General features: G+C 39.3%; 1 protein-coding gene across 1 annotated transcript; it reads left to right on the top strand.

Moving 5' to 3' along the window:
- The first annotated feature begins 38,485 nt into the window (after positions 1-38,485).
- PIK3R1 (phosphoinositide-3-kinase regulatory subunit 1) lies at positions 38,486-96,642 on the top strand. Its single transcript, XM_085043210.1, has 16 exons — positions 38,486-38,672; positions 43,303-44,047; positions 69,629-69,721; positions 71,096-71,170; positions 73,996-74,127; positions 75,000-75,201; positions 75,394-75,473; positions 85,554-85,656; positions 86,344-86,442; positions 86,569-86,749; positions 87,220-87,345; positions 88,336-88,478; positions 88,740-88,916; positions 89,015-89,083; positions 91,397-91,567; positions 92,027-96,642. The coding sequence occupies exons 2-16, from the start codon at positions 43,714-43,716 to the stop codon at positions 92,214-92,216; spliced, it is 2,175 nt and encodes a 724-aa protein (XP_084899336.1). The 5' UTR covers positions 38,486-38,672; positions 43,303-43,713; the 3' UTR covers positions 92,217-96,642.
- The last annotated feature ends 47,537 nt before the right edge of the window (positions 96,643-144,179 follow it).

Raw genomic sequence — 144,179 nt, 5'->3', positions numbered from 1 at the left:
AAAAATCTCGAATTTAAACTAATAATGAATGAAAGGAATTTCAGAAGGCTCTCTTAAAGTTTAACTCCCTAAATGTGAAAACCTTACAGTAAATTCACAAAAATTTGGTTTGCCCTTACCATTGATTCTTCATTCTTATCCTATTCTTTCTGATAATTGACATGAGACTTGCTAAAAACTGCATAGAATTGCCTTGGGCATAAGTTTTGCAAAATTCTTAAGTGTAATATAGAGAAAATTTGGGTGTATTACTCCTTCCACACCAAGGAACATCCTCTACAATTGCATTTTTAAAACCACAGCACTAAGAGGTCACTTTGCCAAAGAAAAATGACTGCAGTATTTGTCTAGGTTTCAGAATTGACCACAGTTAAACAATCTTACTTTAAACTAAAAGTCGCATGCCAAGAAGAATGGTAGTACCTGATGTTAGGCACATAAGAACACTGCAAACACAGATGTATTTTGTAAACAGAAAATGAAATTTACACATTGAAACTTTTTGCATTTCTCTTTGAAATTAGAACTGGTCCTATTTTAAGTATGTCTGATAACTTCTGTTTCAGAAATAGTATATATCCCCATACATTTACTTACGAAAATCCATCTGTACTCATCAGCTTCTGTCTGTCCAACAAATATAAAACAAAAATAATGAATTTTAGGCAGTAAAATGGAAACAGTTCCAGAAACATGCTTATGTGCAAGTGATGTGGGCATTTAGATCTTACTAATGGATGACCAATGATGATTTTTCACTGATAAAACTAGAGAGCTGGAATGCCTTTAGAATTTCTTCTCATGGAGTTTGCATTGCTGAGGGCACACCTGGAATACTGTGTCCAGCTCTGGGCCCCTCACTACAAGGACATTGAGGTGTTGGAGCTGCTGAAGAGTCTGGAGTAATAAAATTTTAAGAGAAGAGGCTGATGGAACCTGGAGAAAAGGAGGCTCAGGAGCGACCTTATCACTCTCTACAACTGCCTGGATGGAAATTGTAGCCAGCGGGGTCAGCTCTTCACCCAGGCAACAAATGACAGGACAAGAGGATATCACCTCAGGCTGCACCAGAGGAGGTTCAGGTTGGAGTTCAGTAAGAATTCCTTCATGGAAAGGGTTGTTAAACATTGGAACGGGCTGTTATCCAAATGGTAGCGTCACTATCCCTGGAGGAGAACAAGAAAGAACTGACTTGATGTGGCGCTTAGTGCCATGGTTTAGTTAAGAGGGTGGTAGCTTTAAAGGTGGGACTTGATGATCTCAGAGGTCTTTTACAACCTAAATGATTCCAGGTTCTGTGATTCTGTTACCAACCTCGAGTGATCAAAAAAAGAAGAAAAAGGAAAAAAAAAAAGGGAAAAAAATCCCAATCACAATAAGCTGAAGGTGTTGGTAAAAACAATGACATTTAAATAAAAATGTATGTTGAAGACTGTTTATTTACCTAAAGATGTTTGAATTTGCAGTGTTCCTCTTTCATGTTTTGTTCAGTAGTAGGCCAGTTTGTGCAGTGTTATTTATTTATGTATTTTTTTTAGTGAAAGATGAGATTATGATGTAGTCATTAGCTCCTTGAGAGATATGTTAAACGGTGAGAACTGTCAAAATGCTGTGTAATTATCATTGACTTGAGAATATTTTATCCAATTTTGAGAAAGTTCTGACATTTAGAGTAGATTTTCCAAAGTACAGTAACAATTGCCTCTGAAACTTGTAGTGCCAGGATTAGAAAGACATGTACGCAAATATACCCATGAAGTAGAGCACTGACATTGCTGCAGAATGTAATGTGGAACTAGAAATTATGTACTTAGTGGCTCAGTGTGATGCCAGGCTTTTTCCCCTAATAGCTGTAAGGTCTTCATGGGTATGGGCAACTGACTGGGTGTTGTTAGAAAAATTACCTCAGATACTGACACAGAAAAATTATTTTTGGAAATTAAAAAGCATGGCATGGAATAAAGCAGAGTTTATAAAACAAGCAGAATGGTCCAACAAAATCCAAAGAGTAATACTATGACAAAACCATAGTTTAGTTTTTTTTAGTTTTAGTTCACCTACATCTCAATGGTTTGATAATTCCAAGATATATTTCCAGTCATTCAGAAGCACACAAACAAATGAGAACTACCGCATTCCTGAATAATTACTATTCATTCTTGAATACAATTCATAAAATCATAGAAAATGGAAGTGTTAAATACGTTTTATTCACACCCAACTTCATAGAACAGGGCCACTTTAGATTTAAAAATCAGTTTTCTGGCAAGAACCAACTGGAAATATCAGCACAGTCTTCTCAGAGACAAGCTACTGATTAGCACTAAGTCCCAGATATTTAAATTATACTGGGTACTGGCACTTTGCCAATACAATAACTATGTCAGTTGCAACACATATGTTTCCTGTGTTGTATATAGGCAATTGGACAGGTGGTTGTATTAGTCTCACATGAAAAATACTTAGATGTGAAGACAATTCACTGCGTGTGTTTCCCTGAATTCTGCCTGAGGGACAGAACAAGGAGTGCCACACAGGCAAGCCTTTTTCAGCCCTCACCCTCGAGCTCATTGACACTAATCAAGGAAGGGCAGCAAGGAGACAGATGATGAAAGATGTTCCCAGGCTCCTTCAAACTGATTTGGTTTAGAAACCACTTCAAAGGATGTGGTCAGAAGCACAGCTCTTGGTTTTACATCTGTGGAGTTGCATCCATTAAGGCTCTCCTCCTCCACTTCACTCCTCCATTCTGTCCTGGGCTGTCTGGTGAATGTTGAACTTGGCTGTATGGTTTTCACATGCGTGTCTTTTACAGAAAAGGCACAATTACACCCTTTTTCTTTTTTTCTAGGTACCATTGGAAGAATATTCTACCTGCCATTAAAAACAGCACTCAAAACACAGAGCCAGCCACTTACAGCAAATAATTTAGAACTTGTAGTACTAGAATCTCAAAGGGAATTCCCATCCATTACAACTAATGAATGGGAACCACACTCTTTTGATAGCTCAGTGGGCTATATCTGGTTTTACTTCATAACCTTCCAATTATATGTAAGCTTTTCCTTGTTCACATCTATCTTCTTCATTTGGAATAAAGACCCAAGTATGAATCTTTGCAACATGCAAGACAGACTAAGTCTCCTGTAGCAACTTCGCTCTGCAGATTCTGTCACATACACTCTTTGGATTTTCACAGCCTCTGAAAGACCTGGATGCTTAGGGGTTGCAACTATTTCAAGTTCAGATGGAGCCTGATATAGCTCTTCAGTTAAATGCTAAGCATTTTTGTCGGTCTATGGGAAGGACTGGTCTGAGAAAATCGACAGAGAGGGAAAAGAATAAACTGAGATTCATTTATAGAATTCTATTTTGATAAAAGGCTACAGGGATTCTGTATTTCACCTTGCTTACCCTAGTTAATTTCTAGGATATGGAGATCAAACGTAAGGCCCTTGAGCACAGGATCATGCTCCACCTTCAGCTGCTGACAGTTTTGCCTGAGCAAGAGCAGCATGGCATGGTGCGCAGTAACAGCAGACATGTCTGTGAGAGCTGGTCAGATTTCTGCATGCACAAACACTAACCAGAACTGTAGACACAGGGTGTTTAATTGTCACTTTGCTGCATGGTAACAGCTGATACCTCTCAGCCATTCCCCTCTACTCTTTGGAAATTTCCCTCAAGTGCACAGAGTCTAATGCAATGGCCAAATACAGATCAACTGTGTCGAACTGTGGTGTGGGCTAGTGACAATAATATTCAGGATATAAATATCCTAATTCTGGCTTAACCTTGGGCCACCAGACTGCATGACAAGTATGCAGAGGACCAAATATGTGCTTGGAGGACTATAACTTATAGCTGCCACAGTTGACAGGCATTCCCATTCAGAAGGTCCCTAGAGATTCACACATAACTATCTCACCACCCTCTGATATATTGCTGGCAAGGACTTATTTAATTTTAAGACCCCTGATCTTTTTCAGGACAGTTGCACATCTGTTGGGTTTTTCCCCACCAGTACTTGCCCTTTCTATTGCATGGTGCTTTAAACTGTCAGTATTGACAGTTCTTTAAAAGTCACCTATAATTTGCAGCAGAACACAGGAGTTTTGCACAGGATTAATGACTTGAAAACTGTTAATGAATCTCATTAATAATTAGCTGGAAAGTAACCCTGATATCATTGCTTGATTCCAGAAGAAAAGAGGAATCATACTTTGCTTTTTAGTGAGGAAGCCAGAAAGAACTGGTGAGAAAATTACTTGACTCCACAAATATCTACAGTCTCATCTGAGAAGAAGTATCAGAAGTACATAGATATTTATGAAAAAGCCTATGGACTGTCAGAACAGGACCTGGACTTAGAAAATTGATCAGTTCTTTTACATTACCCGTTATAGGCACACTAATAGCTCTCTCGCTCTCACTACAACTGCAGCTGAAAAGCTGTGGCAAGGAGGAATATGCTGCAAGTGCTGGGAAGCAGGAACTGTTTTAGCTCTAGAAAAAGCAGCAGATGAGATGCACTGCATGAATATGGCCAACATATGCAAACCAAACATTACAAATCAGACTAAATATAAATAGTGCTTAAAAAGTGGCACACACGGGGACTCTTCACAAGCATTTCTCTAATTCTGGAAACCCCACAAGGACTTGCACAAAAACCATACACAACGATTATGAGGAAAAATTCATCTGTCAATAGATTTATTTGCAAATACCATGTTTCATTGTCTTTCTTACAAATCTACACATTGCTTCATCCCAATAACATCATTATAAAGTTGTACGGTATTGGCCAAGGTTAAATAGCCTTGACTTTATTTCAATCTACAACTGAAGACAATGAACATGCCTTGATATCACTCCTCCAAATTCTTCATAGAACTGAATAATAAAAAAGAGGTAAATCAAACCTAACTACTTTAGCTCCAGCCAGTCTGTCTCCACTCAAAGCATCCATTCAGCTGGGAAGTACATCAAAATTTATAGCACAGACATTTACCGTGAAAGGCTTTAACACTACAAGGAATCCTACACTCGTGTCTTGAAAGCCAATGATATGACACAGAGCCTATATTTGCACAGTCCTGCAGGAGTGCTCAGTAGCTGACTACAACAGCAAGCAAAAGCATTTATTAGGCTGTGAATGTTATTTCATCTATGTACACTGATGCTGGATTTGTTTTCCTTGAAGCTGAAAATGACAAAAGATTAGAAATGGTAACACCTCCAGCCTTTTTTTTCTACCTCCAAGTGAGAGGTACCTCCTTCTGTACTGAGAGTACAGAATCCCAGAATATTGATGTAGTTCTCCATCAGAAAGTTGGGCACCACATTCCTGTTTCCAATATCATAACTGAGTGACACAGAGCAGAAAAATTCTTGCAGAGGGAATATAGAGCAAGTATATATTCCTAGACAGTGAGAGTTCATGAAAATAATCAAGATTGCAAACATTTTTATTCCTGGCAACTTCATGCTTTAATTCCCAACATTACCAGTGATAATATTAGAGAGATGAGAATCTAAATTACTCTCTTAACATGGAACAATAATCACCTTGTTTGGACAAACTCTCACAGCTTCTTAGAAAGGCCCTCCAGTGGATCAGAGACAGCAGAAGTATACCTCTGTTTCCTCTTTCAACCAAAAGTCTAATTACATTGCATATTCCTCATCAGAAATATACGTGGCTAAAGCAACGCATAGGACATCTATGTTCCAATGTGTTTTCTTTTATGTTTGGACAAGTGGAAATCAGGTGAATTGTTCACACTATTTTTCCAGATTGGGATCCAGATGTAGAAGGCAATTGCACAATTGTTGGAGTGAGTCCCCTTTGCAATATCAGTATTGCTAACAATCTGTATGACAAAGCCTGAAAGTTAGTAAGAGGGGTATCTATCCAAGCCTCTCCATCATCAATGAATATGGAAACAGGTAAACAACTTTACATTAATGTAGCAGGAATCCTCATGCATTCATGAGTAATCACCTGTCCTCATTGTTAAACCACAGCATCAACACATAGCATGTTACAATATGGATTGTATGATTTCACCACACACCACACATACAATAGTTTTCAAAGGTTTCTGCTATCCTAGTCAAAATAGGATATTATGACTGATTGTATGACATTTTAAGGGGAAGAAGTTCTATTTGTAATTGAGTTTACGTAACATTTCACTTGCTTTTCTTCTTTATTTAAAGGTGAGAAACTTCTTTTTTGAGAAACTTTTCTTGTTTTGTCAAGGCCCTTTTTATAACTAATCTGGTAATAATATTCATCCCTTTCCTCTTCCCATCAGAACAGTCAGCAGTTCAATGTCTGCTTGCCTTTTTCTCTCTAAGTTTACTTCAGCGAATCTACAAAAGAAAGTTGTGCTTTGAACTTACGAAATGTACCAGCTGGTAATGGACAGAAAGTTTCAGCTTGAGAAACCATATTTTCACAAGCAACTTCTCTTTCTGGCCTATATTTACTCTGAATAATTCACATTTTCCCCACTCTGGTGCTTTTGTCTTCTCTTGTGTTTGCTAATTGCTGGCCAATGCCTATGCATTCACTTTTCAGGAGGGCTTTTAATCTGACATGACTAATGCATGTTAAGAAAAAAACAAGTGAAAAGCGGAAACACAACACCATAAGGCAAGCTATGTGAACCCAAGCATGGCCTGAGTTGTTAACCCTGACAAGTTTATCTTTTGATACAACTCCATTTCTTTGCTGCACCAAGTGACTGTTTGTCATTCTGTTATAAACTTGCTAGAGCTCAGAAAAGTATGAATTTCTTCTCCATCAGGTGTAACAAAATTGGAAGAGAATGATATTGCATGTTGTCCCAAAATGTCTTCAGAAGTTTCAATGCTTCTTTGGAAAGGGAAAATTCCTACCACATTTCATTTTGAAATGAGATTTCATTTCAGATATTTCAAATCAAACTCCCAACAACACAAGTAACCACAGCTCTCAAGTGCTACTCTACTGGAATTAGCAAAGCTGAAAAACACCTGGAACTGCTGATTTCTGGGGCAACACACAAGATAGGAGCTTCCAGGAGTGGCAATCCATTAAATCTTAAATCAGAAACCTAAGGCTGCATTATAGGTGTATGTCAATCATGTCAAGCAAACTGCAAATCTCTGATAGAAATTTGTCTGGTAATCACTCTTTGCAGCTCTCCTTGCAGGGAGTGTTTCCAGTCTGGCCCCAGATTTCCAGGTTAGTAATTTCCTGTGAGCTGATTTCATGCTAATTAGTTCACTTTTTTAATAGAAAAAGATCAATTTAGACATTTCTGAGCAGTTCTAGTAAAATTTATTACATGATATCAGGCATTGTTCCCATTTCTTGTTATCTCAGATTCTCCTGATTTTGTTTTGGGTGAATTAATTTTTATTGTAGACAATCTATTAGATCCTGTTATCTGTCATGTCCTTTCGTTCACAGCTCTAACTGAGCTTGAGTTGAGTCACATCCTTCATGTCGCAGCCGCTTGCTCGATCTTTCCTGGCCAATGCTCTTTCTCCTAACTAATCTCACAGACTAATTCTGCCACTTCTTGAACGCACTAACCTCCCTTCCCATTATGAAGAAGTTTTTATATTTTCTAAGAAAGGGTGATTCACATGCAGTGGCTTGTTAGAGCAGCTAGTTTTACACACACATCATTCAAACAATGCTAAAAAATATTAAGAGATGCCTAATTAATTAAGATGTAGCACAAGCTGACTGCTGTGCACTGTGCTGTGTTGGACCATGCTCTGAACTGATTAGCACTAATAAAAGGCTGAGGCCTCCTCGGGATTCTGATAAATTTTTGGTTATCCACAGGTTGGTAGTAACTAACAATGGTGTGTCCTGTTTTTCTACATTAATACAGGTTTTCTAGAAACCCTCACATTATATCAGCAATCTCACCGCACTGAGTCAAATTTTCTAACATGCCTCATACTGAACACATGTGAAATAGCAAATATGGATTGCTGTCAGGTTTGCAGTTTTTTCATATGATGCATATTTGGGCTGAAAATTTGACCTTATTCTTGTTCAAACTCCTTCCTACCCTGAAATATATAGAAGGCCTGATGTGCATCCCTCCTATCATTTGTCACAGATGACCTGTGAAAGGCAGTAAGATTTGCTCAAACATATGCTTCATCAGAGGGTGCACCACATGTATCACTTCTGTTTTCTGAAAATATTACCTTGAGATATTTTCAAGACTATGTGTTATTCCAGATTTTGTATTTTGAAGAAATGTGTCAGCCTTCACTCACTCTGAAAGAAGCTGGCTGGCCATATGTATTCATAACACGTATACAGAGCTCAAACACCTGCAACTCAGATACTTAAGGTTTTTTGATAATCCCTTAGTGAATCTGATTCCATAGGGCAAAGCTGAGCTACATTTAGTCCAACTTCCACATGCTGTCTGACAACACTGCTTAAAGAGAAACTCTTCTCACATGTCTTAGATCAACACTGAGAAGCAGCTCCACAGGAATCTGTAAGATCAGAAGAATAATTTGGTGTCACCTTGAGAGCTGTCAAGCACAAAGGATGACCAAAATAGATACAGCTCTCTTCCAGTACACTATGGTTACCACATGTGATTTATATGGAAGTATATCATAATATCCAATGGCAATATCTTCCAAAGCACAAGCAACAGGAACCTTTCCCACCAATATTTTATTGCAATTCATTAACTAATTTCTCAGCTGTAATTGCAACTTTTGCATGTTCTTACTCCGTAGATAATCATACTCTTGCCTATAAAAATACAGATATTAATTAAAGGTGGTTCTATAGTTCATTTGCTATTGGTGCTGGTTTTAATGCTGTTATCTAGTAATGGGATTTCAAATACAGTACAGGGATGATGAATTAACTGTGTGTGGCAAGATCTACTGCCAGGTCACAACCAGGGTGAAAGGTTTTGGGGCTACAGGCTGGAGAGACATAGGACAGCCAGCAAAGATCATGGTCACCCGCAGCTCATTAGCCTCCAAGAAAGCAGCCTGCAGCAGCAGAAGAAGAGAAAAAGGGGAAGGGAGTTCCCAGTGAAATTCAAAGGGTGAGATTTGATCTTACACTGTAATAAAGGGTTTCTACAAATCCTTTATTTCTTTGTTTCCTACTATCCCTAAAAAAAAAAAAAAAAAAAAAAAAAAAAAGTTTAAACTGTATTCCTGTCTTGCTGTGGCTTTCTAAGAACTTAGTGGTAAAAACCATAGAGAACTATGTTTCCGTACAGATAGGAAAATATGTGGGATGTTACAGGTTTCAGATGATTACTCTGCAATTTCAGTCTTCCCAAATTGGATATTTACAGTTAGGATTACAAAGACAGAGGAGGTATTTTACGGCACCCATACCTTCAAGACAAGTTCGTTACAGAGGAGATCCTGCTTTTCAAAGAAGCAGACTTCATTTGTACCAAGACCAATGGCATTAGTGGATTGCAACTAGATTTTTCTTGTAGGCTGAGTTTCAGAGGGTGATTTGTTCAGATGAGAATGGTTTGAGACATTTCCTCAGAAGAGCAGATGAAGGACCTTGCAGAGATTGTAATTCCCTGGGAGAATCTGATTAATTAGCAGCAGCATTCTTTCAGTTAGTATGGAGCACAGATGTGTAGTAAGTCACATCATGCTATCATTGCAAGAAGGAGTCTGATAAACTCTGTAGCATGATGATTATAATACATACAGCATCTTGGGAGCCTGCTTCAGCTAACTTTGCACCAGGCTGGAGGATACATATATCACGCTTGTCATTCAACCATGCTGCGCCACCAAGTAAATTACAAGGGAACACTTAACTTTGATAAATTCTAGAGTCTGGCATCTACCAGAAGCACAGCATGAAGTACGTTATAAGAACTGGAAGAGGAAAGAAAAGGAGCTGTCCTCATAAAAGTCTGTGTCTTGTATTGACATGGAATTAAAACAGGTAGAGAGAGGCATGAATTGAAAACTGTTCCCGACCATGTTGTTACACACACAGTTGTAGAAAATATCTGCAACTATAATTTTGTTGGGAATATGATTTTACTGCAATTATGCCTGGAATTAGTGTGCAAGCTTATGAAAGACAAAGCATGTCACATATATTGTCTGCACCCACTTAACAAATACAGATCTTTCTTACTCACTCCCTTTGAAACTCAGGCTGGTTTTCTGGCTTTAAATTACCTGTTGCTAAGCAAAGACTTGAGCAAAAACTTCAGTGACCATCTCAAGTCATTTGGACATGCTTCTGTAGACACATGAAACAAGATCAGAGCCTATTTACACACCAGACTGGGGGACATATATGAAAGATAAAAAGTAGAAACTAAAAAGTTTTGTTATCTTGCTGGGAGACAAGGAAAGACTGTGAATTATCTGGGGCCTGGCTTCCAGCCCTCAGCCTATAGCAGAGAAAATATAATTTTCTGTCTGCAAACTGTGATCCTGGACAGAAGTGTAGTACAGAAAGATTCACACAGTTTATGTGAAACCAAAAATTAAAGACAAATTTTAGTCAGGCGAGAAAACCTGAACTCCATGCTTGAATTCAAAGGCATTAAGGGCTTCTTATTTAAAAATCAGACTGTTTGGGAAACTAATTACTCATCCTTACAGGACAAATTGAGAGATGTATTCAATCCTACAGAAAGCTTTCAAGGAACAAAAACAGCTGAAGAAAAGATAAAGGAATAATTCTGGAAAGGAATTCCTGGTTTGTATGGAACAAGAGCAAAGGTAAGCAGCAGAAGAAGGAGGCAGCAGGAAATAAAGAAAGCAGGACGGAGACATGATGATCCACAGTGTCTGAAGGAAAAAAATTACCTTGCCCTGTGGCACAGGAAAAAAGGAGCAGCATCTGCAGTGTCTGTCAGCCCTTAACTGCCATATTTATGATTATAACACTTGATCAACAAACCATTTGATTGCAGCTGGATTGGGAAACCAGCTGCCGTTGCTGCTGAGATAAGCAGCAGTATTCGTGTGGTGACATGTGGCTGACTACTGGCGAGGTGTGTTCTGAGGCCAGTGGGCGACTGCTAGCTCTTGATAGGAAACCCACAAAATAAGAAGTGTTGCTGCTCAGATATCATCATAGCTGGCACATAGGGAGTTTCCTTCTGTGCTGAGCAGCAGCACAGTGTGAACCATGACCACAGCAGAACACCAAAACGTCATGGGGAGTATTGCTTTAGGTTCTGAGTAGTACGCTGTCAAATAGAAAACAAAATTTTAGAGGAAATTATTCAATCCACAATTGGCTTAGCTTTGGGGGATACACCTGACGCTAGTTCCATGGACAGAGGCAATGCTGCCAGTGCTTATCACAAGTGTCTGCTGGTGGTGGAGAAATAGTGATATGCCTTTCCCATTAGGGTTGGGGGGGTTTTGATGTCTTTTTTGTTTGGTGGTTTTTGGGGTTTTTTTGTTTGTTTGGTTGGTTGTTTTTTTTTGAGGAGGTGGGCAGAAGGAGAATTGAACAGGATGGAGTTGCTTATGATTTAGATGAAAGTTCATTATTAGGGCATGGTTTTTACTTCCTGAATTGCATCCTGAGTTGGTTACTGGAATCAACAGTATAGAAGAGATTGGAGAACTCAGGTAATTCTTTGAATCAAGGAACTTTATTGTACTTGCAATCTTGTACAAACAATCCCTCCATTTTGCCAGCTAAGTCCCTTACTGTGGATTGCATAAAAAAGGAAAGCATTAGAAAAAAAATGACTCTTTATGCATTAACAGGAGATGACTGAGGGGGAGAGAAATTTATAGGAATGTTAATAATTTATACACAACATGAAGTGAGGAAGAACACTTTGTATTCCACCCATTTCTGCCTGAACAAGTCTTAGATTGTCATCCTGCTCCCTGCTAAAAGGAATGCTAAGCATTACCAATGACAAATGAACTTCATCCCATTGCTCAGAGCATTTTTGAAATCCAGTTTTTGGATACATCAAGAAGTGAACCTGTATCTCTTTCCTAGGGAAAAAAAAACCTCCAATGGTTTTCACCAAAAGACAACTCAAAATCCTGTTTAACTACTGTTGCCACAATGAAAACAAAGCTAAGGAATTTAAGTAGCTAATGAATTATATTAATAAGTAACCAAGAGATCATAATGTTATGACTGGCTGATGTGATGCATCATTCATGCTGTTTCTGCAATTCTGCATTAAAAATGACATGGCAGCCAAGGAATGGTAAAAACCTGACAGTACTGACCTACTAAAGTTTTATTAACTTTCTCAACAGAAATAAAAGTGAATTAAATATTTCCGAGAATGAATAGAAAGATCAGTGATGGTATAGAGGTATGATAAGCAAGTGGTATTTTGATGATGGTCTTATTTCATGATTGAAGATCAATTTAAAATGTCATAGCATTAAAAAAAACCCAAAGAATTTATAAGTTTCACGTCTAATTTCTTATAGCTACCTTTCAAAGCTTTTTTATGGTTGGGTAAATTATGTCAAAATACCTCTTTAATAAGAGATAGTATGAAAAGCAGGTGCAACCACATGAATAAAAAATTTTAAACTAGGTCCTCTCTTGGTAAAGGTATCTGTGGACATTGAACACTTAAGACCTTTTTTAGGCAATGAATATGTTTGGCTGATGGTTCTATAGAATGATCTGAAAGTGTTGCAAAGAACTTTGAATCTGACTATTACAGAATTTAAAAATACTTCAGCTCAAGCCACTTACAGCTGCAGCTCAAAATACCCAAGACTGCACAAATGTCTGCACTAGGGTAAATGTGGTAATTACAAAGAAACTAGATAAGGGCTCTATACCTGAGCTCCAATGCTTAATTAGCATTGCCTCTGTCCATGGACAGACTAGTTGATGTGGATTTGTCTTGTGTCAACAAAGTAATTCATACGTTATGCTGGAAGATGGATTCAATTATGTCCATGCAGTTTATAAAGAGTGTCTCTTTTGACTTCAATCAGGAGAAAGAAGATGTGCAAATACTGAAGTCAGTTGTACTAAGGGTGGAGGTGTAATAACCTACCTAGCATAGGCTCTGTGCCTTAGCTACATATGCAAGGTTTGCTGCAACTCCCAGTTTAGAGAACTTAGGCCCAGATATCCAGAACTGGAAGTACTTCACACTCTTAGAGGTGACAAGACTTTATATAAGCATCTGCAATCTGTGTTGTTTGTCAAGGTGCATAGCCAGATTCATCCACTTAGCCACGTAGGTCCTGTAGATTCAACCCCCAAGTTGTTCACGGTGACTAAATTTGATGTAGCAGTTCTTTAATTATCTATGGATAAGGGAGGAAGATCAAGCTAATTTTGGACATTACCTCAAAACTTACTAAGCCAGGTCCCAAGCCATTCATTGTTACTCTTTCATTTGGGAAAGTTAAATCCGATACAAAGTGTACTAGATGGTGTCTTTTAGTACTCTCTCCAACAGCAATGGGATATATGCCAATGACTTCAGTGGGTGGGGAGTGCACCCTGAATCCCCATTCTCCAATTCTGATTTCTGCAGTTGCATTTATGAGCTTTACCTAGAAATGAGAAGCCAGGTTTTCATTGACAGCTCTTTTTTTCCAAACAATGGAGACAATATATTTTCTATCCACCATTCAGCTTAATTTGCAAAGCAAGAATAAACATATCACACTTTGCAGATAATGGGAGTTGTCTTCCCTTTTACAAACAGGATTCCAGCCACTGGAAGCATCCACAACTACAAAGAGATATTTGCTGTAGAACAGCTTAACTGTTCTTGGAGCAATTGTTTCTGACAGCTGATGACATATAGGACAACTACGCTGCTACAAAAATCATTGCATTTGGGAGGCCAAGGTACCAACAATACCAACAGGCTTAGTATTGCCGAGGGAACATCATGCCTTCTGCATCAATTTGCTGTTCCGTTCATGATATCAGTAAGGGCTCAATGATGGAAGACCTTTCAAAAGCCTAGAGAGATTGACTTTCAAAAGTGATTTCAGCTAAAGCAGAAGTCAATTTATTAAATGAAGTGAAAGAACTTGTTTTGGAGCTTGCTATTCACTGATTCAAAGGTTTCCAAGTAGTCTGATCCAGAAAAAAAAAGAGATATGTTAAATAGGAGGTCACATTTGTACTTTCTGGCTTTTAGAGTACATAAGACAAAAATGATTCCTAGTACAGCAACATCAGAAGTGAAACTTCCTCACTGACTTATGTTGTGTCAAAACATGCTAATTTAAATAAAGCAAAATACTTTACTGGGACTTCATTATGTTTCTGGAGTTTTCTACTGTAACAACTGGATTTTGTGCTAAGCATCCTATTTTCTATTTATGAAATAAAAATCCAAATTATAATGAAGCATTGTGACAACACTAAAATTAACACAGTGATAGAAGCAACCCTCTGGGATTTAAGACTTCATTCCACAAGAAATTTAATGTGTTTTATCTTATTTCATTCTACAGTCTGATTCCCAGTTCTCATGATGAGCTGTGCTTCTGGCCTCTGGCCATCATTTTTTCACTGGGGATATTTCCAAACTCACTTAGAGTCAGCACTTAAAAAACCATCTTCTAGTTGATTGCTTAGTATATCTTGTTTTGTCATATGTTTCTGTAGTGAATAAAACTCCATAAACTTACAGTTACCCTGTTTCAGAAAGGAACAGGCAAAAGTCCATTTTGATTTGAAACTATAATTCTACAATTATAATTTATTTTTAGTGCCAATAAATCATAGACATTTCTGAAGCAAACTTTTTAAATAGGAGCTGCTTATTTTATAAGTAGTATTTATAGCATCTCTTGAAACCTATTGAAGTCTCATTCTTCCATCTGACAAGCTCAACATTCAATGTATTCTGAAAACTGAACATATTTTGTAGCAGCCTTCTCGTACCGACTGAAACTGGAAATTCTTGATGATGGGATCAAAGCCAAACAAAAAAAGTCTAAATGGAAAGATGTCGCTGTTGAGCAGCTAGCAGAGTAATGAATGCATCGGTTCTCAGTGGCAAGAAGGAATGACCTTTATTGTTTTGATTTCATCACATTTATAGAGTTCTCAAAAGTCACCCAGATTGGTCAGTCAGAAGCCTTCCCCCAGGCCTGATTGGCCAGGCCTGCACTGCCCAAGTTCTGGGACACTGTTCCAAAAACATCCAAACTTTATCTTTATTTACAAAACACAAGAAAACTTCTCATGGGAAAAACTGTGCTAGCCACAGGATAGCAATTAGGAAATGAGGTATATAGCACTCCCTAAATGACTGTTCCTGTTCCATTTTTGAAAGACCTGAACAGATTTAATTGTAGATGCTTGACTGGAATTGGATAAGTGAATTTTTTTCCATTCTCTTTTACTGAAATACTCTTACAACTGGACAGAGGGCAGGGAAAGTTACATATGACTCCCTACCTGAAAGTTTGTAAAATTCTTTGAAGAAGTTAAAGTATATTGCAGGAATTTTCTTGTTTACGTGGCTCTAAGAGCATCCGACAAAGGGATTCCAAATGGTACTTGCTAAAATGCAGAGTAATGCATGCTGTGAACAGAGAAAGTGCTTTACATATGTACACCAGTGGGTGGATGAACTGTTTAAAGTCAACAAGAGATTATAAGAAAGGGTATATATCTGGGCATGCCTACAGTTAATGTTCACAAATACCCTTCTAAGTGTTTCTGATGAGAGTACCTTAATTTATTTATAAACCTCATGTACTCTGGAATTTTATTAGTCTGCATTCCACTCCCAGGAACAAGTTCCAAAGAGCTCCGGGAGTACAGAAAAACATGAAGTAGACTGCTGTTTTGGACTGACTATAGAGGCTCTGAAGTCATGCCACTGAATACGTGGTGTTACCCTCTGAAAGAGGATATGGTGTCAAGTACAGGAGAGAACTGTTCGCTTTGCAGTTGGAGGCACAATGCAGAAAAATGTTTATGAGAGAAAGGTGAAGGACAAAACAGTTGTTAAAATTAGGGTCTGAATAAGAGAGACACAAAAGTCAGGTAGTGAAAGTGAGTGCTAAAAAAATTACGAACTGGCATTTGTGGCCTTCTAGTATGGAGTGAGCCCCATCCCAGTAAGAACCTAAACATTCTGGTGGTTACATGCAGAAATCCACAGTGCAAGGACAAAGCATATAATTTTTCTTGTACCTTCTAGACCTATTTGAAATATAAAAATTTTAAAAAACCAAATAAACAAACAAACAAACAAACAAAAAAAAAATCTCCCTTCTGCCACATCTCCATGCCTGACTTTTTCCCTGAGACAACTGTAAAATTTCTATACCTGCACTTATTTCTCTGTATACAGTCAAAGGAGTACAGTGGTAGAATTCCTTAGCCAACAAAGAAAAAAATAACTGTTATTCTTTTTGTTTACTCAAATTCTCAAGCCACAGCATTATTTTCTGTATTATATTTGAAGAGCAGTAATGTTTAAAAGAATAGTCTATAGACCCATACCTACCATTCTTTGGGAGCCATTTTTTCTCAAAATATCGTTCTTCTTTATCTAACTACAAATGTTTCATTTGGAAACTGTCCTTAAGCCATTAATAGCCACCTGGGAGTCAAAGAACTTGAGTTCAAGTCTGGATGGTAACTATTGATCTAGGATACCTGCCATTTCAAGAACTCTCCGTAAGAAATCTGGCACTCAGTATGTGGAAAGGCTATGGACATTGAAATGCAGCTGAGACTTCAGTGTCCCTATAACTACTATATGGAGCAACAGCACTGCAAAATAGACTCTGCTTTTTAAGATCATGTCTGCTTTTTGGTTATCACATCTATAAGGCATCCAGAAAATTTAGCATGACTTATGACAACTTCTCTCGTCATTTGGTGACTTCAAATTGAATTCATATTAGTTTGTTGCCCATTCTGGATAGCTGTCAGTTCTTAGATAGAATTCCATTTTTTGCAGATGCTTCACAGGGGAATATCTACAAATCATGAGCAAAAGGTACAATAATGAAACTAAATGAGTCTTCTATCTTAAAAATTATATGTCCAGCACAGAATGCAGATCTGCTGCACAGTCCAATGTTATTAGTAAAAACTGGTCTTGAATTTACTTAGCTGCAGACATATCAAATTTCAATTCATCAGTCATCTATTACTGGCAAGGAGTACAAATCCTGAACCAGGATTTGCACTGAGTAAAGAAGAAAGTGCATCTCCACATCAAGGAATTAACCTGTTGGCAACAGAGTGACATTGATCCAAGAAGAGACAGGGGCCATTTTCTTTCCAACTGCATTTTACTTTCTAAGTAATGAATTTTGGACTGAAAAATAGATAGTACTTTAATTTTAATTAATCATGTTTTTGTTTTTTCATCAAAGAAAACTGTACGATCACAGGGAAGTTGCCTCCAACAATATCATCGATGAAAAGGAGATAGGAAATGGATGTCAAGAGATTATGTAGTCTAATACTTTGCTTCAAAGTAGGAGAAACATGCTTGCATTGTTCATGACAGATGTTTGTCTTTCATATTGAGTAAAATGCATGGTGGGACTTAAGTGAGTATAGCAGAAAGAAATGTTTTTCTCAGATGTTGTCTAAGAACTGAATTATCTGATGGACTCCACTACAAATTCTTGTCTTTGGAGATAACCATATAGTAAAACATGAATGTCATGTCTTAACACTAATTGTCCTGCCATGCTTCTTCGGTTGATTTCTTTCCCATTCAAAGTTTTTCATTACTGAAGATGTGACCCAGTTTCTCCACTTCTTTGCACTTTTCTTAGCAAAGTTTATGTCATATTCGCCATACAGATGGCTGCAGTAATTGACAGACAGAAAAAACAATTTAAGTTCAAAGGGGAAGAAGAAAGTCACAAGATCCTTTTTTCTGAATATATTTGTGGAGAGAACAGGAAGGAAATATTAATTTTATGTAGCTATTGCTACATCCAGCTTGACATCTTGCTTTATTGGTGGTGTGTTACTACCTCTAGGAAAACTTCACTCACTGTCCATTATTTTGGGTCTTCTGGTCCTTCTCCCTGGACTCAGACGACATAGATTTCCTCCAGTGTTTTCCGCACCCTACATTGTTCTAGCACTGTGAGTTCATCAATATGCAAAAAAACCCCAAACAATCACCATGGCTTCTGAAAGCCTTTTGAAACCTTCTTAAGTTAGCTACACACATGCAAGATCTAAAACCAGTTTAAAATTGTGTTGCCTCTGCTCAGAAAGCTAATACTCATCCGAGCTGTGCTCCCAACAGAATCCAAGCAAAAGATGAACTAGATTATTCTTCTTCGTGCGTGACTATATAAGTCCTTAATTGTTTATAGGTCTGAAAGCCCACAAATATAGTTCTGGCTTACTATCCAAAATGCAGTACTGTAGCAGTCAAATGACTCACCTCATATAAAAAGTTTACCTCTAACAATAAAACCAAGCATGTCATGATAAGCCCCCTTTGTCATATGATCAGATCAGCAGGGAACTTGCTAAGCTGTCTGTTTTTCGGAAAAACAATACTTCCCATGAACATTATTTCACCTGTGTTAACATTATTGACGTCAAATAGCTAACAAATGAGCTAATAAGGCACAGTTTACTGAGTTCCTTAAAAATACCAAGCAAAGCTAACAATAAAGATCTACAAAAACGTAAAATTATATGTTCCACTGCCCTTTTCTTCAGAAAGAAGGCATGGAAAGAATTCTGTTTAAACAAGGAATGCATTTGTGATGTTTTCCTTTGAAATATAAATACTAATTAAATCGTTCAGACAAAAGGTAATTTATTGCATGTTGCACATTTAAAGTGACACCATCTGAAAAACTGCTCCTACTCCCAGTAAGAGTGAAACTGCACTACTTCTCTAGCATTCAGTGAAGCAGTGATAAAACTTTCAATGTGATATATGATGCATGTCCATCTATCACATTTGTGTTAGCACATCTTTACATACCACTTTAACGCTATTTCAAATTACTGTGAGTCTCAATGAAGCTGTTTATTTTCAGTCTGTGACTAAATAATTGGTACAGAAGTCAACAGAATCAGCTTAGATTTGATGAGAGCCTGGCCCAAAACTAAGAAGTCTTAGCTATTCTGGTAAAAAAAAAATCTATTCTCACAAATAAATAGACTGAAAAAACCCGCTTTATGCAAGGCTAAATTTAATCAGAAGCATAAATAATGTGCCTTGGCTTCTCAGCCAAACATGCGTCATTAATGACATAATTAATGACAGATTAAAGACAAGGATACCACAAAATGCTTTTAAATAATCCAATCTCCTAATATTGACCCAGCATATTTTCTTTCTGCCAATTTTTGTGCAGAGATAAGTGTGTAATTATTGACAGCTCAAGCCAATATTAATTTAGAAAATTCTCTTCCTTTCTGCAGTACATAGCCTCACAAAATGGTATCAGACCTTTGGAAAACAGAGTAATAAGTGCATACTAAGAGGATGAAAAACTTATCTTCACAAAATTGTTCACAAAATTGTTTAGGAGTGCTTACCTCAGTAACTGTATGTTGCTGGGAGCAGACAAACCAAGGGACCACCTTTCTAAGGAAATTTTTAGCTTGCCTTTCTTTGAATAAATGTGATTCACACTGTATCTGTCCATCTGTAGGAGAATGCCCAAAGATGATCAGTGTTTGATGTGCAAATGCTGGGTCTATCATTTGCAAGCACAAGTGATATGCAGGGACCCATTTGCACTTACATATGTAGAAGATGACATTTGAAAAACTGGCTTCTAGAATCATTCCTTCTGTGAATGTTATGCAGCCATCTGTACAGAAGTAACAACCAAATACCTCGCCATCAGCAGAGTATTAGCCTTTCAGAGATGACTGGCTGAGAGGGTTTTTTTTTTGTGCAAACTTCATTTCAACAGAAAATTGTTTTTTCAACTAATACAATTTTTAAACACAATGTTTAGTATGCTGTTGATTTTCAACTGAATCCTTTTTACTCTCACCATTGCCAAATTTGATCAATCTGATATATGCTAATGTTCATATTCTGCGATTTCAGTTTTCTCCGTAGTACTACGATCAGGGATTCTTGTAATACATCCTAGCAGCTCAGTGAGGGAAGTAAGAACACCTGAGGGACTGTAGCTTACATCAGGACCTACTACCTCCGTAACATCTTGGGGAAAAAATCCCACCAAGTTACTTTTTCTTACTCCACTTCAAAAAGCATCAAAAAATTCAACAAGAAGAAAAATTTCTCTCTAGTCCATCCAGTGAATCTGAAAATCCAAACTTGGTGCAAAATGGTGCATCATTCTTCCAGGCAGGAAGTGTCCCAACACAAAGGTCTTCTTCAGAGAAAGTTGCTATGACAAATTGTCAAAAAGATTCCTTTTTGTTAAGATCAATGTTAATTTAGTTGCTCAAACCAGGTGCAAACTAGTCAGCACTGTTTTCAGTGAAGAACATTGCCACTTGATCAATGGAGCGGATGGACAAAGTACACAATGAGTGAGGCATGAAGGGCAAGACCTCAGATGATGAGAAGCACATGTGGAATCCATGGGTCATGCACTATACAAAATGCTCAGTATGTTAAATCTATCAGGGGCTACACTGTTGACATGCTACAGTATACCCAGCTACAGACGTGAAAATGCACATGCTGCATGTTAGATTACATCTGATTTAAATAACCTAAACACAGGTGATAGCCAATGGGAGAACCCATAAAAGAGTAATGAAAACAAGCATGGGGCAATTTTCCAAAATCTGCTGAAATAGCACACATGCCAGGACATGTGTTCGGCCTTCACACTTTGTGCCAGAGAAGTTAATTAAAAAAGTGGAAATTACTTGTATTTGTCATATTACTCTGTGTAAGTACTCATTCCATGTTATGCTTCCTCAACATTTTATATGAGACCAAGATCATGTGTGCACATATATACACAGATCAGAGACATGGATAGGATTTTTTCAATGAACTCTTTTAATCTTTTTCTGGGAATAAGAAAAGACTTTTGTGTTTTCACTATATATTTAGAAACAATTCTGCTCTCAGCTGTAAGTACTGCTATCTATTGAACCAACCAGAATTTTTAGCCATGAATCAGGAAAAAACAAACAAACAAAAAAAAAACCTAACACAAATTTATTCATAAGGAGATGTTCCTGCAAACCAACACCTTTCAGAGAGAAATGTTGCATTAGACTTTATTTGCAAAACCTCTACAGAGAGCCAAGGTGCCTGAAAATGCCTATGCTCACTTTAAGAGGAGATATTTGAAATTTGCCAGTTTTGTCCGTTCTTTCCTTCACATCTTGCCCAGCTCTTTACAAAGAACAATGAAGCAATCTTATCCCATTTTGGTAATGCTTTATTTACCTGTGCTACTTTCACAGCATTTGTCACACTCTGATCCAGTGAATTATTGCATTCTATGCAATACAATAACAAATCAGGATCAAGAAGCCAGTGGACCTGGGATTTGCCTCTGTATATACTTGAAAAATTTATTTTGTTGTATTTGGTCCTCAACTAGCAGTGCTAGAAACTAGTCAGCAGTGCTTTGGTTTTGCTACCATAAAATTTTCTAAGTCAGATTTTAGTGATAAAAGACACCAGGTAAGGGTCAGCTTCTATGAAGTATATGTTTAAAATCATTCTCCCCTCTCCAGGCTGGCATCCATTTCCATAGAAACAGAGGTGGAAATGTACCATTAGCATCAAGGAGTCAAATTAAACTACTAGTGGTCAGATTCCATCACTGGAAAAAAAACAAAAAAACAAAAGGAGGTTGAATTAGGGAAAATGAGCATTTTAAAATTACCTTTAAAAACAGTCTTTTAATGTATTCTTCGGCTCTTGTCACACTGGGTCTCTGTGGAATGCGGTCACAAATCATTCAGAGCCAGCAGGGAAGCAGAGGAGGAGGAGAACTCCAGATCACATGCAACAGCTGGAAGCAAAAAGCAAAACAAAACACAGATGAAACTTTGGCGTTCTAAAGACCCCAAAATTAGAATGCTTATTTAAAATTGCATTTTTTTTAAACAGAGACTTTTTCACACCTTTTTTTGAAAACCAAATTCTCAAGTCCTTTTAAAAACTGCAAAGATACTCTTCAGGAATTCACTTTTCTTGGAGAGAAGCAGCTATCTAGGTCACAAGGATATTTAGTTACTAATCATACGTTCTGTAATATCTTGTTTTACCAGTGCAGACTACCCCCAAAGACATGAAATAAGAAACTCCAAAGTATCTTTTGCTATGTAATTGCAGAATGCCGAGCTGTAAAAATGCAAGACTTGAGGTCTCTTGGGATTACTCTTTAACAGCATAGTACAGATATTGAACCTCACATTTCTTTTATTGTGGTGAAGCTTCTTTTCCATTAATGACATTGGTCCAGCTTTCTAAGCATGAGAAGCTTCCTTTGTGGGAAATCAGGGCAATCAAAACCAGTTTTTCAGTGGCTGCTTTCAAGCCTAAGTGTGTATGTGCTATGCTTTATTCGCACATTGCATGAACCACAATATTCCAGAATTACTTTTTGTTCTTCTGTCTTTATGTGTACTGGAAAATCTATCTGCCTGTTCTTTCTAGAGTTCATACCCACTACACAAGGCTTTAAAGGTAACGTCTAGGAAGGAGTCTGTGCTGCAAAATCATCCTTCTATTTGAAGATAAAGCAGCAGCATTTCTTCACAGAAGTTTGAAAGCCTACGGCTCAGTAGCTTCTCCTCTCATTGGATGAGCTTCACTCCCCTCACAGATGGTTAAAGGACGAAAATTACATGCTTAGTAATTTTTTTCAGGAATTCTGCCCAATTTCTACAGTGCATTGATATAAAGGTCAAATTCCATTCGCTTCTGCCAGTGAATTCTCTGAATTTTGTTCTTTTCTTTCCAGAACACCCAATTAAGCAGTACACTTGCCTTAAATATGTTTCATCTTTTGGGGGTTTTGTTAGTTTATTTCCTTCCAAAAGAAATGTTACCTCTGTAAGCCTTTTGTTGATTTCTTTATTTAGCTCCATTATTTCAGCATTTAGTCTTCAGCAATGGGTTGAGTCCTTTCTTTCATTCTCCAAAGCTCTCAGGAGTGAAAAAGAACATCATGTTCCTGTGGACTGCCCAGGACACATGCTGCACAGCTGTGCCAAATTTGCAGCTGACCAATTGGCCTATGCTGCAAGAAGAGTCATTTTCAAAATTTACAATCGTTTATTTTAATGTGTGCCAGATAGGCCGATTCACTGTGAGAATTCTTTGATTTTATTGACGTTTAGAGACTCATCCAGTTCCCAGTGAAGTCAATGGGTGTCCTTCCAGTCCTTATAGCAGGACTTGGATGAATATCTAAGCAGGCAGAACTGTTTCCTGTTACCTAGTTTGTTCACTGATCACTAACCCCCATTCTGTACCGTCCTATAATGGCATTTATCCTGGAATTTGAAGGAATTGCATGATATTTAAAGATAGCTTGCAAATTAAACGGGATAGCTGATTTAAACTAACAAATTCCCCAATGATAAGCCTTTCTTGGAAAGACTAAAAATGGTATTATTTGAGTTGGGTTTTTTTCCAGAAATAATGTACTTTTGGAGTCCTAAGCCCTGCTCAACTGAACATGATGGCTTGTCTGGACAAACAAAGAAATGTTAGGCATTTAATCTAAAATACAATTATATGATTTCACTACCAGAGTTTTTAAAAGAGTGGAAGCAGGCACAACTCAACCATAGAATGTTTTGATTAGCATTTTATGTCTGAAACTATTTCAGACTGAATATTTCAGTTTACAGTGCATATAAACAGACTTATGAAAACTAGCATTTACAGAGATGAAATCATAATCTGGAAGACTCCAAACCCAGATGACATCTGACTATGAAGCCAACAATAGCATGTACTCTGCAGTGTAAAATCAACAGGGCAGCAGCAATGCTCATATACATATTTGTATGTTAGTTTACAAGCATAAAAACTATATACTGTATATGTATATGCACATGCTCTGATGCCGTTTTGTGGTGCATGTAAAAAGAAAGAACAACTGGACTGTTCAGGGCTTTTTGCACGAAATCAGAAAGTTATTGGAATAAGACTCCTGAAAACAAAAAGAGAGAAAGTTGCCTATTGTAAGCACAAAGGTATGTGGTTTGACAGAAGTGTATCTAAATTAATGTGACATATCGAGAAAAGTGTTTAGCAGGGATGTCTATGGGAAAGTAAATGCTACCCTTAATAGAAGAGTGGGAGAACTACTTACAATGATATTACTCAAGGCACTTGAGAATAGCTATATGACACGATTTTGCTATGAAGAGCATCAACTAGAAATATAATGGGGCACTTCCATCCCCACATTCACTACAATCCAACATAATTAAAAGTGCACTGTTTGAAAAAGGTGCAGAACTTTTTTATACATTTCTGTAAAAGAAATGAAATTCTATTAAATCAGTAAAGGGAAACACTAAATTTAAAGCCAAACAATTACTGAAGTAGTCATGTTAGACTTCAAGAAAGAACAGACTTTCCTCCAAAAAACCAAGAAAAGGAAGAATAAAAATCTATGTCACTGCAAATGCAAAATCTGACAGTTTTCTTACTAAAATGTTTTAAATTTTCAGTTGTATTATTTTCCAAAGAAAAAACAAAGTCAGTCATAGAGAGCTGACAAGATGATGTATGACAGATTGACCCTGGCTGCCAAGTGCCACTCTATTATTCCTCTCCACAACTGGACAGTAGAGAAATATAACAAAAGGCTCCTGAGATAACAACTGGGAGAGATCATAAACAGATTACTGTCACAGGCAAAACAGGCTTGACGGGGAAATCAGCTGAATTTATTACCAATAAAAATCAGAGCAGGATGATGAGAAATAAAATAAATCTTAAAATGACTTTTCTCCCACCTGTTCTCCTTCCTGGGATCTACCTCCTCTCTGGAATCTACCTCCTCCCCTCCAGCAGTGCAGGGAGAGGGAGAATGGGGGTTATGATCAGCTCATCACAGGTTGTTTCTGATGCTTCTCTGGGAGAGGAGTCCTTCCCCCGCTCCAGTGTGGGGTCCTACCACAGGAGACAGTTCTCCACAAATTTCTCCAGTATGAGTCATTCCCATGGGCTGCAGGTTCTCATGAGGGTGCAGTCCTTCAAGAACAGCCTGCTCTAATGTTTGTGCCCCAAAGGGCCACAGTTCCTACCAGCAAACCTGCTCCAGCATGGGTTCCGCTATTCACAGGTCCTGCCTGGAGCCTGTTACAGCACAGGCCTCCCACAGGGTCACAGCCTTCTTTTGGGCATCCATGTGCTCCAGTGTGGAGACCTCCATGGGCTGCAGGTGGATCTCTGCATCCCCAGGGACCTCCATGGGCTCAGGGCACAGCTGCCTCACCATGGGCTGCAGGGGAACCTCAGCTCCAGTGCCTGGAGCACCTCCTGTCCATCCTTCTGCACTTACCTTGGTGTCTGCAGGGCTGTTCCTCTCACATATTTTCACTCTGCTCTTCTCTGTGCCAAATTACATCTGCATGATAACTTCTTTTCTGCTTCTTAAGTATTTTATCACAAAGGCATTACAGCCTTCTCTGATTGGCTTGGCCTTGGCCAGTGGTGGGTCCACCACTCCTCTATTCCTGCTCTTACCACACTTCTAACAAAAGAAGACAACTGTTATGAGAAGGACCAAGAAATTACTTTTCATGAGTCACTGTATCTGGGGATCTACAAAGTCTGGATTTTATCACTATATGAGAGATGCAAAGATATGCAAATAATGGAAATCTGCCTCACCTAGTGCAGTTAGCACAGCGGCTAGCTAAGATAGCACTCATCACTTATTCATATTATAACATCATTAAGAAGGTTTGAGTGGACAGAAGTTTTGTAATCCTAGGTGCTATGTAAGCACAAAGAAAGGCATCCTCTTCTTGGGAGAGGAAGTGTAAGGTAAATAGAGTGTCTTGAGGATGTGGTAATCAGTGAGGGGAAAGACAAGAAATGGGACACAACAGCTAGAGCACATACACCAAAGAAAGATGCTAGTAAACAGGTCTTAAGTCACTGTTTCTGCCTAAGACAATAATGGCCATTTTTTTTAGACTGTCCATGGGCTTGGCAGCACATTTAGTCATTTCAGTTCCTGTCTGAACAAAAGAGCAGGGAAGAATCTGTACAGAAGAATCTTGTACAGGGGAAGAATCTGATAGAGAAAATGGCAACGTGTGAAAGTGATGTAGATACCATGGCTGAGCATGCATGTGTATAAGGGGCAAATCATGTCTCTTTATTATCTTTTGCTAGGATGATTTCTTCACTATTCCCTGCATTTCTTTACTGACCACTGTATCATCAACAGTAATGCCAAAAGACCTTGAGGGGCAGTGCTTCAAATTAATTATCCTCTGTATGCTGTGATTCACTGAGTGAGATAGGTAGCAAATCCAGTATAAATAACTTAATTATTTCTTGGAAGTACACATGTAAAAGAGTGGTTCTGGAATACACATCTGGCAAACACAGAGCTGAGACTGCTGGAGCTGCCCAGGGCTTCATTCTTTATTCTGCCTACCAACTACACTGATTAAAAGGGAGGCTGCATCCTTAGGGCATTGCACCAAGTAGTGCTAGTGGTGAGGGCCAGAACACCGATTTTCTCCTACAATCACCAGATCTGATTTTCAATCACGTTGATGAACTCTAAACGGAAGCATGAAACTAACAGTAGGACACAGGAAAATGGCCCCAGAATACAAGAAGACAACTATGTCCTCTGAAATCCTAACTAAAGTAGCGATGATGCTTATATTGGTCATTATACCACCTTTTTGGGAATATGTATTAGAAATAAGCCAAACTGTTCTCTTTGTTTGTAACAGTGGACTTTTGAGCTGAGTCATAAAGGAGAAGTAACTAATGTTCAATTAAAAAATTAATAGTTTGGGTCTGAAATAATACTCTGGTTCATATAACAATTTGCTTACAAAGTGCTTGATAAAGATCTTAGAAGAGGAAATTGTTGCTAGATCCTTGTTCAATTATTTTTACTTTCAACACTGCCTCAGTAGTATTCATAGACTGCCCACCGAAGAATTCCAACTCTCCTTCTCAGAGATAAGCATACCAACAGCCAAGATGTTCTCATAAAAGATTAAAATTCCTTCCCATATCAACAACAAATTAGTAATTCATTTTTATATACTTGTACACTGGAATCAGAAAAATATAAATTATTAACTATTCTTATACTCCATTTACAAGAGCAACTATTTTAGTTAATTGCTTATTTGAGCATGGCTCATAAACAAATGAGAAAATGCACTGCAAATTTTAGCACTCAAAAATATAAAGAGGATTCTATCAGGAACAATGTTAGCACTTAGCGGGGAGATTTGGGCATAATTCTTCATAGGAATAACTCTTAATAAAAAAAAGATTTGCTGAAGACTTCATTTTCCTACACACTAGTATAAAAATGGATCAAAGTGTTTAGTATACTATTTCTGTGTTATGTATTGCTTATAACTCTGTATTTTCTTACCTCCTATAGTGGAGAGTACTTTTATATGTAGATACAGGAATACGCTAACATGCATTTGTGATTATTTAATGACCTGTGTGATAATTTAATAATAAAATCTAGTGAAATCTTGCCTATGGATTAGATAAATAATTATGTCAAGAATATTTAACACTTTAATTCATAACTACGGGGTTTGGTCCCTTTGTGGGACAAGATTTGACAGTGGCTTTCTAAGGAGTAAAATAACTTTTCACACAGGTAAAGTAGATTCTGAAAATATAAGGAATTTTCAGTGGAATGTATTCCATACAGAATTATCATACAAGGTAGTGGACACATGTAAATAAAGAATCAGTCAGCAATTTTCTGGCATGACAGAATACTGCACCTGCCACTTAAGGCTTTAGATCTATGAATTAAAAATTGTATTGAAACATTAAAGTCGGAGAATGTTGTTTTTTGTTTCTTTTACACTAAACAAGGTACTACCAGACTGAGTTAGTGATCCATCACAGCACACCTCCCGGCTCTTGTTCACTTCTTCTGCACATGAGAAGGCTCTAGCACATAAGATGTAGCCAGGTGAGGTGGAAATGACGGACTGCAAGCACAGAACTCTAAGATTTCTGCTCAGATTATAGAAAAAATAAAGGCTGTTGAGACATCAGGACTGTTGAATTGGTAAAGCTGTCAACTTGCCAACTGAGGCCTAAGTTCCATGAGCACATATGGGAAGAAGGAATTTGCACACTTACTCTATTGCTAAAGACCAGGGACAAGATAAAGTTTATATACAAAGTGTGAACTCACTGGCCAAACACCAGGCTCTGCAGAATCCTAGCAGGTTTCTCAGCATTGCTTTGCTCTTCTCCATTGGATCTGTATATTTCTTGATACATTACAGAACATAAGTAACTGCCCCTAGCTGGAATCTGACTGCACAGAAAGCTCTGAGACTCAGGCTTTTCGTTCTGGAAGTCCTCAGCTTGAACTTAAGCTTGACTCTCCAGTCCTAGCAACAACCCTGAGGGATACCATGCCCTGTCACAGAGCAACACTGAATCAATGTCAAGATGCACAAGTGAACAGCAGTTTTCATGGAGAATGAAGCCACCAAGAGAAGCAGCACTGCAACAGTACTGAGCACAGAAGGAGGCACGGGTTGATCTAAGTCCTTTACCTACCTCTTACCATACAGCTCTCTAGAGTGGACCTCTTTTTGCAATGCCTGTTCAAAGACAAGCATAGCTGAGGCTTGGATCCCACTCATAGATCTAACCTCAGGATATGAGACAAAAAAAATTGAGAGCTATGGATCACATATATTTCTGTGAAGACACCCCTGCAGCAAAGCTACTAAAGAGCTATATTTCTTCTTACTTGGATATTGTGCAAGAAAAGTTGTTTTTTTTTCTATAAGCACACTGGCCTCATCAGAGCATAAGCTGCCTTAACAAGGTGTCTGTTGACACATAGAATATCCTGTTGTCTTCATGGAAGAAGGGTGAACTCTTTGAGATATGCAGTAGCTTTAGAATTAATACTCCCATTGGAAGGGAAGTCTATCCCAAAATACCTCCAAAAATTGCTTCCCCTTCTTGCCAAGGCTCACTAAGATTCCATGGTGTTGCAATAGAACATGAAATTAGCACTGCGCAGAAAACAAAGTCATCAGGCTTAGTGGAATTACTTCATTCCCATTTTAGGGTTTACATTAATGTATAGGACTCTGATACATAGATGCGGCACCTATTTAGCCTATCCCTGCTCCCACTGAAAGCAGTGGAAGCAAATTAAGGTTGTATTATATGATCACAGAGAGATGAAATGCTCTTTTAAAAATTCAGAATACATTATACTGTCCAGCTTGAAATAGAGGAGGACTCCCAGCAGGCAGAAAATACTATCTACAGACTATAAGCCCCTTGACTTTTCTTTTGAATAATGTTTTTTCAGCTCCCTACTCCATCCCTGAAATGCTATTCTAGCATTCTCTGCAAGATTTTGTAAACCATTAGCAACAACACATGCCCGCAACACCCACAGAAGAAAATACATAAGGTAAACTTTCAGTGATATAAAATGGAGACGTTTGAAAGTGAATTCAACAATGCCCCATATTCGCCTAGCTCTCCTGAGTGTAACACTGTAGAGCAGCACATGAAACAGTACACACACTGTTCACTCAGACCTCCCTCTGTCTCTGTCTACTCAGAGAAAAATGTTCTCCAAGGACAACTGGTTACAACATTTTTTCACAGGTGAATGTACCACACTTGCTCCTGTAATTCAATTTTCCCGTGACCCATATGACCCATAGTTTTGCTCTCTGGCTTCTCCCATTTTCTTTCAATTTTGAGAGAGAGCTGTGGTTACACTTAGGCACATAATTCAAGCAAGGCACACCACAGGCTCACCCAGCTTGGAGTTTTTCAGTGTGGCATTTTAGCTGTGAATATATTAAAACATCTGTGCTGAGTGAACACTGTCAGAAGACAACTTTGCAGAGATACTGGCCGTCCTTAGACCACCATTTTCTACTTCCTGGCCTTCCAGAAAAAATCCAGACTGTAGTCCTCAGGTGCTGCAGCTCAACCTAAACAGGAGATTTGCTTCCCACAGTCCAGGCCCTTGTCAGTAATTCAGTTCAGATTCATACAAGAATAGCCACAGTTTCAGAACATGTCACACTGTTTTAATAGCACTTCCTCTCATCAGCTTCCAAGAAAATGTTTTGCTGTAGCAGCAATTCTTCTGTCCTGCGTTTAACCATGATGCTTCCTTACAGTGCACCTCACCATATTGTGCTGTTCCCACAGCCCAAACATTTTGCATTGGTTTTCCTAAACTCAAGCCATCAGCATTTCCTTCTTCTTTTAGGACCTTCTGTCGAGAAGGATTCACAAATGTCAGGGGCTTTTTTCTGTGTCACATTTTATGTTGGATACTGTCTCACTCCACTTCTGTACTGAGTTCAGCTAGTTCTTACATCTTCAAGGCTATCACAAGATCCCTTTGAGATCTGACTTATGATATGACACAGCTGATGAACTACAAGTTCCCAAAATTGCTTTACTTTAGAAAGCTGTTTAAGAAAACAGGCTAGACAGCAGTCCTGTCTCTTAAGAGGCTGATGATCCTACCACAAGCCACAGTTGCACCACATCTAGGGAGTTCTTTTCAGCAGAAAGTTGCATGAATAAATTGCTCTTTCTAACATAGTTTCTGCTTCAGGCTGCCAGCACACTCAAACAAAGCATGGTGAGAGAGAAAACGCAACTCACTTTCTTCATGATTTGAGGGGGATTATGGTACCTTTGCAAATGTTTTACATGGCAAACAAAAAATAGACACTGATTTTTGTTTGCCATCTAAACCTGTGCTCATTCAAAACCAACCAAACAATCACACAAACACACCCCCTACACTAGTAACAAATGCTGCTGGAGACTACATTGCTCTATTCAAGGTTCATTTTCCTGTCTTGTAAAGGTTACAGAGAGGCCCTCCTTTTCCAAAATGCATTCTGTTTCCAAAGTCATAGAGAAGTGAAACACTTGTCCTCATATGAAACATACAACAATGTACAAATTGGTGGGTAATGGAGAGACACTACCATTCTTATCTTTGAATTTCCATTCTTTTTCTTAGACCCCAAAACCTTACTTTAAAATTGTGGTTTGCTCTCCCTCTGCTCAGGTTCCTCCCCCCCTTTCTTTGTGGCTTAACAGATAAAGTCAGAACAGGAGGGGGTTTCACCACTTTTGCTGCATGTAAAAACATTAAATAATTCTGTTATTCTGAGGCTTGCTGATAGTATGAAAATGACAACTGAACACCAAGGATAGCATTTTCTTTTTCTGCTAGTAACTGAGGACTTCTCTGGCTGGGTTTTTCAGTTTAATAAATTCCCAATGCAATTGTCCTGATATGAGCCTTTAAAAAAAATATCACCTTTTCCCTATTTTTTCAAAGAAAAAATATTTAAACACCTATTCAGTTTATATTGAAATATATTAGCTCACATGAATTTGTCAAATCCTATTTTAATCTCATTAAGAAGGTTTCCTAGTAGTACATACCAAATAAATATTCTTCTAGAAATGTTACATATAATATATTCTTTGTACTACATTCCAAGTCAAAATGAAAGAAATTAAAATTTCATAGAATCACTGACTCACAGAATAAATTAGGTTGGAAAGGATCTCTGGGGGCTATTCAGTCCAGTCTTTGTAATTTTCTCCAAGCATGGCTAGCTTCAAATTTATATCATGTAAACAGAAAAGGTTCCAAATGATAATTGTTCTTATAATTGCTTATTTTATAGTGACATTCATTTAATGGCTTTGTAACATTTTTACAATAAGACATATCTTTTTGTATTACAGCAACTATGTTGTTGCCATAAAATGACACAAACGTCCTACTCAGATGACAAGCACAAATAATGATCAGTTATATGTGCATATATGTTGGTATGCATGTGCAATGAGAAGATCCATGATGAATCATCCTGTTCTATAGCTGAAAGGTGGAACTGAAAGTCTTCTGCTTGCTGTTCCTTAGAGAGAGGTGTAGGTAGGAACAATAAAGACAATTTGCTGCCATGCATTTTCCTATGAAAAAGTGAAAGGCAAATGTTCATAGCCTCAGCTAACTGAGATTTAAGGAAGCCTGTCTTCTGTGAGCCTGTGCAGCTCACAGCACCTCTATTACCATTTTGAGTTTGCTCGAATGACACCTGTCATGTTGTGTAATAATACTTGCAATAAAAAAGTTGAAGTTTTGGGGCTGCACCCTTAGTTAGCAGTAGAATGCCTTGACACACCTAATTAATTACATTGCAAATTTCTCTCAAAATTAAAAAAAAGATAGCTCTGGCCCATCAGTCTAAACACCAAGGATTAATTTATTTATGGCTGCAATAGCAAAAAAACAAAACAAAACAAAACCAACCAGATAAACAAAAACAAAAAACCAACAAAAACCAACCAAACAAACAAACAAATCCCCTACTTTCCCAGTCCAGGCAGCAAGAGGATACTAAATACACTTTTCTTCTGGCCCTGAACTCCTACTAGCTTCACAGGATGAGCCCTAACTTTCTATTTGCTTCCTAGTGCTGTAATTGCTGGAGATGTCACTTTAGATGCATTTTATGTAGGAGCAACAGCACATGTTCCTGCCTGGCAGAATCTGGATTATTCATGCCCATATTGCAGTGAGTTTCACAGGCTCTACAAAAACAGATCTAAATTGGCAAGCTTTCTGACACTTGGTCTTGCATCTTGTCCACTTTGCAAGAACAGGGAGTGTACTACCTATCAAATATCCATACTGAGACGTACTGTGATGAGTGACTCTTATGAATTATTGATTCAAGGGTCCAGGATATCTCAGACAATTGGTAACAATATGTGACATCTTCCACGTTGATGTTATTGGAAGAAACTACACAACTCTTACCCTATAAAAATCGATACAAAATTACTAAATGGTCTCAACCTAAATTAAATCTCGTCTAATTCTCAGAATGACTTAATTTCTGCAGAATAAAAATTTCCCTGTGGTCAGTGTCAATACTGAAAACTACAAATGGCAGCTTTAGGAAAAGAGTCTTAATAGAAAATGCAGCTTCAAATGGCCCTGGATATTATTATTGCACATGGAGGTCTTATTACTCCTAGCAGTCTTATTCAAACAGAGCTGAGATGTCAGTACAGATGTCAGTCCATAAATGATACAGTGCCTGAGAAAACTTCCAGAATTTCTGTTCACTCTGCATCACTTGTCTACACAAAAGACATGAGTTTTACATTGCTGTCAAACCTGACTTTTCTGTCATTTAGCATACAAGCACTGAAAGAGCAGAGGAGGAATTACTCATAGATTTCATGAAAAGCAGAATCCTTGTTTATGTAATTTTATATGGCTGAAAGATAAACACAGATGTTGCACTTGCAGATATTATATTTATAACATTGTTTTATCAATTATGCTGTGCTTCAGACATGGAAAAACATTGTGTATTTATAAATCTTAATTCTTATGGATTTTAAAAAGTTTATTGACAAAATGTGTATTTTCATACATTTAGTTCTAATTATGATACTAAAGAAAAAAAAAAGGTCAACTTTTAGATAATTAAAAGTAGTTTGGGGGTGTTCTTTAAGCAAAATATTTTGAAGACTTTTCATGAACACAAAGTATTTTCCAGATGTGATTAGCACACAAAAATCTCATTTTCCACTACTTTTGTGTTGTAAAAATATGATCCAAAGCAGACTGGAGAAACTCCTTGCTAAGATATGCAGTAGCAAGGCCCTATGTTTTGACAACTGTAGTGACCAGGGGAGTGATTTTGGGCCACTTTGATTCTCATAGGAAAATTTATTTAAGAGAAAGTATAACTTCTCAGAGTTTGTCCCTCCTTCTGATAATTTGCATATATGTCCACTTATAGAACTACAGAAGGCCTTAAGTGGTCACTTATTCCATCTCTCTGGCTGAATCAGGAGAACTGGTGTCTCTGTCAGGCAGGTATTTGACTACCTTCCTAAAATTATTTAATGACGGAGATTCCACCACCTCCTCAGGTGCCTTGTATCGTGAAGAATGGAAAACAGCCTTAGATGTCAACCGTGACATGAACATAAACTGGAAATGTCTGTGAAGGCAGACATTTGTCTGATTAGCTGAGATATCCACATTTATTGCTGATGTCAGAGTTTTGGCCAGATAGAAACCATTCTATCCTTCACACAGAACTGAAATAAATTCAAATCAAATCACGTTGTGATGCCCAGCATGACTGGCATGCTGCTAATTGGCTTCCTTCCAGTTTTAAAATGAAAGTTGTCAGGCTTACTTCTCTGATTCTTAATGAGATAGCAAGTTTTGCTTCTTTCTTTCCCGAATTTCTGTCTTATTTTTAGCTCATTCTTTTCCTTTACATGCTAGAATGCTTTTAAGCAGTGAAGGAACTTGCTTTTCATGCTACTGATTTGCCTTCTGAAACACACTTAAGGCTACATTTCTGAATAGAAATGTTTCTTTGTCCTGGCTATGACAGGAAAACATCACCATTCACAGTCTTTGATGCTTGTCCTTCTTGTGATCCATTGTATTTATTCAGCATTTAATTCAAGTCTACAATAACTATGGATAGCTTTTCCTGTTGTTTTCCTGACTCCCTATTCCTTTGGGAATTTTACATGAGTCATTTAGCAATGTGGGCTAGTAAAACAGTATAACTACACTGTATGAAGTAACTTCCACCTTTGGAAATAAAAAAGGATGTATGTATTGATACTCTTCCAATTTCTTGCTTCAAATCAGCTGGCTGAAAACCCCACTGCTACAGAATGGTATGATACTATAGCACAAATCACAGGACTCTCATCTGAACTTAGTAAATGACATATGCCATTAGCATTCACCACGTGTAAGGTATATGACAATAAAACTCCCCTGCACAGTCTCTTCCACCTTTTCTATGCTATCCACAGAGATCAGATCCTGCACTGATAAAATCATGGAATTATTTAGACCGGAAAAGACCTTTAAGGTCATTAAGTTCAACCGCGAACTTAACACTGTCCATTAATCTAGAGGTATCTTACTTTACAAATGGGTTTGCCTTGACATCTTTTAAGAAACAAATAGAAATCTTCCTGCCTAAAATGTGCCAGTAAAGAAAAACTACAGAGTTTGTCAGCTAAAGTGGAAGAGATCCTATACTCTGGAAACTCTGCTTTCCCCACAAATCCTCTGATGAGTGCATTTTTTCCTCTCAGTTTCCATACTTTAAAATTTCATTTCTAAGATCAAGCTGAACATTTTTCCTAGAGGAAAGGGAACTTCCAGAGTAGATCCTCTCAAGCACTGCATGACCTTTACCACAGAAACCTTACCCAGACATAAGATGCAAAGGCTCAAATCATCCAACTGCTACTAGTATTGAAAAAAAGACCTGCTCGCTTTTTTATTGCATTCCCCTAAGTAGCTTCTGGCAGAAATGCTCAAAAGGTCTCTTGACAGATGGAGACTAAACTTGTCTTAGCAAAAACATGTGTGCATGGCTTGTACCTTGATAATCCTGCACTCTTACCCATATTTTTCCCTTCTGTCTTCTGCTTTCCACTGACTGTTGCCTTGAAAACCTCTCCTGTTTACATGCTGCCTCAATAACGTAATGTTTCAATTGGTCAAGAATATCCTTCTCAACAGACTTAGAACTAATCAAGCACATCCACATGCATTAAAGCCCACTCTAAATTTAATATGCAAAAGCTTTATGCAGTCTTTAAGAACCCCTGGAAAGTACCTGATAGAAGAAGGAGCTGTTTTCAACTTGTGCATTCTCCTTTTTGTCTCCCAGAGTACTGTTCTGCAACATTCTGAGAGTGAACCTAGAGACATTGGGACACTGAGGGGGTCTGTGGGGAAAAGGGTGCGAAAGAGCTGGAGTGACCTTGAGACTGAAGTCACAACAGGCGTGCCAGCAAAGCCAGCAAGGGGAACATCAAAATTATCTGCTACTATTGCCTACTTTCCCTCTCTTGAGTCCCTTTCTTTCCTTGATTGACAGAGAAAGAGGCAGGTGAGATGCTCAAGGTGAAATCAGAAGTCAAGTTCCGGGAAGAAAACTTGTAAAGAAAGCAGAGACCCAGATGCCCTGCTGCTCCAAAAGGGAAGCAAGAAGGAGATCCTGGAACTTCCCTCGGAGACTTTTTCCTCCAGTGACAGATTCCATGCCAAAAGGGAGGGAGCACAGATATCAACTCTAGCCCTGCATTTCACCTGTGGGACAAGTCTAATGTCACCAGCTGGGAAACACTACTTGAGAGGTTTTTAGTTCCCCTAAATACCCATGTTAGACCAGTGCCCAGGACTGGCATTCCAACCAGCCAGTCTGTCTAATCCCCTCCAAAATCCATGCTGTTTTTGCCTTCAGCAATAGCAAATGCCAGAGACAGCAGTCTGGACAGAAGAAATGGAACATTCTTTCTTAATTCTGCTTCTGCCTGCATTTTCAATCCCACGAAAAATATATGAGACAAGAGCTGCCATTTCCCTCAAAAATGTACTGTTCACTATTAAATTATAGCAACGCTTTTGCTTGTGTACAAACAGCAGTCTCTATTCCAAAAGAAGTGTTAATTTAAACAGAATTAAACAGTCATTCTGTGTCTTTAGATCGCCAGATAGACTCCTGAAGGCATTTTGATCATCTTCCAGGGTCTGGGTCCTGGAACTTCAAGGATGCAGCCTTGCAGGGCTCTTTCACACCCCTGTGGGGTCAGATCTATGCTGTCACCCCAAAGGCCTTAGGAGCTGTCATCTTCTCCCATCTGCAGTTCTGAAGCAAACTGATCTTAATGAATCAATGCAAAAATGATTAATGGGTGCCCGAAAACATCCTTCTATAGTGACTCTTGGAGGCTTGAAAAATTAGGAACACAATGGGGAAACAAGTAAAATCCTCTGCAAAGCATATGAGCACAGTGAAGAGCAACTTTTAAAGGAATAAAGCAACTTTTAAAGGACTCCTACATTTTGCCCACACTCAGTACAATCAAAATTCTTGTTTTAGAACCTTTTTCCAAAGAAATACCTCCAAAATCAAAGGATTTCAAAACCTGATCTATTGCACATGATAGAAGCTTGTTTTGGTAAAACTGGTCCACTTTTCCTTTCTGTTGTTCATGATCAGGCCATAAGCTAATCCACTGTTTCAGAATGTGAAATTAAAACAAGACGGGTTCTCCCCTCCTACCCAGATTTAATACATACTCTTCTTCAGATTATAAAAATTCAGACTGTCTAACTTTACCAGACATACAGTTTCTCACAAGGTCGTTCAAGGCCTGATCCTCACACTCTGTCTGCAGCGAACACTTTGGATGTTTTGTGTTATCTCTCTTTTGGCTGCTTTTAAGCAGGTCAACCCCAGTACTTGTGCTCCCACCACAGGCCTCCGTGAACCTTTACCTTCCTTCTTGCAAAGCTGCCCTTGCATTCCTTCCCTGCCACCCTGGATTTGTCATATCTTTGCTTAGACGACTCTGTCTTCTTTCACAGCGACATCGCGGTTAACACTTGTACACATATTTAGTATGTAAACAGAGATCTGTCCAAACTCAGTAGGTACATCTGCAGCATCACTGTCTTGCTGCAACCTCGAGGTCTTGTGCCACACCCTCGTGTTGTCAGATCCACTGGAGATGGTGTGCTTCTTGCAGCAGAGAATATGCAATTTTACTCAGAACTGCACGGACCCTTTTAGACTTGGGCACTGGTAATCTATGGTATCAACTGGTGGTTCCTGATGCCGCAGACAGCTGCCCCTTCCACGCAAGCAGGGGTCGCGGCTCTTGGTGGACGGCACTGGGCTGGCAGGGCCATGGGGAGGAGTGTGGCACTGCCCGCCACTGCCAGGAGGCCCTGGGCGAGCAGTCCCGCAGCGGGTGCCCCAGGCAGCCCATCGAGGGAGGACAGCCGGCTATCCTGCAAGGCCGTGCTCCGCACACAGCCGCGCACCCACGGCCCTCGGTAGCTCCTTTTGTTCTGGACACACTCCACCAATGTGACACACTGTATAAAGGGGGAGGGGATGGGGGGGAGGAAAAAAGAGGAGAAAAATCCCCAACGAGGAACTAGGCAGAAGCACGGGTTCCTCTCGCTGCCGCTCCCCGGCCTGGCCTGGCCTCCCCGGGGCGAGGCAGCGCCCAAGGGTAGTAGGCACCGCTGGGCGCCATTCCCGAGGACAGCGACCCCAAGGCCCCGGCCGCGGGGGGGAGCTGCGAGGATCGCGGCGGCGCCCGGCCCCGGAGCGGGCAGTGCCGAGCCTGCGGCGGGGCGGGCCCGGGCGGTGCCGCCGTCAGTCAGCGGGCGCGGCGGGGCGGTGCCAGAGCGGGTTGGCGGAGCCGCCGGGGGCGGGGCGGGGGCAGAGCCGGCGGCGGGCACGGCACCGCCGAGGCACTGGAGCGGCGAGCTCGGCGGGACGGGCGCACGGTGGAGAGCGGGGCGTTGCGGCGACAGCTGCTGCCCGGCGGCGGGTGTGAGGCGGTGGCGGCCCCGCCGCTCCTGCTCCTGCTGCTCCTGCTCCTCCTGCAGCTGCTGCTACCACCGCTGCTACCGCTGAGGTAAAGTGAGTCCCGCTGCATCCGTTGCAGCTGGTGCTGCCCCTAGGGCGGCTGCCGGGGCAGGGGAGCGTTGCGGGAAGGGGCGGTGCGGGGCTGTGCGGCCGCCTGGGACCCGGGCACCGGCCGGCCCTGCGGGGTGACAGTCCGAGCGTCAGCGCCGCCCCGTGCAACTTTTTCACCGTGCGGAGCGGGCTGTGGCGCCGCCGAGCCCTCCGGCGCGGCAGGCCCGGGCGGGCCGCCCGCTGCGGCCGAGGCCGAGCCCCGGGGACGGTGCAGCCTCTCCTGCCGCGGCCGGGGGCGGCACGGCGCTTCCTGGACGAACAGGGCAAGCGGCGCGCCGCGGGGCTGCCCGGGAGCCCTGGCCCCGGGCGGCGTGGGGAGCCGGGCTGGTGCCCGCGCCGGCATAACGCCCCCGAGGCGGCGGAAGGGGTGTCCGTAGGGATCGCTGGGGCAGGAGCGGGCGGTGCGGCGTCCTGCCCGCCTGTGCCCGGGGCTCCGCCATCGTCCCCGCGCCGCCGGCGAGCGCCGGCTCGGCGCAGCTCTGCCCCGGCCGTGGAGAGGCTGCACCCCCGAGCACCGGCCCCTGGAGAGCGGCTGCTCTGCGGCGGGCACTGCATGTCGATTCAGGGCTCCAGAGTGGTTAACCTGCCGGCCTCTTAAACGGGACGGAATTTCAGACTGTACTGCCTTCCTAAGTTTTTTAATTATCATTATTCATTTAATAGTTCTGCTGAAGTGGTCTTGATGCTCACCTGCCTTCTTCCAGAGTTTGCAGCCTTTATAAGGTCTTTGAGATGCTTCAGAATGCGATGTGCTGTACATCGTTCACAGTACTTAGTGTACATGTATTTGGACTTGTTCAAAGTCTTGTGATAGAATCTGCACAGGTTCAAAATAATTTCAAATTGGAAACGGTATAAAGGTATCACTTCGTGATACATGACGGACCTTATCTTCTTGCAGAATAGTATTCTGATGTGGTACTTAACTTGGTCGTCTCCACTTGGCGAGCGGTAGCGTCATACTTCAGAGAAAGCTGCAGTTTGAGTCACAGGTGTGTAGACACCTAGTGGGGAGAAAAGTCGATCTCCAAGCAAATTTCCCCACTTATCCCTCAATATTCTTTTTTTTAGGGCCTTCCTGAATATGTTAGTCAGCTCTCCTGTCTACCAAGGAGTGGCAAGAAAGCTTGTGTTAGGCACTGTTTCTCTAGGGATTTTTGCAATTAGCATTAGAGGGATGGCAGTATGAGGAGAAATGGTTATTAAATATTTTAATATAAAGGTGAAGAAAATCTTTGCATCTTATGTTAGGGATGCTGTACCAATAACACATGCACACCCCTCTGGTTGGGCTAGTATCAATGTGCGTGCATATGCAGTGTAGAAGTTTGTATTCTCCGGCACCAAAGGAATGATAGCTTGTGTGGGAGGAAACACTTGGGTACCAGTGAAGTGGGAGCCAGACATCACTTTTAACAAGGGAAGAAGGCGAGGGTGAAAGGGAAGATTTCATGTCCCCTTCCTTTTCCTCCTAAATTTGTAGGAATTGCTTGAGTTTTTCTGTTGAATTTTAAATTTTATAACTACTGAAATGTCCATTGTAAACCATTCTGCTGAGAGGTGGGAATTCTGCCTGAACTCAGGAATCTTTCAGTGGGATCAAGCTCTTAGACAGTAAACAAAAAACAAATGAACATTGATTCTCTTACAGTACTTCTTCCTCCTTTTCCATTTGACCAGCCAAATGGAAATCCAGTAATACTTCATCTCAAATATAACAGTATTTCTTTCCTGAAGTGTTTGGTTTGGTTGTTTTAATCTATTTAAGATGGTGTCCAAGCTATTTATTTTAGGACTAGTCAGCTTAAGTCAGTTTGAGTCAAAATGCCTGAGTATTGAGGCCGTGTGACTTCACTTGGAGTAAAGGGAATTTGTTTGTACAGGCTCTTAGCAGAGCAGTATAAGAGGAATTCTTGGATATATCACGGTGTTACTGAGCAGGTGTGGAATACTCGTGCTTGTCCCTGTGTTAGGTCTATCTGCTTGTCCCTGTGTTAGGTGAACTCTTAGTTCACCCCTAAATCTGACACATAGTAACAACAGAAAAAGGCATAAATCCAAGAATTTTAGAATGGCTCACTTAGAGGACTGTGTCCCGGTACATGACTCATAGATCAATCAGGAGGTCAGATGCTGGGGACTCTGTACCAAAGGTGGTGCTGGTAGGTGAGTGTGAGCAAGTAATGCAGCTCTGAGACCCAGTGCAACTGGATCTAGGGAAACTTTGCTACCATAACTGCATTGAGTTTTTCTAATCTGATGCATGTCTTGAGTTTTTAGAATATGCTTTAAAACTGTCATAAGAAGTTTTTCTGTTACTACTACATTTCCAGTTCTGAATTTTCAGAAGATGCATAAGAGACACAAGTACTCATTTTAAATAAATATTTAATAAATATATTTAATAATATATTTAAATAAATATATGGCCATAAATTTGCTATGATACATTTGATAATACAAGATCAGAGGCATAGGTCAAGGCAATTAAATTATGCAGTGTTTAGAAGACTTCGTTGACTGCCAGAATGCCCATAGGCAATAGGAGTTAAATAAGTAGCTGTAGCAGAGCACTTGTTGAACCTTTCTTAAAAAGAAAATAAATATTTCAGAGTATTTGAAGTAGTGAGAGTGGTAATTTTCTAGCAGGCTTTGCTGTGTGCATAGTTGGTTTTGTTTGGAAACATTTATATTAGTCTGAACACTTGGATCTAGAGTGTGTAAGTGCATTTTGTTCTCTTGCTACATGAAATTTGAGAAATCCACGCTTTTGTAAAGGCTTCTCTGCTATTTAGTTGATACACTGCTACTTCTACTTTTTCCCCAGTTCTTGTCAGTAGACTTCTCTGGTAGAACTGGCAGAATGAAATATTGGTGAAACTATTCATGTTAATTGCAAAGTCTGTGATGTTTGGTAGCATCAGGTAAGCAGCATAGTTTGGTTTTTCAGAAGTGGCTGCAGAAATTTCTAATTAAAATTTTGATGGGAGCTGGGTGCCTAATACACATGGATAGATTTGCAAGTTGTTAAAATAAATACTTGTGTGCAAGCTTTTTGAAATAGGAAGTCTGATTCAGACTCAGATAATTCTTTCCTACAGTAAAAACTGGTTGCAAGGGTTGATAAGGAAGTTCTTCAAGAACTTAAGATTTTCTTCTGTGCTCTGTCACGAGAGATGTTGTGCAACATGCTGCAAGGATCTGATGGACTGAAGAGGAGCCACATAGAAATCAGGGATCAGGTTCATTCACTGGCACAGAAAACCTGTACGCATTCTTATAAACACTTCTTAGCTTGTCAGTTAGTCATGTTCCAAACGACTTGATGACTGAGACATTAGAAAAAATGGTGTGGAAAAGAGCTGTCAGATGTTCCCTGTTCCAGCCCCGTCTACCAGTGTCTCTTTATAATGTAAAAACGGAGTGTTTCACCAAAAAAAAAAAGAGCTTTCTGTACATTGAGTACATAGTACAACAGTCAATATTTTACCTGCTGGTATTACACAGCTCCCTCTGGTCTTTTATTCAGATGTAGTTTAGGAGCTTCAATGCGACTTTGAGTAGTTAGCACTTTCTGGTTTCCAGTATAGCATTTCAAATTGTGATTTGGCTTGTCTTTTTAAGTAGATGAAAATGAGTAACAGATGAAATAATGTTTAGAAAGCTTTCACTGTTCTATATGTCTTTAAGCAACTGTTCTCTAAATAGATTGGTTTTTAGTAATATTTTTTCTTTTTACTTTATGGTTGGGCTACCTTGAGCCAAAAGTTCAGGCCTGTGTTCTCTTGCCTTTAATGTAATTTAAGCATACACCCTGATACTTGACTCCTGCTAGGACTACTTAGGTGGTCTGGGTGTGCCTGTTTCAGTTGCTGATTGTTTTTCTAGTATTATACCATAAACACACTAAAAAACATCTGGAAGGTGGGGGAGCGGTAAAGCCCCTCTTTAAAAACAAAAAAGGCAATATGGTAGTCATCAAGTAAAAGCACTTTTGAGTCTTTGGTTGTTCTGCAGATTATGAAAAGACATGTTTCTCCCAAAAGGTTTTTGAAATATAGGATGGGGGGATGGGGATTGTTACCCATCCTCACCCTTGTCATAAACAGGACAAGACTGAATACCCCAGTGGTCAATGCTAATTGCAGTAAGCTCCTCCTCTGTCTTGACAGACCTTTTGTGGAGAAGGGCTGTGGCTTTCTGGCTTCAGGGAGATAATATAAAGTCTTGCTGCCAGGTTAGGTACTGCATTAGAGGGATAGCTCCAGGGCTTAGCTCTCTCACCCTGAGACTTTTCAGTAGCCATAAGTCATCGAGAAGGAAGCATACCTCGTACTGCAGGGGTACAAGTTCGATTCAAGTAATTTGACATATATCCTTATAAAAATGCAAACATTAGCTGGAGAATTTTTTGGTGATGTTGCTTGATTTTGTTGTTATATAGGACTCTTTTGTGGGACATGGTTTTTGCCAGGGTTGCAGAAAGCATAAGTCATAGGTAGAATCCCAAGTTCACAATCATCAAGAGAATGTGAAATGATTTAATCACTTTTCTCTTCTCTTTCCAGGAAAAGCATGTGTGCAGAGTTTGGTGGGAGAATATTTCAGGTACGTGAGCAGTGTGTGGCAAATATATCTGAAGAAAGTGTGACTGGCTGAAGAGTTGGCTGAACTTGGAGATGCAGTAGTGCCGGCAAGCCCAGGAAAAGAACTAATTGGAAGAATATTTCTAGACACAGAAGTGGAACACTTACTTCTGCAACAGATAGTGACTCAGAATAAATACATTGGTAAAAACATCAGCAGTGAAAAGACAGACTTTGGTGTTTTTTCATTCTCTGGTGGATTTTATTACTTAAGAGACATTTTCATTACCCCTTTTAATACATCTTGAATTTCTCTGTACATAAAACTATAACTGGACAATTGCATTTTGATACTGTTTAATAACACTTTTGAATGTTAAATCATTTGCCAAGATGAGTGCTGAGGGATATCAATACAGAGCTTTATATGACTACAAAAAAGAGCGAGAAGAAGACATTGACTTGCACTTAGGCGATATATTAACTGTGAATAAAGGTACCTTACTAGCACTTGGATTCAGTGAAGGGGAAGAAGCAAAGCCTGAGGAAATTGGTTGGTTGAATGGCTTTAATGAAACCACAGGGGAGAGGGGGGATTTCCCAGGAACTTATGTAGAGTACATTGGAAGAAAGAAAATATCTCCCCCCACTCCAAAGCCTCGTCCTCCTCGGCCTCTTCCAGTAGCGCCAAGTCCTGCAAAAGCTGAAGCAGAGAGTGAGCAACAAGGTCAGTACTCAGAAGGTCTGTGTATCCCCCATGGTTTCAGGTATTTTTGTTTCATAAATTTGTTTGACTGTACATTCATGTGAATAGCACCTGCTGGTCAGCTTTTTTAGTCTACGGCTCGTTTCAGTCAACTAAGAATTGTTTCTACATCATAATGTTTAGCTCGCACACTTTGTAGTTTCATGTGTTTTGTCTCAGGCACAGGGACCAAGGACTTACTGTGAGTTACATCTCACAGGTTGGAAAGCATGCTTACAGTATCAACTGTAAAAATTTGAATGGAAAATGAGATGTTTAACATTTATTTTAGGTTTCTAAGAAACTGATGGCAGGTTTTCCTTTTGTGGTTCATCCAACTCACTATTGAGAAAGTTCTTAGTAGTGTGCAGTAGTAGTATGCATTCTAAATAAAACAGCGTGTTCTTACCACAAATCTCTTGCTAGGAGCAAAAAATATATATTCTAGTCATGGGGAGTTACGTGTGGCATTAAAGGTAAGAGCAAATGTTTAAAAATGGACAATGAAATTATAATAAAGGGGAATTCAGACTTATCATTTTTTGGGGTATGGCATGCAGTAGAAGACAGCCCTTATATGAAAAAAGGTTAAGCAAAGGAAGTATCTTCTTAAGTTGCTTTCTAATGTATATTTGCAACAGTACATGAGGCAGAACACAGAATTTGATCAGAACTCTTCCTGTTAAGAGAAGAAAAAAGCCTTTTATAATTGGAAAATCTTTGGGGTGAAAAATCAAAACAAACGAAACCAACCTTCCTTCAAGTGATTTTGTCTCCTTTACCTTCCGACATTCCGGTAGTTGGATTTTACATACCAATAAGCCAAGTTCATCTTCGAATAGACTTTTCAGCCTATCTGAGAAGTCTAGAGTGGCTTATATGGCTTCAACTTCTATTACTTCATAAATTCTCTGGGTTTCTAGCTGTAGGAAGTGAGAGTTGTAGTATGTGATCATGATTTTCACAGTGACACCATAGTAATGAATAGAATCATCATGCTGCCTACACAGAAATGTTTGCAGCATCACTTGTAAATTTGTGGTATCAGTTTATTAGCTTCCATCCCTCTGTTTATCTGCGCTGATAACGAGCAAAGATAAGAGCAGAAATACAGAAAATTTTATGTGGCAATGAAGTTAAGCCAGAAGCATTTTTAGGTTGTTGGGGACTTAAATCAAGAGTGAATTTGAACTGGTTTATATAGTTCTGAATGTTCTGAAGCACTGTAGCAAGCATTGTTTGCAAGCCTACAGTGCCTAGATGTATATCATCGTTAGGATGAAGGTGAGGGCAGATGAGAGTGTTTTAGGTTATACTGTCTCTATCTCTTTAATCCTTGAACTCACAACTGCTAGTAATTAGAGTCTCACGTTTTTCTCTTTCATTAGAGTAGTTCATTAGGGTATTTGCTTTAGGAAAGAAAAGCTATTATTGCTTTGATCATTCATTGTATTGGATAGTAATGTGTGCTGCTCAGGTAACACTGACTCTTTTCTTAACCCACCTGTGGAGATAGTTGTCACCATCCTGTGTAACTGCAGAATAAACATGTCTCTTTGCATAGACACCTCAATGCTGACAGGTTATTTTGAGCAGCAGAGAATAGAAAAAAATCCCATTCTTTACGTGTGCATGCTGTGGTGAAGCAACCAGCATGCGCTTATTGGTTTAAAAAGTAGTGCTTTGTAACTTCCTTGGTTTCCGTACACACGATTGCTTGATGCTACTGTTCACAGCTCCACGCTGTGAGCTGGCCACAGCGCTGTGCTGGGTGTCCTGGTGTTAATCTTGCTGTTTCCAAGCCTGCCCCAGGACTGCATTTGTAACAGACATTTATGGGAGTTTTGGCTGCTGGGAGTTACTTTGGGAAATTCTGCTGCAGATCTGGGGGGGTTCTGCTTATATGTAACCTCCTATGTGAGGTTTATTGCCTTTAGACAAGGTACTGTTTACATGCAATATATTTATTTTTAATGCCATGGACTGTGGGAATGGGAAACAAGAAAATGTTCTGATTTAACTGGGAATCTTCATCTCAAAGTCTGCACACATAATCATGCTGCACCCCAAAATGTTTAAGAATTAGCTTGCAATCCAGCCTTGTTTTCTTCTGTTAGAAAAAAAAAAAGTAGGATTTCCCTCAGCTCCTTTTGAATTAAAGATTTTAAGGTTCGTATAAGAGGCTAGACACCTTCATAATGCCGTAAGACCAGGGATTACACCCTTCTGAATAGAAATTTTTGTGTTGGATTTAATTGCTGTTAAAATAAAATATGCTCATCTAAAATAAATTAGGAAAAGTAATGATAAGTAGTCACTTTACAGATCTTTTTACTGAAGAGATCTCAGAAAGAGAGTACTTTGAATCCTAGAAACAAACTTGGAAATGTTATACTGGAAGAGTATTATAAAATCAAAGTGAAGGTGATTTTAAGTTAACAGAATGCTACAAAAATTATAGTAAAGCCAGAGGTGAGGGCAGAAATGCAGTTCAGATAAAGAACAATGTAGCAATATATGTTTGACTTCCAGGTGGCTTCACTATTTTTGTGTATGCTATTCGGGGCAGGGAATAGCACAGTTAATATTGTCCAGCAGCCAATGTAATGGGCAGTAGGCCAAAAGATTCTTCCCAGGATGTTGCTTCTCTGTACACCCTTAGAGTGTATTTAAAATAAATTCATGTGTAGTGTGAAACTGGCCTGACCAAATGCAGTCAAGTTTACATTTTCACTACTTGATGAGTTGAAAGTACTGTGAATTAAAATGACAAATTCATGGGGAGCTCTAACTTAAGACTTCTTAAACATACCTCAATTATTTGTAATCGGTGTACTTTAATTCTGTAAAGAGTCAATTCTGTATGTACCACGGTTGTGTATATGTTGAATAAGAGTGTCAGAAACTTGAGATTTCAAAAAATATATATGCATACTCATGGGAGTTCATTTAATTTTACCATGTACCTAGGTTTATTTTTTGAAGAAAACACTTTTTAATATTTTCAGTACTCTTAAAAAGTTAATTATTCACTTTGAAAGTTTTTGTCACCTGGCTTCATTAAGCTTGATCATTTGCTCTTCAATGTCCGGATTGTTTCGTATTAGATCTAATTTGCAATATTTAAGCACAATGCTACCAGTATTCATAATGGCTTGTTATTCATACACAAATACTTGCAGACATGTGAATAGACTTTGCAGTCAGTGAGGCTGGTGACATGGGCAAGAGCTGCTCATCGGGCCCATGTCTTACGCAGTCAGTCTTACTTATAAACAGGAAGCCTCCTAAATATGAAAAGCCAGTCTGAAAACAACAAAAAAAAACCCCTTGCTGGTAGTCTCAAATTCCATTAAAACATTTGAGTCAAATCTTTCCCCATATTTTTATTTTATTCATTACTTATTTAATCTTCTAGAACCATTGGTTAAGACAAGAATTGGCATCCTTTGGCTGAAATTTTAGGGTTGTTGCATTTTGCTGGTCTTCCCCCTATCTTTGTCAATAAAGAACTAGATTTAGTCTGACTTTGTGGGGACTTTTTTTTAAATTACATCTGAAAGGATATGAAAATAAAGGAGAAACAAAAGCCCTGAGAAGTCTCTAGCACGTTCCAGGCCTGATGCGTGTTGGAGGTACAGCAAGGCAGATTTAATTCCTGTCTCTGGTGTGAGGCTCCAAGTGACCCAACCTGCCAGATTTTTTTGCCACCAGGCGAGGGTGCCTGTCTGGGAGGATTGAGGTACTTGCAACAGTGGGGACACAGCATAGGGTCATCTTTAGTCCCTCCATTAGACATCAGAAGTTTATGTGAAGCAGTAAAGATTTTATATGACTGGGGTTTCTTTCCTTGAAATGCCTTTTTAATTTTCTTTCTTTAATTGAAGCTGCATCAGGTTAGTTCCTCTCTCTTATCCTGGTTATGCTCAACACTTTGCAAATGAAAAGTGCATAAGCTGTACAAAGTCCAGATACATTTTGCAAATGTTGATTCAGCTCATCTGATACGGCTGCATACATTTAGAGTTGATTCATACAGAACCGTTTCTCTACCTGGTTTGTGAAGGCTGATCTTAAGCAGACTTTGGATCATAAAGCTTTGATTGATGGACTGAAATGCTTTGAGATTTAACTTGGGATGCTGAATTCTCACTTTGAAATGAAGATCAGATTGCAGAACGGCAGACCAGAACTTTGTATGAATAATTTGTCAGTTTTGATGTTTTGGAGCTTCCTGCAACTTCCTGTGTAACTTTAAAGGGTTGTTTATGTTGACACTTTGTACTATTTCAGCTGATTTTGGGCCTAAAAATAATCTGAAGCTCTTCCTTCTTGTGGTGAAGCCGTAAAATAGATTTATTATTTTAAAAGAAAAAACCCAAACTTTCTTTCACTCTTCTGCTAGAACAGATAGAGATCAGCAAGTTACAAAGAGATAATGACATGAAACGTTTGGAAACTCTTTCCTCTCACTGACCAGGTTATGCAATATCTGACAGAGATCCAAACTGACAGAGGGCATAAAACGGTTTATGCATGGTTTAACTGAATGTGTTGTAGGATTTGTTTCTTTAATTTTGCTGTAAAGCCAATGGAGCAATCCATTTGTGAAAATTATTTACATTTATATATTGGGGCACACAAGATTGAGTGAAATGTAAGAAACCTGGAGCCCCCATTGGGAAGAAAACAGTCATCATCTTGCCTGATTTAGGCAAATGGAAAAAGGAAATTATGGGATGAAGTGATGAGTCACTATCTCGTGACAAATACAAATGGTAAATGAATTTACCATTCAAGCCAGAGCTCCTGCTTTCTTTCTTTTTAGAACCAGTTTGAGTATCAGCCTTTGCCCCGCTGCAGTTGTCAGAACTGCCTTGCAGTCATAAATTTTCACGAGTTGATTTTGACTTGCACTGAGAAATGGGGCAAGTTCCTGCTATAAAGCCTTGCTGGCTGCTTGTGATCACATTTCTAGGCAAATTTCTAGCTGCCAGATAAGTGCATGCATCTGAAAACAGAGTTCTTGCCACCTGCTTTATCACTGATAGTTGCAAAGATTTTTGCAAGCTGCACTGAAGTTAGACAGAGTATTTTTTTCACAGTGATAATATCAGGGGCTGATGGTGAGTAAAAAAGCCTTGGTAAGCACTGCCGGAAGCACAGGGATAGGCTTTGCAAGTACAGCTACAAACTGCACGTGTATAGTGGGCCTGAGCAAGTTCATGGTTGATGCTTGGCCCCACCTGCTGGTAGAGGAGGCAGGAAGCAGGAGGGAAGAAAGACTTCTAAACGCAGCATCTTCAATGCTGTGTTTTAATCCTCACAGGATAAAAAATAAAAGTGAGAGAGAGAGCTTTTGAAAATAATACTTTAATGGAACAATAGATATTCCTGTGGAAAATATGTCACTTGGGGGATACAGAACCCCCTTTTAACCCTCAAAGGTGGCCTTAACTTGAAAAGGCTTGTGAGGGAAAAAAATGTGGTGAAATGCATCTTTTTTCCCAACTGTATCAATTAGTCTAATAAAAACAGTGCCTTCTGTTACACGTTTTGCATTCAGAAGCTGAAAGGATAAGACACTCCTGTTTTGATGCTGTAACAAATATTTGTCTGTTTTGTACCATACCGATTTTAATATGCTTTTCTATAATTAAAACAGTGGCACTATGTTCACAGACTTTGCTTACCTTTCTTGAGCCTTCTGTTATAGTGATTAGTCCGCTAATATCTCGTGCTGAAGTGAAAGCCCCTGGGGCAGATGTAAAGCATGGCAGAGGTGAATTAGCCTGTACCCCTCATTGGAATAATCTCTAGTCCTATCACAGCTAGTCACTATCTGTCTGGTCCTAGCTGTGATCCAGGATCATCTGAAAAAAAACCTTCACTGGTTAGCAAATAGTTCTTAGGCTTGCATATGATAACATCAGTTTTTGAGTTTCAGCAATACATGGTACTAAGTGATTACCAAGAATGGTTCATTCAGCACCCTGAGCAAATAACTGTGCCCACTTAAATAGTTGTGTGATGCCATGTATACATCCAGATTTTCTTGTGTGAAAGAACATGGGTCTGTAACTGCGGCTGGCTGTGCACTGTTTCACATCTGCATCTTGGTCCAAAGCTGCTCTCTGTGATGAACATCCATGAAATCAGTCTGAAGGCTAGAATACAAAGAACATCTTTATTCTCATAGCTAAGAATGACAAGGGGAATGACATGATATTAAAGACATGTTTATTTTAACTGGAGAAAGATACTAAGTCCTGAGAATACTTTGGTGAGAATCTAAGTACTTGGGAGAACTTGCAGAGAATTTTTGGCTTTAAAAAAAAAGTAGTAACTCTGATTAATAGTTGCTAACTTTTGTTCGTGCTTTCAGCTAAATACATGTCTAAAATGCAATTCTATTTTGGGATGATTTCATTAGTAGAAGGGAGTTGTGTCAATTTTTTGTTGGGGTTTTGTTTTTTTAAGTGTTCTTTTTTTCCACTTTGTTGTAGAAACTCCTGCATCCTTGGACATTGCCTGAAATCTTTTTGTAAAGTGTTAGCATGTGTAATCTTCTGTGCTAACTTGACTACTTTATGTTCAGGCTTTTATAAATGCTGTATGCAAGAGTCCGCAAGAATAAAACCCAAATGTTGTTCTTTATTTTCACATGTTGACCCACTTTATAAAATAGTTTGCATGTAAGACAGCATTAAAAAATTGTATTTAGGCTGGTGGCTTTTCAGGTAATAAGATCCTCAAGGTAGGGTTTCAAAAACACACTACTGCCCTGAGCCAAGGAAAGATGTAATTGCATAGGGTTTCTACACTTTAAAAATATCTTTTGAGACTATCTTGTACTTCAGAACTACTATGTAAATTATGACATGAATGATGAAAAAGGTCTTTAACAGTTCAGTCAGCTGTCAGAAAATTTGCTCCTACAATCCAGTAGGTCTGTTTGTATATGCTCCTCATCGTTTGCAATGTTAAAGCATTTCCCAGTGGTGAATATCTGGTGTAATTTCTTCACTGGAGATTGTGGATGTTAAGGGCAAGAAGTGAGATCTGCCTTTGGTAGATCTGAACATGCCGATTGCCATCTGTGCTGGCAAATCACCTAGTGGCATCTGGAATGGGAAGATGCTTCTGCAGAAGGGAGACCTGTTGCAGGAGTGGCAGTTACTTTGCTTTTTTTTGGTTTTTTTTTAATGCCTAAATTTTTGAAAACTATAGTTAACTATGCTTTCCTTGAATGTTTTGATGCTTCCTTGTAAAACACATGCACACTTAAAAATATAAAGGTAGTGGTCAAAAGCCAAACTATTCCACTCAAGATCATTAGATTGGTGTAATTCAAGTGGTCTCTACCTTGCTGTTTCTCCCCTGTGGGGTTGCATTTGTTGGATGCAGCACTTCTGAACGCTCTGATTCTGTAGCCTCCTGCTCACCCTCTGGGAAGGAAGGAAGAATAATGCAACCTGAGAATAATAATTATTCTGAGGAAGAATAATGTAGTCTGAGAGGGAATGCACCTCTGTGCTGATTTTTGATGGAATAAAATTACCACGACAACCATGGATGAGACATGGCTGCACCAGGTTTGTATATCTTGTTTACAGATATAACAGTGGAATTTATTTGTTGCAGTTTGGAGAGAAAACTTAAGTGCTATCACTTATTTCTTCCAAGATCTCTTCATCCTGCTTGGATAAGATTGGTAGATAGTAGATAAGCATGGAAGACTGTTCTTGCCAAAGAAACTTTCTAAAGGTAAACTGCAAATCCACGTTTCAAAGCATGTTATGGGTTATCCAGCAGTCTCTCTCCAAGACAAAGCTCTTAATTCGTGAGGTTACCCTTTTATTTCCAAGTCCTCTTCCTCAGCTCTTTTTTGCTGGAGGTAGATGAAAGCACTTAAATTATAGAATTAATGAAAGAAACCGCTAATTATGCATCGTAGGTAAGACTGCACGGCTGTGTCTGGTTTCATTATCTTTCTATCCAGGAACATTCCAGAAATAAGGAGTTAAGGGGAAAAAATTTCAGTCCTTTTCCTATTTGCACATGGCATTCAACCCTGTGATCACACATGCCAGTCCTCTACTGCTGTCTTTTCATGCAAATTTCATTGCAAGTCTGTTGCACTCGGATGGAGACAGGAAGATGTCCCTTATGACCTTACTGTTGAATTGTGTCCTTGCCAAGACATAGCTGCTTGGCACAGGGGAGGAACGACAGAGACCATGGCAAAACCCTCCATAATTCCCTGCTTTGCTTCTAGTTGACTGGCACATGCTGAGAGGCATCAGCCCTGATGTGGTCTTCAAAGAGCGGTGAGGTGCAAGGACACCACGGGGGGCAGTGAGCTGTGATCTGTTCCTTTGGCCTTCAATCTCTGCTGGTACATGGGTCGTCTGTAAAGGGCTCATGCCCTGTGAGAGCTTCTCTGAAAAAGGGCGCTCTTGGCTTACCAGGCTTTGTGACTCTTGCTGTAATATGGTCTTTCATTTTTCATTCAATAGTCATTGCACTGCTTGAATTATAGCCATTCCCTTGAGAGAAATGCCAGAAAATGCTATCCTTTGACATTTTGAAGCAAGTTATTTTGGGTATTTTGGAGTAAAATCTGTACAGATGCTTAAGTACAGTTTAGAATATATTCTGGCCAGTCCAAATCTACCCCACCTTTCTGAAGCCAGAATAGTGTAGCTAGTCAGTAGCCTAGATAAGCAATTTTCTTGGGAAGAAAAAGATTTAGGGAGGCCTTTTGCTCCAGTGCAAGCCAGTTCTGAGCATAAAAAATTTTTCTAGTCGTCCTTGTAATCTGGCCTGGCCAATAGATAGAATTTTAAGGAACACATTCTAAACAGCAGGTAGCAAAAATTTCTTCTGAAATAACAGAAAATAAAGGATCTCTGTTCATCAAGTGAGGGGTTTTCAAGAGCACAGAGTGATGAATGTTTGAATTCTCTTTGCTGTATTTATAATTTATTACTGATGGTTGAAACATTAGCACACATTCTCCATGACTTTCATGGTTTTCTGTCTTTCTCTAGGATCAAACTTAGTGCTGACAACTCTAAAAACTTTCTGGGTAACCTGTGTAAGCTGTAGCCCCCTATATGATATGAGAGATTTTCACAATCCCATTATTACCAAAACAGTTTTTGGGGATGATATGAAATGACTGGTTGAATAATGTCTACTGCAGAGCAACTAGCATAAAATCTTGCTTCTTAGCAAGTTGAAAGTCTCATCTATTTTTGATACTAAAACTTTCACTGAAAAAGCTAGTGGCCTGTTGGTGCCTTCCAGAGTGATTTAAGATGCAGGACTTCAAATTGCATGTACAGTTTAGCAAAAAAGGGGAAGACAGTTACCAACTGTTATGCTTTTTCTCCAGATGTTTCCTCTAAGACAAATATGTAGGGTTTTATTATGACACAGTAAGAACATGCCAGTAAGACGAGAATGGTTGTTTTGTTGGAGAGGTTTTGTGTGGCTTTTTTTTTTTTTTTTTCAGTGTCTGTTTGAGCTAAATAGCTAGTCAATCAAATACTGTGGTAAGTTGTCTAGTAGTTTGTACGGAACATGCCCACGCTTGTTGATGTGAGTTGCTCTCTTCTAAATTGAGTATTAAAATACTTTATTCAAAATCCCTTTGGATGCAAACAAAAAATAAAATTATTTTAAAGTACTGGTGTTCTTGAAAATATTATACGTGGTTGTTTTTTTCTTTATTTACTTGAAGGACTTGTTCATACAAGAAGCTGTAGGTTATTATTTTACTTTCCCTTAAATTTTTTGCAAAATCCACCTTGACTTCAGAAGGAGCAGGATCAGACCTATAGTCAAGGTTTAGTAGCATTGGGACATATCCTATGCTTCTTATTCTTACTTCAGTCAGGCAAAATTTCCAGTGTCTTTAGGGTTTGGAGCACAAATCTTGGCTATTTTTGGAAGAGATTCCAGTATACTAGATTGCATAAAATATGAATGTGCATTAAATACTACACCATAAATGCTGATATAAATAACAGAGTCTGACTGTCCTTTCACAAATTTTGTATACACATAAGGAAAACACTGTTGTGAGCAGCTCTTCTGAGGTCCTGAGCTAATGCAGGGCATGTAATTTCACTCTCTAATTCCTGTTTTGAGCTCATAACTTCTATTTAAATTTAAAGCCTGTTCCTAATTAGTCCAAACTGCTTCCTTTAGTACATATTTATTGTACTTAAATTTTTATACCCTTAGTGTCCATTACATGGTAAGAATTTTGAATTCAGTAGTAAAATGTTTTCTTTTGGGAAACTACATAAATGTAATTGATGATGACAGTATAGAGTTTATTTTCATCAAGTTATTTTCTTCCAGTATATTCAGAACTCTTCACTGGTACATGTTAAAAATTTCCTCTAGGCTACTAGATACTTTGTCAGGGCTGATTTTTTCCTTAGGGCTGCCTGTTCGGGTAACTAATGTGACAGTAATGGGGGGTTTTTATAATTGAGGAAGCCATATGGTGACAGTTTTATTTGTATATTCTGTTATTGTAACAAATTATTATGTTTAGAATACAGAGTTTTATGCCCTCTATGCATGTGCATATAGAGAATGAACTGCACACTACAGTGGGAGAACATTAAGATTTTAAAACTGCATCTAGAATTTGTGTTCATATGTATAAGTACAACTTCTTTTAGTGTATGCCATCTGATACAATTTTTTAGTGACACAGTTGCCTCGCCCATTTTTCCACTTTTTCTTGCTTTGTTTTTTTTTGAGGTTTTTTTCCTTCACTGAATTACAATTGCTTCATTCAGGTTGTTGAGTTTGTGGTCGTAAGCCACCTGTTTTTCGCAGCCTTCAGCCTTCTCTCTGGAAACAGGTTTGTTCATTGATACCTCCGCTCTTTCCAATGATACAACTAGTAAGTGTTTCACAGAACTTCATAATCAGAAATACTAAGTCATCTTTTGGACACGGTTGTGAGCAAAAGCAAAGTTGCTATCATGATTCCTGTAAAGAATGAGGTAAACCAAACAGACAATTAAAAAAAAACAAAACAAACAAAAAAACCCCAAAACATTGCCAGACAAACCTACTGCTTTAAGATAGTTCAAGGTTATAATCTCTTTGTCATTCATAGGAGGTTTCATGTGGATTTCACTTCAAAAAGCTGAATTTGGGGAGTAATTCTTAACAACCTCTTAACATATAAGAACTCTAGAACTTACATTTCACTGAGATAACTAAAACCAGGAACCAGAAATGCATGAAGTTTGACTCTGTAAATCTTTTTGTCCCAAGGAGTGAGTACCATTTGCTCACTCTGTGGATGGCTTCAGTTACTGTGTACTGGATGTCCAAAATGATTCCTTGCAGAACAAATCTTCCTGGCATACCTATTCTTGCACCAGTTGGAATCCAAATGTAAGCATCAAAATAAAAAGAATTACTAGAAAGTGAATATAGAAGTTCAACAAATATGGTAACATAATTTAGTGTTAGCTCACTTTTTTCATGATTCTGCAAATCCAAAGTTTCAAGTTCTCAGTACTTTATTGTTCATGTAAAGCATGTCTCACAATAGAAAGTTTCAATGACACATGTTTTGAGCACTCTTGCTTTGGGTTTTAATGGTGCATCTCTGTTAGTTTTGACAGGTCTTTTGCTGTATCATAGTTGTGATTCACAAAAATGCAGGAATTTTTGCAAATGATGTCATTACAAGGAAATTACCATTCTTGAAACTTGATTTTAGTTTTTCTGATACTAATCAATAACTTGCTTCCTTGGAAGACTCTTTTGCTCCCATCTTTATTTTGCCATGTAGTAAATGGCAGCCTTATTTAATCATGAGGTATGGCAGTGCACTTTCATCCTAATGTGACAAAGTTCAAAGCTTTTCTGGGATTACTCTGTTGCTAGCATTATACATTAGATTCCTCTTTCAGGAAACACTAGTTTAGAAAGTGGAAGTCAAGACATCAGTGTGGATGATGGATGAGTAATGGGGGAGATATGAAAAATACTCTTGACACCTGGAATGGTTATTCCTTAACTTTCCAGACACACTAAAAACGTGGAAAGAGTGTTCTGCCATGGAGGAATCTGTGCTGTTTTGCACCAGACCTCTCTGCCAAGTTGGATGAATTCAAGGATGTACTTACTCCATATGAAGTTTTCTGCACAACCTTTGTGTTTTTAAGTTTTTCGGGTTTTGTATCTTTAGATGCTAATACAGAAATTGCAGGGTCATTGGGTTTGAATGTACAAACAAGATACAGAACTATGGAGAACTGTGCCATTTGATCTTTGAAAACTAGGTATGAATGCATGCTCCTATGAAAACCCCGAATTGCAAAAATCATTTGTAGTGGGCTAGAGAGGTATTTGACAGATTATGTGCAAGTACGTACATATGTGTTTCATTATTTGATTGCCTTAGGAGACTGGTGTTTAAGTTGGCAGATCTACTTAGTAAAAGCACAGCTCTTTGGCTGGCAGGATTACAAAATGCCTGAAGGAGAGAGTCCAAATGCTGAGAGCAAAAGAGAGGGAACATATAATGTGCAGAAAGCTTTGGGAAGCTATAAAGCCAGCAGGAAAAAGTAGACTTGAATATGGTTCCAATTTGTTCTGTTGGGCTCAAGTTGATAGCCATGCAGAAGTAAAAGCATGAAGTCTTCTTATTTCAATATAAAATTAATGTTCTGTATAATACTGTGTTTTCCACTATGCTAAGTATTATTTGGTTACCTGTTTGCAGCTTGTCAGAAATCTTTAATCCATGCTTATTTTCTGACTCAAATTTAAAAAAGAGAAAAAACAAAACAAACAAAAAAAAAAAACAAACAGAGAAAAGCAGCTTCTTTTGGAGGTTTACAGTGCACTGTCACACTGTGACATAAGTGGACACTGTAACAAGCTCTGAAACTTTGTTCTTGTCTTTATTAGCATGATCCAAGACTACATTATTGACTCCCAGTATATGTTAAATTTCTGCATTTAATTTTGTGATACATGATTTGTAGCTATTCTGGAGGGGGGGGAAATAAAACCCCAACCCAGTTTTTATACATGCGAGTTTAGAACAAAACTGTCCTGCAAGGTTTCAGAAGCAGCAGCCAAAGAAGTTGAGTATGTGTTTTTAGAGAAGTCTGCACCTGTGGCCTTGCACTTTTTCAGTGGAGTTGTCTTCCTTCTCAACCTCAGGCAACACAGATTAGCAAATTTATTTGGTCCTTTGCATTTTTCACTCCTAGCTGAATGCCATTATAGAATAACCAGCCACCTTGCTCTCTCACCTTTGACTTCTCAGTTTGAGAGCAAGGTTTGAAATGTGGGAAGCTGACTGGTGAAAAGCAGACTGCTGTAGTGAAACAAGAAAAAGAGAAGCAGAGGGGCTGGCTCTCCTGAGAGATCAAGAAATATGCTATTAAAAAAAAACCAAACCACCAAAACCCAAAAATAAAAGGGAATTTCCCTTAAAATAAGGCCAAGGTTTAGATGATTGCTCATACTGATATTTCTAAATTATTTTAGAGGCTACTAGAGCCATGTTTACCATGAAAGACTAGAATCCTTTGGGAGGTAGCAGGTCTGGTAAGAAACAGGTACCTGGTAGTAGCATAGCAATGCTTAAGTGAGTTACACCAGCTGTCTGCTGCATCTGCCATTTTTGAGGAGCTTTATCTTGTAAAAGGCTCAGTAAAGTTCTCTGAAGTTGCCACATCTGAGCTAATTAGAATACAAGTTTTTCCAGCTTCATGCAGGCAGTTCATGTGAACTATGCTTAAAAACAAGGAGTCATATGCCTGTTAGAAAAATCAGGTCAGTTTAAAATTAATGTATTCCTCTTCTTCCTGTTTGCAACAGGGAACTGGTTTTTTTTGGAAGGATTTTCCATCTGGGTGTCAAGTGAGATATCCTTTGATATCCTTTGTCCTTTTGGCATGGCCAACATTTAAATAAATAAAAAAATAAAAATAGAAAGGTAAGATGAAAAGAGGAAGAGGTGTTCCCATCTGCTAGGGCCAAATAAAGGTAAGTGATTCTTTCTTCTAGCAAGATAACCAAGGGATTCCTCTGGAGCACAATAACAAAAAAACCCATAAATGTAAAACTTTCTTTCTTTCCTCTCTCTCTCACTCTCTCCCCCCCAAGCCCCCCACCACCCTGCACCCAGTAGTATGACAGTAAAACAACAACGATATACCTGGCATTTTGACAGAATAGCAGCCAGTTCTCAGTCCTTGTTGGCCAGTGTGGAAGAAGGCTTACTCCAGCCAGCCAATAACCTTTCAGCCTCACAAACATCCACCCATTTCTTAGTGAGTCGTAGCTAGAAGACCTTTTCACATGTTTGATCGTATCTTGTGCAAGTCAGGAATGTATTTTTACTTCTTTATTGCATCCTATAATCAACATTCCTAGTCAACTGAGTGATTGTTGCTTTAAGCACTGTACATACATGGAAATTGAGATAGATGTATAGATAGATAGTGCCACTATATTTTCAGATACGGATGGGTTCAAAAAACGGTTAACTTTCTTGGTAGGAGCAGGATGGTGGAAGAATTGGTTTGGGTGTTTTGGGTGTGTGGCCTCTAGGAGATCTGTACACTAGCAGCAGTTATATATTCAAGACACTAGTGTTTCTTGGCATTCTCATGTATATACTTGGTAGTCCTGTAAATTCAGAGACCGCACTGATCCTGTTACCTATGAATTTTCTACAACGAAACTGGAGAATGTCTACAGCACATTGCACTGTTCTGGAGTAGGTCAGTGTAGGGCAGCTGCCAGGCAGCAGAAGTAAGGAACAGAAGCAATGGATCAGAGAGCTTCTTGCTCATCTCTTGGGTCTTTGTAGAGGACCTAAAAAGAGCTTCTGCCTCCCTCATTTATTTCATGAAAGAGCTGCTTTTATTCTATCCACCTGAGCTAAACATGCTTCCAGTTCTTAACCAGATTTACGTTTTTTCTGGTTTTGCCCTTCTGCAGTTTACACTTTCCAAGATCACTTAGAAAGTATTTCTTTTAGTTACTTTGTCCTATTCTTCTCAGTCTCACTCCTTTAAACACACTGCCGGTTTTCAAGAGAAAGACATTTTTGTTTTAGACCACAAGACACTCTAACATTGTAATGTTGCAAAAGGATTTCTTAAATTTTAAGTGTTTGGGTTTTCTTAGAGAGGCTTTGTCTCTTTCTATTGGTCTTTTTGCAATTAAATGCTCCCAGTGCAAATTGAAATCCTGTTCCATACCTTCTTACCCTGACTTCAGTTAATCTTTGGCTTGCAGATGGTAATGTAAAAATGTAGCCAGTTTTTCATGAGCACCATATTTGCTGTTATTTTCAATTTTCTTATACGCTTCCTATAACCAGGTTTTGCAAGATATGAATTTCATAACACAGTGTGCTGGTCAGTACACAAATGAAGGCCTTTGGCCAGTTACAGTTAGTTAACCACTTGGGACCCTGACAGCTTGGTAAAGGTTCATGAGATTAATTTGTCACATTAAGTGCTAAGGTCTAAATTAAAGCTACTTCAGCAGTGGAGTGTGAGCAAACAATGATTTATGAAAGCGAGATCTTTTAAGTTCATGCATTAAATACATGAACTTCATCTTGCATTACATCCTTTTTGTTTAGCATCTTGAAAGTGGGAAATACATTTCAAAAAGGAAATAACACTGATACTGCTATGCAGAGAAATCTCGAAAGGAGTATGATATAGGTCAAAAAATCTTATTACATACAGACTTAGAGTTTTCTTCTTCATTTGAAGGTAAAGAGGATGGTGGGATTAACTCTCTGCAGATTCAGTCCAGGATTTTCCTAATAATGTTGTTTCTGTATCTATGTCAGATCACCCCATGGTTTAATGGCTGTAAGGATTAACCCAGTTTTACTTTCTTATAAGATTGCCTTTCAGCATTGCTGTATTCTGTTGCTACAGCTACAGCTCTAAGCTTTTACTTTTTTCTTTTGTTTTTTTTAGAGGAGGAAAAATGTTTGATTTGAAATGCATTAGTTTTTTGAATAAAAGTCCTGGTGCTGGAGAGCTGTTACCATTGTTTGCATTTTTTTTCTGAGTGACTGCTATACACTCATTATTTTTAACTTTCTGTGTACTTACAAATGTTTCCCATAATTCCCAAAAGATGAAGGAGCAGTGTTGACTTTTATCTGTCAGCAGCTTCTGCCAGTTCTTTTATGTAAATCTTCCAGATCTAAACAACTTGACTTCTCGAGCATAGTAATACACATTATCTTTTTCTTGCAGTTGTGAAGAGCCTATTCTATTCCTCTAGATTTCTTGCCTTTGGATAGTTTGACAGGGTTTTGTTGGCATTCTTCCCCCATTAGTTTCTCTACAGGAAAAAGGTAGCAAAACAAAGTATTCTTTCAGAGCAAAACAGCATACTGCCCTCGATTTTTATGTATTAGGATTATTGAATAAGAAGAGAATGCTTTAAATGTGCTTCTCAAACAGGGATACTATCACAAACCTGCGATGGCCTTGCATAAGAAACTTTATGTTACTAAGAGAAAAAAGGAAACAGCAATAAGGAACAAGGATCCTGTAGGCATGGGACAGGTAATTCTCAACAGTATTCCAGCTACCCTGGTATCTCACAGTGAAGGTTCATCCACAGCCCTTCTTGGTTAAAAAAAAAGAGCAGATGCTACTGGAGAACCATTTCTTTGTGTTCCATTTATATGTGGAAAGGCAACTGAGGTTAGTAATCTTTGTAGGATAGCACCAAACTACTCAGAAGAAAATACATGTGAGTACATTTTAAGTAAAAGTTGTTCCAGCACATGAACTTGCACTATCTGTGAAGTTTTATCTGATGGAGGTCATTGAAATCATTTCACAATGACTTTCCACTGGCTGGCGAGAACCAAAATTTTCAAGTGCCTCTTGAGATGGACCTCAGCATTCCCTCCCTTAAAAGACAGGCAATTGCCTCCCTCCTGTCTGTCAAAGGTTTCCAGAAAAAAACAAATATAATTTCCTCTCCCACTTTGTAGGAAGAACTCAAGAACAAATTGTGGACCAAAGTACTTTTACATGGGAACCCATGTTGAGATGAGAGGATAGAAAATTTGTGTTCTAAAAGGAAAGTAAACAGGAGAATGTAAGCCTAGTGCATGACCATGTGTCCTTGTACAATCTGCATAATATTCCGGGTACTAAATTACTCAGTTCTTGAGCTGAGTTTTGTCCCTTGAGACCTCTGGTCTTTGTGCACTGAGATGGGCAATGTAATTCATGGGAAAAATTTTATGTCATTATATGAAAAGACATGAAAGCATGAAGTGAAATTGCACATGCAGCCTTAGTTTTTTGTGGTCTTGAGTGCTTGACCATGATGGCTGTCTTGATGCTCTTATAATGTAGTTTTGTTGATGCATCTGTGTAGTATTGCAGGCGTCAGACAGAGGGAGCTTTTCTGCTGATGCCTTGTAGACTGTAACAAAAATACTGTGTAAACTTACTAACCTACATCTAGTCACTGTAGAATAAATTATATTGTTACTAAAGTTTCACTGTTGCTTTATTTTAAAAAAGTCTAGAGTACAGAATTTAATAGAAATCATGGCATAAATATCCTTGGGAAAGATGAGGTAGTTTGAGGGAAGGCAGCTGGCATCAGTTCTAAGGGAATGCTTAGTTAATCATAATACCAGTAAGGGAGGTTTTGTTTAGAGAACTATCAAGATTTTGTCTAATAAGGACTTCTATGTACCACTACTAAAATCTGGATGTTTAATGGCAATAATAACACTGAAGCACTGGGAATTTGATAAGTAAGTCATAAGATGCAGCTGCCAGTGGAATGTGCTGTTTGTCCTCACGCCAGCACTATCCACACTACACTTGAACATTCAGTGTTACATATTTCCCTTCTTGATAGCATGTATGGTTTCATGTCAAACCACTGCCAGAAACTGGAATTGTCAGTTAGTGTCTCTGAGGAAAACTGAGCAGGCTGAGTTACTCAAATTCTTGCAGATCTCAGCTCTTTTCTGGTCCTGGAACAGCAATCCTGAAGGGGGGGGAGGGAATAAAACAAGCCTCAAGGTCCAGCTACTTGGTTGACCCTATCCTATTCCTTCCTTTCTGCCATCTCTGTCATCCTTTCTTTGCATGTGATGATGCAGTAACTTACATCACAGTACTTACATCACAGTACTTACATCACAGTTCACCTCTCTTCTGCTAGTATCTCTGACTGAAAACTTCTGGCAGGGAACATGCAGATGTCAACAAGACATGAAAAACAGGTGTTGGGTCATTAAAATATTTTTTCTCTGTCCTAGGAATCATGCTCTCAAGTCCATGCTGTCTTGTTCTATTTAGAGACATTAACCTGCTCTTCCATTTAAAGTGATGCTTGTAGGGAATGTGAGAACTCTTCTACTGCTCTGCTTCTGCATGTCACACAGGGCTTGGGGTTATCCCTGAGAGTGAAGGTTAAGAAAGAATTACTTGCAAGTCTGCCACGCCTGAGAAAAGCATGAGAAGCCTCAAGCTGTGCCAATGCTCCAGACCATGTGAGGGAGGTGAGATGTGCCTCTCCTGGGAGCCAGCAGTGTCAGAGCCCCAGCACCAGCCTGTTTGGGTTTCAACTCCAGCAGTATCTATCCTGACCCCCACTCTGCTCGCCTCAGCTTATCAAGTGCCTTCTCCACTTACAAGCAGAAAGACATCTTTTACTACATTCTTGCTTATTTCTTATTTTACTCTTTCTGTTTATCCCACAGATCCTTGAAAGAAGGGTTGAATAAGCAGGTGGTTTTCCCATCTCATTTTTGTTTTTTGGGGGTGGAAGTATCTTGCAAAACAATTTATGCATTACGTATGGCATTATAATGCAGTGTACTCAATGCCAGAATATTGTATTTAGTTAATTTTTTTTCTTCAGAACAGTACTACTCATGTTTTCTGATCATGTTAATAATAGTTGTAAAGAGCTGCATCCATTTCAAACCTTAAATTCAATTCTGTTTGGAAAAGGACTATTGCAAAAGCTCACCCATAGAGGGAAGCAGAATACTGTCTTAACTACTGGCTGCTTTTTAAAAATTATCCATGCTTCAGAAGCCAACAAAGAACATCTGTTGTCTTAATTATAGCTTCTATTTCTAAGAAGTGTGTTCTGTAGCTGGTGAGAAAAGTGTCTGACAGCTCATAATTCATAAAGTTACTGAGGTTTAATCTGATAGAATATTATGTACAGAATTCCTTCCCAGTACAGACATTATCACTTCCATTTCAACTGATGTTAGAAAAAGGGCTTTATGAAATGATCAATTAATAAGTGTGAAACATGATTATTTGCCACAATTAAAAGTATTAAACTGTTATAAAGGAATGTAGTACTCTGTACTGTATTGCTTTGTGGTTTTGCTTTTCTGCTTATCTCTGCAACTATACTTTGCTCAAGCCAGACAAAATCTCTTTTTTCTCTCTCCCTACTTTAATTTTGCTTTGTCTTGGAGGAATTCTTTGTTTATTAATGCCGCAGCTTTAGGTCAAGTATTCATTTTCGTGACAGAGAAGGGTAAAAAGATCCTGTATTTCTTTCAGAGAATTGGTACCTTATGAAGAAGACTTTCTATATCACATCAGAGCTTTTTTCTGCCTAGTCCTGCCATCTATTCTTTATGGGTTATTTTCTTGTACTAATCTGTATTAACAAGGGCTTGTTTTACCCCTTTTCCCAGTTGCCCCTTGTTCTTCTTAGCCCTGAGAGTGCAGCTGGCACAACTTCATAAACTGGGATGAAGCGAGGAATTAGTTTTTCTGGCCCCCCAAAATTCCCTACATAGTCACCATGCACATGATACTTTATCAATCAGAGCATTGCTTGCATGTGTGTTGATAACCCTGGGAAGTATCTAGGCAATTGGTCTCAGTTACAGCATTGATTTATGTAGGTAACTATGTCTTTTTGACATACTATTTGTAGCTAGGATAAAATGAAGTAACATTCAGTTTCTATTCTGACCTTCTCAGCTTTAGTGGGTTGGACTATAAATGTCCCAATCTTGATATACATGTGTTTGTCCTTCTGAAAAAAAATGGCTGCCTTATTCTGTTAAATGTCACACATACTATAACAAGTTTTGTGCATTTTTCTGTAAAAGTCGATTTGAGATGCCCTTTTTCAAGTTTATAGCCTATGTTCTTAGTATGTACCTTACACAGAGGAATCCAGAGACCTTGGCTTTCTTTTGGGCAGAAAACTGGGACTGATGAGTCAGAACTTCATGCTCATGAGAGGTGCTGTTGTCATCCTTTCGAATAAGCCCCTCAGATAAGTTGTTGTCAGTGTTACTGATGTAGGATCACAACAGAAATATGGGTGCTTTACAAAGGTATTTGAAGTCTAAAAGTGTGTTGCCAGACTAATGTTTAGCTGTGAGGGTTAAATGTTGTCATTTAGATGCCGTAGGATGGCTTTATTCTGTTCTGCCTTCAGATGTTTCTCCATTGAAGACATAGTAAAAAGAGGAGTGACAGCAGAGGTGATAAACTGTTTTCTGAGTACAGATCTATATTTCCTGGCTAAAATCTTCAGTGTTCTGTTAACAGAGAATTAAGTTGCCACTTTATCCTCCAGTTCATACCCAACATCTGCTGACCAGTGGAAGAAGCAGACTATGCTGGTCACATAATATTCAGTGGTGGTATTTTCACTCAGCTTTCCAGTTGTAGCCCAGTCATTTAAGTTCACTGGCAGGGATCTTCTCCCTATTCCTTTTCATAGCTCTGGGGTCATTCGTATTGCAAAATATTTTGAGTCACAGACATTTTTCTGGCTCCAAATACATAGTTTTCTTGTGAGCCCAAAGGCTGATAGGGTTGGTGGGCACGAGCCTTCATTTTCTAGTGCTGCAATATTCTTCACCTGTCTTCAGTTCTCCTGAATCTAGTCTTCTTTAGCTGCCAAGGCCTCTGTGATATTCAGAGTCTGCAATCTGCCTGACTGATGACATCTCGCAAAAGTAAGAAACAAGTAATAGTTGACAGACTTATCAAGCCAGTTGTAATCATGTGTCAAATTCAAGGAAGCTTAAATCTCTTTCATATTTTTTCATGAATGGTAGTGTGTTTTAAAGTCTTTCTAATGAAACCAGTACCGGAGGTGGTTGCGTCCTGAACAGCTCCTCCTCCTGACACTTTAAGTAGTACTTTCAGCCTCTGGTAGCCTTTAACTATAACCAAACTAAGTAATCTCATGACGCTAGAGGCTAAGGACAGGTGTTCTTCTCGACCAACAGTTGCAGCAGAATTCACTGTCTATTGCAGTCATTAATTTACCTGAGACACATAGTGACATCGACTTTGTCTTAACTCTCATCTTTTGTCTTTCATCTTTGCTCAGTGAAAACCTTTTTCTAATGGCAGCTGGGCAGTTCTCAACATTGTTCTTTTGGTAAATACCATTAGGTTATCAGAAAATGCTAATGTCAAGGCAAGGTTACAGTCTTCACATCTCAGAGTGAGTTGCTGTTTGGTACTTAATTGTAATTCCAGATCTGTGTTGGTCTGACACTGAACTCAATGCGTACATTTCTGTGGAAAATGTCTCCATAGGGTTTAGGGTTTGGGGTTTTTTAATCTTTCATTCTGTTGTACTGAAACTTTTTGCAGGAACTCACTACTTTTTAAGACTATTAAGAAACATACAGTGGACCACAGAATTCCCTCTCACTAAGAGTTAAGAGTTTTGTATCAGTAAGGCCCCTTTCACTCTGATGTGTCGTGAGGCTCATGTGGCCTTTTCTTCACCAGCTGATTACGGCAGGTGCTGAGAGGGCTGCAATGGCTGAGGCTCAGCATCTGTACCAGCGGGCACCACAGGGCCATGAGAAGCTTCAGGTTTGTGCCATCATCTGCGTGGCAGTACTTCCTAGTGCTTTCCACTTTTCCAGGACCCGAGCTTGTGTTTCCGCAGGCATGGCTTTTGGTTCCCAGCACAACCTCCTGAAGCCCTGCTGTCTGTGATATGGGATGGGGGTCACTAGCAGCTGGCACCCTGGAGAAGTACATATGACTCCTCTATACATACCACTGCCTGAAAGGCTCTGCAGAACACCCAAGTGCAGAATACGCTCTGCAGAGTGCCCTCACTTCCAATGCATCTTCACTGGAATTCAGCATTGTATACTAACAAGCAGTTGAATTCAGTCGTTATGGATACTTATTGAAAGTTGGATTCTGTTTCAAGGAAGATAGGTGATAATAGTGACACATTGTTTGAATTCCATTTCCCATACCTTGTAGAGTATATAAGCACTGAAATAATAGTGTTTCAATCAAGAAAGCAAGCTCCTGTGTTTCCCGGAATTTTTGATAGCAAGCATGGGTGTTGAACTTTGTAGGAAACCCTCCACTGTCCACAGATTGTAATGCATTGTACTAATGGAGCCACTGGCAAAAGTATTTTAGGTGCTTGAGCAGCCATCATTTCTTTCCGGTTTGTTTGGCTAATCTTGTTGGAGTATGATCACAACTTTCTTCACCATGATCCTTACCTTTGCATTTTTTCTTCTGCATTAATTAATATGCTTATGTTTAATATAGTTGATTTGAGTACTGGTAAAACCTTTCATGTCTGGACCTATTGTAGGGCTTTCAAATGAGGACATGTGTAAATCTGTAGAAAATCATTATCTTAATGGCTACAATTGCATACATAAAGAGTATATCTCCATGTACAATAAGTATTATGATCATCTTAAGACCTGAGCTCTCAAATAGCAGACTTTTACACAGAGCTGTGTTTTCATCAAAAACAAAACATATGCACAAACTTTATTGCAATTTCTGGAAAAATGAGAACATTCATAGAGTAATCTTAACTCAAAGTTAAATTCAAGTGGAGTTAGTTCCTGTAAATACTTAGAAATTAAACTCTCTTTCATGGTGTGTACTGTACATTTTAAGGGTTTTTATTATATATGTTTTTCAGTTTCATTCTTCTATATAAAAGTTACATCTCAGAAGTGTCTGAAACCAAAGCTTTAAATTTCCACTTGTCATTGCCAGGTACTAACTCTGTATCTTTTTACTGAGAACTCTTCCAAACGGTGCAGCTGTGTGCTGGTTTCATCTTGCACTTTGTAGCTGTGCTGGCAACCCTTGAATGTAAGGTATGCTCTTGTCTCCCACACACTGCCATTGCCTTAAAGCTGTTCAGTCCTGTCTACAACAGGAAGAAGGAAGAGTTTGAAGATTGGAGAGAACCCTGATTTGTGGTTCGTCTCATTGGTTCTCACCATGGCAAGGTAAAAATAGAGCTAGTGGAGGAAACTGGCATGTAGACATGCTGCTTATGCTTTCAGAGTGTGGATTGAGTTAGAACTTTTTGGACCTGCAGGAATTGCTCTTGCTCTTGTTTTCCTCAAGTCATTAAAAAGCATCAGCAGGCCAGAGATCTCCATAGACTCTTTCATAGAGATCTTTCGAAACTCCTGAAAGATTATTTTTTGGGCCTCCTAAGTTAAATTATTATGAGTAACAGATGTTTTTTCTAATATCCTTAGTTGTGAATGGATTAGAAAATACTCCATCATTATGGTACCATAATTCTCCGTCTTTTTGCAAGTATGCTTCACATCCATTACTATTTTCTAAATAATTATTATCTGTTGTCTTTCATTTCACTCCTCTCTCTACACTTGCAAACTTCTGTCCCTTCCTTGCTCTCCTACTGTTTTTTAAATTTGTGCTGGTTTTGGCTGAGGTAGAAGCAATTTTCTTTGCAGTAGCTATCATGGGGATGCATTTTAGATTCATGCTGGAAACAGTGCTGATAGCACAGGGATGTTTTAATTATTGCTGAGCAGGGCTTATACAGCATAAAGGCCTTTTCTGTTTCAGACCCCACATCACCAGCGAGTAGACTGGGGATGCACAAGGGGATGGCTAGGGGTTTGGGCATAGCTGACCCAAGCTGACACAGGGACATTCCATACCACAGACCACTGTGCTCAGCAGTTAAGCTGGGGGAAGAAGAAAAAAGTGGGAGATGTACAGAGTGATGGCATTTGCCTTCTCAAGTCACCATTACCCAGTGATGAAATCCTGTCCTCCTGGAGATGGCTGAACATCTGCATGCCCATGGGAAACAGTGAATGAATTCCTTGATTTGCTTTGCTTTTGTGTGTGGCTTTTGCTTTCCCTGTTAAACTCTCTCAACCTCAATCCACAAATTTTCTCACTTTTACCCTTCTGATTCTTGCCCTTATCCCACCAGATGAGAGTGAGTGAGCAGCTGTGTGGGACTTAGTTGCTGACTGGTGTTAAACCACAGCAAAATTGTTTGAATTTTCATTAAGTTATGTAATCCAAAATAGGATTAATTACCAGCCAAAATTGTGTACTTGCCCTTTCCTCGGTTGCTGTATATTTAATTTTTTTTGTTACCTCAAAGTTTTTCTTTAAAACTCTCTGTTCATAATTTTCTGTTGCATTTTTTTCTCCTTCTGCTGAAGTCATCCTCATTACTTTTTTCAGTCTTCTGAAAATAGGGTGTGTGCAAATATGTGTTTTTGCATATCCATGCAGGCACCTATGTGTATATGTGTTTAAGAATTGCTCTCTGTCCATGAGTTTAATTGAGCAGAGATCACCATTACTTAGGCAACTGGCAATTTTTACTACAGTGAGTAAGCTTTGTCTATCAATCATAATCCATCAAACTGTACGAGATATTTCTGGCAATAGTTTAATGTCTTTATGTAAACTTTCTTGTTTCCAAGTGTTAACAGGACCACTCTAAAACTTTTGAATTATTCTTTCTTTTGTATTTAGAGATAGATCTCTCCTCACAGCCAGAACATTTTTTATAGAATGCTTTCTCCATGAAGAAACTAGATTGCGTGAAAACTGATTTTGTATAAAACCTGTGTGCAGTTTTGTTTGAATCTGCAAGATGCCCGTTTTGAATTATACTTCTATTTGTTCCTAATCAGTCCATGTAGAAAAGAAAATTCTTGCTTCAAGTAAACTATGCTGTTAATATTAAGTATGATGCTTGAAAGTTGAAATGCACAGAAGTTACTGAGCTTCTGTATGAGTGTGAAATCCTTGTTTCTACTGCTGTTTCAGGCCTTTGTAAGTCTGTTTTACCCAGGGGGTCAGACACTCCCAGACAGTTACATGTTTAGCTCCTTTGCTTGATGCACAATGTATGTAAATGTCTCAGACCAAAAAACTTTCCTCTTTCCTTCCTTGCGTTGTATTTCTGCACATCCATAGCTGGCAAACTTTCATTGTGTTTTCTTTTCCTATACAGTATGGAGGGTGAATCTAGGGTTAAGGCCGCTAAAAGAAAATGCTATAAAAAATGCAATTGTCATAATTTTTATTCCATTTTTTTATTACATATGAAGATTTCTCATATAGCCCTGATAAGTGGGATGTTTGTTCTGTAATTATAAATTAAGTGGTTGCAGTATATGTCATGATTTTCATAAACAGTAATTGCATTCACCTGCAGCTTGGCTTACTTTTCTTCTTTTATTTACAGCTTTTTCACTTCCAGACCTTACAGAGCAGTTTGCACCTCCTGATGTTGCTCCACCGATTCTTATCAAGATAGTGGAGACAATTGAAAAGAAAGGTAGGCTGAAGAACGATGTAGCAGGGTTTTTTGTTGCTTGTGTGAACCAAGACTGCGGAAGCAGATCCAGAGCTGTCATGTCCTCTTTCTAGAGCTGAAAATGCATCACATTATTTAACATCCAAAATAATCGTGTTTCAGGTTTGTTGCACTGGTTTCTGCTCATTACAGGCAGTTTAGACTGTCGGAGCAAAACCAAAGCTTACCTCAAATGGCATTTAATAACTAATGTAAGTGTTATTAAAAGGTAAGGGGGAAGCATTTGGTATTGTTTTGTTTTTTCTAACCAGTAAGTGTACCTTAAGCTGGTTGTGGAAACTCCAGCGTAACATTGAGCTGGATACACAGCCATGTGGAGAAAAAAGTAATCTTTTGCCCCGAAGCAGGGGAAAAAAGAAAAGAATAAAACATGAAAAGGTTACAAGAGCTGGTTTTATTCTTCAGGAGTCAATTCTTTATTGCTTCTCCAGAATGAGCCAGCCAGTGTTGCTTTTATTTTTTTTTCCTCTCCTGCTTTCCTCTGTTGATGTCTCTCCATCCTTTTGAGGCTTTCCTCAGACTTTTACTGTGTTGTACTTCTTTTGCCCTGTTTCTGTCTTCCTGGCACCACCTTTGTTGGCGCCTTCACAGTCCTGGTGAGGTAAGGAGCAGCTCAGTGAGTCCTGAGTATTCAGGGGCCTTAAGCTGGGGAACAAGAGCAAAAATGGTATTCTGATCAGAATCAGGCTGCTCTCCTTGGGGACATAGGTTCTAACATACTCCTGACACTTTAAAAGAGTGTAAGCCTTTCCTGAAAGAGTGGGAACTTGCTAATATCAACGTGAAGAGCCAGTATTTAGCACTAGTTTGCATAAGGAACTGCTGCTTCCAGGAGACACCACTGATAGTGTTAAATCATCAGTGCTCTGCATCCCTGCATATGGTCTCTTTCCTTGTGTTTTCTCTCTTTTCACTGATGTAGGAAAGTTGTAAACAGTATTTTTCATGTGAAAACATTTTATTGATGTCTTTTCTAATAATTCAGGTGAACTATTAGACAGATTATACATGTGATATATGCAGCTATTTTCTCTGACACCAGTGGGAATCTGTTTCCCAGTCCTGGCCTTCTACAGTTGGCCAGTGGACATTTGTACAGCGTACATGGGACTACTGGCATCTCTGATCTTCCTTGGCCAGCTCTTTGTGCAGGCACAGAAGTTTGCACAAAAAGATGACTTACAACCTTAAAAAGCAATCACATTCTGTAGTGTGGTAGGTGGAAGAATGTTGTTAATTTATACTGTAATTACTTATTGAAGAAAATGGAAATATGTTGCATCAGGGCAACAGTCACCGAAATATTAAATATGTCCCATCAATTTTGTTTTGAAGGTCTGGAGTGCTCAACTTTGTATGGAGCACAAGGCTCGAGCAGCACAGTGGAATTAAGACAGATTTTTGAATGTGGTAAGTACAGTTCTCTTCCTTAAAGCACTAGACAGATTTTGTGGTCTGACCGCTCCCACTCATATGTGCTGGTTCTCAATAATATGCTGTTAGAAAAACATATATAAGTAAAAAAGTTTGTAACTTTTACATTTCATATGAGAAGTATTTTTCGCTTTTACACGTTGTCTTTTTTCTTGGCTCCACTGCATGGGTTTTTTTTTCCTAAGAATAATTATTTAATATCTTCTTGTTGCTTGCTTGTTCGAAGACTTGACAGTCTAACTGTACAGAGAAAAACAAGATGTTTTGTTCAGCTCAAGGTAAAAAATATATTATTCGTGAAAGGCTGCAGGTTATTATTTTGTAAACAAATGGCCAGTTGTTTACATACAGTGCTGTGTGTGCATTTTTTTGGTCCAGTAGGTGGGCTGGCAATAGCAGCCCTTTACCTGCTACAGAGTGTGATACTGAAGTAAAAGAGATAAGTGAATTAATATTGTAGGCTGAATTCTCAGACAGTGAAATGCAACTACACCACTAACACCACATACCCATTCAAGTTTCTTGAAATATATTTCCTCTTCTTTTTGGTGTGCTTAATTTCTACTTCAGGCCAGAATATACTGGCATGGCAGCGCTGTTTCAGTATGTGAGTAGGTGGAGAGTTTGACCACGACTTGGCAAGCTGGGGTGCAGTATGTGGTGTGAGCTTTCATTTGCCTGAAATACAAGGAGTAGAAAATGAAACTGGTTACAAGCCATGTTGCCAAAGGTACAAAGAAATCAAACTCACACAGTGAATTAGTCTCCTCATTTTTAATAACTGCAGACATTAACAAAGTCCTTTAGAGATGATACTCTTAGTTGCTGTTCTTTCAAAACAAAAGAGCATCCTGTCCTATGCTGATTGTGGTTGCAGTGAAGAAGTGTATGTGTAGAAGCAGGGAGATGAGATAGGCATGGGGTGCCAGCAACCTCATGATAGCAGTCACATTCTTAGTGTTGTATTTATATTTTTCAGTCCAGATAAGTCCCGATTTTCCATGGCACCAATATGATTGTATCTCTTAATTTATCTGAATACTTTCTTAAGTCTCTAAACTGAGATATACTTTTTTGAATGGTTCATCTATCTCTTGAGATCAAAAACTCATGGTTTACATGTATTCTTACGTAAAATGCAGTTAGGTTTGAGTAACAAAAACTGAACTTCACTTTAGTAAGAACTTCACTCTGTTTAGTAACAGAGTCTTTTTCTGAGTTCTCTTTAAGATAGGATTAGGATCTTCCAGGGCAGAGATGATGCAGTGAGTATCCAGGTACAGGGATACAGACATATCTCATTTCCACTGCCTGCTCTCTAAAGTCGGCTTTGGTGTCAAAGTTGTGAACTTGCATTAGTGTGCTGTTCTGGTAGTGGTCACAATGCTCTCCATTTTTTAATTGGATAACTGTCTGTTAGCATCAACACAATGCCATCTAGCTCCAAAATGAAAGCTGACTTATATCTGGTCAGTTCAGCAAATGGAATATTTCAGTTCTCTTTTGATATTACATGCAGAGAGTTACAGAGTAGATATATTCTTACTTGTGTATCCATTATAGTAATGTGGGAGATACTTCAGAGAAATGGTCAACACTGAAGAAGCATGATTTAAATTGGCTTATGAAATAATAAACAGCCAGTGAGCAATAATATTAATAAAAACTAACTTTTTAACAATTTGTGGTTGGATTCTCTGACACATAATTGCTCTTGTAGAATTCATTCCCACTGCAATTTTTTATCATCTGGAACATTCATTATGCCCTTTTTCTCATGCAAATTCTTCAGGGTCTGATAAGATTTGAGCTCATACTGCATGCTTTTCTTTGGGGAAAACAAAGGAGATTGGAGGAGCACTAGGTTTCTCACTATCCCCTCCTGCCTGCTGTATTTGTAGAGGCACTACATATTTCATTGTTCAACCTCCCTGTTGCCTTTGTTTAAACTGGCCAAATGGATTCAGTAGTTATTTTACCAGGGACCTGGCTAGATAGAATGTTGATCAGCATTAATGCCTCTAAATTCTTGTACCAAATATGGATCTTTTTACATACACTTAGGACTTTACTGTGCCAGAGTTTCATGTTATAGGATGAGCCCTATTCTTGCTTTCACTAAGTAAGGATTTCTGCATTTTCCCATTTTTTATTTTTGGTGCTGATATTACTTGCTCCAACACTAACAAGTGGTCCTTTATGTGACAGTCTCAACCCTTATCCCAAGTCATAACCATCCTGGAAGAGTATCAGGTTTTACAAGATAAATCCCAACAGCTGCATAAACCACCAAGAACACAGTTCTGCACGTGTATATTTGTTTCAACTTACTTACATAAATCTTTACAAACTTGGATTTCCAAGATGTTAATCAAACTTTTAGTCATAATAGAAGTAGCTCCCTGTAGAGAAGCTCCATTTGACCAAACCTTTGATTAGTACTTACTTCTCACACAAAATATTTACACATAAAACAGAGACCTGTTAAAAATATTCTGATGTTCCATAACATTGCCAAGATGCATCAAGTCACTGGTTCTAGTCTGAGTTCAGCCCTGAACTGTTTTTGAGAGGCCACACATAGCTGTGGAAACCATTTGGTTCATCCAATGCCAAAGGACTGGGCATCGTGTTGAACTCTGTGTGTTCTTCATCTCAAAGATGTTTCTTGGTGTCTTACATTCTTTCTTATGAATTGTTCCCCATAAACCAGATGTAAGTTAGCAAATTTGGCTTATTAAGAGCTTGTATATTTTTTCCAGTTTCTAAAGTCTAAAAAGCATGTTGCTCTTTCCTTTTAGATGCCTCTTCGTTAGATTTAGAGACATTTGATGTTCATACTTTATCAGATGCTCTCAAGAGGTATATCCTGGACCTGCCAAATCCCATCATTCCAGCAGCTGTTTACAGTGACATGATTTCTGTAGCTCAAGGTATGATTATTGTATTATTTCAAATGTCAAACAAAAAAGCTTATATTAGAATTCTGAATATCTGGTGGTCCAGCTGTCACCCACAGCATAGAAAAGATTCTGCACAACCTGGCAGCATCTCAGAAGCTATAAATAAACCTTTACCATTTTCAATGGAAGCTGTTTCAGGTCAGATCTGTATTATTCATTTACTTATTTGGGTAAACATAATGGAAAATATAAGGGATAACAGTTCTCTTCATTTTAGTACCTAGAAATACTATAGAAGAACTGGGGGGAAAAATCAAGGACTTAACTGTATACAGAAAGCTAATTTTTAACTTTTTATCAGTGCTGACAAAGTAAATATATTAGAGGTCATGGCGTGCTGTGTTACATTGGGGTGGCAGATTATGAAGTGAGAAATACATGCATGTGAGATTCATCATCTACAGTGGTCATTTCAAACAAGTACAGCTTATAGGCTTTCAGCACATGGGCCAAGTATTCTGTTATATATCTCAGGACAGGATATTGTTACTGGTAACCTTCAAAGTTAGAACAGCACCTGTGAGGCTTATCTAGTGCATCTCAGAATTACCCAATCATGTGTGACGCTAAACACAAGACAGACTTCTACCGGTGTGTTCTGAACACTTTGTGGTTTTTACCAAAATGCATATCTGTTTCCATTTGACTTTTAAATACTTGTTCTTTACTCTTCCCTGAGCATTTCACTTCTTTTAAAAGAGGCAAGAAATTTTATGGCTCTAAAGATGGACAGAATTATATTTTCCTGTAAAATTGATACTTCTAAAGGAGTCATATATAGCTTCATTTTACTTGAATGTTCCTGTGCTGATTTCAAGAGCCATTTCTCTGTTTGCTTGCAGAAGTGCAGAGCTCAGAGGAATATGCTCAGTTACTGAAGAAACTGATCAGATCTCCAAATATACCTCCCCAGTATTGGCTCACACTCCAGTATTTGCTCAAACATTTCCTCAGAGTTTGTCAAGCCTCCAGCAAAAATCTCTTGAATGCAAGGTCTCTGGCTGAAATTTTCAGCCCTCTGCTTTTCAAATTCCAGATAGCAAGGTATGTGGGTCATCTTTACCATATTTTGTACTGTAAATATGAACGAATTATATACAAAGTAAGATTAATTAATTTTCTGAGCTTATTTCTGATGTGAGAGCTTTGTAGTAAATTTTCCTGATTTTTTTAAATAATTTTAAAGTAAACTTTTGCATTTCTCCTACTTCTTACTGCCTAATAAATCTCTTGCAGCTCTGATAATACAGAACACCACGTAAAAATCCTAGAGGTTTTAATCACAAGTGAATGGAATGAGAGACAGCCCGTACCAGGTAAAAAATACTTTTAATTTAAAAAGTTATCTACCACTGTTTTCTTAAATATTAAAATTCAACCTAAGGACAGCAAATGCTTGGGTTTTTTCCTTTTAAATCAAACTTAATGCAAAGCAAAAGTGCACAATCACAGAACTAATTAGATGTTGTTTATATGTTTTATAGTGTTGTGCAATGTTCATTTTATAAGAAATAGTCTTTTTCATTAAAATCATTTTAGTGCCAATTGTTTCTACAGCCTTAGGACTTTCATTCTCTTTCAGTAAACAGCATAAGGAATTTGTAAGTTTTTTAAGACCCATAAACCAAAGAATGCATATCATACAGAGGTGGGGGGGTTAATTCTTGTGGTTTTATTAAACTCTCAATATACTCCCAGGCAACTTTTCTTGGATTTGCTATACCCAGTGGAGACATTATTTACATATATTTTTTATTTTATATTAGTTTATAATATATAATACATAATATATTTAATGTATTTAATATAATTATTATTTACATGTACTTTTAATCCAGATTCTCAAAATATTTATTTACTGATATCAATAAATATAGTAAAAATTACTAAGAGCCCATCCAGGAAAGTTAGATCCCACTTGTATTGATTCTGTAAGTTAGCATCTAATTAAGGCAACAAATAGTGAATTAGTAATAGTAATTTATGCAAAATTCCTAGGTTTAAATCAAGTATTTGGTAGAAGCAAGGCAGAGTTGCTAAGTGTGTGCAAAGGGAATTATTAATACAGAGAACTTTACATGTTAGCTGAAAGCAATTCCTTTCACAGCTTTTTAAAAGAGAATATCCTAACAAAGGAAAGTGTGAACAGAACATTGGACAGCCTGTGCATTTCCCACCACTCTAGTCAAAGCACAAAATAAAGTTCATGGCAGTAGGATTTGTAGGGCTGCTTACCATTTGAACAGCTAGAACATGGCAGCAGAAAAGTGCTTTATTTCCTGTATTTCAGGGAAGCACATTGTATAATCCCCTTCATCAGCTAATGAAGATTACCTTAAAATGGCTAAAATTGTTGTTCTTAATTCTGTTTGAAAGGCTTTTTTAATCTTGCCAGCTCTGTTAGTTAGGAAACTTTCCCTAACATTTTGTATATACCTGGTTTCAGCTTGCTATTTATTTTGTTCAATTTTATCAAAGTAGTTAAGCAGGCATTTCCAGAACCACTGTCTATTTTTCTTCCTAATGCTTTCTAACAACTAGGAGAGTCCAAACTTAAAGTATTTGTCCTGTTTTACTAAGAATCAGCAAATAGCTCTGAATAGTTAAAAAATTATTTTCTTTGTCGCATGCTATAAACCTTCAAAAGCAAAATGGATTCTAATAGTCTAATGCTAATTGCATTTTTTATAGTTACACGTATATGCTTTGGAGTAGGTTAATATATATGTCTAGAGACCCTGGTTGGGAGGTTGCAAATGTAGGGTCAGCAGTTTCTTCAGTTTCAAAGCAAGAATTTTATAAGTTGCATTTAAGAGATCGCTTGGTTGCATATCTGCCTGAGTTTCTTAGTGTGAGGAAAGTATAAAAGTGAAAGCTGTTGATATTAGAACTACTAATGAGGACAAGGAATCTAGTCATTTTGAGAGTGTCATTAGGGTGCTTAAAGAAATGCCATTGTATCCATCAGATTCATATGATTTGACACTACATTAATAATTATAATTGAATTGCTGCTTGTTTTTAATATTAGCTGTGCATTGATTGATATATCATGATGCAGTGGTTTACTTTCACAGTCGTACTAGGATTTTTCGTGTGATATGTTACAAAAAATAGAGCTCCTTCCCTGTGCATTTCAAAGTCCATCATGTCTAGTGGAATGCTTTTTAGTAGAACATATACACATTTACTAATACGCTGGAAAAAACCCTCAGATAAAAATTTTCAGGCTTTGTAGTGTCTGGTTAGCTAGTGTCTGCTCTTAGGCCTCTAAAGAATTTGAATCATTTCCAGAAGTTGAATCTTAATAGAATGTTCTGTGAGTTTGCAGGATTAGGACATGAGTCCATTTTCCACATCAATATCATTCAGTGACCTGAACATCTGAAGTGGTTTGTTTTTATAGTTCTTATGGAAGACTATAAAATGTGTTTTTCAGAATTGTCATTTTTAAGATTATTGCTTGTAGCGGCTTGATTTTCCATAAAGACTGTATAGATACATTGTCATAAAAAGAAGATTCCAATAAAATAGACCTTATTTGTTGTGTAAGTGTTTTTAGAATTACAGTCTTTAATAGAATTTTACAAGTGGTGAATTTGAGAGGTTTCAAGCAGAAAGAGTTTTACTTCTTGAAAATAACATCATGACAACTAAGTGATAACAGGGAAGCCAGTGCTGTCAGGCTTCTTCTCTTTTTCACAGGCTGGAATGATGGCTTTGTCCTTCCTCCCTTCTTAATTCTCTTTGTTAAGATGAGAACAGTCTGTCCAAAACAAGCTGGGCGTGACATTGTAGTGGTATCTTACTCAGTATATAAATACATTAAATGTAGTGTTAGAGATAACCAATCTGAATATCAAGTCGATCTTTGTACAGCTGTGGGTATTTTCTTAGCACATCACCCACTAATTATCCTTCTTACCTGAAAACAACTGAAAGTAAGAAAGCAAATGGACCTTACATCTTACTGTATTTTGAAATTAGTATCTTAAATTAGCCATCTTCAGTTGGACATTTTTTAGCTAGACCAATGCTTTTTCGATGCCATAACACAAAAAGAAGACTTACTCCTAGACTGTTACTTGATTTACCACAGTACAGTTGGGTTGGGGTTTTTTGTCTGTTGTGGTGTTTATCAGCAAAGTATAGATTCTAGTTTGTGGATTAAAATAGTGCTTAGTCCTACACAAAAGTACTAAAGTTAGTAATTCTTATTCATAGAATTGTAGATTCTTGTGCAGAAAATGAAGACAAAATGTTGCAGGAGAAATGAGGCTGGAAAAAATTGGATCAGTTTGCTGATTCTTGTCTCATTCTTCAAGTTTATCAGTAGGAGGGCCAAAAGATGCTGTTGGTGGGCAACATAAGTGATTTTTGCATCCAGTTTGAACACCCCCAGCTTGATGTACAGTTGCACAGACTTAAAGACTACAGTCAGAAACAAAGTACAAGTCTCTAAATGTGCTACTCAAAATAGTACTGTTAGAAGAAAATATCTTAATTGTAACACATTATAATAAATAGTGCTGCTCATGTCTCACATAGTATCAAATGTCATGGAGATTTGTGAAGATACATATTAGACAAAAGGCTGCTTTAGGCTCTATTTATAGGTATAGAGGACCTGGGGTGTTTTTTTCAGTTAATTGTGAAGGATTTTAAAGGGTCCTAGTTTTTCTCTCTGGAGGTGGCCTGTCCTGTGTGCAGATCCCAAAACTACCTGTGGGGCAGTAGGTGCTCAGGGCAACAGGGTCGGTTTAGCACTCATCGCTGCGAAGGCAGGTCACACAGAGAAAGTTGTGAGGTCATTTTGGGTGGGGAGTTTAGGGAGATAGAGGTCCTTTCTGGGGCTGGGAGGATGTTGAGGAATGTGAAGGGGCCTTGGCTGTGTGAGGCTAAGGTCTGTCTTAGGCAAAGAGGAAGTTGGATGTGGCAGGAGAGCAGAGATGTGGAGAGCTGTTAGCATTGCTGGTGAAGAGCAGAAAAAGAGCTTCAGGAAGGAGCTGCCTTGTATCAATGTATCAAAGCCTCTAATAGTCTGTGCACTAACTAGAGCTGAGCTGCTTTGTCTGGGCTGTCTATCCCAGTTTATCCGTTTCCCAGGCTTGTAGGTAACATTGTAAATAACAGCTCAGACTGTGAAATACTGCAGCCTGAAAAAAAAGTTTATTAATCGGAGCATCATAGGTGAGAATGAGTGAGGTAATAGAACTGACTCACATGTAACTGCTCTCTTGCTGGGGACAATGTGAAAGTCCTGGCAGCATCACCAAGGTGCAGACATTGCTTTTGATTACACAAAATATTAGCAAAAGTGGTGGCATAACAGCCAGAGCAGGGCGATGTAAAGGCTGATCCAGTTCCTCCTGGAATTTGACTCAAAGGTCCCCTGGACTGCTACAGGCATCAGCCTGTGACCACAGTCCTGTCCATAGTGTCCTGGGGACATAAACAAATGTGTAGGAATGCTATCCGTTGTCAGTACTTTTCTGCATCATGTCACAGTCTTCGCTAGAGTGCCGGCAGTGCCCAGCGTGGCTCGGAGCACGCAGAAGGCTGCGGGTGGCAGGGACAGTGCATGCTGTGCCCACGGCACGGACGGATCGTGGCTGCATCCGTGTCTCACCCAGCAGAGGGCTCCCCTTCTAAGCTAATGAAAGTCAGGCTTTATCCCTGACCTAACGGAAAGCACCGTGCTTGGCTAACCTCTGTACTTTGGAACGCTGTATCCTTGCTTTAAGTTTGGACACAGGCCTGTGCTTTATGTTTCTCAATACCTAATTGCAAGGATTTGGTAAGAGAGAAACAATATGTATGACCTTATTAGCATTTTTTACAGATTGATATGTCTGTGTGCAGGCATTTGTATGTAAGTGTGTGTAACACACATGCAAGCATGTCAAATCTGATCAGTTCTTTTCCTACTTCAGATACCATTTTTTTAGAAAAGAATATGCTATGTTAATAGAAGAAAACTGTATGACTTCAAGTAACAGTAGGCAGTATATTAAATGGGCACCACTCAGGGTTTTGAAATTTAAATGAAAAGTTAAAACAGGGCAATATTTGAAAATACAGATGTGTGCATGCTAGTGTCTTTTTTCCACATGACACTTGATTCTCTCCTGCAGGATAGTGAGAAACTCATTATCTTTGTGTGGGCACCTGTGTTTTTTTAATTGATAAAAAAGTTCAGTGAATCAGGTTTGGGTTGTCTTTGCTCCTTGGAATATCTACATCTGTATTGTGGCCCTCTAAACCAAGAAATGTTCTCAACCGTAATTTTAACCGTAAAGAAGTAGTTCAACTGCAGTCTCAAGATGGATTAGTTCAGAAACACAGGTTTCTATCTCCACTTGAAGTAGGCTCTCCCTTTATGACTCTGCTGCTTTAAATTATATTTAGAACTGACAATTGTTCAAGTAGGCAGAGGATAAAACTAGGGAAGAAAGCGATTGTTATAGGTGAAGCTAAGCAATCAACTGCAAAACATTAAAACTATACTTCATATATTTGGGATTTCATTATTAGGTGCAAGTGTTGTTTCACAGCATGGGAGTATTTTGGTAAGCGAAATATTAAGGAGGCAAAAACTTGTTGATACTCTTTGGCTGCCTTCAGGAGCAACAAGCAGATCTCAAAGAAATTCTCAGTGTTTTTATTAGAAATTCTCACTGTTTGCCAGAAGTGGGAGGAAAATATTAATCACCTTCTCTCCTTCTCTTAATGTGTCTGCTTTTCCTTTTACTTTGAATTTATTTCCTTGTAGAAGTTTAGCTGGCAAAGAAGGTAACCTCTGTAGGCAGAGCAGACTCTTCAGTTGCTGTTCTGTTCCTTTAGCAGGCTTGATCTCCACCAAACGCAAAGGCAAGGAAAATAAATTTAACTTAATCTTCTCCCTCTTGTACAGTTCCTTTCCCACCTGCCTGCCCAAAAAATGAACAATTCTGATATACTGGAAACCATCACAGGTACAGACAGGTTTTCTTTCTAATATTTTTAGTTTATAGGAAATTGATAAAAAGCTTCACAGCCTCAGACTTAAGGTCTTGAAGCAGCACCTTTATTTGTAATCCAGCATGAATGTGTAGGAGGTGATGCTGTGCTTGCAAGCAGGCTATTTTGCTTGCACAGGGCTGCTTTGAGAGATGCAGCTCTTTTCAAGGAAAATTTTTATTCAATTTTTTTTCTGCAGTTAGCCACTTCCTGCATTTGGCTGTTTGTGATGCTTTTCTGATATTCAATATTGCATGCAGCAGCCAGTGATAGGGACTATTTTAAGACCTCTTACAATGGTCTTCTCATTTACTTTGCTAAAATGAGAAAGTTAGCCCTGCACTGGCCACTTGTTAGCTGATGACAACTTTTACTTTGAATCTAGCTCCCCTCCCCCGCCTGAAATCCCTGGCTGAGCAAATATTTGAACCTACCCAAGTTAATAATGAAACTGAGATCTTTATCAGAGAGAGACGTGCAAGCTACTGAGGGTGGTGGTTTTTTTTTTTTTTTTTTTTTTTTCTTTTTTTTTTTCACAGTACTGAAGTCAGGTTCACTTTTTAATGATGAACCAGAGTAAGTGGATACCTTCTGCACGGCACAGAGGTTTAAGCAGTTGAGAGAGAAGGCTTGGATTTTCTCACTGCAAGTTAAAGCTCTTTTAGGGATTTTTATGGAACATTGGTTGCAAAGCAATCTCTTTTCTTCATTGCTTCAAAGAAGTTTCCTAGTAAATGGAAGCTTTAAGGTTTATTTTTAAGCAAGATTTTTATAAGAGGAAACCAGTATTGGATTGTATTTTCGACTGTATTACAAGGGTGATCATTTGCGATGCATAAAGTAAGTGATTTTGAATTTCTGTGTTTTTTTCATCTTCTCGTGCAAGTATTGTATTGTAACTGATTACCAGATAGAGCTTTAAAAGTCTTAAGATATATGAATTAAAGTGAAGTACTTCAGTACCTCTCCACGTTATATACAGAATGGGGAATAGTCTATCTGCCTTCTGTCTTTTCTTGCCTGCAGGCTAGGCTAGTCTGAGCTGAGCACTAACCTGATTATACAAGTTTGTTCAGTCCTAAATTTGGCTACCAGTGAAACCTAGGACAGTAATTTTTCATGAAAGTCTTTATTCAATGGAATAAGAAAATTTACTAATCCCACGTGAGACCTAAAAGCAGCAATGCAGTTTTTGTAGGAAATCTTTGTAACTTAATTTAAATAATTACCTTGGCAACTCAACTGTTTGGGTAGCAGGTGGGCTAAACCTCTAAGTTCAGTGTTTAGACTTGTGTCTGGGGCGATTTTAAGTATCCTATTTCATTTTGGAAATGGAAAGAATATTTGGAGCATGTCTACCTCAACAGGAAGGGGAGAGTCTAGTTCAAAATAAAGCTTCTAAATGTATGGAGCAAACTAACATGCATCTTTTTGTATATGTTGGTACTCCAGACATGCTCTTGTATGTTGATGCTTGTCTAAAAGGCGTAACCTGCTCAGGGGCACAGACAGTGGTGGGTCAGGGGGGAGGCAGGAGCTTAACATGTGTTGAAATATTTGGAAAGCATATAAATTGTGTTAACTTTTTTTATGAGTATTTGTGAGATAGAGCACATTTCAGCTGCTCCAGCTGCTCCAGGGTTTCTTACAATGTAGGCAGAGGTAGTTGCAACAGCCAGTCTTTGTTGTGGTAATTTTTGGTCTTTGGTTTTCTCCCCTCATAGATTATAGCAAGTATAAAGCATTCATATTGCTTTACATAGCATTCTGCTCTGGAATTGATCGCCTATTCTGCATGTGTTTCTTCCAAGAGGTCAGAGAGAGTTACAGTCAGTGATGGGGGGAGTTAAGATGGAGTATTTCTAAATGGTTGGAGGATGCTGATGACATAAAGTCAAGGGGCAAAGGCGACATTGACAAGGGACTCTTGCTTTTAAAAACAATTAACTTGATAAATATATCAATGAGAGTAGGGTAGAGAAACTGTGTGAAAAGGCAGACTAAATCTTATTGTATCCTCACAGCCTTTTATATGTTCAGCAAAACTCCTATTCAAGATCTTGCTCAGTTTTGACTTTCTTCCATGCTTTGAGTGAATCTGCTGAATGTAAGATTACAATATATGGGATTTAGATTTCAATGTTAATTAATCTAGATCTAATTGAACTGTGTTTTATTACATAGTGGTAAGACATAAAGACATCTCTGCAGTAAGCAGGTTTTATATAATAATATAAACTCTATCAGAACTGTGTGCTCATAAATCTGCAGAGTTTAAAAACATAATCCATATTTCGTTATGTGAATATATATGACTCTGTGTGTTTGTGTAAAATGAGTGTGTAATGGATATACACACACAGAGTCATACTCTTCCCTAATGCATCTCTAATGTGTGCAGTATGTCTAGAATCCTTTAAATCTTTTTCAATGGCAAAATTCAGGCAGCAGAATGCACCTGAGATGTGACTGACTTGCTTCTGAAGGGAGCTGCCCTGTGTGTGAGTGTGTGTTGTGTGTGCGTGTGTGTAAGAGCTACATGCTGCAGCACATCAGCCTTTTGTCATCCTGCCAGGATTGGACTGTACCATGCTGCAAAGTCAGGAAAATGAGCCTGGAACACAGGCAAGGGGAGCCCACTTGCTCCTTTTGTGTGTAATACCAGGTTTATATTGCTGTTCTGCTAAATGTAGATTCTTCCCAAAACTGAAATTGTTTTAAGATTAATGTAGAACAAAATGAGGAAGCAGGAGTGGTTTGGTGACATTATTTTGACATGATTGGCTGAGGATTATGATGTAATAGGTTACAGTGCAGCCCCTTATAGGTTTTAAAATGAATTCCAAGACACCATTACAAAGACAGCCTGACTCTTTTCTTGTATCTGAGCTTACTCAGTGAAACTCATACAAATGTACAATACTGTTTGGAATATGGAAGAGCTGGATATAGAATATCCTAAGACAGATATAAATTGTGGCACTGACTTGATGTTTTACATAGAAATGGATCCACCAGGTAAACCTGCAGTCTTATTATAGAAGACTTAATTAATTTTGGTCTTTACAATAGCTGCTGAAAAATTCTTACTGAATATGTAGGATTTCTTTATTATTAATACAAATAGCTTTCCTTTTTTCATAAATAAGAATGAAATTGTGGATTAATGCATTGTTGTAGTAATTAGAATCTTAACATATTAAAATACCTGTCTGCTTACTTAATTGAATTTTTACTGAATTGACCTGTTTCTGTTTTGATTTTATGATGTCAGATGTAGTTCTAGTCCTACTATTATATAATTTAAAAATTGTATTTCTTTTATTATTATTTTTGTTCTCTCTGTTCCACACTGTGTCTAAAAGGAGATGCTGTAGTAACACTCTTATTTCCTGAAACAGTAATTACAAATCATTGGCTTGGGTTGTTTAAGGAATAACATTTTTAAAATCTAGCAATATTAATTGAATGCCTGTTATAGCATCATTTTTTCATATCATGTGAAAATATTATGCTCTCCTGATATTCCTTGCAAGTTTAAAAGCATTGTCTTTTGAGCCTGGTCATAATATGCAGGACAGGAATGATGTACTTACTGGAGAACTGAAAGAGCTGAGTTGATTTTTAATCCTGACTCCAATATAGTTCCCCTTGTTACTAAGTCAGTGCTGCAGTATCTTCTCTGGCACCCACTGGTATACATATGCAGCTTTGACATTGAAAAGAGGGGGGTGTGTTTTTTAATCAGTCCTGGCATTTGGAACACAATTTATTCCGTAGACTACTAAAATTAACGCAAGGGATATTTGGGTCACAGATGGGTTTCTTAAACTGTTGGGTTTGGCTTTTTGGGGTTATTTTTGCAAATCATTGCACAGAATGCTGAGGATCACAAAACCCTGAGTCTTCTACAAATATACTGTATTGCTGTGGGTTTGCATCTTTTCTTACTCGGCTTCTAGGGAAGAAAGCAGCAAAATTCCTCTAACATCATTACATAGGAGGAAAAAAATAATTTGTCATGTTTTATTACTTGTGTTCACCTGACGATAGTGAAAGAAGGTAAAAGCGAACTTCAGATTATTTTTGCAAATGCTTTCTTCACGGGGGGGAGTTCAGTATGGTGTTATATTTTGCTTAAAATATATTATTGCAAGATAATATCGTTTTTTGAAACAGTACAGCTTTATTTTGAATTATTTTGTTTTCAGTACAACATCTTGATTCCTGTAATGTCTTTTTAAGACTGTTAGTGATGGACAACTCTGTGTGGCAACCAGTTCTTTTTTTAATGCACTCATAAAATTATAAAATTCATGTAATAATGTGTAATTTCAAGGAATATATGGTCATATTTTCAGTGAGTTACAACTTTTCTTCCCCCCTTTCATTTACAGCCCTGCCTCCTAAGCCACCGAAACCTAATACCGTAACTAACAATAGCATGAATAACAACATGTCATTACAAGACGCTGAATGGTACTGGGGAGATATCTCAAGGTAAATCACCTCAAGACATGTATTTCTTATGTTTGGCTTTATGCTGTTCTTGCTGTGATGTTCTGTGTGTATGTATTACGCTTTGAGTGTAGAAAATTCACAGTTTTAAGAGCCATTTCAAGGATATTTTCCACCACAAACATATTAGAATTGGTTTTATTCCAAACATGACTAAAAAGTTACTGGCAGTCTGTTAGAATGTGGTATGCAAAATGATTGTTCTGTTACTTTAAGACAGTTATATGAAATGCTAGCATGAAAATGGAGCACTAAGAAAGAAATAATTTTCTCTTGTCTTTCATTCAGAACCTCAGCTGTAGACACAACAGTTAGCAAGGCAGACTAACAAGTGCCATATATTAGCAACATTTTTATCTGTACTATATATAGGTATATCAGACCAGCACTGGCTGCTCCAATTGTACAGGCTTGTATGAACAAGCAGAAAGACCTTTGCATGAATAATAATTTTGTCCAGCAGTGAGAGCACAGAGTATGCCTTTTTTATATCCCAGTTGTTTTCTAGCAATTTTAAATAAGGTATTAAATAGTTGTATTAATATGGAGATTTAGAAGGCTTCAAAACACACTTATTTTAAAGCATTTGAATCTGAATTTAGAGCACTGTGAAAGAATAAATGTGTGAGAACTAATTGAAATTATTGGTTACTTTTGCTTTCATTTTAGAGAAGAAGTAAATGAGAAGCTTCGAGACACAGCTGATGGTACCTTTTTGGTACGAGATGCTTCAACCAAAATGCATGGAGACTACACACTTACGCTGAGGTAAGACGAGTTAGACTGGGTTTGTAATACTTGATAGTAAAATACAGTAACTGCACTTAAAGTGGAGTATTCTTTAGGAAATAGTACTTGAAACATGCCTAACTTTTCAATACACTTTATTTGCAGGAAAGGAGGAAATAACAAATTAATCAAAATTTTTCATCGAGATGGAAAATACGGTTTTTCTGACCCATTAACTTTCAACTCTGTGGTCGAGCTAATAAACCACTACCGGAATGAATCTCTAGCCCAGTACAATCCTAAACTGGATGTAAAATTACTCTACCCAGTATCTAAGTACCAGCAGGTAATTTAGTTTCTTTTCTTTGCATTTCACCTAAATACAGAAAAATTATTGCAGACTAGGAAGCCATTTATCATTAAGAACTTCAGCTCTGTTGATGTTTGAAAAAATCAAGTGGGTGCAAAACCTGGTATTTTTGTTTAAAACCAACTCCACACTTTGCATGTAAATACTTAAAACTTTAAATACCGCAGATACACTATTAAGAAGTAAACATCTTAATAAATATCCCACTCAGTGGTGAAATATATAATTTTCAGTACAAAGCTAAACACTTGCAATGCAAAATTCCTTTTTGTCATTAATTCCTGATTTGCATATTATGCATTTAGTGCATTGTATCTCCATATTGGTGAAAGTGGAATCAGATTTCCATGTAATTATCTAAGCAGTTTTAAGCAGTTTAGTCCAGAAAATCTGTGCTATATAATTGTCTCCTTACAGAGTCTCTTTCTTTCTGCTCATCATTCCAGGATCAAGTTGTAAAAGAGGATAGCATTGAAGCAGTGGGAAAGAAATTACATGAATATAATACCCAGTTCCAAGAAAAAAGCAGAGAATATGACAGACTCTATGAAGACTACACAAGAACATCTCAGGTGAGCTACATTTGAAGCAGAGGGAGAGTGGAAGACTTTGTAGATGTCTAAGAATATTAATGTGAATTCACACTGTCATCCTCCTACTCCTCTCTTCCATCGCCAGTGCCATTGTCCTGATGTGCTTGCTCAGATTAGTGCAATTGCTTACTCATGTTTGAACAGCCAGCACCTATAAACTAAGCCACCCTGTGCCCAAGTCTGACAGCTGCATCCAAACCAAGTACATAACTACCTTCATTTACCAGCACTTTTGCATACTGACCTCATCAAGCTGAGTTACGGTTTTCAAGGCACAATTGCAGGGAATCATTGCATTTTATTACTAGTTTTTGAAGGGTCTGGTTTACCAGGAGGATAGAGAGGACATGTGTAGACACAATGCAGGAATGAAAAGCTGCCTGTGTCCTTCTTTCAGCTTAATCAATTATTAGGCACTCCTTGAAGTGCCAGTGAATTAGGAATTAGTGCCATTTTACAGACCCAGAATCAAGCTTCCTAAAGGGTTCAGGGAATGCACATAAAAATAATTGAAGAAAATTGGAGAATTGCTAGCAACTTGAACTAATGATTTAAGACTTGGCTTTCAACCAGGTATTTAGGAGCAGGAGAATAAACTAGCTAACCTCATGAGACCTGTCCAGGTCACCTTTATTTCAGAAAGCCAGGTGTGCCTCTAAGGACTTAAGTTGGTGCAAGGGGCAAAGTGCACTGCCATAAGCTTTAAGCATCAATTTATTTATACAAAGCAAAGATTGTAACTGGTTCTTTTTTTAGCAGTTCTACTTGCTTGATAAACCTCATCATGGAAAGCTTATCATGGTAGCAGTTTACACCAGCCTGTTGTCTCTGTGCCATAAGGTTCTGCAGACAGAATATATTTTGATAGAGGATATTCTTCTATAGTACACCGAAGTGATCTGTGATACAAGCCAAGAAATCTTCCCCTTTGTATGATAACAACTGTAATAACAATTACTTTATTTTCAGGAAATTCAAATGAAGAGAACGGCCATTGAGGCATTTAATGAAACAATAAAAATATTTGAAGAGCAGTGCCAAACACAAGAAAGATACAGTAAAGAATACATTGAAAAATTTAAACGGGAAGGAAATGAAAAAGAAATACAAAGGTCAGTATTTGATTTTGCGTATCAAATTGTATGATTTTTGAAAAAATAAACAATGCCAAGTGTAGGTCTGCCTAAAACTGAAGCAAGATGACAAGTTTGAAGTCGTTCAATTGTAAGCAAAGAAGCCTCAAATAGTGAGGATGTGAACTGGCATCTAGAGAAATAATCTGTTCTCTTAAGTATCTATGCCTCTAAATAACCTAAGATTATATAGTTATGAATAAGAGATCAGAGTGTAACCTACCACGTTGTTCCATCTAGAATCATGCACAACTATGAAAAACTGAAGTCTCGGATAAGTGAAATTGTTGACAGCAGGCGTAGACTAGAAGAAGACTTAAAGAAGCAAGCAGCTGAATATAGAGAGATAGACAAGCGCATGAACAGCATTAAGCCAGACCTCATACAGCTGAGGAAGACAAGAGATCAATACTTGATGTGAGTATCATGAATTAACAAATTTTAAAGTTTTTTGTTTTTTAATTGTATCCAACTTTTGTGACTAAAATTTAACTTTATTTGCAATTATTGTCTAGGTGGCTGACTCAAAAAGGTGTTCGGCAGAAGAAGCTAAATGAATGGCTTGGGAATGAAAATGCAGAAGAGTAAGTATTGGAAGATTTAGATATTTCTGGTGTTTCAAATCATCTAAATACAAAAGTGAGATAAAGCATATTTGAGTCTTGAACCACACAGAGGAAATCTCGAGCCTAGGTCTGCAAAAACAATGCACAGCCTACATAATGCAAGTATTAGAAAGGATGCTCGCTCTCTCTCTACTCTCCTCCTTTTTTCAGGGAAGTGCATAATCAAGTTAGTATAGCAAAGCACTGAAATGTAACCTGTGTCTTTTTTTCTTACCAGAAAAATAAGTTCACAAGGTGTTAGCATCTTATAGGGATTCCATATGGATGGATAAATTTTTCAGAAAATCTCTTAGGCATGAGCAGGCTTTTTCCAAATTTCAACTGTGGGTACCATGATGTTATTCATTATAGTGGTACCCACATAATTATGTCACATTGCTGTTGAAGATGATAAATTTGCATGTACTGAAGAGTGTCTTTCTCTGGTTTTGTGGTCTATTTTATTTCTCTGGAACATGGCAGGATAGTATTCTGTCATTTCAAACAATTTAATTTACTGTAGATTCTGACAGGGGCTAGGCTAATGAATACATTTCATTCCTGGGAAAAAAGCAAAAAGTGCTTGGGTTGTGTAAACACAGACCAAAGTTAAACAAAAGCAAGACACAAAATAATACCTGAAGTGTAGTAACAGTAAAAATTAACAAATAGAAAAATGAAAATGGTCTCAGAAATATTTGTATCAACATTCTGTGCCTACGTTAGTTTCTTGTGCATGCCTTTTATGCTGCCTGGTTGACTATACAACGAAAGCAGCAGACTGACAATGTCTCTTTAGTGGATTTGCATTCTAGCCTTGTCCACATCTATTTTAATTTGGCTTGGTTTATTGAGCCTGCTACTGTTATCCTGGAAATTGTGCTTATCACTGTGGTTGAAGCAGGAGATAAAAATGACATACACATTTTAAAGCCATGTTGTTTTCTCAGTCTTAGCAGAACTCAAAGATGATATGTTGTAAAATATGTAGGCACCTGCTTCCAAGTGTTCCTATCACTTGAACAGTAGACAAAGAGCTATGCCACTCTGTGGGTTTAGTGTAGCATCAAAATAGTAAGTGAAACTGTTTAGAGAAAATCTTCATTTTCTCTCACGCTGACAGTGCTTGCCAGCAAGTCTGATAACTGCTGAAAAATTAAACTTTTAGAATATGGCTTTTTTTCTAAAGTTGTATTGCAGAAAAATATAAACCAATATAATAAGCAGAATGAAAAACAAGAATCGCTTTCTCCACATGCTGATTGAAAACAGAGCCACTACTGAGCATATGTGAATCTCACGCAGGTCGAAAGAGTGATGGGATAAAGGGCCCAGAGAGAGTGTTACCTGAAACAAATAACCCTTTTTCTTTACAAGAAATTGAATTTTGTGTGAGATTGCTGATTCCTGTAGACTACGTTGAGAATCTTCAGAAAGACAGAACTATGGATGAGTGAGAAGTCATCTTTTCTTAGACCAAGGAAAACTAATTAAAAGCCTATAACAGAGAGAATAAGTGCATTTAGCCAAACACATACTGGTTGCAAGCTGAGCAGAAGAGGCAGGGCCAACCAGTGCAGGTTCCTGTGGGAGTAGGGAGCTCTGAAACTGCAGATTACCGAAGTGATGTCCACACAGCTGAAACAGATGCTTCTTTTTTCATGGTGGGCTTTAGCGCAGAGGGTTCTCTGTAACTCTGAATCAGCTTTATAGTTGGTGGCTGATTTAGTAGAGAAGGCCCTATATTGTTCTTATAATTTGCTTATAAGGAGAGAGAGAGAGAGAGAGAGAGAGAGAGAGAGAAAGCACTCTACTACTACACCTTTCCACAAAGCCATCTTGCCTATAATTATTCTGTCTCACTGTGCTACTGTTCAGAGGTTCACCAAGCAGCAGCTGTAGTTGATACATTGTATGATTTTTCACTGCTGACCAAGTGTTCTGATCTTTGGAAATGAAGCTGACTCATAGGGTACTGATTTTGTTTGGCTTGCTATTTACCAAAACAGTGAGCAATGGTAGAACTACTGAAGTGCTCACAGCACATTCTGAAAAATAACACGTCATCTTTTTATATTCTCCCTAAGATTTACGTGAGTGTTCTCCAAAGAAACAAGAAAGAGAGCTTGTATTTTACTTTCATCTAGTGGTTTAAATGGTGCAGTATTATTTGGTTTAAATCCCTAGTTTTACCAAGGAGGCATCCTGCTAACCACTGTAATATGGAATAAATACTACTTAATTAGTGGATTTTGTTCTGTGTTTCACAAACTCATTTTTTCTTGTCTACAGCCAATACTCTATGGTAGAAGATGATGAGGACTTGCCTCATCATGATGAGAGAACATGGAATGTGGGAAATATCAACAGAAGCCAAGCTGAAAATCTGCTGCGGGGAAAACGAGATGGAACATTCCTTGTTCGAGAGAGCAGCAAACAAGGCTGCTATGCCTGCTCTGTTGTGTATGTACCCTAATTTGTGAATGATGTAACCAACATGTGAGGGGTCTACCTTGAGCTGGGAACAATAGGCATTTGCATATGCACAATTTCTCTTGGACCTTTGGTCCAAGAAGTCCTGAAGTCAGGTCAAGAAGTCCTGAGGCCGTTCTTATCGCTGCTTCGTCTCCCACATGGCTCCAGCCTGTGCCACTCCCACATACGAGCCTCACTTGGAAGGGAAACCAAAAAATGTGTGCAATCCTCTCCGTGCAGCTCCTAAATTCTGCCTATCTCCTGCCTCCCTAAGCCAGCATGGCATCACAAATTTGGACTAAACCTAGGTTTTTACCATTATTCCACCACAGAAGAGAGGAATTCTATGTACTGACTAGCATCTTAAGATTTATTGCTAAAATCTACTTTTCTGTCTTAATTTTACTGTACTCACAAACTAAAAACTGATTGTTTTTATTTTTTTAGGGTGGATGGTGAAGTAAAGCACTGTGTGATAAACAAAACACCTACTGGGTATGGATTCGCCGAGCCATATAACTTGTACAACTCGCTCAAAGAACTGGTGCTACATTACCAACACACGTCACTTGTCCAGCACAATGACTCTCTCAATGTCACACTAGCCTACCCAGTATATGCACAGCAGAGGCGATGAAGATCTTAATACTCTGGGTTGTTAGTTTGGTTTTTTTTTTTACAGAAATGATTTGAAAACATTGAGGCCTCTGGAGAGAAAAGGCTCCTTTCGGCTTTGCTCAAGAATTTGCAGTATCAAAGTCTTCAGATGGGACTAGACATTTCCTTCACAACTGCAATGGGAGAGATCACAGTGTTAAGCTGTGAATGTATGTTTGTAATCTGAAGCGCTTTTTTTTTTCTTTTTTTTGTAATTAAGAAAAGAAAAACACAAGAGAAAAATCCAAACCTGATCTCCCTGCAGGGACATAGAGGCCTTTAAGCATGGTGCTTGTTTATGACCACTTCTGAAGCTTTACCAGCTGGAACATTGGATTATCCAGACACAAGGTATAAGAGGTCTGTGTCATTCAGTTATTGGAATTTCGTGGTCACAATCTGACTTGGAATGGTGTTGCTGCACTCAGTGGATCCAGACATACAGCATTGTGGTTTTATTTTGGTTTCTGGTGAATGATATGTAGCAGAGTGGCACTTTCATTTCTAAGGGACACTTTAAAAGGACTTCAGTTACAGTATGTTGTTCAGAGTAATTGTACTAGCAAAGTGCCAGGAAGTGTTTTGTTTAGAAGATTAAAAACCCTGTTTCATGAATATATTTAAGACTGAAGAAAACAGGACTTTCAATGGCATACAGTGTATAATAATGTACATAGTACTGGATGACTAACTATCATTGATGGAAACTGTCAATACCAAACTGTTCTTCTATTCCTTTTCTGTTTGCTGAAAGCTGAATTCTTAGACTATGCTATGCAATACTGAAGTTTCTTTAGGCTATAGTCTTCTCTCAAGCATATCTGCAGGTTAAGCTTGTTTTTCTTTCTTGTTTTTTGTCTTCTTTTTTTTTTAATTTCTTTTGCCTAAGGATATTTTTCCTGGTGATTATTTTTTGTTAATAATTTTCTTGTTTGGTTGTTTTTTTGGTTTTTTTTGTTTTGTTTTGTTTTGTTTTGTTTTGTTTTGTTTTAATGTACAGAGAGCCAGCAAGAGTTGGCTTGAGAATTAAAACTATGAAATATTTTACAATTTTCTTTGTATAGAATATTGAGCTACTAGCTCAAAGTTTAAAAGGTTCGTAAATTTTTTTTTTACTAAATATTTTGTTGGGCAGTGCCTGATAAGCTTCAAAGCTGCTTTATTCAATAAAAAAATATATGAACATTATAAAATATCACTGAGTCCAACAATACTGTTTCAGAGATATCTTTAGAATACGGTACCATGCTACATTTGCTTCTTGAAGCATTTTGAACTTCTATCATGATTGTCTTTGTATTTGGAAGACAAAAAAAGTAGTATATCCTTCTTTGATAATGACTGCAGAAAAAAATGGGGATATTTTGCAACTGCAGTTTAGGGTGTAGATAGTTTGGATCTCAGAATGAATCCACCTTCACGGTAAATAAATGACTTCTTGACCTCCTGTGACAGAATTTTTGTCAGCCTGTAAAGGTATTTTCATTTCACATGAAGGAAGTTTCTCTAATCTGTTGCTAAGTTTGTTTTTTGTATTAGTATTGTGGGGAAAAAAAAAGCTTCCACCTCTAATGAGAATATTTGAATACAATATGGAACTAATTAAGACTGGAAAATGTCTGTTTTGGAAAAGATTAGGCTATGATATTTATTTTCAGGAGTCTGTAGGCTGAGACAGTATCAAAGTGAACAGTTCCATAATTTCAGGGCACCAGAGACTTACAAAATCATGGTTCAGTTACAGGAAACAAATACATAAATTCTACTAAAATAGAGTTACTAATAATTCTGGGATAGTTCACTGTCAATGATTTGCAGTGGTTATTTATTGTCCTGACCACTGAGGAAGTTCACACATTGGAAATCGATAAAGTGATGAAGTGCAGTGAAATCTTGGAAAAGATTTGACTGAGTGAACATATGAAATTATTCTTCCCCAAAGATGCAAAAGACAAGATCCATTACTATTAAAGAGAGTTGCACACACAATCAAAAAAGTGAGACCCATGGGGTTTTCTCCTAATAGCTCTTGTTACAGATCCTTGTGTTTTATTTCAAAGTATGTAATGCTTTATAAGGTATTGGAAACAATAAGAAGAAATTTGCCAGTCTCCAATAATCTTGATATTATCTTTTCATTTTTAAATTGTTACTTCAGTTTTGAGGCTGTAAGGCTTTTCATTTTATTTTGATTTCGTGATCTTTTTTTTATTATTATTTTTGGTGGGTTGTCTTTGCTTTCCTATAGGTGTATTTTCTTACTAGAATTTATATCAGGAAACAAGATTCAACAAATATTAATGTTTCATGATAGTCATCAGTTAGAAAATTATTTTGAATATTTTTCCTGAATAGAAGTTTAGTCTTCATGCCTTCCCTTCCTCATTCCACACTTTTTTCAGGCCTGTAGGACCATGTAAATCTGTTATACTAATAACTGGTATATATTATGAAAAACACCAACAATTACTCTAGCATGCCAGTTATAGTACTGGGCTTGAATTTACGGATTAGTTCAATATACAGCAGTTTAACACTTGTAGCAATCCAAGATATTCTTCGGACGTATATTAATTTCTGAATGTTAAATATTTTAAGACTAAAATTGTATTTTTTTCTCTGTAGGCAAAATATATGTAATCTGAATTGATGTTTCATGTAGTGTTTGTCAAGAAATTTTATCATAGTTAAGGCGTTTGGATCTAATTTTCCTTGTATTAAGAAAACCCCTGCTATGTCAGTGGGCCATATCCTTAGCATGCCCAGCCCAGTATGGAATATAATTCGTTCCTGTGTGCTGTGCAACTTCTCTTCGTGTGTGGCTGTAGCAGAAAAAAAAATTGTGTGTGTGCAGATTTGACACTTGCTTTTCTTGCACAAGCAACAATGAGAAATGAGCACTATGTTGTACAGATGAGTGCTTAGGGCTTCTTAAGGGGATGTTCTGCCTACACAGGGTCAGTGCAATTTGCAGGGATCATTTATGCCCTCAAATTGGCATGAGTGGGTTTTCTTTGGTACTTACATATTGTGTGGCCTCTGCATTTCTCTCTCTCCTTAATGCACAGAGCTAAGTCCTGCCAAAGGCCCTATTCACTGCAGAGTTGTTTGTCTTTAATGTACCATACTGTTCACTCCAGTTTTGATTTGATCTAAGACTACTACATACAGGAAAAAAAAGCATGGGGATATAACTGAAGAAACACAGTGTTTATCTGTATTTCTACTGATGTGTAGTTTTTTTCATCTAAAGTAATTCATGGATGGGCTTCGTTCTGGTTTTTTTTTTTTTTTCTTTTTTCTTTTTTTCAGTTTGGGGAACTTCTTGTTTTATTTTAAATCTGTGAGTTATGCTGCACTGCAGCATCTCATTCACAAGGCCTTGGAAAGGCATGAGACATAGCAAAGAGAACCAAGAATCAAGAAAAATTAGGAATTTCTGATTTACTTAAGTTGAAATACGAATTTGCAGGTTGGGGATGTGCATCTGTGCATACAGGTGCACACTTGCTTGTTTATGTATGACGAGTTCCCCATATATGCATTTTCACAGAACATGATCATTTTGATGAATTTAACAAGTGATATCATTAACTTTGTTTAAAGATGCGCACATGCACACTAGACCTTTGTGGGTACAGCATGTTTCCAGATACAGTTAGAAAACTGAGTTTCTGTGTTGTTGGATAGTTTCTTTAAAAAAAAAAATTAAAAAAAAAAGCTTGTCTGTATGGTTCCGTTATCTTGTCAAGCAATCTGTAAAACCAAATCTTCAGATTTTCTATTTGGTGTCAACTGTTCTGTAGTGAAAAAATGGCTTTGTCTTGTAATTGGCAATGAAATAATAATGCTTGGGAAAACATTCAGATGCTTCTAATGGGGAAAACTTCTGCTGATTTTCACACAGTGCTTTTGCTATGCATGGTATTAAGTTGGGAAAGTGAATCCTGATACCGTTTTTTTCAGGGTCACTTTAGAAATGGGTAGCTCAAAGCGTAATGCCTCCCATGGGACAAAGTTACGAAGTGCAACATTTTATGTAGAATCATGTTGTCTGCTGCAGTTAAAACTAAACTGTAGGAGTTGGTAACGTTCCATTGGACTTGTCCTGATGAGATTGCATTAGCTGCCCAAGATGCTGCTATTTTTTTTTAATTCTTGTTTTTGAAAATAAAGCTCTGTTCTGTTACATGTCTTTAAAACATTAAGATTACTTTGTTTTAAAATTGTCTTTGAGGAGGTGGAGGGTAAAGCAGATTGTAAATTGCCTTTACAAGGCAACAGTGAAAACATGCCTCCTTAAAATTTTGTTCAAGCTGTAGAATTGATGGAGCTGTCTTGTTTTTGAGTTGCTTTAAAAATTGTAATAAGTCTACAAGCAGAATAAAGGTTGTTTTGAAACTGCATTTCAGTTGTTGAGGCTTCAGTGAGGACTGCGATGTCTATTTACCAGAATCCTTGGCTTACTCTTCCTGTCATTATGTGGCCTTCTTTGAAAATGATACCCAAATGCTCTTATTAGAGGAACTAGGGAGCAAATAGTTTCAGCTGATTCACAGCCATTTTATGTCTTGAACTAAATGGGTAGCTGAGTAGCTCCAAAATAATCTCATGTCTAACAGTGCCAAAATGACAGTTTTGCTCATCTCATACTATTGCAAAAGCAGTACAATATTGATGATGTGTGATCTGCCTCTTGCAGTGCACATAAATGTATGGTTCTTCTCAAAAGAGTGTGAGTTTTGTCACTGGTTTCCATGAAGCCAGCCTGTCAGCTTTTGCAGCTGAAAGTAATTTACCAGCTTCATGTCTGCATCTAATTGTGAAAACCAGCATAAGACTGAAGAAGAGGGAGGAAGTATGGTGTGGAGGGGATTGGGTAAGACCAATTGTGAACATTGTTTTTTTCCCCTCATTATTGGTATACAGTATCTGACTTCTTTGAGCCAATTTATATCTTGCCCCAAGAGAGGTCCTCCGGGGAAGTCAGCCAGCTGCTCTGGAAGAAGAAAGAGATTCCTATTCCCATTCTGTCCAAGGTTTCCTTTCTAAAATTTGCTTACATATAGCTGACATTAATGCTGAACTACCCTCGACTGAGGTACTCAGTACAGACTTGAACAACTTTTAATAACCACAGCATTGTCACTCGCCCTGAGAGATTCTTACAAGAAACTTAGACTAAGGGCTATTACTGTATTTTCAGCCTACTTAGTAGCAAGTGGGGTGAGATCTCCAGTGCTTATATCTGTTGCAGTTTTTCTCAGAAGGCTAATTATTTTATACAGACACTGAGTTTATCTTGCTCCTTCCCCCTGAACCGATGTTGGGGATCACAAAGGCTTCTGAGTCATCATGGAAAAATAAGGTGAGCTAGGTGATGAATCATGCATCATCTATCATCATCTATTGGAGAGAAATTAAGACTGGTGGATCATAATCTGCAGAATTTTATGGACTGGCGGATTTCTTGCCTGTATCGTGCATTGTGTAGAAATCACTCTTGGCAGACTAGAAAAGTAGTTTGCAAAAATGTCATTCTATTTTTGCTGTCTGCAGACAAACACTCCCCCACTCTCCCTCTCTGCTTTCTTGCTAAGCTTTAATGTTCATAGAATCATAGGAAATATGAAAAGCTTAAATCTATCTTTGTGCAGATATATGTGGGTGTGATATTTTTAAAGGGTTGGGAAAGCTTGTGGGTTGGGTTTTTTTCTCTCCCAAAGTTGCTTGACTCGTGCAAAGTTGTGTGTGAGTAACTTCACACAAATCCCTTTTTCTGAGCTGTGAAGCCAAAAAAGGAAGGGAAAATTTTGAAACTGACTTGCCTTTTCCGTGGCTCTCCACAGACCAACAGGTACTACCAGGGCTGCAGGGGGGGACAGCCAGGCAGAGAAGGACAGGGGCAAGGACAGCAGCACTGCTGAAGCCCTGGGCCACCTAATGCTGCCTATAATGGCCCTCCCAGCTGTCATGGGGAAGCCTCTTGCTCATATGGGGACCCTTTTGAGACGATTGACAGTAGGATACACTTTGCCATACGGATACACCTAATATTTAACACAGGCACCCCATTCCCTCATTTACAGGGTGCAGACTGAGGAAATGGCAAACACCAGGGCTTTGCCAGCACCCCAGCTGGAAGGAAAGCTGAAAATCAGTAGGTTTGCTTTCCCAACTAGGCTTGCAGGGAAGCGAGGTCAGACATGCTTCCAGACAGACATGGGCTGTGCAAGAGGCACCGGGTCTTTCCTATTGCCTCTGATACAACAAAAAGCAGGGACTGTGGGAGCACCATGTGGTTCTGGTGTCTCTCTTTTTCAATCTCTTTGAGGACATATGTCCTCAAACACATAGACCATCAAAAAGAAAAATTCTGTTGGGACCTTCTGGATAAACATATTAATTGATCAGCCACTACTTAAACTTTGAATAATCTTTGCAGGGACAAGCCTTTTGACCTCTGATCAGGCAATCAGACAACCAGAAATGCCTATTACTTGAAAAAGCACGGTTTTATCCATTGTTATGCCAGGGCTTGTTTTCTACCAGAATAGCATTGCAAGGACACCACTTGTGCCATTCTGTCCTCTGAAAAAATTAGCTTTGCATGCTAAAAATGGAGGTGTTTAGGGCTACTGATTTAAATGTGCAAATATTGACAGGAGTAAAATTTAACAGGTAGCACACAAAAGTATCTAAAACCTGCCATTCTCAGGTCTTTGAGCAAAAAATACTGACAAAACTGGACATGAATTTAGTTAATTCACATGATGATTTCACTCTCATGTGTCTGGTATTCCTAACTCATTAGAGGACCGTAGCCTGAGAAGAAAGATAATGAATTCATACCTGAGACCATTTCATCCTCTATAAATGTTTGTATTCTACATGGTTTACTTTATTTGTCCACAGATCTTGTGCTTGGCATAAAACAAACATTGCTAGATCCATCTTTTTCATGGAATTTTTTTTGTGTTGTAACTGGCATAAGTCCTTCAGCAGAGTCCTCCATGGTGTGTTAGGTGAAACAGACACACCAAGAGTCAGTGTTTGGAGTCAGTTCCACAAGGAATGGTGTGTGTTATTTGTGTGATGGGGTGGTCCCTTACCCCTGCCAGCCCCTACCCATAGCAGTGGTTCACAGAGGTGTTGGCTTTCAGTGGCCCTCATGCCTGTCAGTGCACTCCAGGTGATGAGGAGTACTCTTTACCTACCTAAAAGATGGGTAGAGCAACTCCTAATACCTTGTTTGTTGTAAGGCTGAATGGGAGTAGAGACCTCGAAGAGATGATGCAGAAGTGTGAGAGGAATGAGAATCAGCAGGTGCCAGAACTGGCACCAGAGCAGGGAGCAAAGGCAAGAGAGGAGCAGCTTCATACCTCTCACTGCAGATTCTGAGCAAGGACCCAGACTGCACTGTCCAGCTCCATTCCACCTTCCCTGTGAAATCCATGCAGGATTGGCCTTGGGTAAAGGCTGCCACTTAGAAACTGCAGTTGTTTGTATGCTCATGCAATTTGGAACTCTTCCTTGTTTCAGAAAGACAGCGAGCTTGAACATTTAGAGGTGGGATTCATCTCATCTAATTTTAAGCACCTCAAGAAAGGCTTGTCATCAAAGCCATCTGGCAAAACTCTCTTCACAGAGAGAGGCAGGCAATTCCCCTGAGTGATTCACCCCACCTACCTCAGGCACTATTCTTAGAATGCAGTGAATCACTCTAGAGAGTCATTCCATTGACTGAAGGGAGAGCCCAGGCAAATGGCTTATGCTAGATGTACACCTTTAAGGTGGCTAAGGTTGGATGAACTCAGTCTCTTTCCTGCTGATAGGCAGCTCAGTTTAATCTTTCCAGTACCAGCTGCAATGTCTTCTGCTCTTAAGCATAATGATAAAGGACAATTAATTTGGGTCTGGAATTTCAATTGGTTTATAGAACTCGGGTTTTTCATGGTAATTTCCAGGGTGACAGACAGATTTAAAAAATATGCTGGCCCATATCATCCTTGGAGACATAATGCTGGACTCCACACAGAGGAATCCAGATAAGCAGTAATGCCATGATACTGCCACCTTCTCTGACTGCTCCAGGGAAAAACCTGGCACTGCCTCAGACCTGGCTTATCAGTGCCTTCCAACAGCCTGTCTTTGTGGAGCTATAGACCTGTCTTTTGAGGAATAATTTGGTCTCTTGCCAGCCATGTGGTCACTGAAAAGACATGGATGAAGACGCTGCTGTTTTTTTCCAAGTGAGATCAGTTTGTTAGTCACCACATCTATATTTCCTTTCTTATCCAGGGGAAATTTAGGGAACTTGACTTTCTTTCCTTCCAGTTGGTCCATAGCCAAGGCCACAGGGTGGGGTATTGTGATAGTAAAACTAATATAGGAAGGACTGAAGTCAAATTACTTCCCAGTCACACTGAGTTCTACCTCAGGCCAGGAGAGCTGTGTGAAATGCCCCAGGCATCTACTACATGAAAAATTCAAGCAGGTGGCAGGTCCTGTGGTGTTTTTTGGCTACAAGAGTGTATGCATACCCACTCCAGTTAAACCAAACCTTTCAGTGCAGAATGTTCTGCTGGGAAGGGTCTGCGGGCTGCCTGGGCAGTTTCCCTGTCCAATGAAATGGATGATCAGGCCTTGCATAGCCTCAGTGGCCAGAGCAGATCCAGTGCCAGGTCAAAGGCAGGAACATTTTGGGGGGAAGCTCCAGAAGTGTTGAGATGTGAGAAGAGAAGCTGCTATGCAAACAGCCTGTTGCACTACTGATAACAGGCAATGTAAACAAGAAAGCCACGGATTAACAAACAACCCTTGAGCACCAAGATTTCTCAGGATATGTGAATAAAATCCTTTGAGTGGGTTCACAGCATTGCACCTCTTTATGGTAGGTACTGTAGGTTTCTGGACAAAAGTATATTGCTTCTAGGTGACAAACAGACTGACCTAGTTGGTAAGTAAATGTGTACAACCATTCTCCTGCAGGGCTGTGAGTATTTCAGACAGAATGAGAAGATAAACTGATTTAATTAAAAAAAAAAAGGCCAACTGTATGCAAATACAATTAAATTATGTTGATATTTCAAAATTTCTTGATATTCATTACCAATACCATGGGTACTCAAACTGAAATCTTGTCATGGTCTGTCAATTTTGCTCTGTAATCTTGGCAGGCACAGATGAGCCAGGTCTTGTCCACGGTTCTCTAGTGGAGAAAATACTTCTTATCTGGCTGGGCCACATGTGCTTCCAGCAGGGTGTGGCCAGAGGCTGGACCCAATTTGCCTGCTGACAGCTGAGTGTGACAGCTCCTGAGTAATCCTGTCTCCAAACAGCCATTTCCAGAGCAGGGGAGCAGACAGGAAAGCAAATGCACTGCAGTTAAAGTCTTGATAGCAAGAATCATACTTTTGGTATCACATACCAAAAAGCACATCCTCTATTAAGAGGAAGAGAGCTCCTTTTACTGATGAAGGTGGTTAGCTGTGGCAATTAAATGAACAGGTTTTACTCTCTCATTTTCACAACACCAATGTGTATGCACATGCTCCCTTCAGCATGTCTCTGTTGGAGACTCGATGGCTGTAATACCTGTGGCTCACCTGACATTTCTGGGAATACACCCAGTAACATAACCTCAGGTCTGAAGACAAGCTAATGTAAAATGTGTTCAGCTGCTTAGCCAGGCTGTGCCAATGAATAGTCTTCCGCTCAAAATGCCACATGCCCCAAATTTCTAAAATTCATGCATCCTTTGAAATTGGTGTAAAATTGATGAAAAGCCTCTGGAGAAGCCAAAAAAGCACATGTCAGCATCTCAGTAAAGAAGTAACCATGCTGTCCAAGTGAAGCACATTGCTGTAAGGGTTTTCCAGAAAACACTTGTGGAGCTTGAAAGATCCCATCCTTACTGTACATATTTAGGATTTCTAGATCAGATTTGATATATTTATCTTGAGTGATAAAACAAGGTGTGTGACCTTTTTGACTGCCCTCAAATTTTAGTGTTCTGGCCACTGAGAGGGAAACCAGCTGAAGCAGCCGAAGCTGCTCCCACCCATGCACTTGGGTTGTTTTCTGTGGCATCAGAGCTGTGGCAGAAGGTGGTGGCTGACTCATGCCCTAATATGAAATCAGGATGTGCGTGAGAAACATGCCTGATCTCAGAAACTCAAAGAAAGGGCTCTCCCATCTGGTAATACATATGTAGCCCTTGACTGGGGCATGCCAATGACCAGTCCAACATGTATGTTGTTTCCTTTGAGCTGACATCTTCAGAGTCCCAGCAGATACTTCATATCTGAAGTTTATATCTGCATTTTCACCTCTATAACTTCTGATGCAAACTTAGCTCTGGAGCTTTGAGAACTAGCTCCCACAGAGAGGAGGACTAGAAGATGTGAAAAACCAAGATTTTTGTCTGTTATTTTCCTGAGCTACCCATTTTTCAGTGGAATAAATTCCTGGTAGATCTTCTTGAATGCAAGAGGCAGGGTCAAGGCAGAAAAATATGACCAAGTGTTCACATTGTCTTCTAAAACCTTGGATTTACTTATCTTTTTAATTTTGCTCTGCAGATAACTGAGGATAAAGTTTTCCAGCCCAAAATCCTTACCAATTCAAAGTTATTGGTGTATTTGTTAGTGCTGATTCATTTGATAATCCCAGGTTATATTCCTGTGCCATACAAATGACACACTCAGCAACAATCTCTGTCCTTTCCTAGAAATTAATTTAATCATGAACCTTGAAAGAGACTAGGCATGAAAAGCTCAGCATGCACATATTAGAGTTGAATCATTCTTCAAGGGAAATTCTTATTTAAAAAAACTTCACTTATTTCATGTGAAATCCTCACAAGGGTTATGAATTCAGCAGAACTCTTTCACAGACCACAGAATCACAGCATATTCTGAGTTGAAAAGGACCCTCAAGGATCATCAAATACAACTCTTAAGTGAATGGACCATATGGGTGTTCAAAATTAAAAGCAGGACTTCATTTTCCATCTAATATAGTCTGTTTGCCAACAGTGACCATCCCAGTAGTCACTTAGCATATGTAAAATCTACAAGAGCTGTCAGTGAGCAGAGGCTGAAGGCAGAGAGAAGAGGTTCTAGGTGGATGCTTTATGCTGTTTCCACCACACTCTAGAGTTAGTTTCAACTCACTGGTGGTTTTACTCCATATAAATAAAAATATTCATTTGGATAAAGAAAACTGATTACAGTGCCTGGTCATTTTGATACTCACCAGAGAAAAGGGAAGACTGATTTCATACCCCTGTTTCAATGATTACTGCATGTCTAGAGCATGAAAATTAGCCAGGCTTTGGCTGAGATGGGTAAATATACAGTTCTAAAGGTGGTGATGTTTTTCCATAGGCAGTTTGAGTTCTTCAGTTTTTACTGAGTATTACAGCTCAAGAAGTGATATCTGGATCAGAATTATTTTTAGATCAATATTCACATTTCAAGGCTTAATTGGTCTGCAATGTGAGTCTGGCTTTGGATGCCAAAGGATCAAAATCTGGGAGATTTTTCCACCATGAAAAGCTATCACATACAATTGTAGAAATTACAAACCTTCTGTTTTGGACCTATATAACTTAAAAACAGAACAGGAAACCAAACTGAGCCAGATCTGAGCACAACACAGATACCAGACTGGACTGGTATTTTCATGACTGTACTTATCCATTTGGAAATCAAAGGTGTTTTGGTTTGGCTCCTTCAAACTGAAAAAGCTCAATATTGCCTAGTCTTTTGGATTGGAAACATGAACATTTCAACACAGCAATAAAAAGAAAAAGAAAGCCAATGAATGTGTTAGAATCTTTTATGGCTCTGTAAAAAACCAACCATAAAACATAGCTAACTATTAACTGATTGGAAATTCCAAGGTAGAAAAGACCCTTGGTTTTTTGTTTCAGACCCCTTCCCTCCAGACTGCTCCAATCTCAACAGAAAATTGGTGTCAACTAGAAATGGGCAAATATACATGATGTGTATGCCAAAAATCTATTTAGGTTCACTGATTCTATCTAATCCCAGCACAAGATGTCTCCCCAGAATTATCTACCCTATAAGTACCTCTGGCTGCCATTCAGGTCACTATTTGTGCTGTTAAATTAAAGTGACTAGCCCTGCCTACCTGCTACACTTAAATATTTTAAATGGCTTCTGCTTTCTTTACTAGCATTTTTTAATGTGGCTGAACCAAAATCACTGGTCAGACCTCCTAGCCTTGAGGATATGCATGGTCTGGTAAAGGAGAAAGTCTTCTATCATTTACAAGAAAGCAGTATCAAAGTGCAAAAATTATGAGTGGGTGATAAAATTGCATCAAGAGTATTCATTTTAAAATGTTCAGTAGAAGAAAAGTTGCATTAAAACTTCACCCAGACAGTCCCTTTTGGAGGGTATTGGAGAAGCTCCTGTTCAAATGCTGTTCAACCAGCAAAATGGTGATTAGGCTATTTATTTGGCAACTTTTTCCATAATTTATCTAGCTCTGGTGATACTGCTTTTGTAAGTGAGAAAACGTAAGTTATAAGTCTCACTTAATTTTGCTTCCACAAGTTCCTGCGGACTGCTTTTATAGTAATGTCACAGAAGACTGCTCCCCTTCTGTGCCTGATTAATTGCACCTACTGCACCTGAATAATATTTGCAATGGAAAATAAAACTTGTCTTTCCCAATTAGAGAGCTTGACTGTTATTACAGATGACCAAGTTCCTAGATCCCTTTTTGCCTAGAATCTGAACTACAAATTTTTGTATACATTGTTCACACAAGGTGGATTTTGTCTTTTTAAGTTCTTCTGAATGTTCATCTCCCTGTCTGAAAAATAAACTAATGGGAGTGAGGGAGAGAGGGAAAATTGAGAGTCTGATCAGATTCTTGTCTCACCTGGTCATCAGGAGGCCCACCCTTTCAGGACGGGCCAAACAGCTGAGATGAGAGCATATGTCAGAGGGTGGTGAGAAGATATTCTCCTGGTTGTCACCTTATTCAGGAAGATTAAACATTTTCTTTCGCTATTTCTTTGTGGAGATACCTCGGGTGGGGTGTGGGGAGGAAGTGGTTTCTTTGTTAGTGATGAGGGCAAAGGGAGGTGTACATTTCTTCTTCTAAAAGTGCAATCCTTCTAAAAGCATCTGGGTGTTTTGGTGGTTTGTTTTTTGGGTTTTTTTTTTGTTTGTTTTTTGTAAATGTTTATTCAGGCACATAGGACAAGTGAATAAGCAAATGTCACTGCTAGAGCCCCCCTGGCACCATGAGGACAATCAGCCTGAAGACCCATACAGACCCATCTGCTTTTTTCTCAGTCTGTCAGTGGAACTTCACACTTCAGCATTGCCTTATCAAACCTGAACCTGTGAAAAAGCCATTATATGGTACCCAACCCACAGAGGCTCAGTTCATAAGCTGGTAAATAACTCAGCTGTTTCAAAGGCAGTGAAAACCTTTAACTACATATGGTTGTTGTCTTCTTTATCTAGAAAAGCAGATGAAAAAGCTAGCAAAAGTACAGATAGAATGACAAATGTGGTTGAAGGTGTGGCATAGCCTCACTGAAAGAGGACATAAGTTAGACTAGGATGCTTTAGTTCAGAGAACAGGCTGATGAGGAGGTGCGATAGGTACAACCACTTCTGAAAGACAGAGAGAAGGCAACCACAGAAAATTTAGTTACTGCTTCTTAGAACACAAGGTTCAAGGGCATCAAACAAACTTAACTGGTGGTTAGTTTAAAACACATGAATACAAATAATACATGTAAGAACTCTGAAAGTCTTTGGCCTGGAAAACTGAGTACTGAGGGATATTTAGACAAATTCATGTCACTCAAATACAGTGGGACAACCGAACGAAAAACTGTTGCTATAACTACCAGGCAGTAAAGTCCTTAGACTGCAGGTAGAACTGAAGAAATGACAATCCACAGAAGCTATTATACAGGGACTAATCAAGTATATGATAAAAAGATATTGAAATAATTCAGACCTGGAAGCCAAATTTTTGAAGGTTTTGGGAGTTAGACCCATTATAGCTTCACCTGTGATGATCAACTCTACATAGTTATTTAAAGTTCTACATTCAAAAATGTGAGGTGTTCTTATGCTTTAGCTTTTTTCCAGAATTTTGGTTCACACTTAGAATACTAATCTTTTTTTTTCTTTTCCCCTAAGTCTCCTGGAGCTCATGATTGATTCCATAGAAGTTCTGGAAAAATCTGTCAAAATGCTCTCTCTACAAGAGGCTGTGAGACCCACTTTCAAACTCTGGAGTGTACAGTACCATAGCTACATGTACTAAAATTACACCATGTATTTGTTTACATAAACAAATAAGGGGATATTCTTATTTCATTCTTACGACCTTTTGCTTCAAGGGTAGATGCAATCTTAATTTCTAATATTTCTCAGCTTTTGCAGAGGCATTCTAAGGGGCTTAGTTTTAAACAAGATGGAACATGTTCACAGCTGAAATCTAAATGGGTTCTGCATCCCTGTTGAAATGTTCTGCTTAAATGTTTGATCCTTAATGCAGTCTACACTCTGCCCACAGCAAATGTTCCTCCCAGCTGCTGTTCTTCCCCTTAACAGAAAGGGGAAGAAGAATTAAGGTATTGCTCTATCCTAACATGCTGAAGCCAAGAGTTCATTAGCTGCCATCCAATATGGAGTGGACTATAACAGATTTAGTATTTGCCTGCCTGTATATTAAGAACTCATACTGCATGAAAATAACATTTACTTGGTTAGAAACATTTTCCTGATAATTTAGTCCTTTAAATTTTCTGTCATTCAAGCAGGGCTTCCTCCTCCTTTCTGTTCTGGAAAACTCTCACTGAATAGGATAAATACGAGGAATTTTTTTTTCATTATTACCCTATGTTTAGCCATAAGGGGAAGTTTTGTCTTGGAGTAGAAGGAGAGAAAACAAAAGCCCTAGGATCATGCCAGATTCAGCACATTAATCCTGGAATTATCATAGATTAGTCACTGCATTTCCATCTGATGAATTTCTAGATTTTTATTCCCTCCTGCCATTTATCTCCTTTGCCATTCTCCATTACTTGAACAAGTGTAAGCAAGATAGAATTTTTTTCTATTCCCATACAGTGCAGGCACAAAAATCAAACCAAAAAAAAAACCCAAAAATAAAACAAACAGAAAAAAAACAAACAAAACAAACAAACAAAAAAAAAACCACACAAAAAAGGCAAAAAACCCAAACCAACCAACCAAACAAACAAAAAACAAAGAAACCACAAAAAAAACCAAAATTAACAAAAACAACAACAAGGAGACAAAACTAAAAAAAACCCTAGTTTAGACAAAACTGAAAAATAAGGAACAACTTCAGGTTAGCAAAGTGACAAGCCTATTTTTCCCTCCAGCTTTTTAGATAAAGAGTCATACTAGTACAGAATTATATCATCCTGAATAATTTTCAAGACAGATATCACAATTCCTCCCATCCAGTGGAATGCAGATCCATCTGGAATTCATTTCAGACACTAGATGAAGCCCTGTCAGAGGAGTCACTATGCTTTGTGGGCCTGTTAAACTCTGTCCTATGCCTTGATTCCTCAGTCTCACCCAGTAGCCTTACAGCCATTGCACTTAATTTTTGGCCTTATGTTAATGGGAGTTAATTGCAAGGATGCTTTTTCTGTCAGACCAGACAGCCCATGGAAAACTTGGTGAATCTCATCAGCCTGTCTCCTTTCATCTAGATGAGCCTGGGGAGAAGGAGATATAATTCACCTAAAATATTTGTGTACCAAAAATTTATTCATCCCTCCCTAGGAATATGGGCAGGTTCTTCCCTTCTCAGAGTCTTTCTTTTTCTTTCTGTTCTGCCATTTTTTGTGGTCATCTGACTACTTCACTGACTAACACAGCATATAAGACAAGCAGAATTCATGTGTGCATTAAATTACCCAGTGCAAGCTTGTCATTGCAATTGGTCACATTTTTTTTCTCTGTTTCAGCAAAGCCTTATCTCTTAGCTTTCTGCCACAAGCTTCTTCGAGGTGAGGAGAAAAGGCATGAGAGAACACTCCATCCACACGAAATGAAAAGTAAAAAATTAGACACACACATGAAAAAGGAAAAAACCTCTTAGGAAAGCTTTTTGGCCAGGTTTTGTGACTGTCAAGCTTCCACTTTCGCTGCCTGGGAGAAATGGCCAAGGACACTCTACTTCCAGAAGAGTATTATGATGTTATAACCCCACACCGTGCTCAGCAAAGCAGAATCATTACCAGACTACACCAATACTAATCACTTTTGTGGGAGTTATTCTTCCCTGTGGAATTAATTAAATATTCACTGGCCCCGAGCAATGATAGGCAGTAAGAAGGGATATGATGGCACAGTGGCTAGATCTCTCACTGGGGGATATAAGACAACAAGGTTCAAGATCCTACTCTAACACCTGTTTAATTATTTATATGCCCTAGTAGACATTATTTATCTCCTTTAATAACACTAACAATAGTTTTCATTTGGAAAATCTTATTTCAAGTATGTAACAGCAACATGGTTGGTCATCCACTACATTGTGGACAAGCTGCTTTTTGATTTCTGAAACTGACTCAGAGAGAGAAGCTCATTAGCAGTTAGCCATTCTCATGAGCAGAAGACTGGTCTCCCTCCCCTTGTGTTTTCCCCCACCAAACAACAATGCCATTCCTGTGGCAAGAAAATAGCATCCCAGCTGGAAGGTTTCCTCATCTCATTTGACACATTTTCAGTGATTTCTGGATCATATAAGGAAGCCAAGAACTGTTGTAAATGGATTTTGAAGTCCTCTGAAATGGGCTTTGCTTGAGAAGCAGTTCAGCAGTGTAGCATCACCTTGATTCGTTCAGGGAAAACAACCCCAAGAGGAAATATTCAAGACATTAAAAGCTCTGGGTCAGGGTGGAGGGGCCAAGAACTCTGACCCCAGAGCCCAGGCTTGTGGAGTAGACTTTGTTACAAATCAGCTTAGCTGGAAACAGTTTTTTGAGGATTACTGAGAGAACAGCTAACAGCAGGATAATTTGATTAGAGACATGGAATTAGGTGAAGGAGTGGCTTAAAATAAACTGCTTAGATATTTTAAAGCTATGACTAATAGCAGAGACTGGAAGAGTGTTCTGGGTATTTTTTGTGTTAGATTTCTGAAGAAAGCACTCAAGAAGATTTGCTGGTGGTGAAGACTGCTTTGAGGAGGAAGTCATGTGTGTATGAGCACAAGGAGCCAGTCAGGGGTACCAGATCACAAAGGGCTGCTGCAGGACTCTGTCCCATGGGAATGGCTGCTTGGCAGGAAATGGTGCAGGAGTTGCCCAGTACATATGGGATGTTATTCCAGTTTGGACAAGGAAATTTTTTCTTAGTTTTAATAATGTATTGTGGTTGCAGTTTACCTCAAACAGAAACTGAAAGACAGCTACAGCAAACACTATCAGGTGTCAAAAAACCTCTGGGAGGCATGGAATCTGTATCATGTTTTAGGCTTGGGATGGCTTGAAGGAGTACCACTAGTCCAGTTCATCCCTCACTAGGCAATCAGCCCTGTTAGTTTTACTTTAACTGCACAGAAATTAAAAAATAATAAGTTTTTTTTAAAGATAGGCAACAAAAAAAAAAACCCAACAAAAAAAACCCCCCAGCCACTAAAAATGGCAGTCAAATGGTTCCAACATGTGTTCAGAAATCAGGGAGACTACTGTGGTTACTGTGCCCTGGGGCCTCAGTAACATCCTGATAAAAATTTATTTATTAGTGTAATGAGGCAGGCAGTGGGTTAAATTTTGAGAAAAGCTCCCTAGAGCAGTGGAGAACCTTTTGCCAGAGTAGTCTGGCCACACCATACAAGTCAGGTGTCCAAAACTGGTGGGCACTGCTAGGCCCTCCTTTTTCCAGCTCTGCTTCCCACTTCTACAGGGATGAAACTGGGACAATGCAGAAGGAGTTGAGATCCCAGCTTCTCCCTGCCCTGCCCCATGGCCCCCTGGCTTTCCACAGCCTTGTCTTGTTTCTCTGACATGAAATTCTGAATGAATTTCTTTGAAATGAAATGAAATTCTTTGTGGCAGTTGTTCTCCTGACTTGTGCACGGAATCAAGCCCTTCCATGAGGGCCAGAACAAGGTGTCCATGTACACGTCATGAGCACCATCACCATGCTCATTGTTGGACCACTTCCAGTTGGTGTTCAGCTTTTGGTTACATAATGTTTTGAATTTTATGCCAAAGTCAGGCTATGCCGCAGGTGGGGCTTAGGTCAGTAGCAGTCCTCTCCTTTTGAAAATAAAAGTGTTACCAATTCCAAGATTTCAAAACATGATAGTTGCAGTGGGCAAGGGAATCCAGCTCAGAATGTTCAGAAAGCTAACAGCACCAAGGAAATGGAAACCATGCTTTGATGGATCTTCTGAGGAGCCTGACCTGTGCTTGCCTTGATGAAAAGCAGCCCTGATGATGAGCTCCTTCCAGCACCAATGATGGGTGATTAGAGCAGTAAAAAGCCCCCTCCTGTAGGTTTTTTAAACTCTCTTGGAGGCTGGGTGGGGTGAGGGGTGGAGAGGGTGAGGGGTGGAGAGGGGGGAGGAAGGTGCACCAGGAACCCTACGGTGGAAGGACTGAGAGAATAGAGGCTCATTTTATTTGTCTGTCAGGAAAAATGCACAGTCATAATCACATAAAATTCTGCACTTTAGAGACTTCATTTGCAGTGGAGCATCTCTTCAAGGAAGACAAAAATGGAGAATATGGCATAAGCCATGATGACCTCATAAGCCATCATAAGTAAGGAATAGACTGAATTCCCTTCTGTGATAGATCTGGAATTGATCTTCCATTTGGATCCTCTTTGTAAAAACAGCAGTGTGGTTACAGCTTTGGGGCCATGAAATGATTGTGGCATGGATGGTAATTGTGTTGCTGTTTCTTCACTTCGTTTGGGGAGCAGCCAAACTTCCCTTTCTGTTTTTCCCTTCCCAGCCCCCTGCCCTGTGCCTTGGATGCCCATGCAGAGCAGCCAAGCACCACGTTCTGCTCCACGGTTTGGACCAGCTCTAAGCATGAACTGCATCAACTGAGCTGGGGAGACACACTGGGTGGGAAGGAGGCTGAAGATGGGGCAGCTTCCCGTGCCTGAGAGTGTCCATTGGCTGCAGGGGTGGGAAGCAATGCCATGTCCCCAGTGCAGCAGGGAATCTCCTGTGGCTCCTGCAGGCTGCAGCTGCAGCGGGGACAAGGTGATGCCGTGACCGAGTGTGCAGTGAGCCTCTGAGCTCAGGTGCACAGCAGCACTGCCGGCCAGCACAGCATGCCTGGCACTGCTGCCAGGCTCTGCACTCACCGGGGTGTCTGCAAACCATCCAAGCCACTCGTGCTCCTGCAGCCAGGGCCAGCACTGAGTGGCCTCAGCTTTTTGAAGTGCTGTGCTGGTGGTACCGTGTCCACCAGCCAAGGTGCAATGTCACCAGGAGCACAGAGCAGAGTCTAAGTGGCAAGCAAGACCTCCTCAGAGCAGGAGAGCTGTGTGCCCTTCCTGCTGAGCCTCCTTGCAGCAGCTGGGCTGGGGGAACACACTGTGCCAGGGTGGCAGGGCTGGCCAGCTCCGAGCAAGGACAGCCTTTCCTATTGGCTGTAGGACATGGCAGCACAGGAGCTACGTGAGCACCCAAATACAGGCACTGCACAGGATTGCATTGCAAACACATCATCCTCATGCAGAGGCAGCCCCAGTCAGAGCAGACACAGAGTGGAGGCCCAGAGAAGGATGCAGCTGGAGACACTGCAGGGACCAGCAGGAGTGCCAGGGCAGCGCAGCTGGTCTGTGCAGCTGCAGGAGCTGCAGAGTGGGGCTGAAGAGCTCAGTTTTCTCTTTAGCTTCACAAAGGAAAGTACCAGTAAAGATTTAAAGAATAATAAATGAGCTTTTAGTATATTACCCCATCCCTGGAAGTGTTCAAAGGCAGTCTGGATGGGGCTTTCAGCAACCTGACCTAGTGAAGGATGTCCCTGTCCATGGCAGTGGAGCTGCAAAAAGATAATTTTTAGGATCCCTTCCAGCCTCAACCATTCTGTGGTCTTATGATCCTAAATCCTTTGAAAACTGAGGCTTGATTCTCAGTCTGGGTTTGAAATCAGAAAGTAGGAAGCAAACACTGCACAAATTTATTTCATTCAAATTACCCTGTGCTTTAGAACCAATAGGAAAATGTGTATCTTGTATAAACTTATTCAAGCAAAACACAACTATCTGATTTAGCTTGACTATTCAGTCAGATGAATGTCATTCATCACAAGTCAGCAATAAGGAAAAGGTATCTTTGATCATGGGTCTTTCATTCTTCTTTAGGAGTAGAAAAGGTGCAGCTAGGTTAATTTAACGTGATTGAAAAGCCCAATACAGTACACAGAGGAAGCTTGCAAATATGTTAGTATCTCTCTTCTATCCTTTAGCTTTTGTGTAGGTGCTCATATCACTGGTTTGAATGCCAATGGAATGTTGCTAGAGAAGTTAGACAGTGAAACTTTATGTATATCTATCTGCATGCATACGTATCAGTAATGCTAATGTCTCTTGGAATGCATTTATACCCATATGGTTTCTTGGTTTTATTTATACTACATTATGAGCAAAGCAAAGTTTGAAGGTGTACAATGCATTGTAGCCTACACTACCCACCCCCAGCCAAATATGAGCAGCTAACAAGTTTTTGAGCCTGTTAGCCTGCAGCTTAACATGATAGTCTTTGAACTGCACAAGTTATATTGCTTGAGCTAATATGAATGAAAAATTATGCCTTTTAGCATGCTGAAACAGGATCTCTGAGGAAGAAGGAACAGAGTTCAAAATTAAAGAATAAACTTATGCTGCAGATTGTTTTTTCTGCCCAAGAAAATAATCAGGCCAAATCCTGAAGGTTTGTGAATATTATCATAGCTGTCATATAGATGGTTTGCAAAAGATGCTCTTTACCCAGTGAAATTTCTAGTACTGAACTTAAACCACGTCCTTTGGACAGCCAGTGAAGCATGACACATTTTGTAACATTGCAGTGCAGAAGACTGTGGAGAACTGTTGTTTTGTATTACACAGAGACAAGCGTCTGCATTGTCCCAGGACTGCATCTGAGCCTGCCTGAAGTGATGTTGATTGGGGGGATTATAGACCTTTCAGCCAGCAGGTTCACACTTCCCTACCAGCACTGCCCTGGGACCTGATTTGCATCCAGCCTGATGACTCAGTCCTTGTAGAGAAGAGGTGCTGAACACCTACTGATCCTTTTAATTTCTTGGGATACAAAGACATTCGTCACCACCGGGAATTACACAAGAGTTGGCAAGCCCTAAAAGAGGAAACACTGAATGCAATATATTTCTCTGTTACATATTTCTCTGCTAAGAGCTGCATATAATGTCAGGCCACGTACAGGTTTGATGTACAATTGCTGACTCAAAACCACAGCTAGTTTTCAGAAAGCCTCCACTACATATTTTTCAGCTTTCTGCTTACTCACTGCACTGAGAAATTATCATCCACAATACAGATTCTTCCACTTGACATTTCATCTCAAAGAAGGAAAAACTTGTCTTTATTAGACACTTCAAAGTTGTAACTCCTTGAGATTGTTTCCCATTATATCTAGAATAACATGGATGAAAAAAAGACATGATGAAAGCTGCTTCTCTATTATGACCAATCTGTTCTGTAGGCCTCATTAGGCATTGGGTATACTGATCCTCACTAAAACGTCAAGCAGAAGTGCTTAAAATAATTTCTAACTGTAGACCATTACTCTACAACTGTGCAGACAAGATTTTTTTTGTATTCTTGGTTTTCTGTTCTCCCATCCAGACTCCACCTTGACCCCGTGGGAATGACAGCACATAGCTACATGGAAATTAAAGGCTCAGAGACTTTACAACAACTTTTCAATGCAAGGTCTTCTTTATTTTTTTAAGGAAAGAAACTGTAATCATTACATAATTTCTCTATCCCTTGCAACTCTAAAGCAACAGACAGACACCAGATAACTTGCCCAATCTTCTGAAAATCTGAAGAGAACCAACACTTCCTCATGGGCAGTTTGGATGTTGTTAAATGCCCCTCTACAAAGTTTGACAGAATAATAACTGAAACAATAAGTCTTCCCTTCATCTGCAGCTTCAGAAATGGCCTCAAAAGCAATAAGCAGTAAGCATTATTCCCTAAGGTATCCTTTCAATAAAGCCAATAGTGTAAGTATTATTCTCTCCTATATCACCAGCCTGCCTCCACCTATTGCTTTTCCTCTCTGGCCCTCATCCAGTAAGGAAATAACCTGAAGGACTGAGACAGGAATTGGGAGAACCAGCTCACTGAGGACATGATTCAGGTTTGCAGATTAGGAGCAGAAAAGCCTGCAAACATGTTGAAAATTTCTTCTATGTACATTTTTGCATGACTATACTTAGCTTTTTGCCCACTTTCCAATTTCCTCTTCAACACACCCTGCCAACTTGTAGGCTGGATTGCTTTATTTTGTAGCTGCAGCAGATCTAATAGGTCTAGTTCCTGAAGGCAGGAATAATTGTTGGATAGCTCAGTGCCATTTTTGATCTGTACTCTTTATTTCAAGTTCCTCAAGACTTCACACCTCTAACTGCTCCTGCAGAGGATGCCTGATATTCCTAAGGAGTGTCTTACCCTGCACTAGACATAGGGCTGGGCTCTGCATTTGAAGGGAAAGGATGCCTTATGGCATATCTTCTAAATGGTACTGGGACCAGCAGAACTGGGACACCCCCAAAACTGTTTGAAGCAACAGAATGATTTTGAGTCTTCTTGAGAGTGAAACTTGTAAATGAGGAAGCTGAAATCTGCTAAGATTGAACTAATACAAAGTCAGAAATATTGTGTTTGATTTACTTAGAAATATATATATACTTTTAAGCTAGGACTTTCTATACTAATTTGTCTTCAGTAATCTTCTGGTATATCCAAACACTGAGAGTTTTCACTGATTTCTTGATGGTATAAATCTGGAAGAATATAGAACATGATTAAATGCATTCAACAACTAAAGTTCAGCTCTTAGAGACATTTTATGCATGTGGTTAACTAAGTGCAGTGAACTCTCTTTTGAATACATGTACATAGATTTGTAAGATTATGATCTAATGTATCTACTGTAGTATAAACACTGCCACTAATTCAGCAAATCACCTTTATGTAGTTTCACCCAAGTGCTATGTGACAGAATCTGGGCTGCTTCTTAAAAGAGCCAAGAGAGTTAGAAATCTCTGAGATGGAGTTAGCTGCCAGAAGGACTGTCTATGCCATATAGGCATGCTCTGCATGAAGGTGAGCCTGCTCATCTTTTCTCCTTTGCTGTGATGGTATCAATCTTTTAATTTGAAGTTTAAGTGAAAGATGAGAGCTCACAGATCAAACCCCTCCAGAACCAGACAGTCAGAACTGGAAGATCAAACATTAAGCAAAACAGTAAACCTTCCTAAGTACAGGGACTACAAACACACCAGACATCCCAGTTCTGAAATACCCTCTTCCTGTTTAGATTGCATAGAAATACAACTCAGTGCAAATTAGCACTTCTTTTAGATAAGATAACACTCCTTTGAGAGCAGAGATATCAGGAGTTAGATGTTCAGAGTTCAAATGTTCTTCCCAAAACTTACCTGTGGCTAGCACAGGTTTTTCCCATGAGAATTCTTCTTGTGTTTTATAAATAAAGATAAAGTTTGGATGTTATTGGAACAGTGTCCCAGAACTTGGACAGTGCAGGCCTGGCCAATCAGACCTGGGAGAATGCTTCTGACTGACCAATCTGGGTGACTTTTGAGAACTCTATATATGTGATGAAATCAAAACAATAAAGGTCATTCCTTCTTGCCACTGAGAACTGGTGCCTTCATTACTCTGCTAGCTGCTCAACAGCGACACTTACCAGGGACTCCAATCTTCCAAATTTCTTTGGAGAATATAGACATTTCATTAGCCTTTGCTTGTTCCGCTGAAGATAAAATGCAATTTAGAAAGAAGCTAGTTTTATCCTCAGCTGAAGATTAGGTTGGTATCTGGCACATCCCTGAGATCTGTTACTGCCCAGGTCCATGAGTTTCATTGTCACCTGGGGATCTGTTATGGCTCATTCCTACACCAGAGCACCACTTCAAATATTGATCTCAGAACCATTAGTTAGAGCTGCAGAGCAGAGCCTGAAAAAGTCCCATGCAGCCTGAGAGGTGTTACACACAGAGGTGCAGAAGAGCAAGAACTCAGAGGAACCTGCATTTGTCCTGTCATGTGGGTAGCAGCTGTGAGGTAGAGCCTAGACCAGACACAAAACTGGTACTGGGGAATTTCATTAACTCCAAGAAATTAATTGCCTCCTTCTCATGTACCTTTCCTTTTTAGACACATGCTTTAATTGAATAGGTATAGGAAATTTGTCTCAGAAATAATCTAATAAAAACTTTCTTGTTCCACTGCTCCATTAAAGCAGAGATATCCACTTCCAAAGTCTTGAACTTGGGGCTTTTTAGTGCCCACCTTCTTTCTCTAACTGCAATGCTTGTAGCAAAGTTTCTGATGTAGACTCTGCTCCATTGTTCAATTGAAGGGCTTTGTCACCGTTTGACCAAACAGCTTTTCCAGTAACTGGTTTCACTTGAATGGTAAAAGCTAAAATAAAAGGTTGCATTTATAGCTCATTGCATCACCAACCACAGCAATAGGCCCCATTAACAGCCACCTAGCTCAGGGAGAGCTGCAGTCCCAAATGTAAATCAGTTAAATGAGAAGGACTAGCATCTAATGGTAGATAAAATTATTTGACATTGACAAGGTCACAATTGCCTGGCTGTTTTTAAAAGATACTGCTATCAAATTTAAAAGATCTAAAAGGTCAAGTGTATCATTTTAGGAAATATAAGGTTAAGGGAAGAACCAGAGAAGATTTATGTGCATTCTCCTTAGGTAATGATATTCACTGATTATTCTTCCATTAACTCACAGAACCGATGAGAAAGGACAATACATGTTTGTTTTTTTTCTTACAACTGTCCTTCTCTACTGCATAGACTCCACAAGGTATAATCCAGATTCAAGCAGAGAAACTTGTCATAATTCTGGTGGGACCAGAATTTTATACACCCAATAAACTCCTGGTTACTGGGAGCAAAGTTTAGAGTTTCTTACTGGGAATGAGTCAGCTGTGGAAATATTTTTCCCTCTACACCCTGAAGCTTGGGTTGAACCATTATTAGACAACAATACCAATATCGTATTCAAGTGCAAAACTCAGGTGGTCTCTTATCAGGGAATTAAGGCAGTTGCAAAAACAGGGAGCCACCAAGTCAGAATAGAGTGCTTGTTACACACAGGGAACCAGAAAATTATTCCCTTACATGTCCCACTTTCCAGTGTGAAATGGGAAGCTGAAAACATCTCTGTAGATATATTCTCTTTGAATTACATAAAAATTGAGAATGCTTTTCAGTGAATCTCACACAACATGCTTTCCAACAGAAATTCCATGGATTTTATTAGTGATCTTTTATTTTCTTTTATTGGTATGAAGATTCAAAATCATCCATGCAGTTCATGTTTGCTCTATTCTGGGGAAAGTTCAAGTCATAAACAACAAAACAGTGTAGCTGTACTTGTGGATGAATTAGGCCACTGGGGAAGAAGGGTTGTTTTTCCCTTTTCAGGCATGTCTTGTGTTAGGGACAGTCCAACCAGCTGATTTACAGTCCTGTCCTGTGCAACGTGACTTAACCATTTTTTGTTTGAGTTTGCTGGCATGTTCTGTAGCTATCTGGCTGGATCTCTGCTGAGAGGCTGATGGCTGGAGGTGGAGACTGGTGGGTAGCCTCAGCCCTGTCCATTAGGGTTAGACTGCTGGGCAATCAGGTAACTTTTAACAAAACTGTGAGCCCAGCCTAGTCTCCAATGGTACCTTGAATCCATTCCCACTAGTGATGGACATCAGGGCTTTATAAAATGATAGCTGTTCTCAGAACAATACTGACTGCAGAGCTTGCAATTTGTTTGAGATGCATTGTGTGCACACAGTTGAGTGGGAACAAGCTGTCAGAGCACAATAAGCAAAATAATCAGCAAGCCACAGTTTAGACACTTTCAAAACACCCTGTTCCAAAGCATGTGGCCCTTCTTTTTCACTGACATCCTTCAATCAAAACACCTAGGTAAAAAATAATATTTTAAAAAATCACATTAAAACAGGTAAAATAAAATTATTTTTAAAAATATCTACACATAAACCAGAAACTAAACAGTTTTACCAACAGAAAAGTATGTGTGTTCTGCAGTGTTACACAGTTGCCACTGATTTTACATGACATGTTTTCAGATGCTTTGCTAATGGTCATCTACAGAAAATCCCGAGACAGAGTTGTAGATGTATCTCTCAGTGAAGAAGTTGCTTTGTCCTGAAGTCTTGCATCATTTCTCTGCATAACAAAAATTCAGAGTGTGAAATTACAAATCTGTAGATATCTGTAGTCCAATGAATTGGGCACAACTTCTGTTAGGAACACTGCCATGAACTAGAAATATCTCAACACAAAGTACAATAAGAGCTTGTAACAGCAGCTCTTTCCTTTGCCTTCAAAAAATCCTGAGATTTCTTTACATAACAAACACCTCAGTTTCACATAGGCAAAGCAATCTGCTATGTATTGGCTTCTCTTTTTCTATAACAATAAGCAAAAGAGCTGCATGAGGCAAAAGAAGGAATTGTTCTGGCTTTGTATTGCTCTAAACAGGTACCAAAAAATTGCCATGAAAATCATCTCTCAGTGGCTGATAAAAATAGAACTGCAATTTATGCTCCCAAATACTACCTTTATCTTAAGGCTCTTAAGGAACATTTTCAATAATAATGGCTGATTTAGATGGATTCCCAGGGTGCTGGATCACTGCCAATGACATTAATGGTTTAAGGCTCCCTGAATTTTGATTGATTGCTGTAATCTGCAGAAACTATTTCAGGACATAGATTTATTATTATTAAGCCTATAAAATGGTGTCAGGGGCAAAGCAAGTTGATGATTTGTGTTGTGATGCAAACACTGCACAGGAGAAGATGAAATCTTTTAATAAAAGTGAAATTCGTGAGAGAACAGTGTTTCATCTTCTTTGAAGAACCTGTGGACAACCAATACAGATTGCAGCAGCAGGGAGTGTGTTTGGCTAAGGCTGCACTGCAAAAATTAACCTTCAACAGCATGTTGATTCCATTGACTGCTATTCCACACAGTGATTGAGATATTTCTCTTGTTCTACAAAGCTAAAATGTGCTCACCTCCCCTTCCTCATTCTCTGTCTAAATACTCTGACATGATATTATTGATTTCACCAAATATTGTGGTCCTAAATCCATCTAATATCACTCAACATTTCAAAGGTGGTGAATTTTTTCCCCCATAGGACTCAAAAGCTAAATAAAAGGGAGACTGAACTATACTCTAATGCCTCCAGAACATAATTGGAGAGCCCATAATCTAGAGATCACTGGGGTTTTTTTATTTCCATGTGCACTCACAAGCAGAATCAGAGCAGCTGATTTCTTGTAAAAAGGAGAAACAGGATTATAGCAAAGTAATTCTCAGCATTGCATGAAGAGATACAAAAATAACCTTGTTTGCTTTCCCCCTTGGGACTCGATTACAAAAAAAGTTGTCAGATCCAGGACTAGTAGTACAGCCAAGAAGAATGAGAGAAACACATACTCTCAAAAATGAGGCATCACATAGTTTTTTTGCCTTAGTCCAGTCTGCGTGCTGTTGGGCTCTTTATGCAACTGAATAGCTTCAAGCAAAAGTTTATTTTCTGCAGTTTACAGGATAGCTACTGAGACACTGAGAAGCGCACAAAATCTGATAATTCATTTATGCTGGTGGTTCTGATCAGTAAATGACTTGGATAAAAGATTACCAGTAAGCTTCAAAAATCATGATTCTTATTTCAGGCTGGCACTGTTTAACTTCATTTTGTCCCATTGTGTATAAAACCATTGTCATCTCAATAACAACTTACTGTATCTTTGTTGTGAACACAATCCACTATCATCAACAAGATGCAAAACCAGAATTTAAAAGTCGTCTTAAGCCCTGTAAATTTACTTCTAAAGAAGTAATTTAAAAAGCAGAAAGACCTAAAGAAATATGATTCAGGAAAAAATAACTGAAGTGCTTGGTCTTTTCAGTTCCACAGTAGACTGTGGGGTTTTGCAAATATTTGTAGGTTCTATGTTTTCTGTTGTATCCAGTGTTCACTGGAGTTGAGGCGGGATAATGGAGAAGAGGGAGAGAAGAGGAAAAGGCAGGGCAAAGTGTGCAAAGGCTGCTACACCAGGATATAGATGTGACCAAAAGCCAGTACGTAAACAGCACATAAGCAACCACCTAAAATAGAAGCAGTGCCAGCACACACAGTTTAATAAATGGTCACATCAGAAGGCTGCAAAGACTTTCCTATTCCTGGAAATGTGGGTGCTGAGTAAGAAGCCCTGGAAGATTAAACTGTGTTTGATAATGAGGATCACAGATGTGGAGAGAAAAGAGGAAAGGAAGGGTACTCATGTGTGGGTGGGACTAACAGGAACCTTTTCCACTGGTTCCTGTGCTTGAGGAGTATTAAGAAATGTGAACCTGTTTAAAACAAACATAGGTACCCTCAGCCCCTGTTCACTGAAAAATGTTATACAAAACTGACAGCTTTATGTATACATAAAATTTTGAGAGGCTATTTGAAATGAAAGTCTTCCAAAACAAAATGTTTCCCAGTTCTTGCAGTTAGTCTGATATCTGTTGCATCATCTGTAGGAATCAGTTTAGAGGGTGTCTTTCATGCTCCAAAAAATTCAATTTAAAGTGCTCCATCAAAGGACAATGAAGATTTTATTTGGGCGAAGCCCTACATACAGAGTGCTGAATTCCTTCAGTATTCTGCAATATCACTGGAGCCAGACTGGAGCCCCAGGCAGGCTTGTGCTCAGGAGTACATGAAGATTACAAGCAATTTATCTATAGCAGTTAAGTCCTGCATCCTTGGCCACTTTGAGGAGTTATGCTCAGAAAAATTTCAGCGGAATGGAGAAGTAACACTACTGGGGCTCTCTTTAGAGACAATGTCTCCAGAAAATGCTGTCAGTCCTATGACCACTGATGAAAATGTGTGGACAGGATGTGCTGGCAGTCTGGGGTTGGAGAGCTGAGGGAACAGCTCTGGTTCCTTTTACAGAGAGTCTGAGCAAGTTTTTGTATAAGCTTCCTCAGTGACAGTAAGTAATATGTCCACATTTTTCTTCAGAGTAAGAAAAAACTTAATTACCGCATGTAGATAGAAATGCAACATACTTCTGTAATTAGGATTATTTGAAGGAATAAACACTCTGGGTCAAAACAAAACAGTGGATAATATAAGCAGTTAGTGGTTTTGCCATTCTCCCATATTCTTCATTGTTTCTGAATCTTTTTGTTTCTTAATGTGCCCAAGTTCTATAGTATTCTTGGGTTGATTTTTGGGGCAGTATAAGGAAAGGCCTCAGTGTCTATTGTATGTTTGGACTTGATGATCTTAGAGATCTTTTCCAAACTTAATAATTCTATGATTTTGTGTATTGGCTGAAAGACAACTGAGAAGTTGTTCATTTAAAGTTGAGCCCTGTATCAGGTAGCCTTTCCAAAACTGAGATGTCCATTTTGGGGCTGTACTATAGACTGAGGAGTTGGGTGCAACAATGGCTCAGAGGCTGAGGACACTTATACAGACAAAGCAATGGCTGGGGGATTTGGGACACAGACATCCACCAAAATATGTGGAAACACATAAGGTCAGTTTGGGAGCTGGACATAATCAGCTCACAGCATGGGTGTAGTCACCGATCAGCCAGGGGGACAAGCTTAATTTAAAAATTACTTGTAGACCAAGATAAAGCTGCTAAGTAGGGAGGAGCTGATCCATTGTATCACTAACCTGAGTCTGTGGTTATGCTGACTTAATGGGCTCTTTCACAAGTTGTTTTTAACAGTGAAAAGGGGCAGAGAATTGGAGACAAGTGTGAAAACCACAGTAAGTAATCTAGTGAAATTAGAGTGTAGAAAGGGAAACAAATTGCTAAATCTATTTTCCCTAAAATTATTTTAAAATAATTACTTCTCATTCAAGTGGTAGAATGTGAGCACTATGAAAGTCTTTGGAAGTCTAAGCTTGATTTTTGGCCTGGTTTACTAAAGTAACGAAGATTATGTTGTTGGTCTGATGTCTGTTTTGAATGTTTTGAATGTTTTGAATGTTTTGAATAGATTGGTTGATTTCTACCACATTTAGAAAGCAGAGAGTTAGACTGGAATGATTTTGTGTTTGGTTTTCTTTTTTTCAGTAGAGACCCTTGCTATACTAGGAGCCATCTTAACTCTTTCTTTAAAACAGAAAGCAAGAGATACATACATATAAGAGTGTGTGTGATTCTCCAGTTATGCATGTGTGGCGTTATATACATATGTAAACTACTGAGCTTAAAAGTATCTTAAAAATGCAACCTACGTTTATAATTACAACTGTATAACTACACATCTTTTTTATAAATCAATTTAAATATCAGCTTGATGTTAAAAATGCTAGAACATTTAAACCGGCTCCAGGTAGCTGAAGGACTAGATGGAATTTTCTAGAAGCTTTTCTCTGCTCTCAGGTGCTATGCTGAAGCTTTGCAGACCTTATCTGTGTTTTTCAAGCGCTGCATTACTTCTTATCATCTGAACATTACTTCTGCATCTGAACAAGCAAAACATTAGCTGTTTAAATCCATTCACTTTGCTGTCAGTTCACCTCACTGCATTACAGCCACAAGAAAGCATCTGCTTACAGTTGCAGATTATCTTGGTAGCAAAGTATGGAATAGACACCAAATCTTTTGAGTCACAAACCAACCAAACAGCTATTTTGGCAATTTAGCTCAATGCAAAAACTGTTCAGCACTGCTGATAGGATTCCTGAAGGACGTTTGTAAGCAAAAGGTAATATCTGGAAAACTGAAGTGTATTTCCAAGCTTATGTTCCTGAGCTCATAAGCAGAAAGGTCAAAGCAATAGGGCTACAGCTGTATCTCTTTAAGGAGACAGATGGCCCCACATCCACATTCACGCTAGTGTCTGGTAGCTGCGATCTCTGAGAGGGCCATACCTGGGGCAACCCCAGTGCCACCACAGCAGGACCACCCCATACTGCACCACATCAGTCTGAAGATACTGCACCATGGAGGGGTTAGAACCAAACTGGTCTCAGGGACAAAGAGACAGCTCTGAAAACAGCTCCTGAGATCCAGGGGTGTGCAGGACTCTCTCTGTAGTAGCCAACTCCCTCCTTAAAAGACCCAAAGGTTTTCCTGGACAAAAAGCCCCGTGACTTTCAAAATAGAGTGAAGCAAAAACACCTTCATACCTCACTCCACTGTATGCCTTCTTTGATATTTTGGTGTATTAATTTCAGATCACTGGAAGAAAGCCAGAACTTACGATTGAGAATTTTCTGAGAAAGGAACCTGTCCTAGGTTTCCAAAATCAGGTGCATGGCACAAATGCAGAGTGACCTAGTGGGCCAGGAGCAGCCTCACACTGCAGCACAGGACCCACTGCAGAACACCCCTTCCTCACAGGACTGGCCCTGAGCTGTCCATGGCAAGGAAGTTCATGCTCCCCTAGACAGAGAGAGATATCACCATCTAGGTCTGAAGATAAATATTGCACCTGCGTATTAGCCAAGAGTAAGGGGAAAGAGAGCCCCTAAGGGTGAACATCTGGACCCTCTGCACTTTCCTCCTAAGGCAGATGGGAGACAAGTGACTGGGAAACAACTACTGGCCCACATAACAAGTATTTAACTGAAACATGGGCATAGAGAAAGGAGTGGGGAGACTGAGAAGCAGAGGAGCTATCATCCAGTCACCCACTCTCACCTCTCATACATGAAGAATCTTTGTTACCAGACCTAAACTATTCTGGTAAGCTGCTAAAAAATCCGAGCCCTGTTGGTGGTGGGAGATACCTATTCAATTCTGCAGTCACTATGGGGTACAGCAACAAAGGAGGCCAATGACACAGGAGCTGTGATAATGGAAGGAGGACTAACATGAGCTATGCAGGCTAAAAGGCCTCATGGGGAGCCTTAAGGACAAACTGGAACTGAAGAGGTGTTTCAGCATGAGTTGTCCCTCACAGAGGTATAGGCAGGTCTAGCAGGTTAGGGGCAGATAGCTGTGGCAATCAGTCTGGGAGCAGAGTTTTATCTTCCCGTTCTTAGAAGAAGCAGACTGCTCTTCTTGTACCTGGCTTACAGGCAAAACATGTCCGATCTGCTGTGATTGCTACTGAAAAATTAGATGGGGCAGAAAGCAAAGCTTTCATAAACAGTTTAAAGAGGAGCTGAATATTAATGCTGTGCCTGGCTTTTGGTTGGGTTTTTTTTGGATCAGCTTTGCCCTCTTTCTGTGCAGTATCTTAGGATAAATCAGTGTGTAGTTTCTGCTTTCCTTCGGTGGCCTGAAAGAACACCATCACTTACAGTTCTCTACAGTTCACATCAACCTTGGCAAAACATCTCAGCTTTGTCAGTAAAATACGTCTGCTTTACTTGGTCTAAACTCAGAATTTTCTGAGTAAAGTTCAAGGAGAATTGAACCGTCTCTGTTCAGGCCAAAATGAGATACAGACTTTTAATTGTGCAGGTAAGCAATTGACAAGGTTTCTAATACAGGGTCAGAGCTAGTCATGTGGTTGTTTCAGAGGCACATCTGAATTATTTCTTTGTGTAATGTAATCTTTGTCAAATGCCCTTGGGCAGGAAGCCACTGTAATCAAGTTGACTAGTTTACCTTGTCCCTTTATCAAAATGCCTTACCTAAGTAACCAGTTCTGCATTTACCTGTGAGATCTGTGAAGAAATACAAAATGGGCTACAAAGTTAAACAGACCTTTTAATCATCCAGGTGGAAAGAGTAATTAATGGTTAATAACTTATCCAGTTCAATCAGCCTAGTTGTCTGCTTCCAGAATATCCATAAGCATAGCACAGCTCCCCCTCACTTACTCTGTTTGCATTTTCCCAATGAGTATGTTGCAAGACTATACTCAGTGACCTGCTCCCTTCCTCCTCTTGCCAGCGGACTCTTCTGTGTAAGAGCCTTAAATGGCTGGTTTCTCCCCAAGTTTCACCATCTAATGTCCTCAGCAGCTCCCTTTTTCTTACTGAAATCCCTCAGTCTCCTTTCCTGGGTAATATTGGGTATTTTAACAGCAGACTTCAGAGGCTGCTACAGGCCTCAGGGAATTTTTTCCTCTATTTTCTGACTGAATGGTCCACAGTGAGGACAGAAAACAGTCTGAAGTTGCTCTGAAGCAGCTGTAATGAAGAATTACATCATCTTACAAAATCTGGCCACATGGTCTTCTTGCTCAAGGGGTCTTTCCTGAGAGTGATTTCTGTTTAGTTGGGTAAAGTCCTAACAGTCTGTGTTCCCCTCTTCCTTCTGTAAAAGATCACGTGCCTTTCTGGAAGATATGCCTCATTTAGGAGGGTTTAATTGGAAAACTCCTGACTGATTTAACCTGCAAAATTATGCCCACATGGAAGCTTCTGAGCCCAAACAGACCTTTGCAACAGTCAGACCTTGCAGATGTGTCTCCTCATGCACATGCAGGACCACCTCTATGCCAAGATGACATCAAAAAGCTCTGGCAGTCTTTTCCTTCCCTTTTTCCTAATGTCAGCTTGTTCTATTTAAAATTTACAGATGGGTAAATGTGTATTACTGGTTGCTCTGGAATTTTTTTGTCGTTGCTTCTGTAAATGACACAAAATAAACAAGTGTGTGTGAACCCATCATTGCCACTTTCTCCTCATCTGTCTGCCAAAAAAAGGAGGCAGTTGAGTGCCTTCTGCTCCAGGAGCCAAAAATCTAAAGCCTGCTGCCTCCCAAGGATTTGTTGATGGACGCACAAATTTTCATTGAGTACCAGTGAAACAAATACCCCCAGGAAAAATGCTGCTGTGTTCCTATCAGCTGTGGTACCATCCAGAATGAATAATATCATTCATTACAATATTTTATCACCCCAGAAAGCAAAGAGAATTTTACGGAATTTGGCATATCATATCAGTGCTACATGCTTGGCCCAGTGGAAACACAGTGTTTATTTGTGCCTGTTTTAATACATTTGTTCCACAAGGCCAGGTTTGGTGCAGCCAACAACCAAGCGGAAGCGGTTTCTCAATCACAGAATGCTTAAAGTTGAAAGGAACCATTGGAGGTCATCTAGACTAACCTCCCTGCTCCAGCAGAATCCCCTAGACCACATGACTCAGAACTGTGCCCAGGCAGCTTTGAATATCTCCAGGAAAGGAGACTCCACAGCCTCTTTGGGCCATGTGTTCCAGGGCTCAGTCACTCTCACATCAATGCAATAAAATTTATCATGATATGAATGATAAGGAAAAAGGGATTTGACTAGCTGTGGAAGATTTGTATTGGTGAAAGATCCACCTTCAGATGCCCACAAGATTTTAAATTTCCCCTTCCTTAAAATGCACCCCACCTGAAATTGCAGTGAGAACTATTACATATATTTGGCATAATTGTCCTCTGTCCCATCCTATTGCATTTTTTTTCTGCTCTGTTTCCATGGAAATGGGAGAAAAAAGTTCCTGCATATGGTATAGGCAATTGTTTTAAAGGTACTTGAAAGGCTTCATTTTTCCCTGATCTAATATTTTTCTGAGAATGGGGGTGGGAATAAAAGTCAGACACCCCATTTGCTGTTATTTTTGGTGGTATTCAATTTCAATCTGTATTCCCAGGAAGCCAGGGAACGCCATTTTGCTTCCTTCTGCTCCCAGGAAGAAGATTGTTCTGGAGGGAAAGTGCTGTCATGTGATGAGGTGTGATGACACAGGCAGTCCTGGAATCTATTCCTGAGCATATTAACATAGTCCTATCATGTCACACACTATATGACATTGCTATGTCGTGTCTGAGAGGCCCAATCTCAAACAAGGACTTCCACACCTGCGTGGGAAGGGAGCCCAAAAAGCCCATTTGTCCATTAGGAAATGAGAAGACTATTTCCTCAAGGATGTTTTGAGGCTAGCTGTACCTACACTTGGAAAGAATTTTGAGACCCACCCCTGGAAATTTCTCTAGATGGAAAGCATTTGCCTTCTTGCTACTACTAAGCAGAAGTAAGACAAAGGTATTCAGCTGCTCTCTTTTGATTTTCTGTTTTATTGTCACGCTGCTAGCTTTCATTTCCATGGAAACAGGACTAGAGACACAGTTTTTAGCAATGTGCAAGCTTTATTTGGGAGTGACACATGTAGATTTTAGCTGCTGGATGTTGGCTGATAGCTATAAAATGAAACACAATACAAGAGGAATGACAAGAGGGAAAGGAGGGACAAAAGAAAGAGATGCAGACATTTCAGGGCTCATGAACACCTGTCCTTCCTAGAACATGTTCTGGACATTTTGTGTTTTCCTTCTGCTCTACTACCTTCATTTCCCTGGCCTGTGCTTGGACCTGGCCCCCTTTCTATTATTTGTTTCAGTAAGGTAATATTTCATTGCAATGGTGTCTGGAGGCCCCAGGAAACCAGAGGCTCTCCTGTGCTGAAACCATGCTGTTGTGGTTTAGGAATGGTGCTCCCCAGTTCAGTGCCCCATGGAGATTTTCCCAAATATACACTGTTCCAATTGGAGGCACGAAAGGTGAAGATCGTGGAGAAAAGAACAATTTACTGGAAACAGCAATGAGATAAGAAAGCAAACAGTAACAGCAACAATATTAATAACAAAGGGTGTAAGAAAAGAAATTATTCAAATGGACAAACATCCCCAGTAATAGAAAATACTGGACAGCTCTCTCCACCACATTTTCTTGACTAGAAGGAGTCCTTTCTCTCTGAAAGTGAGAATTCCTTTCCCGTGCTCCCAGCAGTGACATGAGGTGATATGGAATAACTCTGTGTTCTGGCTACACTCCATTCTAGTTACTGCAAAAAATTAACCCTGTCCTGGCTGGAATCAGGACACATGCAAACCTGGACCAAGAGACATTACCACAGTGGGAAGGAGAAAAAAACACCAGGAAGATGAAGTTATTTGAGTGTTATCACACACAGAGGATGTTGGCAAAGCCAAACCTGGATTTTATTCAGAGCTCCTTGCATAGCTCTCAACCCTTACTAACTGTTTGCTATGCCAGTGCTGAGGGAGGCATGCTTTTTCCACTTCTTTCTTCAATTCTTTCTGTGCTCCTTCTGAACTCATGCTTTCCTTCCAGAAAAAGTCTTTCCTACTTACATATTCATTTTGAGTTGTTCTTCCATGGCTGCAGCTGTCTACAGACCACTTCTTCACTATCTGTTCCACCTGGAGCACAGCATTCCATCCCCAGCCCTGTTCAGACAGAGCACTGTCTCAACTAAACCTGGTGTGGAGGAGGCATCTTCCCAGTGTATGCTAAAACCTCACCCATCTGCCCAACCCACTGGTAGTCAGTCCTTCAGAGAGAAGTTTTGCCTATGAATTAATTATTTCTTGAAAGCCCCTGATCAAACTGTTCCTCCTCTTAAAAGTAGTGAGGGATTGAAATAACAGGGCAAATCTCTAATTGCCAACTCCTTATCAGTTACGGATATTTCACCTTCTAATTTCTCAGCCTGATAACACTCAGGCTATTCCACCTTTCTGTTGAATTCTGTGATTAGTTGCCCTCTTTGCTCTTAAAGATACTACTTGGGCTCTCTTGGTATCATGCACCCTGGTTAGGATCCACAAAGATTAGTTCTGATTAACTAATCAAATCATCAAAATAACAGGAAGGGGATGAATTTTGAGCAAAAAACAAATGGAAGTAAAAAAAATACCCGAGTACTAAAACTGTAGATGAACAAACATCATCAGATGCCTCTACATTAAAGGAGTTTGCTCCTACAGCATCAGAATAGATTAGAATAGATTCAGCAGAGTGGCTGGTTCAGACAGTTCAGAGTGTTTGCCTGAGCCAAACACTGAGTGTTAGATGGACATTGGATTCATATGATTTGGTGAGTGCTGAGTGTTTCAAGTGTAATGGCAACCCCAAAATGCATTTAACGTCTCTCATCTGGGAGCAAGCAAGCAAAAACCACCCTAAAGTACCATACAAGAGGGTTATTCCACTTGTGCCAACAATTCTTACTGTCTCACCACACTACAGATGTGCCACAGGGTGGTGAAGCAATAGGTTCAGGGAAATGTAGATGACTTAATAATTTTGCATATGCCTAATGACTTCATCCCCCAAAATAGATGAACCCAGAAGAGAATTTTAGAAAGCAAAGAAAGCTCCTGAATACAGTGATTGCAAGACAAATCACATTGCATTCGACAGACAAGCTATTTCTCATTTAACCTAATCTAGTGGGCGACACCCCTGCCCATTGCAGGGGATTCTTAATTAGATGATCCTTAAGGTCCCTTCCAACCCAAACCATTCTGTGATTAGATGATTTCTTTCATACGTCTTTGAAAGCCTTTTCTCTTATAGTCCCAAGACTAGAAGAGCCTACAAGAAGTTGTAAGAGGGAAGAAAACATTTCCTCAAGGAAAGTTATTCTTTCTTGAGATGATTTTCCAACAAATGTTCCATTGTAAATAGATCCATCATTACACAAAGATATAGTATTGCACACCTTTTACTAGCCTGGGGCCTCAACCAAGTTTCTTTTTCTTGTGTGCATGTGTGAATAAAATGCATGATTTAAAATCTAGCTATGTCCAAATATTTTTCTTCTTACCCCTCTCAATGAGAAATGAAAGCAAAGCACAAAGAAAAGAGTATGTCCGAGAAGTGAAAGAATGAAGTTCTGGCCAGCTCATCAAAGGAAAACAGCAGTGTCCCTGCAGCATTTCCCCCGTCTCTTCTCCATCTAGCAGGTGATGCATTCTTGTGGGAAGTGCTCTGGTTCCCTGGTGCCATTTCATATGCAGATACCTCCCTGACAGCCACTCTGCCTCTGTCTCCTCACCCAGCATGCTCACTCCTTATGCTTACAGGGTACCTGGCAACAGAATTAGAAAAAAAGCTAGATCCAGAAAATTATAAGTGTTGGCCCAGAAAATAACAGGGTGCCTACTATAAATCCCTCATCATCCTAGGTTTGAATCATTCTAGCTTTCTTTCACACATATCTCTGGTAATATTTCTTTTCTAGTGCGATGAATTATCTGAAATGTTTCTTACAGTAGATTTCCTAGTTTAAATATTTTAAAATCGATTAAACTTCTTTCTACTTCAAAAACTGGATCCCTGCATTATTTAAAACATTCCTTGCTCTACTCATTTCTCTTTATTTCCTTATTTAGGTCATGGGTTTGGGATTTTTTTCTTTGCTTTCTCTCACTTTCTTTGTTTTAAATCTGACTAAAATTGAACACTTCAGTAAAGAAAGATAATGTTCTGTGCAGTGTCCCTCTACATTTATCAAAGAACATGGTTAGTCAAATCTTGTTTTTTGTCAGGAGTTGGCCCACTCTCCTTTTAAATTGTGAAAGGTTCTAGAAGCATATATACAGGCAGTTATATTGGATCACTGTGTTCATTATCTAAGACCCCTCAAAAAACTATTTATCAAAAATAGAAAATATATCCACAGAGCTCATGGCACAAGTCCTTAGAGAGTAAGAATGGGTACAAATGACATGGTTTCAGAACAGCACAGAGGGTTGCATTTCTCATGCCAGCACCAAGAAGGACAGAGAAATAAAAGAAACAGCATTTCATAATGATGGTTTGCATTTTGTTAAACTCTTTAAACAGTGTCCTTAATGGCTACAAAAGTCAGGAACCACGATTTTACATCTTCCCTGTGGTGGAACAATTATGACCTTCCATTGAAAAAGCATCCTGTTTTCCTCATCCAGAGCAGCTGTCATCTGATGGTTCAAGACTGGAAGATTAATCACCTGGTCCTGCAAACTGTTTCTGACTTTGTGTGGCTGAAGGAAAATCATTCAAGTTTTCTAGCATGCAATTTCCTCATCCACCAAAATAAAAGAATTTCTGTTCATGCTTAGAGACTCTGCAAATTCAAGTTTTGTTCAGTGCATTGTAAGCAGCAGATGGAGAGCTGCATTGCATGAATGTGAAGGTTCATTTGGTAAAATGCAAGTGCCTTACCACTAAGCCACCACATTTGGCAGGACCTAAAGTCAGTCACTTCAAACCCCTGGCATCCACAAATTGTTTCCACATGCTTACAAGACTGGCCCATGCTTCCGGAGATATGAGACAAACTCAACTTCAGTTGAATGTCCCAGATCTATCTTTTTATGTCTTTTGCTTGCTTATTTCATTTGGGCACTTTGTCTCAGGAAAGGGTAAAATGTTCAGCTCTTTTGGACTGTGTACCCCATTTACACAAAAGAACACACTGACCTCCAAAACCCACCTTTCTGCAGGGGAACTGTACATATGTGTGCCTCACACTTCAGTAATGGCCAGAGTTAAAAGCTGGGCGCTAGGAGGTAATTTTTGCCACAGTCAGTTATACATACAGGTGTGCATGGCACAAAGATAAATCAGAGTTCATGCTTTGTGGCAAAGCAGAAAGCTTGTGGGACTAGATTTCAAAAGAATTCTCAATGAATCAGTCACCTTCAGGGACAATTGGCAGTTGCTGGTGGTGCATACTGAGCTGGATAGGAAGGAGTACGTCTGTCTTTGACATACAAAATTAAGGTAGTCATTTTGGTGTAAAATGAGCACAGGGCAGATTAACATAATTTACTGTTTGTATGCTGAGGGCCTGTCTTAGCATCTTCTCTTGATTAAAGATAATAGCTCCTGAAACAGATGAAGGCTCATCAAGTCCTGTAAATAATCAGTCTGAGGTCTTCTCCATGGGAAGGCAGAGATTAAGGGAGAGATGCACCCTCAGAGACAGCCCTGCTTGCCCCTGTGTGTGTGTGTGTCTGGCTCTCATAGCAGCAAGCAGGGCATTGTTGGCATTCTTTGTTCACATCGTTTGCCCCATCAGCACTGCAGCTTGCATCTAGCCCTGCTGTCCCAACTGTTCTAAACATTGACCAGCCGCCAGCAATTTTGACTGTTACTGTTAAGACCTGTTGAATCATCTGAAACAGCAAACCTGAAGGGTAAAGCAGCTACAAAGGAGCATACAGAAGTTTTCTTGCAGAAAGGAAATTACTAATTGCTCTTGCACCAAAAAAACCCCAAATCAAGCTAGAAATCCTACCTACAAGCCAAAAGAGGGAAACAGCAAAAGAAAAAGAATTAACACGTGAAACTAACAATGTGACGTCTTGTGATCACAGGCAAGTACAGGCAACTCAACAAACACATCACAGTGCAGCTCTTCACATCATCACCAACAGGTAAAGTGGTAGAGACTCAGACAGTAACTATGAAAACAAGAGTTGCAGAGCCACCTCAGTCTTGAGAAGGTGCATCCTTACTGCATGTGCTGCAAGGGCAGGCAGATAGTCTTGGTGGCTTACTCAGCAGATTGGATATCCTAAAACATCATTGCTGGTTTTCTACAGGTTAATTTGGCTGCTCTAAAGTAGATAACATGCATTATATGGTCTCTATTATATACCCTATAACTATGCATAACATGTGCACATGAAATAAGCACATATGGCAACAAATCTTATAGGTTCAGATGGGTTCATCTGAAATGTGACATCTCTGTGAAAATCCATTGAGAGAGAGGGGTCAGTACCAACACATGGAATATCAGCAAACACTTCTCACATGCTTCTACAGAGGAAAACCCATTCAGTTCCATACAACCATGACAGTACTTCATCAGACTTCTCCCCTTCCCTTCCCTTGTCATTCTTTCATTCTATTTATTTTGATTTTGTCTCATGGCAGTGCTTTACTGACACTGTCTAATCCCTTTGCTCCCTTGCACGCAATGTTTACCTCCACAATCTCATATTTGGTGCTGTTCTGTGGCCATGAGGACATCACAGTGTGACCCTCTGTGCTTATACTTCAGTTTGAGATTTCATTAGTTTGAATAAAAGATATAATTTGCTTTCCAGTTTATTGATCAGTTGTGTACAGTTCTTAGTTTGGGATAAAAAGATGTTTAATGAAAGCTGTGTTGCCTCCTCCCACACAGAAAAGAATGAAGTCTGTAATTGCATATGACACTATACGCTTCTGCTATCCCTCAGTGACCACAGAGGTAAGTATAAACAGATACAGACATTTATAATGATGCAGCCTATCCATACTAAACAGTATTCCAGCAAACCAACGTCTGTCCATGGACTTCTCATCAACCTTCCTGGAAGAAGCAGTTTTGGGAAATCTAGCCACTCTTTTCTGCTTCATGTGGAAGAGACAGACAGCTAAAATGGGCTGTCTCTTTACCACTAGGTTCATGAGAATTTTTCTTTCACAGATGGGTCATTATATAATGGTTTTACTGCATAGTAATGTATATTACTATTCTTGAGATACTAAAAAATCAGATAATGCTGCTTAGTCCTAAGCAGTTATCGGGTTTTGCTTCAATATGTTGGAAATCCTTTGCATGCAGTAGCCTAGGACACATGTAAATTAAAGGTAGATTGTAACTGACATCAATAATGGTAAAAGAAATCTGCTTGTGAGGGTAGCGTGTCCTAGAAGATTTATGGGTAAAGCTCTATATGATTTCAAAGGATGAAATTATTTTCTCAGTCTCTGTAATGCCACAGAATGACCCTGGAGAGAAACAGATCCACCTAGGTGAGGAGAAACAGCTTGTAGGAAGAATTCTTAGAGGTCTGTAAGGGAAGGATGCTTGGGAAATAACTACTTTCAGTAGGGCCAGGACAGGGATGATACAGGAGGACTCCAGTACCTCTGGGAAAACCCTCAGGAGAGGTGCTGTGTAGGGCTGGAAAGGCAGCTCAGCAGAATGTTAGGGCAATATTAGGGAATATTATTCTAATATTAGAATATTAGAATATTCAGCTCAGCAGAATATTGGCTGCCCAGCAGCCCTGAATGCAGCAGAATATTTGGGCTCTCCATGCTGAGGCTCTGCTGTCTGCTGCACACATGGGACTGAGGCTGTTCTGTCAGAATTTGTGTCTGGAACAGGAGCAAGGGTCCACACACTTAGAAACAGCTGGTTAGCTGCAGGAAACACTGTGCCTCAACAGCATGGTGCATACATAAATGATGTGGAGAGAGAGGGAACGCTTCTATGTTACTGCTCCTCACTGCATAAGTCTAAAATTTAGATCCTCAGGCCTGAACTGTGGTTCCTGAGAGCTGGTGTAGTGCTCATCCAGGCCACAGCTTTAATACAATCAGAAAATTGTATCTTTAGCTGCACTCAAATCCAAAGTTAATGCAATCACCAGTGTTGCATTCTTAATGTGAGTCTGTATTTGACCCTGTACTCTGCCACTGTCCCTCACTCGTCTACTGTCAGAGCATGCTTGGAACTGTGCAGGGGGAAGAATAAATATAATCCCTGGTCTTACATTCACTGGACTGCTTCACAGTACTGTAAGGACCTCTACAGAGGTTTTACTGCCTTTAACTGCATGTGAGATGAACTAATTTACCAGGAGCTTTTGCACGATGGCTGCAATAAGACCACAAGGCAGTCTCAGTTATCACCCTTGAGTTCTCACCTTTTGTGAGTCAGAAAAACATTCACTTTTTGAGCTGAAAATGCTCATTTGATTTCCAACCAGAAATAAATTATTTTAGTGAGCTTTATGCCTTCTATTGTTACTGAGTTATGGCAGAATATAAAAACCGCATTTTTTCTTGTGTTGCAAAATAAATTCTTGCAATGCTGCTGTGCTGGTGTTGGGGGGATTCAGAATAAACAACAGCAAAAACAGCTGAAGTCTAAGAAATAAAATCTGACAAGGCCTCAGTTCAGCTCAGGATTGATCCTTCTGTCAGTCCTTGCTCAGAAAAATAATGTAGCATGGGCAGCAAGTTGAGTATGTGCTCACATCCCCTTCAGGTCAGTGCTAAAGTTACAGTTAAGTATGTGATGAAGTATTGTGTGGTATAGGAATTATTCACTGAATTTTGACCAAGCTGTATTTCTTGCCTGGAAAATTAAATGTCTAAGCAGGAGCTGAAGAAAAGCATTTCAAAACCAGTTTCTCAGGACACAAAAGAGACAGACCAAGTCTGCGGAAGCATACTTAAGCATGAAGGTCAGGTATCCAGGACACTGAAAGCAAGACTTGCCCCTAGCTCTCACTTCCCCCAAGTTTAGCAAGTCCCAGAGCTGCAGAATTTAGGAGGGGAAGATGGAACATGGTTCCATTGTGTGGGACATGCTGGCCCAGCATTGGCCACAAAATTTTCCCAGAATTCAAGCAGGCTAGGATGGACAGAGAGTATTATTAGATGCTTCTTCCTCCGCAGATCCTCCAGTCTGGCTCACCCCATTCTGCTGCCCAGGCTCCATCACAGACCAGAGAGACACTGACCCCTGGACTCTGCATGTGTCCCACACCAGTTTAACTGCATCTGCTGAGAAATCACAAAATATTCTAAAATCCCAAAATTAAAATTCAGTCTTCATAGGTCAAATCTAACATTTCTGGCAGCTAGTGTGCCCCTTTTCTCTATTTCTTTTTTAATACTTAGTACTAATAAATGCCAACATTTAGCTAGTGTCTCTCTCTTTCTTATTTACATATAAAAAATAGACCACATTGATATACTATCCAGAAACACCAAAACTTCTGTGTTTTTTTTCGTAGAAGAAGACTCTTGAAAACTTGTAGATGCTCTCTTGGCAGGGTCTGCTTTTCTAGGTAAACAACTTGTTTCAGGCTTGCTGCCCTCCTGCACCAGCATTTGGAATATTTTGGCCATCTAATGTGACTTTCCAAATCATGCTGCTTCCTCTCATTTGGCAAAATTCTACTTTCAGGATGGTGCACTTCATTTGGAAACCACAAGTCATTCTTAGCAAGCTAAGCACTGGACCTGACGTGAACTCGCTCACTAACATGACCTAAGCAAAGGCATCATCAGGTTGCCTCCTGGGCTGGCAGCAGCAGGTCACACTGTCAAGTCTGCAGAGTCCAAAGGCAGTGTGAGCAAAGCTTTCCTGTAAAATGGAGATACATTAACTCAAGGTTCAGAGTACAGAGCAGCTGTATGAATAGAAACCTCTGATTAGGGATTGCAAAAAAAAAAAAGAGGTTAATGTTTAGCCGGCTTATCAGCTGACAAAACATTGCCAAATATCTTCCTTAGCTTCTGATTTCTAAACGGTACACAGCACAATTTGGGTATCACAGGGCAATTTTGTCTGGGTATTTCTGAGCTGTGTAAGAACAGTGATGACTATATTTTGTTTAGATTTAGCTTCTCTGTTTTTTATTCTGTCCCTGTCTTCAGTGTTCAATAATGCATATGAGGTATCTGTTCTTTCAACATTGGAATGAAGTGGGGAGGTGAAAATGGCTTAAAGCATTTTCAATTGCTGAAACCTTGTGAGTGTGAGATTTAAAAATGGCAGATAAATAGTTCTGAGCAAATAAATTAAAAATCTGCTGCAGACTGAGTTAGGAAATGAGAGTGTGCACTGCTGCAGGCAGCCCAGCAGCCCTGAATGCAAACACCAGAGCTCCCTTTTGTGTTTGAAGTGCACTCTGTTGCACTGCCAGGGGATGTGCAACACCCTCATGTTGAGCTCTGATAACTTTTCATCCATCTTGAAGACAGCAGAGGAGCTGGAAGAGGCTGGACACAGATGTTTTACACATGCCCCACCGTGCAAGTGACACAGTATGCTATGTATCTATGACATGTGCACTCTGTATCCCTGCTGGGATCCACCGGGACAGCAGGTCTGGCAAGGAGACCCCATTGCCTTGTTCTTGCCATCACTCCGCATTAAACTTCTTCCAGGGATTTCTTTACATGAAGGACTGACCTGGGCCAGAGCTAGGGATGAAAGGCTAAGTGCTCTCCCATGCTGTGTGTGAAGTCACAGCACTGAGCTGAGGCATTAGAAACAGTGCACAAAGTAATTTTTTGTTAATGAGATTTTTTTATTGAATCTCTAGTTACTGTCTTTTTTTTTTTTTTTTTGTGCCATCACGTTTGCGTATCTCTTGTTGCAGTTTCAGTCTTCTAGGATTTTTGCAGAAATGGAGCTGACTTAAAAACTTACCAGTGTTGTTATGCAAAAATCACTTTTTACTTCTGGATTAGTTTATTGAGCCTGTCAAGCAAGGCTAAAGGAGAAAGCAGGTTGATTCTGCTAATTTGTGGGCATGGAAAATAAATAAATGTAGAAGTGGGTTGACTCCATCTATGTGCATTTGCCCAAAATTGCATCAGTGTGAGATTTCACAGAACAAACGTCAATGAATCAGGTCCCTGTTTGAACTGTTATTCCTGGTATCACTGGCCAAATATTCTAGGGCAGTGGCCATCCCTGGTAGCTGTGAATTCAGGTGTTCAGTAGACTTTTTAGGACCATGGTTATTTTCTCTGGGATATTTTTTGAGTGGGGTTCATGGTGACAAAGTGCCTGGGGCTTCAGGCCCATCCCTCAGTACCAGCCCTGCTTAGTTGCTCCCATCTCTACATGCACAGGAATGTATTTATGCAGACTTCTGGTTCTGTTCTACCTGCTGGTTGATTTTTGTGAACTCGGGTTTTAGCTGGCAGAATCACAAGGCAACTTGTGGAGGTACAGCTATTTTAGCAGTTGTTTGCAGGTGAAGGAGGCTTTGGCTGCTTTTTGCAGTTTTACATGGACAAGCTGAGAGCATTAGACTGTGTGTTTGCTGTTTTGACTACAAATACTCTTTCTGTTTAGCCAGCTCCCTCCTTCTGCATCCCCATCTTCCACCTGCATAAGACCTCCTCTTTCTATGCTGCACTGTCCAAGAGGGGAAAGTGCCTTTGCTCTGTGCTCGCTCACTGCTGAAGCAAGAGAAGGTACAGCCTAGGAGTCTTAACTGGAACGCTGTGTCCTGTCATTAAAAGAGACATGATGAGAGGAAAAAATAAGGTATAGCACTGTTGATTTGATAGGCTTATCTGGCCCAAGGACCAAATGTCATGGGCCTTGAGCAGGGCTTTTGGATGACACAGCAACACAAAGACACAGCAAGGGTAGCAGTGCACAAAAGCCTCCTTCAACAGAAATACAACTTGCTCCCTGTCTTTAAAGCATCCCTTACAATCTGTTTCAGATGCATATGAGCAATGAGAAAGGAGGAAACATGTTAAGGAAATGTCATTTGATCACAACAGAATGTGCACACTTCCACACTTCCACATTCATTATTGATGTTAAGCAAGTGTATTCCTGCAGGTGTGTATACCCTGCAGCAGCAGGAGTATGAGCAAAGAGAATATACCAGAAGCTGTTTAACTTAACACATATATTTTGAATAACACTGCTCTCTATCTTTGTATGGGACACCAAATCTTGCTTTAATAGGGTAGATATAAGCCCACTACAGACATGACTATATTAAGTACTTTGGTGACGGAAGTAAAACAAGAAGTAATGATTTTGTCCACTTTTCTTTTTCAAAGATTGAGCATCGAGAAATTTTTAAAAGTTAATTTAAATTTAAACAAATCAACTGGAAAAATAATCATAGGGGTTAATAAAGGAGATAAATACAGGACAGGCATACCTGACTGCAGAAAAATCCAAAAGGTGCTCTGAGAAGAAGCTTATAGACGTACAGATCCGTACATAATATAGCCATAGTCTGAGAAAAATCAACAGTAGTCCAGTCATTTCCATTGCCATCTCAGTGAAGGCTGTGCCTGTAGATGACTTTAGAAAATCACTGGGCACAAACATTTACATTTGAAGATAAATCCAGGATCTGTGCTTGAGCCTGATAGAAAGGTTTTACTTTGAAAAGTGCTGAACCTCATTTGGACTTGCTCGAGTAACCAGCATTGGAAAACAAGGCCAGTCCCTCACAGTCACTTGTGTTGCAGGGTGCAAAAGCTCAGCTCCTGCTCCTCTCCTAAAAAAGTCCGTCCTGGAACTTCACTGCATTTTACCTGGGAAGTAGTCAGCCACCAAAGCACAGCTTTATCCAAACTTAATATCTATCACAATATACCCAGTGGAGTGCCTTCCTGACTTGAAATGTATGGAAAAGACTCTTTAGATTTGAAACATCTCATTTAAGGGTTTTTTAAATTTAAAATTTTAATTATTTTCTATATCATGCTGGGTAGGTATTATCGTAGCAGTTAGAGGGAGTGTGTTGAGCACCTTACACCAGCTTAGCCCCACTGTTCTTAGGTGGTGAGAGGGCACAGGAAGAGGTGTGAGCATTTACTGTGAAAGGGAGGACAGTGGAAAGGGATAGCAGATCAAAGGTGACACATGACTGCTTCCCAAAGACAAAAATTAAAAAAAAAAAAGAAGGAAAAATGAAAGTGAAAGACACTGAAAAATGTGACAAAGAAGGAAAAAGGAAAGAGTATTTGTCTTGGCTTCCATTATTTCAACATTCTGCCTTGATATGAGATACAGAAGAACTGTGAAAGCCTAAAAATTCTCTCAGCTCAAGAAAACAACCTGCCTCAATGTAGTTATTAACATCTCTGTCATAAACTCAGATCAAAGTCCCTTGACTGCAATGTCAGGCAGTTCTGGCTTTTTAACTGTTTACCATTTAATGCTAGGCCTACCTTCCCTCCTGTCCAAGCCTTATTCTCCAACCTGCCCTTGGAGAAGCACAGGTGGTGGCAGATGATTCAGCCTGGGGAAGGGCGTGCACTGCCAGCCAGCTGTGCTCAGCCCACACCCACTGTGGCTACCACTAAAGGTACTGGAGCTTCTCATGGGAGATTTAGGAATCTACAGAAAATAAGAGATGGTCAGTACAAACAAATGCTTCCACATCAGTAAGTGTTCAGGACATCTCAGAAAAATGCAGTCTGAGGCTGCAGTCCAAGAACACTGAAGAAATTAATCATGAATGTTTTAATGTAATTTAATTATAAATCCTGTTGGATGTAACTTTCTGTTCAGTATATAACTGTCTTTAGTGGGTATAGAATCTAAATTGGAAGTGATGCTGTTGGTATGGTGATCTGATAAAATGAAAAATCTAAAATGTTTTATTTTTCTTGTCTTCAGCAAGGACTTTTCTATAAATTAATGTAGCTACAGACCATGAGCCTTGTGCCACTTCAAGGATTTTCTTTACTGAAAAGGGTGGTTTATAACTCTCCACATAGAGAAATCAAGCAAAAGCTTAAGGCAGATGGCTTAACACTGAGATGTGCTCAGTGTACAAGCATAAAACAAGAGTGTGACAAAGCAGTAACTACTGAAGGTTAACAGGAACTCAAGGGGACACTGGACAAGTACCCACTAAAAAACAAATAGTCTGAGGCACATTTAAGTCAGGATATCCCCAAGCTGCAGTAGTTCAGGATGAGACAGTGCTTGGGGCAATATCCTATGCCCTGACACTCCCTTATGGGCACTGGTCCTATTGATTTTTTTCAGCCTATCCTTAGCAAAAATAATTGTTTCCTCTCCTCATTTCTTCCTCCCCAGAAGAGCAGAAAAACAGATGAATAAGGGAAAGAACTCAGGAGTAAAGTCAAGGGACTCAGCACAGAATATATTTCCAGTTAAAGATGTTCCTCTGCAATATGGAAGCCACAGCTGCAATGTGGAAGCCACAGCTGAAAACATGTCCTCTCTCTCGGGTAAAGAACTGGAACCCTAAATCCACCATGGTCAAAAATGGAAGCCCCATCTTTGGACTACAATTACATGTGGGATTTTTTCTGCTGTGGTTTTCACAATGAACATCAAATGCCTTCAAAAATTTTACTGCAGAAGTGTTGAATTGGTAACCGCAAAAACTTCTGATGGACTTAAAAAAAAAAAAACATTTCTAGCTGGCCTTCCACTACCAGTGATCTGATTCATGTGACTTCACAGAGGTAGTTTGGGCAAAGCTTTGTGTAACCTGGTTTTCTTCTGTGAGACCACATCATGAGATTGAAGGCCCTCTCTATCTTCTTTGCATTGTCCAGGACAGTTGCTGAGATTACGTTTTCCATGTCTCTGGTCCCTGGAGTCTGAGGAGCATATTTTATTACAACTTCACTGGAAGATTGGAATGAAAGTTTCCACCTCTGCAGTGTAGACAGGCCTGCTAGAAAAGTAGTTTATTTTATTGCCTTTGAATTTTCCCATCCATATCAGAAATTACCACAGGATATTTTGGTCAGCTGTCTCTGCATCTCTGCCTTCCCAGATTTTAGTCCAAATTGGTTCAAATATGCCCTAGAGAAAAATTTTTCTGCAATATGGTTGTTTTTACATATGATGTTGCCGTGGTCCACTCATCCCATCTCACCAGCCTTCAGAAGATCATGCCTTGCTCTTATTGTTTGTCCTCCCGACAGAGAAGCAGAAGAACACTTGCTTGTTCTTTCATACAGCTTGTTTTCTGACTCATTCTAACCTCTGTCTTGAAAGTGCCTTATAACTACCTTAGCTGAGGTTTTCTCTGTCACATAGTTTCCTCTATTTCTTTCAAGTTGATGAAGTCATATTTTTGATGAGCTCCCATGCTTCATGTCACAATATCCCTTTGGAAAGGAAGACAGCTAGGTAGGTACACCTCAGTACCCTGAAGTGTAAGTGACAGCTCTGCAGTATCAATAGCATGTGACCAAATTTTCCAGAAGATTACAGTAAAGGCTTTTTTTAAAAGCTTGTCATTCATGCTCACCTTCTCTTTGAAGGTTTCCAATGCTTGGACAAACTGAACATATTTCTCATGTATTTTTTACGCATATGTGGTCCTGCAAGCCTCTGTTTCACTGTGGCCTTCAACACAGAAGACAGCTACTGTCACTTCTGCAGTAGGTGTCTCCTGCATCACGGTTTTACACATCCCAATATTTTTGGGTGAGTAGTTCACCTCTGAGGTGTGGGATAGCCATACTACACGGAGGTAACCGTATGGCTCATTTGTGTAATAGTAATCATGGAAGTCTACTTTCAGCTAAAGATCCTGGGGAAAGAAGTGAAGCTAGTATAGCAGTGATAATAGTCTGTAAACTGACGGAATCCATTTAGTGTGGATTTGAGTCTTCTTACTTCTGCCTTCCCAAGGCCAGGTCACATACCTTATGTAGTCAGTGGTTCAGTGACACCACTTCCAGCTGCAGTCCTGCAGGCGTGAATGGTCAGAAGACAATGGGGATTTCTGCCATGGTTTGCACTGGCCTTGCCCTAGCGATTGCATCTGTGCTGCCAGAACATCATCCGCTATGATGTGACTTCCCAGGAATCTTGTTTATACATCCTTCTGGTAACATTGGAAGTTGCCCTCAGTTTTTACCCCAAATGTCGTTCTTTGCCATTTCTATAAACCCAGTGACATACTATATATGGTAAAGTATATCTAATGACATTTATTAATATCTGTTGTTGGCACTGGTTCCCAACATGTTTTGCTGTTGTCAGCTGAGTTTATATGTCTCCTTTTGCGGACCTTTGATGTTGAACTCTTTTTAGTGCTTTGTTTGAAGCATTGAACATCTCTGGCAAACAGCTGGCATGATTTCTAAGCAACTACCATGCTACTCATCCAGCTGTTGGCTCCTGTGACAACATGATCTGCTTTTCCATTCTCATTGTGGCTCCCACTGTTAGTTGTTTGGCTCTTGTAATGGAAGCAACTCCTATAATAGATGAACTCTTTTGTCTATTATCACACATAACAGATCTGGAAGATATTCTTGCCCACCAAAAAACCCGAAAACATAATGGTAATTTTTTAACCTTCCAGCTGCCTTGATGGAACATAAACTTTAGTTCTTGCTGCTATACGTTTGGTTTGCCCTTTGTCTATGAGGGGAATATTTGTTTTGGCTCTGGTATTGTGAGGGTCATATATTTTAATAAAAGCAGAGATTTCTATTTCTTTTTTTCCCCTCTACCTGAAATTCTAGCCTTCCTATTTCCTTGCACTTTGCTTTTAATTTACACTATGGTTCTAGGTTTGTAAACATGCCATAACATTATTTTAATTTTATTTGTTTTGCTGCATTTTCACTTTCCTTCCTTGCAATTTCACTTTACTTCCTTCAGTCATATGATTTTAATTTGATTAGCTTTGCTGCAATTTCACTTTCTTTCCTGGCAAAAGACTCGGGATGTCTTTGTGATATGAAGTGTGTGTTTCACTTTTGGCTTCACTTCCAACATCACTTCCTTCAGGCTTAAGTCCAGAGTATTCCCATGAGCAAGAAATCAAGCAAAGGGGCCAGGAGACCCACAGAGATGAGCAGAGAGCTTCTACCAATTTTTCTTTTTCAAATGAAAAAGAAAAATTTATGGGATGTGGAAAAAGTGATAGGCCACATGGAATGTCTATAGGAACATTGTCAGAGGATGCAGGGATCCTGTGCCCATTTGGAATTGAGTATGCAAAAGGATATCAAGGACAGCAAGAAGGGTTTCTACAAGTACCTCAGCAGCAAAAGGAAAACTAGGGAAAATGTGGAGTTACTGCTGAAGCAGGTGGGTGTCCTGGTGATGGAAGACAGAGAGAAGGCAGAATTACTGAATGCCTTCTTTCCTTCAGTGTTAACTGCTGAGGTCAGCCTTCAGGAATCCCAGACGCTGGAGCCAGGACAGGAAGGCTGGAGAAAGGAAGGCTTCCCTCAAGTCATAAAGGGTTGGGTAAGAGATTGATTAGGCAGATTTAACACCCATAAATCCACAGGCCCTGATGAGATGCACCCATGGATTCTGAGGGAGATGGCAGATGCTGTAGCTGAGCCACTCTCCACCAACTTTGAAAA

This window comes from Lichenostomus cassidix, chromosome Z, assembly GCF_008360975.1.
Source record: "Lichenostomus cassidix isolate B80296 chromosome Z, HeHo_3.0, whole genome shotgun sequence".
Lineage (NCBI taxonomy): Eukaryota > Metazoa > Chordata > Aves > Passeriformes > Meliphagidae > Lichenostomus > Lichenostomus cassidix.
Note: the sequence above shows the minus strand (reverse complement) of the source record. Positions and strands in the feature narration are given on the sequence as shown.

Coding starts and splice junctions, on each gene's coding strand:
- PIK3R1 (XM_085043210.1), top strand. CDS start 43,714: ATGAGTGCTGAGGGATATCAATACAGAGCTTTATATGACTACAAAAAA. Junction 75,474..85,553: donor TGAGAGACAGCCCGTACCAG/GTAAAAAATACT, acceptor TTTCATTTACAG/CCCTGCCTCCTAAGCCACCG. Junction 86,443..86,568: donor GACTACACACTTACGCTGAG/GTAAGACGAGTT, acceptor CTTTATTTGCAG/GAAAGGAGGAAATAACAAAT.